At 45.1% G+C, this 127,645-nt stretch overlaps 5 protein-coding genes, 1 long non-coding RNA gene and 1 other non-coding gene across 9 annotated transcripts; 4 read left to right on the forward strand and 3 right to left on the reverse strand.

Moving 5' to 3' along the window:
- Positions 1-3,389: 3,389 nt before the first annotated feature.
- On the reverse strand, positions 3,390-25,332 carry URM1 (ubiquitin related modifier 1). Its single transcript, XM_020965640.2, has 5 exons — positions 25,229-25,332; positions 16,947-17,017; positions 8,251-8,332; positions 6,195-6,243; positions 3,390-5,605 (listed from the first exon to the last, which is right to left on the reverse strand). The coding sequence occupies exons 1-5, from the start codon at positions 25,261-25,263 to the stop codon at positions 5,537-5,539; spliced, it is 306 nt and encodes a 101-aa protein (XP_020821299.1). The 5' UTR covers positions 25,264-25,332; the 3' UTR covers positions 3,390-5,536.
- Positions 25,333-25,341: 9 nt separating this feature from the next.
- Positions 25,342-38,737, forward strand: LOC110193693 (uncharacterized). 2 transcript variants are annotated; one of them, XR_002320524.2, is made up of 4 exons: positions 25,342-25,478; positions 36,706-36,987; positions 38,354-38,523; positions 38,615-38,737. It is a non-coding gene; the product is annotated as an uncharacterized LOC110193693 (long non-coding RNA). The 2 variants fall into 2 exon arrangements; XR_013484732.1 differs by having other exon boundaries at positions 25,343-25,478; positions 38,390-38,523.
- Positions 29,726-46,541, reverse strand: SLC27A4 (solute carrier family 27 member 4). Its single transcript, XM_078150022.1, is given in 15 exon segments — positions 29,726-30,861; positions 30,864-30,929; positions 31,413-31,529; positions 31,532-31,558; positions 33,577-33,741; positions 34,899-35,036; positions 36,779-36,905; positions 37,196-37,405; positions 38,411-38,520; positions 38,737-38,830; positions 38,925-38,992; positions 40,595-40,753; positions 41,446-41,840; positions 43,804-43,970; positions 46,401-46,541. Coding segments are annotated over 15 exon segments (2,034 nt in total). The 5' UTR covers positions 46,503-46,541; the 3' UTR covers positions 29,726-30,772.
- Positions 46,542-46,982: 441 nt separating this feature from the next.
- TRNAR-UCU (transfer RNA arginine (anticodon UCU)) lies at positions 46,983-47,075 on the forward strand. The gene is made up of 2 exons: positions 46,983-47,019; positions 47,040-47,075. It is a non-coding gene; the product is annotated as a tRNA-Arg (tRNA).
- Positions 47,076-53,971: 6,896 nt separating this feature from the next.
- COQ4 (coenzyme Q4) lies at positions 53,972-64,127 on the reverse strand. Of its 2 annotated transcripts, XM_020965639.2 has the most exons (7): positions 64,049-64,127; positions 63,603-63,830; positions 58,882-58,978; positions 57,642-57,744; positions 55,693-55,822; positions 54,883-54,976; positions 53,972-54,680 (listed from the first exon to the last, which is right to left on the reverse strand). In XM_020965639.2, the coding sequence occupies exons 1-7, from the start codon at positions 64,086-64,088 to the stop codon at positions 54,494-54,496; spliced, it is 879 nt and encodes a 292-aa protein (XP_020821298.1). In that variant the 5' UTR covers positions 64,089-64,127; the 3' UTR covers positions 53,972-54,493. The 2 variants fall into 2 exon arrangements, with proteins under 2 accessions (XP_020821298.1, XP_078006149.1); XM_078150023.1 differs by lacking the exons at positions 53,972-54,680; positions 54,883-54,976 and adding an exon at positions 54,983-55,606.
- Positions 64,128-64,132: 5 nt separating this feature from the next.
- TRUB2 (TruB pseudouridine synthase family member 2) lies at positions 64,133-88,997 on the forward strand. The gene is given in 9 exon segments (XM_020965638.2): positions 64,133-64,326; positions 65,395-65,526; positions 67,739-67,780; positions 67,783-67,812; positions 68,693-68,754; positions 69,862-69,943; positions 71,384-71,456; positions 74,579-74,715; positions 75,256-88,997. Coding segments are annotated over 9 exon segments (930 nt in total). The 5' UTR covers positions 64,133-64,226; the 3' UTR covers positions 75,528-88,997.
- Positions 88,998-108,548: 19,551 nt separating this feature from the next.
- GOLGA2 (golgin A2) lies at positions 108,549-126,847 on the forward strand. The gene is made up of 27 exons (XM_078150024.1): positions 108,549-108,687; positions 110,394-110,516; positions 111,300-111,380; positions 114,987-115,103; positions 115,407-115,450; positions 115,574-115,637; positions 116,649-116,708; positions 116,895-116,975; positions 117,908-117,946; positions 118,084-118,146; positions 118,222-118,315; positions 118,495-118,601; positions 119,012-119,070; positions 119,429-119,570; positions 120,778-120,867; positions 120,964-121,071; positions 121,178-121,269; positions 122,179-122,515; positions 122,974-123,087; positions 123,721-123,945; positions 124,025-124,100; positions 124,377-124,459; positions 124,670-124,882; positions 124,975-125,077; positions 125,277-125,383; positions 125,545-125,713; positions 125,827-126,847. Exons 1-27 carry the CDS (start codon positions 108,640-108,642, stop codon positions 126,051-126,053), a joined length of 3,066 nt encoding a protein of 1,021 aa, XP_078006150.1. The 5' UTR covers positions 108,549-108,639; the 3' UTR covers positions 126,054-126,847.
- The last annotated feature ends 798 nt before the right edge of the window (positions 126,848-127,645 follow it).

Raw genomic sequence — 127,645 nt, forward strand, 5'->3', positions numbered from 1 at the left:
TTATCTAGGCCCTACATAAAATCGAGGGAATTTCCCTTTTGAAGAGATTTTTCCCGTACCAGATCTCTCCTCAACAACCCGAGGTAGCAACCCAAGAGGCTTGTGGTGGAGACAATGGGACCCCAAACTAGGGCTGGAAAATTGGGAAGGGCGCTTAAGATCTACATAGCGTTAGACTCAGGCTGGGGTATCTGCGCTCTCAGGCTGCTGGGGGGTAGTGGCAGGGCAGAAGAGACAGGAACTTTATGAGAGGACTCACGGGGCTGGGGATGGACAAAAGTTCTTAATTGCATCCTTTGGGCTTCTAGGATGGCTAAGGGGGACATTAGGGAGATTGGTCTGGGAAGTAATGGGGGGGGTCCCTGGGCCACTCGGTGACACCCTTGGGAAGGGGGCAGGACAGTTCTGGGAATGGTAGGAGCCAAAGGGAGGAAGCCATGAGGCTGGGGGTGGGGTGGGATGATGGGGTCCAGGGCAGGGTGCTCAAGGGAATGGGGTGCGGGCTGTTGCGGGGGGAGACCCGCGGGGAGGGGCGCGCTATGTCTTTAAGAGCTGCCTGACTGCAGGTTGCAGCTGTCGTGGTGGGGCTCTGGAGACAGCGGAGATTCATTACTCCACCGACACAATGACCATTGATCTCCCCGTGGTGTTATTCAAATCCAGTACCAATTGCAGCCCATCCCCATTCTTCGGCGGCCGCCGCAGCAAGGCCCGTATTGTTGGAGGGGACGACTAAAAGCCCGCCCCGAGGCCCCCGAGCCGCCAGAGGCGCCTGCTCCGGCTCAGCCCTGCGCCTCGCCCTGCGCGTCCGGGGGGACGACGGGCGCCCCCCCTTCCCAGCCTGGCCCGGCCCGGCCCGGCCCGGCCCAGCCCCGGCCACCCACCTACCCCCCACCCCCCTCTCCCAGCCTGGATCTCTAGGGGAAGGAGTGACTCCGGCTGCAGGTGGCCCGGGGGGCCCCCAGCTCCGCACTCCCGGTTCTCTCGCATTCCTCCACTCCTGGTCTCTCCGGGGGCAGGGAGAGAGGGAGAGGGACCCCTATACCCAGCGTGGCCGGAGGGAGATAGTCCCCGGGAAGCGGAAAGCTCAGGAGTCGGTGCGTGCCGGGGCCGCGGGGCCGGAGGAGGGGGGAGCAGCGGGCCGGGGAACCTAGTAGTCGGGCAACACACCCCCCTCGGGCAGACTAGGAGGTCCCGGCTGGCTGTCGGGGGGCCCCGATGCTAGGGAAGGGGCAGCCAGAGATGCGCCTTCGATTCTTTCTGTTTGATGCTTTCCATCGACTCGGACGTGGGTGCCCGGCCCGAGAGCCCAGAGTCCGGGCCGGCCCGGTCTGGGGCGCCGGCGTCTCTGGCCGAGGGTAGCCGGAGTCCCCGCTCCAGCCCCGCCCAGCCTCGCGTCCTGGGGGCGCTCGGAGAACCAAAGCCGAGGTTTCCCGGCAAATTGGACCTTCTATCTGGATCCGGATTGGAGCTCGGCCGCAATCGATTTGGATCTGTCCGGGAGGACTAAGGGAATCACCGCGATTAATCAAGATCCGTCCCGGGGGTAGGGGGCGGTGGGCGGCTGGATCCGCCGGCCACCTATGGAGGTCTGCGAAGGAAGGCGGCGGTGGGGAGATCGGTCAGGCGCGGAGCTCCGAGACCCAGGTGTCCGAGGTGGCGCTTTCCAGGAGCTGGGCGGTGACTGGAGGTGGGGAGGGTAAGGGGGGTTCGGGGAGGACGGGGAGCAGGGGTTCCGCCGCTGATTGTCCAAACGCAATTCTTGTGCGAGTCTGCAGCCAACCGAGAATTGTGGCTGGACATCTGTGGCTGAGCTCCCGGCGCAACCGGGGAGATCAAGAGGTTGGTGGGGGGCGGGTATCCAGCAGTGAGTAGGGGGGATCAGGGCGGGACGAGCCCCCCTCTGAGGGCAGAGTCCCTGCCCCGGGTTCCCGGCGCTCGCTCGCTAGGGCTCGGGAATGATATGCGCCAGACGGATCCCTCATCCCCTCGAGGAGGGGGAATCGCTGGAATTCCCCGCTCCGATGGGGCGCGCGAAAGACAATCATTTATCCTCACCACCCTCATCAGCACCATCAGCCTTGCCACCACCCGCGCTCTCACGGTCACAGCCACGATGATCACTATCGCGATCGTTATAGTTGCTTTTGTTATGATCTTCCATCCCCAAAATCCCGGGTCCGGAGAGGAAGGCACGGCTTGGCTGGGAGCAGGGTCGGGATGCGGAGGATGGGTCCGGGAGCTAGTCTGAGGCCAGGGGAGGAGGAAGAAGAGAGGGGACGACGGAACCAGGGAAGCCGACTCGCAAACTCGTTTAGAATTTGGTGCGCATTAGAAAGCGAACATACAACCCAAACGAAATTGGAGTCTTCCTTGGTTCCTTCCGAAACAGACAGATTCGAAAAGCTTCGGCTACTATTCCCGGGGTTGGAAGCCAAGCCCGGCCGCGCAGAGCCCAGCCCAAGCCGGAGCTGGAAGCGGAGGAGCGAGCATAGTAAATTGCCTGCACTTTCGAAGCAGATCTTGGAAAAGAAATTTTATCAATTAAAAACCAAACAAACAAGCTGGAGAGATTTACATTCATTATTCATATATTTGAAGAAAATAAGCGCGTTTCCCCCTCCCCCGGAGTTTCGGTTTTCACCTTTGGGGCCGAGCTTGGGATCCTCGTAGGCGAGGAACCACATCGAATGGGCCTGCAGTTGGTCTGGGCACTGGGGATGACACTCAGCAGGACTGTCTTCAGCCCTGGGAGTTTTGCGGAGGTGACCCGGGGCGCTGGGAAACTCATCTTTCTAAGCGCCTGCTTCTCGCCTAGACTCGTGGGCGTTTGTTTGGAGCCGGGAAGGGGTTCCTTCGCTAGGAGAGACCGGGGGACCCAGGTACCTCCCGCCTCCGCTGCCAAGTCTACTCCAAGAGAGATGAGAAACACCAGGTCCTTCCCTCCCTGGGAACAGACAGGCGGCAGGGGCGGGGGAATCCCGCGTGGGGCGACTGGCCAAGGGGAGCTCCCTGCCGCAGACGCGTGGACGGCTGGGGGAGGCGGAGGGAGTCGGGCTGCCCAGCTAGGGCAAGGTGACGGCAGGTCTTATTACTTACAAGGGGGTGGGTTGCCCAAAGTGGGACTAAATTGAAAGGTAATTTAATTAACTCAGATGCATCAATAACACGCAGTTCCATATACGCAGGCAGAAGCATATAGTTTCCGCTGTACCAACAAGAGAAATACACCTGAATAGGTTCACGGAGACACTGTTTCTTCATACAGACCCAGAAGGGCACTTCCTTACAGAAATATAGGCTCCCACCAATAGATCCCTAAGTTTTATACAAACTACTCCGAGGCCCAAACCACACACCACTTAATCAGAAACCAGGAGACAAGTGCATCCAAACACATTACCAATTTTAATTGATACTAAGATAAGGAGAGCACAACCAGTCCAGGAGTTTTTACAATGAACACCTCATCTTTCACTCGACACCCCAAAGCCAGGAAGATCTAAGTCCCTCACATGGATCAACATGAGGGAGATGAGCTTGGCATTAGTCTCATTTAGAGGATGACTGGAGGTGGGTAATGGGTGGGAGGTATTTTTATCCTCTCCCCTCTTTCAGCTTTTCTGGAAAACCTAAGTATCTGGGGAAAATATTTTCTCTGTCCGTGGCAAAACCCTGCCCCCCCCATCCCTTACTCCTCATCTCTAGTTTTGGGACTGAGGGGATTGAATTCTCCTTGTGGATGTACAAAGGATCTTTGGGGCCTAGCTATGCCAATAGTTCTAGACTTTCAGACAAGTAACACATCCCTCCTCCTTCCTACATATATAAAGAGACAAGGTAAACAAACACCCAAGATTGGGAACAGGGATACCTAGCATGTACTGAGAATTCTCAATCTCTTCTGATGGATGAAGAGGGGGCTTCTCTGAAGACTGAGTGAATTGGGAATATATTAGGAAGGGTTCCTGAAAACTCAGTCTGACAGGCTAAGTGATAGACTAGAAATGAATCCTGTGGTAGATGGTGTAATACTCAACATTATGTATACAAGGGAGAGGCAGATGAGCAAGGGTTCCAGCTCCCAGCTTTACTGTGAACTTGGAGATCCAGCTCAAGCTGGATTCAACCTTTCCTGGTCCCCCCAAATTTCCCCAACATCATTGTTGGGGAATCCCCATCCCCAGATCTGGTCCAGACAATTCTGGTTGGGCCCTTAAACCTGCTCCAGGGAAATAAGAGGATGATTCTCAGAATCCTTGGGATATTTGCATCAAGCCAGGAGCTGTGCCATGAGGTCACTGGGATACCAACAACTGACCCAGCCCAGCTGTATCTAGGATGAGGCTCCAGGCAATAAAGAAAAAAACGACAGGCATGAAGGCCTTTATTTGCCCAATGCCGGCTGTTACAGGCACCGCCATGTTGACTTCCAGATGGGTCTGTATGCTGTGGGGAGAAAAGCTGGAAGGTCCCAAATATGTCACAAAGCAGTTTCTTGTGCCCTGGTTTTCTGGTAACCCTTTTAAGTTCACAATGGTAAAATCCTAAGCATCAAAGAGGAAACTGAGGCACAATGAAATGACCCACAGCTCTCCCCAGTGGGGCTCAGAGCCCAGGTGTCTTCAAACAGTTATATGACGGACGACAGCTTTTTGTCTCTGGGGGAGGGGGCCTGGGAGTCCATCTGGTGGCCTGTCTACTGTGGGGCAGGCCTAGGTCAAGGGCTAGGGGAGTCAGAGGAGCAAGGCTGGAGCAGCTGGGGGCATCCAGGCAGAAGGAGGAGGAAGAGGCAGCAGTGAATAGGGGCCCCCAGCTGAGGCTCAGTAATGATGCTGGAAGAAGCAGGTGGAGCCCTTGGTTTCTGAGATGAGGAAACTGAGGCAAAAAATCTCAGTCACAGAATTCTAGAGCTTGAAAGGGTCCTTAAACTGTCAAAAGACAATTTCACAGATGAGGAGACTGAAACCCAGGGTGATGAATGACTTGCCCAGGGTGACACAGTTTAGAACGTCGGAACAGCTCCTTAAGAGGCAGGACGACAGGGATTCAGAGCTCACAAAGTCGCCTGCAGAGTAGTGGGGGCAGAAGGACCACTACCTCCTTTCAAGGCACAGATTATGGATGGGGCAATCTGTGGTAGGTTTCTAGGCAAAGCTGCCCTCCCCTTCCCTGTTTTGGGGAAGGAGGTGGTAGTAGCTTCTTCCACTATCGCACAAGCTGTAAGCAGCACATTTTTAGTACCTGGCCTCATTTCCCTTCCCGGAGGGAAAGCTGCTAAGGCTAGAGAGGGAGTGGGGAGGATGCAGCAAAGGGAAGAGGCGGGAGAGCAGGACTGCCTGGTTCTTTTGCTCCTGGTCCTTCCCCATGAAGACAAAGTCATGAGCAGCTTGGTGTCCCACATGCTCTGGCTGTGGGGGAAGGGGGAGGGGGGAGGGGGAGGATTTCTGTCTCTTTTGTTCCCTGTTTTGGATGTTTTCTGCCCTGATGGTCCCTAGGAGCTGGAGGAACTGAAGGACAGAGGAGGACAGATGCTCTAACCACCATGCAGTGTGGAGATGAAGAGGATGCTGTCCTGGTCCTGTAGCTGGTAGTCCAATTCACCCTGAGAGAAGAAAAGAGAAAGAGAGGAGAGAGAAAAAAGGAAGGAGACAGAAAGAGAGAGAGAGAGAGAGAGAGAGAGAGAGAGAGAGAAAGGGAGGGGAGAGAGAAAGAGAAAGAGACGGGAGGAGAGAAAGAGTGGAGAGAGAGGAAGAGTGAGAAAAAGAGGGGAGAGGAGAGAGACAGAAAGGAAGGACAAGGAAAGAGAAAGAGACAGAGGAGAGAGGGAGGGGGGAGAGAGAAAAAAAGAAAGAGAGAAAGGGAGAGAGAAAGGGAGGGAAAAGGGGCGGGGAGAGAGAGAGAATGAATATATCAGCAACGTTTTGATACTCAGTCTGAGCATGCACAGGGCTATGAACCCTGAGAGGTAACATGGGTTTCCTTAGCTGGTTCTAACACATTCTCTCTCAGTTTGGGCTAAGCTTTGTGTAGTTATCACCTGTCTCAGTCTGGGTTCTTGTATATAGCCTCCTTCCACTCAAGGGCAAAGAAGAGGACAAAGGATGGGGGATGCTCATAGCTCTGACAGTGAGAAGCAAGAGGAAACTGGGGTAGGGCCTATTGAGAGAAAAGCTGCCCGCTCCTATACTGACCTGCAGCTCCCAGTCAGCATCATTGATCAGTACCAGAATCCCTGGTCGCCTGTGGGAAAAAGAATTATAGAATTTGAAAGCTAGAAGGGACTTTAAAGATCACTAAATGCAATGCTTTCATTCTATGTAGAAGGAAATTGAGACCTAAAGAAGTATACAACTTTTCAAATGAGATCTTATTTACACAGTACTTAGCACAGCGCCTGGCACAGCAGAAGGTGCTTGTCATTAGCTGTTCCCCGCCCCTCCCCCGACTCCCCCATCCCTTTCCTTGCTCAAGGTCAAGTAGCAGCAAGTCTGTGTTTAGAACACAGCTCTACTGATGCTCATTCCACTAGACCCTGCTGGTTGATGAGCACCAAAGACTAGGACACGGGCATGAAAGCTTCTGGAGAGGAGAAAAAATGTGAAAATCCTAGAGCTCTTGCAGAGGGACTAGCTGGAAGTGGGGTTCTCAGGGGCCTTTCTAACATCAGCTCAGGAGTCTACATCTTAAAAGACCTTCCAGGAGTCTACAGTCTTCCAGGGCAACAATCTGGATCCAACAGGAAATTCTTTGTGACACGTCTACTGACCAAGCTTGGTTCATCTTGTTATCTCCTTGCAGGAGGAGATGAGAACCACTGGTCCCGCCCCTCCTTATAATCATCCAGTGCAGAAGTGAAGATGTCAATGGCTGAGTCCCCAGAAGTTTGGGTCGGATAGGATTTCAATTGTTTGAAACCTGTCTGGAACCAGGGTGGAAGGTGTAAATCAGCTTCCAGGGACATCCAATGGGGATCACTCTCACTTTGCTAATCGCTGGAATCTATAGTCTAGGAAGCCCCCAATCCCTACAATTCCCTTAAAAGATAAGTTAGCCCCAGAATTAACTCCTGAAGCATCCCATTTCTGTGGCCAGGTGAGTTCAGTGAAACTCTGGGTTCTAATTCAGGTTTCTATCTCAGTCTGGCTCTTGGCTAAAGAGCGCTGGGGATACTCTTATCTGTTAGGAACCAAGGATGGCTTTGAGATTTCCAGGCCCACTCCCCAGGGTGACCTGTGCCACAGGGATGCCGTAGATAGGCATGCCGCATCCTTTGCCATGACCCCAGACAGAATGCAATGATTGTCCCTTTTTCCACCAGGTTGGCCTCATTTTAAAAATAAAGTGATTTCCCAGAGGATCAATTCTGGCTGTTTCTCAGAGAGGATGGCCCTGGCCCTGTGATGACTACAGAAGAGGCAGATGCTGAGGCAATGGACAGAGGTCGTATGGATCTGATGGCTTCAATCTCACTTCCCACTGAGAGCAGGAGCAAGGAAGGTCACAACCACAGGGCAGAGCACTGTGTTAGCTGATGGCTGAGGGAAAAAACCTGGCTTATGACATAAGAAGAGCAGCAACTCTAGATACCCAGTTCAGCAGAGGGGTGGCTATATTCACACTCAGGTCCAGCAATGTACTACTCATATACATAGAAAAATAATTCAGCTGGAACCCCTACCCCCTCCTTTTACAGACAGAGAAACTGAGGCCAGGAGAGAGAAACAGCCTATCCACACACAGCTGAACTCATCATTTGAGCTATACCCACCACTCCCCATTCTATCTGGGAATAAAAGTTGAAGATCTCCAATTGAGTCCACAGGAGAGACCCTTTGGGGGAACAAAGAAACACACAGCAAGTGTGGGTTTCTTTTGAAACCCTGAATGGGTTCTATCACCCAAGATTTCTATCCCTCCTTTTGGTCTCACTTCCTTTATCTATGGGGAGAAACAAGCTTCTCAGGGAAAGGGTGAAGATAAGAACCCTGGCTTACTCTCAACCAGGGAAGGTTGGTGGCACTGAAGCTCATATACTCAAATGTCTTGTTCCCTAAACCACGGAGGTGTCAATCAATTAACCAAACACCCTACAAGCATTTATTAGGTACCTACAAATGTATCAGGCACTGTGCTAGGTGCTGGGAGCACAAAGACAGAGAAGAGAACCATCTTCATCTGGGTGATACATCCCTTGTAGGGCACCCCTCCCCCTAACCCTAAACTGGTGAAGGGGAAAGGAATCCTTACACGCTATCTCCCTGGATGAATAACTCTGGCCGCTCCTTCAGTAAGTTCTTCTTTATCCAGATGAGAAGGTTTCGGATATCCCCTAAAAAAAAAAAAGTGGTGAGATCCACCAGTTATGTTCCCAGGTAGCCCTGCTCAGCTGTTCAGTAAAGTGACCAGAAATTCTTTGATCCAAAGGGGAGTACCAATACAGTTTTTGCAGAGACCTCAATCTACTGAGCCACAGAAGCTGCTACATAGTTATGCTAAAATGGGGAAGAAGGGAATACACATTTACTGAGTGCCTACTACGTGCCGGGCACTTAGCCTAAACTTCAAGAGCTTAAGCTTTATCTCATCTGATTCTCACAACAACCCTGTGAGGTGGGTGCTATTATGATCCCCCATTTTGCAGGTGAGGAAACTGAAAAAGACTGAGTTAGGACACTACAGAAAGGGCCAATTAATTATGAAAAGGGGACTTAGGGCTGAATAAGAGAGAATAAATTTAACCTGAAGCTAAAATAAAGAGAAAATGTCTTGACTGAAAGAGTGGGAAGACTCCAGAACAGGTCACCAAAACAAGCCCCAGAAAAGGGCTTGCTATAGGTTCTCATGGCTGGAAGGCAAGTCTCAGCCAATCGTTGGTATAACCAGGCTTTAAACGGGCCTGTCGGTATGGGTAATCTCTTGTTCTCAATACCCTTCCCACCCAGAATATCTCTCTTCCACCTTTATCTCTCCTTCTCAGCCCCAGACTGGGAGGATCCATCTTTGCTCCTGGCTGGCATACATTCCTCTTTGTGAGGGAAGAAAAACAATTGTAGGAGAGATAGTATCAGTTAATTTCCTCTGGAGGAGGGAGGCAGAGGGGAGAGAAGAATCCATCAGTAGGCCGGGAGACACTGACAAATAGCTCTCCGGTTCCCTCCCTCTGGCCTTGCACACCTCAAACTGCCATGCCCCAGATGGGTCACTCTTGGTGTGCAGAGAGGAAAAAGACTGGTAAGAAAGCTGGGGGGAGGTGAGTAGCACTGAGCAGAAATAAGTCTCTGTGACTTAAGAATCTCAGTCTCTGTGTTCCTTCTTCTCCATGGCTCTGAACACAGTGCAATGGAAAGAACACTGGGCCTGAAGCGAGAAGGCCTGGGTTCCCACCTCAGCTCCAATATTTATTAGATGGGTGATCTTGGGCAAATTCATTTCTTTATTTGTAAAATGAAGATAATAGTACTTACATAACTTACCTCACAGGGCTATTATGAGAAAAATGTCATGTAAGCCACAAACAACTATACAGATTGTCACTATCCTTCCCTCTTTAGACAGGCCATACTTAGGTATGCAGTAAAATATCCCCAAAGTCTTGCTACCTTGGATCTTCAAGTCTACACTGGGTTTTGTAACAAGGCCACTTAGTGGGAATGTCATTGATGGGTGTGCTGCCCCAGGTGCCATGACATGGACCTTGGAAACACATTATCTTTGTCCTTTAAATGTAGCGTACTTTTGTTGGCTAAGCTGTGGTGTGGGGGGTATTCCTCTTAACCTGGGGCTCAGTTTCCCTACCTATGATCATGAGCTCTGAAGCCTGGGAGTAAAAGTAATGCCTGGAAGAGGTTAAAAAGTTAAAAAATATTTGGACGATGCAGCTGGACACAGAAATCAAGCATATCTTTCCTGAAAGTAGTTTCCCTGAATGGCTGAGAGAGGGGATTGTTATATCCAAACACTCAGTTCTGAACTACCCAGCCCATTCCTCTGTGTGCAGACTTTGATGCGCCCTCTGAGCACCAGACCACTGGTAGGGTATTCGTGGCATGGGTTACCATTTTAAAACCAGAAACTCTTACAAACTTTGCATTAGAGCAACAGAGAAACAAGAGAAAGAGATAAAGGGTTGAAGGAGGAGGGGGAGAGATAGAGGAGAGAGAAGGAAGCGCACGCGCGTTGTGCATCGTGCCTAATGATCTGTGATGATTTTTGTCGCCTGGTGGGGCTCCTCCCTAGGGCCTTTCTGAGCTGGGAAAGGATGGGCTTGGGTTTCCCCTTGGCTCCGACTCCCCTTGGCCTCCATCTTGGCACTGTCTGGTGTGCAGTCGGCCCATAGATCTTCCTACTGCTCGATAAAACTGCCCAGGCCTGACAGATCCATCAGTGAGGCCTTGGTGAAGGGAGAGGATGTGCGTCTGTGTACAGAGAGGAATTACCACTACAGGGCAAGTGCCTGGAATGAAAAATGTGAAGACGAGGCTAATCTATGTAAACCTCTGCACCCTGGTGAATTGTAAAGCCTTGTGGGAATTCACACTTCCCCTCCCCTGAACTCCCACTCCCATATCCCTTCTGGTCCCCGGAGAGATGAGATTCGGCCATGTTCTGCCTCTCTATGTTCCCCATTTCCTCTAGAGACTGAGTTTTCCTTGGATCTGAGCTGCGTCCTCCCAACAGAGAAGGGGACATTGTCATTTGTCTGGGCTAGGACCATGGATAAGGATTCAGGGCTCTGTGGTCACCATGGGGTCATCCAAATGACAGCACCATTGGCTACCCTGCCTACAAAGTCTGGGAAACGTGGGGGATGGGAACTCTTCCTTTGACCCAGTCCTGGATCGTTCATCATGGTGCCCAAAGCCTAGCTCTCATTTGCTGAGGTCACTAACTTCGGCCTAGCCCACCCCTAACCCCGCCCACATTCTTGCCAGCCCGTTACCATGGTTTGGACCCTGCCTCCCCACCCTTATTGTTTGGGGATGGGTTTGATGGCTGATGGCTCCCTTCTCAAAACTACTAACAAGAAACACCTAAACCTTCTATTTCTGGATGGGAATCTCCCCCTTTTCTTATCTCTCCTCCCCCTCCTACCCCATCCCCAGGGATGGGAAAAGCACAGGGTGTCCAGAAAAGGAATACAATGGCTCATATCTCATCTGCTCCTTGCTTTGGGACAGGCAATATACAAACAGACTTCCTAGCCAGATGGTGGGTTTCCAAAGGCAGCCAGGGAGGCAGAAGGGTTAAGCAGTCAGGTGCTAGTAAACAGGGAACAGACTTGGGAACTCATCTCTGAGAGGTGAAAATCCTACACTCATTCTTCCAGTTTGCCATCATCCTCTACTCACATTCTCACAGTCATTGTACCACCTGAGTGCCAGTTCTAGAAATGACCTCCCTGCCTGTACCCTTCACCTGGCTCTTAACACATTCACCTTGTATTCCAGTCATCTGCGTCCATATCTCAGCTCTCCTATTAGACTGTAAGCCTGGGTGGAGTCCTGGTCATCTCTGTATCCCCCAAAGAGCCTAGCACAGTGCCTCCCTTGCATAGAGAAAACAGTAAATGTTTCATGTGTGAGTGAATGAATGACTGCCTAGCTCTTGGCTGAAGAGAAGCTGAGAATGGGGTGACTCACATGGGATAATGGAGCATGTGGCCAGTGGCCTAGAAGATAAGGGGCACCATTTGCAATTTTTTAGTGGTTCAATTAATCAGTGAGCATTTATTAAGCACCTAATGCAGGCACTACATTAGGCTCTGGGGATACGAAGACCAGGCAAACCTAGTACCTGCCCTCAAGCAGTGGTTGGGCATCTGTGAAGGTGGTTGGATTACTCTTAGAATAACACTTGATCTTGGCTTGCCTCATCATCAGAATCAAATGAGGTAAGTGCAGAGGCTGTCTAGGCACCTTCCTTTTTGGAGTGCTCCACATCATCTACTTCCCTCAGATCAGCCCAGGAATTGGAATCTCAGTCCCTGAACTATAGAGGCAAACCCCAGAAACTCCTGACCTCCATTCACTTTTCCTCTCCATTCTGGCCTGTTACTTACACACACCCATACCCACACACCCACACACACGCCAATAGGCCATGGTTAGCAAGGCAATGGTAGCACGGGAACTAGCAGCTGCCTCCTCTTTTAGTCCGGGGAATTGTCAAGTGCCTTCTACAGAAGGAAGCTAAGGCAGGGAAGTAAGGCAGTCACTGGGACCAAAAGCACCTCCCAAGCCTCCGAACTCCAAGCAAAGACAAGCCAAAAAAAAAAAATTTCTGGGTCTAGATTTAATCCTTTATACTAGAGATCTCAGTCCCTTCTGCAGTTCCATTCAGACTGGGCCATGAACACCCAGGACCTTGGGAACCCTTGGATAGTGTGTGTAAAGCACTTGGTCAACTTAAAAGCACCACACGAATGCTGGTTATTATCATTATCACTATTATTAGAGCCTTCCCAGCCTTTTCTCAAGAAGCAGTTGTAGGGGAGTCAAGTGGCCATTTGCTCACCATCACCATGTAGGGAACCTGATACTTTAGGAACACAGTCACCTCTCCTAGGAAACTTCAGGGAAGTTTACCCAGTAGATGTGGCTTCCCTTCTACTGCTAATGGCTAGGCCTGCTCTCATCTTTCCTTAGCTTAGACCCCAAGACAGCATGCCTTCCTATGGACCAACCTAGAGAACCACGGGGTCTGGTGGCAAAGGCCCCTTTCACTGCCTCAAGTCCACCAGCCATCAAGGAAAAGCTCTTCTCTCCAGCAGGTCCAGAGCCTTACTTGAAAGGGGAGAAGAAAGGCCCAAAGGGTGGGAGTGGATGAAGGGAATGGGGTGAGGGGAGGGGGAGCTCAGTGTAGGGCCCATTTACAAATGAATGGGGGTAAGAATGGAGCAGTTTGTAGGATAAAGGGACTGCAGAAGGAGGTTTACAGATGTGCAGAGAGGACCGCTCCTCATTGTTTAATTAAGCAGAAAGTGGCTCTTTTCAAAAGCAATTTTGCACAGGAGCTGGGGGGGCTCAGCAAACAGGCCCCAAGAGTGAGGGTGAGCAGGAGAAAGGAACAGCTGGTGCTGGGAGCCACTGTGAAGCGCATGCTAAGCAGTTTAAAGAGCTGGGGAGCTCCCTCCCTCCTGCTCTGGCCACCCTTTAAACTGCGGAGTCATGACAGGCACAAAAGGAGAAAAGAGGGAGAGGACGAAACAAGGTGGGGTGCGAGGGAGAGTCTGGGACAGGAGGGAAGGTTATCTTACTCCATGTCTGTGTAGGAATGTGTGGATGGCTGGGGAAAAATGGAAATTCTGGGCTTTGTCCTCAAGATTAGAAAAGCTAAACTGCAAGGTGAAACGACCAGGCTTCGGCCCCCCTCCTCCTGGCTCCTAAGGGCCCAGTGGGTGATCCATGCCATGCCTGTCTCCTCACTCAGAAAACCCTCCAAGTCACTTGCATGAGAAAGTGCCCATTACCTTCTCTAGCACAGCCACCCACTTTTGGTTACCATTCCCTCGTCTCCAGTCTGTCCTTCATGGGAAACAGCTCCTCGTCAATATGAAAATAGCATCAGATCCACATGAATACAGTACCAGCAATCCCCAGCCCTCAAGGTGGGAACCTTCTGTTCTGCAGCAGGGAAAACCTGAATTCATAGTTAGGACGTGAGGGCAGACAGGATCTAGAAATGATCTCTCAGGGACATGGCAGAAAGTCAACTGCCACCCTGCCAGAAGACCTGACTCTGCCACTGTCTGTCAGGACTCCTGGCCAAGGCTCTAACCTTCCCTGAAGCCTCAGGCTCTTTCTTCATCTGCAACATAAGGACATTAGAAAAAATGGTCCCCCCTTGAGTTCTAACCCTGTATAATTATGACCATTCATATTATAGATGAAGAAGGGAGAGAACCGAGTAAAGCTTAGGCTAGAATGCAGGTGCACTCGCTTCATTTCACATCAGTGTACCAGCAAACTCTACTATGCTTTCTTTTGTTTTGCTTTTATTTTCATTTTGTTTTTGTTAGGCAATGGGGTTAAATGACTTGCCCAGGGTCACACAGCTAGTAAGTGTCTGAGGTCACATTTGAACTCAGGTCTTCCTGACTCCAGGGTCGGTGCTCTAATCACTGCGCCACCTAGCTGCCCCTACCCTTTCTTTCATTCCTCCTGGTGGGTTCTCTTTGGAAATATACTTATTTGGGGGGCTTTTCCCTGACCCTACTCGCTCAGGTTATCATAAGGCTGTGTGACCCTCTACTTCTCCAACCTGAGTTATACTCTACTAGAGCCAAAAAGAGACCTTGAAGATTTCTAGTCCAGTCCCTTTCATTTTACAATTGAAAAAACTAAGAGCCAGAGAAGTAAGTGGTCCAAGGTCACACAGCTGGTTGGAGAGAGGGAAGTGTGGAGGATAGAGAGCTGGCCTTGGAGCCAGGAAGACAGGTCAAGTCCTGCCTCGGCCATATACTGGATGTATGACCTCAGTGCTCCAGGGCAAAGGTGTCAAACAGGAGGCTATAAGGCTCTGGAGTGTGGCCCAAATCCGATTAAATGCAACTGCGAATCATTTAACAAAACAAATAAAAATACAATAAAACACTGATAGAGGAAGTTTCTGATACCAATGAAATCCCAGGTCCAGGCCCTATCCTATTTATGCAGTTGATTAGTCATAGAAAAAGGATCAGATCTTGACTCCCAAATTCAATACTCACTCCAATCTTGTGGCTGCTGTTTTCTCTGCTGGGACTGCTGGGATCTGCTTAGCCAAGCAGCAGCAGCTGGGCTAGGCTGGCTGCCAGGAAACAGATCTGGGTACCGGCTCGGTGGCACGGTGAGACTGTCCCAGTGGTACAAGCCCTTTGCCTATCCACTAAGAACAGTGGTGTCAGCTCAATGCCTGGCATTTGCTGCCTGGTATAGGAACCAGAATACTACTTTTAACTTAGATTGGGTCCCAGTTCTTCTTCCATGACAAATTAATGCTACTTAGGCTATACATCCTGCCCAAATTTAAAGCATGCTGGGCAGCAAAAGGTACACCAATGGGAACAGCCTGGCAACTATATCTTGAATCCAAGCGAGTCTTCTACTTCCTACCTCTCCCAGCCTCCCCTTCACTGGGAAGAATAGAACAGAAAATTTAAAAGACCAGGGTATGGGGTGGGGGGGGGAGATTGATTATGAGGAGTGACACCTGGGTTCTCTACCCAGCTCTATCCTTGACTCATTATGTCATCGTAAACAAGTCATTTGCCCTCTTTCTGCCTAGCCAGGGAATCATGTTTCCAGGGAATTTTGTAGCAGTGAAACTATGACAACCCTTTGAATTCTTCAGAAAGGAAGTTAAATGCATGGAGTTCTAGATGATAGCTAGCGAGATTTTTAAGTCTCCTGATAAGACCTCAGAGGTTTTACTTCAAAGCCCATCATTCAGAAGACTGCCAGGACTGCTTGGATGGTAATCAAACATATGATCTGGTAACTTTCAACATCACCCTACGCTCCAATGGCATCACACTACACACCTCTGGCAGTTTTACCCAACCTCATAGTAACATTTTAGTTCTTTCCATTAACATCCTGTCCCCAGTTCAGTGGGGCAGATTTTTGCTCATCTGAGAATGTCAGAGTCTCTCACTGAGGCAGACAGAACCATCTCTGTCCTAGCCCCCCAGTGGGAGCCAGCAGACCCGGACAACAATCCATTTGATTTTGAATGGGTCTCAGCACAGTATCCTCCTCACCATGCCAGAAGGAAGCTGCCAAATCCAGGATCTAGGAATTCAGTCTCCACCCTACACTATGTACCTTTTTCCCCCTGGACAGATCATGGTTGTGGATAGAGAATGAAGCATTATTTAGAAGGGAACTGTCACTTAAAGAATCATTATGGGCTTGGAGAGTTAAAATGAGTTCAATCTCCTGCCTTTACCCTACAACAAGCCAGGACCAATGATTAATTTACCTGACTCTACCATCGTCCTCAATCACTCCATCCAATCTTTGAAACTCTAAACGTCAGTATATTATTTTCCCTTGGTCTAACCTAAATTTTTCCTCTCGTAATTTCAGTCCAATTAATTTTTGATGTCTTTGGTGACTATCAGGACTTCAGGTTACCATCTTCATAGAAACAACTAGTCTATCCAATGCCAGCTTTTTCTTTTTCAGACCAAATCTTCCCATTTCTTTTATCTTTTGTTCCCCATCCTTTTAACCATTCAAGTTGCCTTTGCCTGGATCTTCTCCAGTTTTCTACCTTCCACTTAAAAGGTAGCAATCCTAGACTAGATTTGGGATGTTGGAAACATGCCCACCCAAGGAACAAGGTAGATGATGGAAAGAAATAAAATGATGGCTTGACAGTTAAAGCAAACTTTTACCAATATCAGGGAAGGTAGTAATTAAGGGATCACAAACACTGTCAGATAATTATCATCAGATGATTTTCTATGCCCAGTTTTCTAGGAGGATGTTCAAGTCTCTTATTATTCCTCTGCTTATCTGGTTTTGGGAAGAAAACTTGGTAAGCCCATGAAGTCCTTGGTCATAGATAATGGTCTCTGGTTGGGTCTATCCAGACATAAGACACTGAACTCATATGTGAAGAAAAGGCCGAAGAATGCAAGAGTAGAAACATGAGCAGAGTGCCAAATGGTATCTTTGTGGACACTGAGAACCACTGTGCACACAGAGGATGCCTCACCACCAACAGCAGAACTGGTGAGGGGGAAAGGATAAGGGAGAAGAGAAGCCTCTGTTGATTACATGTGGTGAGCTTTTCTTCCTGTCAGCTTAAGCTTCACCCGTGAGGATAGCCAGGCACTTCTGCCTACTACTTCCTATAATGGCTGCTCAGCAATTCCTGGACACCCCACTGCTTCCAGAGTTGGCCAAACCTGTGCTCCCCTAGTGTAACAAGGGTGAGAAGAAAAGATTGATACTCACAGGGCTCCTCTTGACCGGGCAAGGTGACCTGGTGCTTCTTTACACCATCAAATAAGAGTTCTGCCCCACCTCTGCAAGGGAGATGATAAAGAGAGAACCAAGTAAATTATAGGGAGCAAGAAGGGGCTGTGTCCTAAAACAACACTGAACAGGTGGAAGTGAAAGCGGGTTGATATACAAGAATTCAGCTAAACCAGCTAAGAACCCAGCCATATAATACATCTGGCATATGAATATTTCTTTACGTACTAAAATGCTGCTTTAAAATTACCTATCCTTTTTTCCAACCTGATCCTTTACTTCTCCATCTTACATGATCTCAATTCCTGCACTCTGTCTACATGAGGCTCATCATCATTGCCCGACATTTTCATTACAGTACATTCTATATGGGAAACTAAGTTTGAGGAACTAAGGGATTTTGCTTTACTTCATATCCGTATCCACACTGTGTGACATTGTACTTTGCACACATTAGGCTTGAATAAGTCTTTGTTGAACTGATACAAATGGTGAAAATGGGACATCAGCCCTCAATCAAGAGCACAGGGAAAGATGGACGCTCCCAATCCAGTGGTCCATCTATGAGCCAGAATTCTGACAAACATCAAGTTTGATAACCTCCGCCTTGCTCCTCACTCTGTAAACTGGGAAGAGGCAATGCAAGGAAAGGAATGTTTTCCAGCATTTCCCTTTCAAACTAAACTTTAGTATGGTTCCGCTGGAAAGTACACTGGACTAGAAATCTGTTTCTAGGCCCCATTCTGGTGATACCCAGCTGTGTGACCTTGGACAAATCACTTTGCCTTGTCTCAAATGTAAAAATAGGGGGTCGGCCTAAAGAATGTCTCAGGTCTTTTCCAATTCTAACATTCTGTGAATCTGTCCAATGTAGCATCATGGGATCTCTTCTTGACTATCCAAGAATCAGTAAGCCACAGCCTTAGAGCAGGAGGGCCTGGATTAATGGATATCTACAATTCAACATCCACCCAGTGTTCTCCACCCTTCTTTTCAGTCAACCCTACATTTTTGGAAAACAGATTCCAAAACGTTAGGAGGAAGGATAGGTAGGATCTCACAGACTAAAATTCTACATGGGAAGTCGCTCTAAGAGTGATGGAAAACTCTCAAGAGTGAAATTTGGAAGACACAAAAGGAAACAATTTTTCAAAAAAAAGTTTTTATTTTCTTCTCAATTGCATGTAAAAACAATTGCTAACATTTGCTTTTTAGAAGTCTGAGTTCCAAATCCCCTCCCTACCCTCGCCCCTCCTTGAGAAGGCAAGCACTATGATACAGATTATATATGTGCGATCCTGCAAAACATTTCCACATTAGGAAACAATTTCAATAAGGAGAAAAAAGGTGAGTCTGAAGAGAATGATATCTCAAGGTAACTCATCAACCAACTTAAGTTTTACCAAGTCACATACAGAAGACAGAAGCGATAGTAGACAATGAAGATGGAATATAAGAGCGTGGAAAGGTCCTGTAAATATGGCGCAAAGCTACAGACAACAAAAAGAGTGCATGTCTCTTAGTTATATGAGAGGAAAGACGAGGATTAAGAAAGAGATAGAACTCTTAGGGTGGACAAGACTACGATATCTGGAAAACGAGAGAAGACAGAACTTTTAACTTCGTATATGGATTCTGTGTTCTCTGCATCTTTGCACTGGAAATGAGAGAACAAAAGTGACTAACAGAGACTGATACCTAAGGTAAGGAGAGTAAGAACACCTAGTCACTCTTAAGGAATTCAAGTCATCTGGCCCAGAAGGGCTATATATAGTCTCAAGTACTGCAAAAACTGCTTGCTAATCATCATTGGCAATAGTTGAAAGATGGTAGAGAAAGGAAGAACTACTGCAAAAGTGAAGAAAGGAAAATCACGTTCTGACTTTCAAGAAATAGAAGGTAAAGGTGTCTGCAAACTACAAGCCAGTGATCTTGACCTCAATTCTCAGGAAAATTCTAGAAGGAATCATTTAAGAGATGTTTAATCAACAGTGAGGAAAAGAAAGTAATAATTATAAAGAGCCCAAACAGTATCACAAAGAACGAGTCATGCCAGACTAATCTTACTTCCTTTTTGAATAGGGTTACTAGCTTAGTTAGTTAGATCAGAGAATGCTGTATAGTTTACATAGATTTTAGGAAAGGGTTTGACAAAGATCTCATACGATTCTTATGGAAAGATAGAGAGATATAAACTGCATGATACAGACAGATCCAGACTAGGCATAAATGAGGCACTGTTAACTCAGCAGGAGGTCTCGAGGGCAGTGCCCCAGGGATCTATGCTTGACTCTTCTTTTTAACAGTTTTATCCATGACTTGGATAAAAGCATAGATGGAATGTTAATCAGATTTTCAGATGACACAAAACAGGAAGGGAAAGCTAACACACTGGATGAGAATCAGGATCCAAAAAGAACTTTATAGGATAAAGCAATGGAATCTCATAAGATGAAATTCAATAGGGATTTTTGTTCAATTGTTTTCAATTGTGTCTGACTCTTTGTGACCCCATTTAGGGCTTTCTTGACAAAGATACTGGAGTGGTTTGCCATTTCCTTCTCCAGCTCATTTTACAGGTGAGGAAAACTGAGGCAAATGGGGTTAAGTGACTTGCCCAGGGTCACACAGCTAATAAGTGTCTGAGGCCAGATTTGAACTCAGGAAGAGGAGTCTTTCTAACTCCAGGCCGACCCTGACACCTCGATGCTCACAATGGGTATAAAGGTAGTCTTACTGCTGGTCCTGAAGAGGTCCAATGACATTATAGGGTGATGTCTTGACTTGCCCAAGAACTGCATTTAAGAGATACAAACTTACACTTGACATTTATATGGATTAGGAAAAAAGCAACTTCACAAGTGGGGAGGGGGGGAGGAAGAGGACAGACAACAGTTTATCTGAAAAAGATCTGAGAGCTTTAGTAGATTTTTAAGTTCAATATGAACTTACCAGGTGTAGAAACAACAACAAAAAAAAGTAAGGCCATCTTAGATTGCACTAGGAGTGAAATCTCATTTAGGATTAGGAAGGTAACAGTCTCTCTGTACTCTGCCCAGGTCAGACCACATTTGAGCACAGTGTTCACTCAGTTTCTGGCACCACAGTTAAGGAAGGACATTGAGAAACTGGAAAATGTTGAGAGGAAGGCAAGCAGAACAATGAAGCATCTTGACTCTGTCATTTGATGGGGATGTCTAACAGGGTAAAGAGAAGCCTCAGGGGGGACATGATGGCTCTGTTCAAACATCTAAAGACCTGTCACTGTCTAAGAAGGATTAGACTTATTCTGGTTGGTTGCAAAGGGCAGAACCAGCAGCAATGCTCAGAAGTTGCAAACAAGCAAATTGAAGCTTGATGTCCTAACAACTGAAGCTGTCCAAAAGTGTAATGGGCTGCCTGGCAAGGAGTGGGCTCCCCTTCACTGGAGGCCCTTAAGCACAAGAGGAATGACTACTTGTCAGGTATGTTGCAGCGAGACTAGATGACCACTGAAATCCTTTCCAACCCCAAAATTCTGATTCTGCAACAAGTGACATTGTTAAAAAGGCACAAAACCAGGTGACTAAAGTTTGATTTCTTCCTTTCCCTGCTAATTCTTTGGTGGACTGCCAGTGGGTATCCAAAAGACTGGCAATGAGAGACAAGGCTTCCAGAGACCAAGGTCCTGCATAGGTAGTCCTTGAAAGCTGAGTTAGAAAAAAATCAAAATATAAAATGTGCTTCAATTTTCACTGAATCACTACATTTTAATTTTTTTCCATTTATTTCCCTATAGACTTTCTTTCAACTTTCCTTACACCAATGATACTCCCAACCCCCTGCCCCCCACCCCCATAACTGACCAGCACAACTTCTCAGATAAAAAGAAAAGAGAGGCTGAAAAACTATTTTCTTTTAGGTTCATGGCTTGAATTTTCTAAACCTCAAGGCTCTTGATAATTCACGTAACTGCTTTAACAGGGGGTGTCAGGGGATACCATATTCTGGCTCACCAAGCATATAGGGTGACCTGTTTAAAGATGGCCCCATTAAAAGGACTATGTATTTCTATGGAAGCAGTGCACTGGAGTTCCCTGTGACAACTTCTCCCAACCAGGGCAAGACTAAAAGGCCCCAATTCTTAGCAGCCACCACATGGCAAGAACATTTCCATGAGAAAATGGATGTCTGGGCACATGTGACTTCAGGTAAACATGTCAGCTCCCCCTGGCTAGGTCTGCTGATCCACACTTAAGTTTGAAACATATGCTTCAGCAAAGGCTGGCCAAGAGTGCCAACCCCAGCATCCCTAGGGAAAAAGAGTCAGTATCTGGACTGTATCTGACACCTAAGCTTATCAAACGTAGGTATGATCTCTTATATTTATATATAATAATACTTCATAATTTATAAAGCCCTTTCATAAACACATATGGGCATGTATGTGTTTACATGTATATGTGAATGATTTCCTTTCATCCTACTTGTGAAATAGAGTTAGAACAGGTATTAAAACCCTCATTTTACATGAGAGGAATATGAGGCCAAAAGAGGAGAAATGAGATGTTCAAGGTCACAAAACTAATGAGTTCTTAGTGGTCAGGGCTGGAAAACAGCTTTCTTGACTGCTAGTCTAGGACTCTCTCCACTACACTATGCTATTGCTCTACAACTCTCAACTAGCCTGCCTGAAATTCTATTTCAAGGACTTCTAAATGGAAGAAGTAGCCTTTTAAAATCTAAAAACACTGCCCTCCCAATTGGGGATAGGAAGACACTGCTGAGATTTAAGCAGGGATGGGGAGCTCATGCAGCTGACAAAGTCACACACAACCACCCTTGAGGGACTGGGATGGACAGAAACCACTGGGAGGCCAAGGCAGGCATTGTGATGGGGGGAAACATGGGGTGTCTGTAATCACAACAAGGTCACACTTTGTTGCTGCAGAAGTGTGAAGGAGGAGATAAGGCCCATCTGTGACCCACTTGCTGGGACCATTTCAGCTGTGGGCCATGCACAGAGCTTCCATTTATATGCCTCCAAGAGCTCAGCTCTCTTCTCTTCTGGGGTGGGGGTCGGGACATGCAGCAGCTGGGGAGAGTGGGGGTTGGGGGAAACAAGGAAGACTTGCAGGGGTTCCATAGTTGGGGGGAGGTCAGGGAAATGTAGAAAGGAAAAGAACTGGGGTTGATAGGTCCCAAGCAAACAACAGGCAGTGACCAAACCTGGCAGTGCCAGTCACAGGCATTGGGTTTCTGGTGGGGTTTGTTTGTCTTTTAAAATGAATGACTCGAGAATGAATCTGGATCAATGGGTAACTTGCCAGCAGCTGTGTTTACTGGTCCGCAAATAAGGGATGGAGGGGCTCTGGCTTTTCCAACAATATAGCTCTTCAGGTGATGAAAAGTATATTCTCATCCCCACCCCCTGGGCCAACTGGAGGAGGGTAAGGTGAAGGGCTTTTTGTGAGTGGAAGGAGGTAAACGGAAGCCTGAGTCTGAACACATCTTTGGCTTAAATCTCATAGAGGGGATTGGTCTGTTTAGCAGAATTTCCTCCCAAGTGATCCGATCTTATGTTTTCCACCCACAATTCTCAGTGAGATATAATAGGATGTTTGTCCTAATGGTAGATGTAGGGCTTCAGAGAACCAGCTTTCCTTCTCCAGATCAAACTGGGAGGCAAGTTTCCAGAATGACCTTCTCTCCCCTTACCAAGACTTCTGTTTGATAAAACTTCCCTGTTTTAAAAAGGAGGAATCATGAAGGGAAGAGGGATTGGGTGAGAAAACTAAGACTAATTTCTGCAGCTCTAACTGCCCTCGGGATCCCACTTCTCACTCTAAGCCAAGTTTTCAACAATGTCCAGACTGTTGTGATACAAAACAATCTAGTCTACTCTAGAGATGTCATATACTATGTTACCTGACATATTTTACTGAACACATCATAAGATATCTAGCACAATGATGGCAGTGTATTTCTCAATAGAAGGTGGAAATAAATAAAAAATTGTGCAGTGTTATGTTTGTTTTTGTTTATGGAAACATCCACATTTGTTGATGCATGTCAAATTAATGATAAAGTAAATAACTTTTTTAAAAAAGCTTGTGAAACAAAAAGGTGTGGGAAGACAGCTCTATCTAGCTCTCACACCACAAGGGCTAGAATGACTAAAAGTGTTACATTCCCAAAAGTCAGTGGAAAAAGGCAAGTCCACTTATTTGGTTTAAACCAGATCAGAGAGGTAGAGTGAATGGGCGAGTTCAGTGATACTTCTTGTAATATTTGCTCAGGTACAGGAAAATCAGAAAGGTGATCCTTAAACTAAAATGAGGTATCATCATGTAGCAGAGAGAGACCTTATGAGAAGCAACTTGATCACAGACACAAAACACAAAGGAAAAGAGCAGAAGTTCAATATGAGTCAACAGTAGTGGCCCAGAAAGCTAATGCAATAAGAGAAACATGGTGTTCAGACTAGGGAGATGATTGTCCCACTGTACCCTGCCGTGGTTGGCCCACATTCAGAGTACTGTGTTCAAATCTGATACTACATTTTAAGAAGGACATTTATGTGTTTAAATAAGGCAATCAGGATAACGAAGGGGTTTGTCATATAGACATTGGCTGAAGAAATTGAGGTTCTTTAACCTGAAGAATAATAACTTTAGGGGTCTTCAAGTAATTGAAAGGCTATTAGATGGTAGAGGGATTAGACTTACTCTTCTTGGCCCCAGAAGAGAGAACTAAGAATAATGAGTAGAAGATGCAACTTTAGGCTTGAGATAACACAAACCTTGGGATCACTTTAGAAGATATGTTATAAAGAAGATTCTCGTTCACGTACAGTTTGGATTGGCAAAGATTATCAAGAGATTGAGGACAAAGATAGTATATCGTATTTAGTTTCCATATTTCAGATTCCAAAATTAGGTAGAAAAACTATAGTTTTCTTAGAAGTCTATGTCTTTGGCACTATGAGAAACTGAAGCACAATTTTTAACAACAGAGTCCAAATACTAGAAGTGGCCTAATTCAGTCAGAATTGATAGAGAAACTTTTTCTGGGATGCAGAAAAGCCTAATGGGCCTTATCAAGTATTATTCTAAACTAATGATGGGTAAGATTTGGGGAATCCACAGGCCTTAAGAAAGTTAAATGGCCCAAAATGGCAGTGGCCCCCCCCCAAGGGATTTGTCAATGACTAGTTGACAAGGCCAATGACTCACAAAAGGATGGAGGCATATATGACTTTGTCCAACAGAATTATAGAGCAAGATGCAATAAAAACATCTCCAACTAAAATTCCCTTAAATTTCTAAATGGCACTCATAGTACTATCATCCAGACCCACCTAGAGGCCAAGTTCTGTGCGTACACAACCAAGGGGGAAGTGCCTGTTTGGTTAGACTGGGACAAGTCCCAGATCTTCCCTTCTGTTTATCATCAAACTCTGGGTTCTGTCCCTTCCCCTTTTAGAGAGAAAAAGAAAATCAGACTTAAAACGATCCTTGGCTCTGATACTAATGAACTCTGAGTCTCTAGCCAAATCATTGTCCCTCCCCTGGCCTCAATTTCTCCACGTGTAAAATAATGAGTTCTGTTCTAAGGATCTCTGATATTAAAAATCAATCAACCAACACGCATCTATTTATTAAGTGCTTACTAGTCAGTCAATATGCATTTATTAAACTCCGATTATGCGCCTGGCACTGTGCTAAGTCTAGGGGTACAAAGATTAGTCAAAAAGAAACAATCCCTGCCCTCAATGAACTTATAGCCCTTTTAGGCTGAGAGAGAACCCAACTTGCATCCCAATGGGGGAATCAATCCTCCCTGCAGGATGAAGCCAGATTTCCAGCGATGCCTACACATCCATTCAGCGGTCGGACTGGGTGATGTAAGTGGGGTGACTTCTGGATTCTGGGGGCTCAGAGACCGTGCTCCAGGTTTCCAGGCCCGGGGAAGGAGGACAGGAGCGGCCATTATTAAAGGGACCGAAAGTCTAAACAGTGGCTCAGAGATAAGAGGAGGTAGGCACGTACGCATCGGCGTACGCGCCGGTTTACTGGGGAAAATACGGTCACGTCGTTCTCATAGCAACCCTGCCCTACCCGGGCAGCGCAGCAGAGCAGGTCAGAAAGAGGCGATGCGACAAAAGTCCGTTCTGTTGCGAGACTCTGAGGGAGGGAGAAGGAGCTGCTAGCCCGACACACTTCCCTTCTACATAGGGCCACCGGATCCTCCCCTCCCCTGGGTTCGAGACCCCGACTCACCCGAACTCCACCTGCACTGACACGGGGGCAGCCATCTTGGGGAAGACGCAGATAGCGGAAGTACACGCCCACCTGACGTCTCCTCCTTCCGCCTTACCCGGACGGGGAACTAGGCATCGTCCCAGGGAAGCTTCCTTCTTCTCAGCTATTGGTCAGGGGCCTCCACGGAGCCCCGCCTACTAGGCAGGGATGGAGTGGGGAGAGCTCCGAGGACGGAGGATTTCGGAATCCTGGAAAACACGAGCCGGAAGTGAGCGTAAAACTTGTTCAGCCCTTTTTTTACAGATGGGGAAAACTGAGGTCCAGAGAGGGAACTGAACTAACGAAGGTTGCAAAACTGCTGAGTGGCAAAGATCACAGGCTTTAGGGCCGAAAGTTACTTCTAAGTTAGAGAATGCAGACCTCCACACTCCAAGGCAGAAGCGTCATCTTTCTCATGTTAAAGCCATCAGATCCTTGGAAATACATCACACTCCCCATGAGCTGAGCCTGTGCTCTGCCCCGGACTCTTTTGATTTAGAACACCTTGATTATCCCCATACTTGTTCTGTTTCTTTTGAATATCTTTTATCCCCTTTCCCTTAGTGTTAGTTTCTCCTGTCCTTTTCTTTCCAGGGCTCTGCTTCTTCCTAGCCCGGTCTTCCTCCAATATTCCCCAGTCAGGATTGCCGCTTAGCATTCTCAGCCCTTCAAGCCAAATTGTTTCCCCCCAACCCCCCCATCCCAAACCTCAAGAGGACAAAACGTTTTCCCCGTAGCCCAACCCAACGCCCTCCTATCTCTCTAGTGATCAGCCAGAAAATACAGTGTGCAGAGCACGCTGAGAGGAAGACAAATCAGAGATTCCAAAAACTAGAACCTGCCAACTTCTCATTTTCTTGGATGGCACAACAGTCCTTCCAGGCTTAAAATCTTGTGGTCCTTCCTCTGTTTCCTTACCTTCAAAATGATTGCAAAGGCTCCTTGCCACTCTTAGCATTCTATAGATCAAATGAGATATTCATGAAGCGCTTAGCACAATGCCTGGTGCATATTAGGTGCTTAATGTTTGTTCCCTCCCACTTCCCTATATTCTAAGGTTCCTTCTAACTAATAATTATTCTATGTTCATTGTTCTAAGGTCTCTTTCAATTGTGTTCTGTGATCCTATGATCGTACTCTTTTTTTCTAATCTATCTCCCTCAGTGTCTAGTATAGTGTTCTGTATTCATTGATAGATGCTTAATAAACATCTTGATTAAATTGGATCTAATCAATAAGCAGGTCCTGTCAATTTTCCTTCATAATCTCTCTCACAAGCACTACCCTAGTCCTATTTCTCATCACCTCTTCCTGACAATATTTCATTAACTTTCTTACTGGTTTCTTTGCTTCCTTTACTCCCTTCATTCCACCTTTCACAGGTGGTCAGATATATTGTTAAACCTGGCTTTTATCATGTGTCTTCCTTGCTCAGCAATTCCCTAGGGCAAACAGGATAAAGTCAAAATTCCTCAGTTTGGCATTCAAAGCCCTGCTGCATCTAACCCCCAACGTATAGCTTTCACCTTATTTCAGTCTTATCATGTCCCCTCCTTGGGACTTGGAGCATCCTTTTCTCTGCAAAACGTTCTTGGGTTGGATCCGTGTATGTGTGATTTTAAAGATTACAATTCTTTATTTTTTTTTTTGCAGGGGGGAGTGTAAAGTGGGGGTGGTGCAGAGGGGGAAGGACCCCAGAGATTCCCGCAGGAACCGCCTTCAGTTCTTTCTGAAGCATCGAGGAAGACAATAGGAGGGTCGGGAGGGGGCTAGAGGGCTCTGGTGGGGACCACAGTCCGCTGGCCTTTGTCTGAATCCCCCTGGGCTCAGTCCTGAACCCTCGGTGGCTCAGAGAAAAGGCGATGGCGGTGGGGGAAAGCGGGGCGGGGAGGGTCAGGGGGAGCTGGAGTCTTTTGCAGGCTTCCTATCCCATTCTTGTGCTAATTGGATGTCAAGCTGAGATCAGTGAGAGGGAAATCAGTCCCAGCGCTCGGGTTAAACTGCAGCCAAAGAACGCTCGGATGGAGAGCGGAATATCATTAGTACCCGGAGGAGCTTGGCTGGGATGGGAGGGGGAGGAGGGGGCGGGGAGCAGAGGGGGATGAACGTGGGGCCCCATTGAAAGCAGCTCCCTCCCCTCCGGCTGCCTTCAATAGACCCCTCCGAGGTATTTAACCTTCCCAAGAGTTGAAAGCGATACAGCAAGCGGTGGCTCTGAAGGCCACTTGCCTGGCAGCCTGGGACATCCCGGGGCAGGACCGCAAAGAGCCACTTTTTTTTTTTAAAGGAGCTCCGCCAAAAAAAAAAAAAAAAGAGGAGCTCCGCAGTCTGAGCCCCAAGAAAAATCGATCTCGGGAGCACTGGCCCTACATGCCTTTTGTAGAGAGAGGGATGGCGGAGGGATCTCAGACCTACCTAGTTCCTGATCCCTTTGATCATGATTTCTTAAGAAAAGTTACTAAGGTGACTTGCGTTTGCTCTGTCCCCTCCATCCCTAGATGTATCACCTCTACCCTTAACTCTAAAATTAATCTCTGATCAAGGGCCTAGAAGGGTCAATATATCAGACAATCTAAAAAAGTAGTTTTAAAGTAGCCTGAAGCTACTTTAGAGTTCATCTAGTCTCATTTTACAGATAGGGAAACTGAGGTTCAAAGAGAAGGGACCTGCCCAGGGTCACTCAACCAGTTGGTGGCAGAGCTGGGACAAAGGCCAAGGCCTCCTGTTAGTCCTGCTTCCATTACACCACACTGCCTTTCGTGAGTATGCCCTTTTTGCCACCCCATCAAATTGACACAGTCTCTTTACAGAAGAGAGGAGCCTGATAAGATAGGTGTGTGCATGGGTACTTTAGTTAGAGACAGGGCTGGTGTATCCCCAAGAAAATAAGACCTATTTTCTTCTTCTTTACCCACCACAAGGGGAAGAAGTGAGCAACGTGCGTTTTCCATTTTAGAATGGGGAAAATCAAGCCCTTCCCAGCAATGACTATAGTTCTTTAAGAAATAGACCTGGTTGCAGGGCTTCCTTCATCTGGAGGAGGCCAATGAGCTCTCTCATTCCACTTTTTAAGAGGTTAACCCAGCCAGTTTCATAGAACCCTGAAGGTGGGAGGGTCTAGAAACCACATTACACCAGAATAGAGGTGACTTCATATTTAAAAACAGAAGCCTGGCTCTCTTTCCCCATCCTCCAGTCCCTTCCACTACTAGTATATCTCCCCTGGTCCATTCTGCACCAATAGAATAAGCAAACCTATCCCCAGAACAGGGGCTGCTAGGGGGCACAGTGGATACAGCACTCAGCCTGGGGTCAGGAAGTTGTTATTTATTCCATTTTCACTTGTGTCTGACTCTTCATGTCCCCATTTGGGGTTTTCTTGGCAGAGACTGGAGTGGTTTGCCTTTTCCTTCTCCAGCTTATTTAACAGGTGAAGAAACTGAGGCCAACAGTGTTAAGTGACTTGCCCAGCATCACACAGCTAGGAAGATAAGTCTTCCTGACTGAAAGCCCAGCACTCGATCCACTGTGACACCTAGTTGCCCCCAGAGTCAGGAAGAACCAAGTTCAAATCCGGCCTCAGACACCAGCTGTGTGACCATGGGCAAGTCACTTAACCCTGTTGGCCTCAGTTTCCTCATCTGTCAAATGAGCTGGAGAAGAAAATGACAAACTATTCCAGTATCTTTGCCATGAAAATGGGTCATGAAGATTCAGACACGTTGAAAAGACAACAATAAAATCCCTGGGACAGTAGGGTCAGGCTAGAAGGGATTAATCGGGGCCAGCTTGCCCTCTACTGGCCACATGGCTTAAGTACAATCAATCCAGACACCTGACAACCCCAAACTAGAACCCCCGGCCCTTTAGTCCACTCTCTCATTTTACAAACGGGGAAACTGAATCCCAGACTGAAGTATAGTGCCAGGTCAAATGCAGTGCTGAGATTGGAATCCTTGTCACCTGATTTCCAATTTAGGGCTCTTTCCACTACATCAGTCAAGAGAGGCCAAGATCTATAAGGCCCAGGCCACAGGGCCTCCAGTACCCAGCATGAGGTTGGCATGCAGGGAAGTGGCCCGATTCCAATCTAACTAGAGGGGGTTGGAACAGAGAGACGCCCACACTACCCAGCAGGATGTGCCAAATACTCAGTGAGGGGCACTAACAGTACTATCAGCGTTCCCAGGAGAGAGAGAATGTACTGTGATCTGTGCTGGGAGAGGATCAAAAAAGGCTTCCTGGAGATAGTGAAGGAGGGAGTGGAGCCAAGTCTTAAAGAATGAAGACGTACCCTGGGCAAGTCACTTAATCCCATTGCCTAGCCAAAAAAATACAAACAACCCCCCCCCAAACCCCAAATCACAAAAGAATGAAGAGCTAGCGAGGTCTGTAGCATGACACGAGCAAAGGTGTGAGCAAGGGAAGCCCAAGGCTCATTCAGGAGATGGTCACTCTCTCAAACATTCACATAAATTAAGTGGGAAGAGGAAGTCAAATCTGAATTTAATTGCCATAGACCCCATCCCCATGCTGTCCCACAGAAAGAGGTATGAGCCAGGCCAAGGGGTGTGAGGAAGAAATGGAGACAGAGACACAAACTAATCCTGAGGTGAGGGAGAGGCTGCAGGGGCAGGAGATGGGAAGGGCAGCTCCTGCAACGGAGCCAGCCTCTCCCTCTCTCTGCAGTGATCCTGAGAAGCTTTGGAATTATCTACAAGGCCAAAGAAGACCTCACTGAAAAAGTCTTGGCCAAGGAAAGGTAGACAACTGGTGGGTGTGTGGAGGAAGGGGATGTCTCTTCGGCACCACCTAGCTTAGGGCCTGGGCAGGGCTCTGGTGGCTCTTGGAGCTAGAGGAGTTCCTGCAACTCTTCACTGTGGAGAGTGACCCCTTATAGCTACCACCCTCCTTTGTCTATACCACTGAAGTCATGTAGTAGCTTAGATAGCAGCCATAGCCCAAAGAGAAATAGAACCTTCATCCTAAATCCTCTTGGCCAAAAAAAAAAAAAAAGGTGAGTAGTTCCTCTGTCCTCTGGTTGGCTTCCTGAATCCAGGGTCCTTACCTCTTGGCAAGGTACAGGGAGGGTGGGACAGCAAGAATCTCAATTAGTGAACTCCCCTCTCAACCTTCTCCCATCCTGTGCATCCCTCCCCCCCCCACCTCAAGACATCACCCTGAGTATGCTCAGTCAGTCTCTGCTCTCTGGGGTATGGAGACAAAATGAAGGATTGAACTCATCCTACCCTAAGCCCTCCAGCTCCCCAAACACAAGGCTTTCATGGAAAACCTCTAATGTGGGGGGTAGAGGAAGATGGCAGTAAAGTCACTTGGCAATTTCAGAGCAGAGGTGTCCACTGGCTTCCCTCCCTCTGCCCCAGTCAGTACTCTGGAGGAGGGGGAATGGCCCTTACCACTGCCTACTTTGGTCTGACACCATTCCCTGTTGCCCAAGAACCCTCCAGGGGCTCAGCCTCTGACTCAGTCCAGCCCCTGGAGTGGGAGCAGGGATGGAGACAATCACAGCTTCTCTTCCCCAGCCTGGATACGGACATAAGCCTTGGAGTCCAGGGGAAGATAGCGACAGAGCCGGGTATCCAGGTAGAAAAGGGGTCCTTCACCAAAGCTGGGTTGAAACCCTCTTTCCGTAATTCTGTCTTCTGGAATTTGTAGGTCCCTGGAGAGGGTAAGGAAGGGAGGTTAGATAAGAGGACCTGGTTGCTGGGGACAGGAGAGGCCAGAACAGCCTCAGTATTAAAAAAACTGAAGGAATAAGATTAGAGAAAATATTTGCCAAGGAAGAAGAGGAAAGAGGTAAGGATCACAGGATCACAGATTTGAAACTAAAAGGGACCTCAGAGGCTTATCTTACAGATAAGGAAACTGAGGCCTTAATTTAAATGACCTGCCCAAGGCCATATGGGTGATAAGCAGCAGAGCTGGGATTTGATCTCAGCTCCTCTAACATTATAATTGAATGATTCAGTATTTGAATGCTGTGAGATCTAGAAGAAAGAGGAGATGGTAAAGGAGGCAGTTGGGGTCGGTGAGGTCTGATGTGGAAAAGACCCAGAAAAGGAGGGACTCATAAATGACTTATGGAGAAGTCCAGGTTAGAATCCCCAGAAGGAAGAAGGAAGAGGGGGGCCCTCAGATATACCTGTTTTATGGAGCTCAGGCAGGAAGCGCAGGAAGATGGGGCGGGCATAGAGTGGGAGTTCCTTCTCCAGTGCTTTGGCAAATTCTGTCAGGTCACAGCCACCCTTGGGGTCCGCTATGCAGCCATGCCCGCCCGGCCCTCAATACCTGCAGTGTAGAGATGTGTCAGAGGGATGCAGGGCACTTGGGAGGCTTGCCCACAGAGCCCATGTCATTCACCTAAATGTCCAACTGACAAACATCCTATAAATGACCAATTCACATGTGATATATGCAAAACTCTTTGCTAGTCTTAAGGGGCTATATAAATGTTAACTGTTAACAAGGATGCTACTGAATGAGTTGCTTGTTGCAGAGGCCTGACACCTAGTGGCCACTCTGGGTGATACAGGTGGCTGAGCAGGCCCCTCAATTTAACAAATACAATCACAGAAACTTAAGAGCTGGAAGTCACTTCAGGGACCATCTGGGTCAACTAGCATCATGTGAACTGGCACATGCTATTATCATTATTTTTAATCAAATATTTTGAGTCTCATTCTTTAAAAGTTCATATTTTAAATAAATTATAATTCATCTGAGTCAAGTTCAAATCTAGCCTCAGGCACTTATTTAGCTGAGTGACCTGGGACAAGTCATCTAACCTCTCAGACTCAGCTTAGCCATTTATCAAATGGGGACAATATGAGTAGCTACTGAGGTAGGGAAGGTCATTATGAGCTCAGATGAGATAATACATGTAAAAGGCTTTGCAAAATAAAGCCTACCTAAATGCTGTTACTATTACCTAGGGGGATAGAGTGCCAGTCCTGGAATCTGGAAGACCCATCCTTCTGTATTCAAATCTAGTCTCAGACAATTACTAGCTGTGAGACACTGGCAAATCACTTAACCCTGTTTGCCTCAGTTTCCTCATCTGTAAGATGAGCTGAAGAAGGGAATGGCAAACCACTTCAGTATCTTAGCCAAGAAAACCCTAAATGGGTTTGTGAAAAGATGGACACCACTGAACAGTTATCACCTAGAGCCAAAATATGTCCCTGTATCTTTCACCCCTTTATCTTAATTCTGCCATTCAGGGCTAAATAATCTACCTGAGTTATTAACATTTGTTAAGTGTCTGTATGCAGATCCCTGCTAAGCATTAAGAGAAATACAAAATTTAATAGCCACTGATCTGATGAGAACACTTGGACTGAAAAAGTGGCATCAAAACATATCCTGGGTATACCTAGAAAAAAGATCCAAGCTGGCCATCCAAGATAAGGGAGCCTAGGCAGGTGTCACATCCTACAGGAAGCCTTCCTTGATCCCTGCATATACTGACCTGATTACAAAGGCTGATAGAGGATCATTGATTTAGAGCTGGGAGAGATCTTAGAGGCCACTGAGTCCAAATGTCTAACGTTACCGATGAAGAAACTGAGGTCCAGAGGTGTGAAGGACTTAAGTAAGGCCACATATGTAGCAAGTATAGAGCTGGGATTAAATCCCAGGTCCTTAGACCTCTGGAGTCCTTAGACTCCAAATCCAGGTACTCATTTTGTACCACTAGGCCCTCAGAAGAACATAAATTTCTTGAGGACAGGTATGATGTTTTCATTTTGTCTTTGCTTCCCCAGCACTTGAGGGGCCTGGGTGGGTTGGGGTGGGGGTGGATAGAGACAGCCCTGCAGCTAAGAGACTTGGGTTCAAGTCCCACTTCTGACACCTAGTGGCTGCGAGATCCTGAGGAATTCACTTGACTGCTCAGTGCTCTAGGCAACTCTTTAAGAGGTAGTGCTGACCTGCACTGGTAGAGGGAGTTTTCTCACCTGAGAGTTCCCTATGTGACAGAAAGCACAGGTTTAGACTCTAGCCCTAGCCCTATCCCCAGCACCTAGCACAGTGCTATACTGTGTGTGTGTGTGTGTGTGTGTGTGTATACACACACAGTATATGCTTACCCAGTATACAGTAGATGCTTAATTAATGCTCATTGGATTTGATTCCCACAAAATATGAAAAAATTCAGAGGAAGGAGAATCCATGGGAAGATAGGAGTAAGAATTGCTCAGGATGACAAGGTGTGCAGGGAGTACCCACATCATTGAGATTTTGGCCCCATTGCAGTATTGTGGTATGTATGTGGTGCTCTGCCCAAAGAACCATGGCTCCCCACTTACCTGGCACCTCCACACCATACACGGCTACATCAACCATGTCTAAGAGTCGGCTCAGGGTCCCCTCCACTTCTGTAGTGGATACATTCTCTCCTTTCCACCGGAATGTGTCACCTGTTCGGTCCCGGAAATACAGGTAGCCCAATTCATCCATCACCAGCACATCACCTGATAGAGGGAGGAATAGGGCTCAGGGGAGGCCTGGAAGATGGGACTTTGGGTTTCCTGCTAGAACCTACCCTGCAATACTAGGAAGCCAGAGGGAGGACAGGTGAGGGGGCTATGCTCATGAAAGCCGTGAATTATGGGATTTAGAACTAGAAGGGTCTTCAGAGACCACCTAAGTTCTCATTTTCAGATTAGGGAAGCTGAGGATACTGTTTAGGTCAAGGACCATAATTATTATTAATTAATGGTAATAGTAATAAATAACAATAATAATACTAATCTCAAAAGACTGCCATGGTATGGTAGACAGACAGCTGGCCTTTGAATCAGGAAGACCCCAGGGCAAGTCACTTAACCCCTCAGTGGCTTTGGGCAACTCACTAATAAGGCTACACACTTCAGAACAGTTGCAGATTTGTACTGGGAGAGGGAGTTTCCTTACTGAGAGTTCCCTACACCAATAAGATTATAGGTTTGGGGAAAAAAAACCCCAACTAACCTGACATTTATGAAGCCAGCACCTTAAGATCTATGGAGTGCTTTGCTAACAATAGCCTTATGAGATAGGCAGTAACTTTTCATAGGGAGTATTAATATCCTCATTTTATAGATCTTCATTTGAGGAGGGTGATGGACCGAGGTCTGGCTTTTCCTGTGTCCAGTACCCGAGGAGGCAGAGAATTAGGAATCAGGAAGACCTGGTTCTAAGAACTACCTCTGACTAATGTTAGCTTTGTGATCCCAGGAATTTACCTTACCTTCTCAGTGCCTGAGGCAACCCTCTAACTGTAAATTACAGAGAGTTGCTGATTTCTCTAACACTTTACCCATGAAGAAGCATAGGTTTGGATCACCCAGTTCTTACACACACACACACACACTCTCTCTCTCTCTCTCTCTCTCTCTCTCTGTCTGTCTATTACAGCCTGTTCTAAAACCCAGGTTCTCAATACAACTTTGGAAGGGAGGAAATTCATAAAAGGAAGGAAGGAAGGGCTGGTCCTGGGAATGTGGAGGAAGGGTCTCGAGGAGAAGGCAAGCATGGTGTCAATCCCTTCACTTTCTCTTCCACCCCCAAAGATTCAAAAAGAAACTAAAGGAGAAGAAGGGGAGAAGGACAGTAGCATGGCCCAGGGATAATGGAAAGGGGTCCTGACCACTGAGGTAGGCCATGTCTCCCTTCTTGAAGACATCATAGGCAATCTTCTTATCGTTGGCACCAGGATTGATGTACCCATCGAAGCGTCGAAGTGGGTCATGCTGCACAATTCGGCCAACAAGCTGGCCTGGCTCCCCTGGGAAAATCAAAGCTCAGCTGGGATACTTTCTCCCACCTGGTGACCTTTCCCCATGTTCTGTTCCTGCTCAAAAACCTTACCTGTCCCTATAAAGCCACCCAGACAACACCCAAACCCCTGCTTCATCCAGCGTTTGAGGCTCTTTCCCACTGACTCATCCATCGGCCTGCCTCCTCAGCCTCATCACCTACTGATCTTTTCTCTATAACCCCTCAGCTCCAGCCAGGCCATGTCTTTGGCATTCCTCAAACTCTGCTTCCTCACCCCACCTAGAAGGCCTCCTGCTCTGATTCTTCATGACCCCTTTTGGGGTTTTCTTGGCAAAGATACTAAAGTGGTTTGCATTTCCTTCTCTAGCTCATTTTACAGATGAGGAAACTGAAGCAAACAAGGTTAAGTGTTAAGTGACTTGCCCAGGGTCACACAGCTAGTAAGTGTCTGAGGCCACATTTGAACTCAGGAAGATGAGTCTTTCTGACTCCAGGCCGGCACTCTATGCACTGTGTCACCTAGCTGCTCATCTTTATCTATACTATATAACTCTATTGACATCTATCTCAAGCTATGTCTATTTAGATAGAAACATAGAGACTGGTGGATGGATGGGTAGGAAGATAAGGAGACAGATATGGATGAATGGTTAGATAGAGATGAATGGTTGGTAGGGGCAGCTTGGTGATGCAGTAGATAAAGCACCGGCTCTGGTGTTAGTAGGATCTGAGTTCAAATCCAGCTAATGATACTCATTAGCTATATGACCCTGGGTAAGTCACTTAACCCTGATTGCCTCGCAAAAAAAAAAGAGAGATGGATAGTTTGATGGCTGGGTAGACTGAGAGAGAGGTATAGATATATGATGGGATAGACAGAGGGATCGATAAATATGAATACAGAAGGATCAACAGATATGGATGGAGAGAAAAAGATGGATGGAGAGCTGGAAAGAGATCAATGGACAGATAGATATGGATGAAGAGAGAAAAAGAAAGAAAGAGAAAGAGAGAGGGTGGTATGGTATAGATAGAGAGCCAGCCTTGCAAGTCAGGAAGATATGGTCCACAGTCTGCCTCTGCATGTCCTAGCTGGTCAGGAATAAATCACGTGACCTCTTAGTGACTTAAGAAATTTTCTAAGAGTATAAGTTACAGAGTAGTTGCCAAGCTGCATTGGAAGGAGTCATTTCCACACCAGGATTTCCCTATACCAATGAAATCACGCATCTAGACAAAATTTGTGTGTGTGTGTGTGTGTGTGTAAGTATCTTCCCCCATAAGTGTAGGGGCTATCCCTTTTATATCCCCTAGAGCAGAAGTGTCAAACTCAAAGCAAACCAAATTAAAATGTAATTGGGAAATGTTTAACAAAACAAAAAAAAATGCAATAAAGCATGGATAACATTAATTTGTGGTTTTCCATGCACCTCCAGGGATCTTACTCTATTTGACTTTGACGCCACTGGCCTAGAGAATTTACAACAGGCCACAGTTTGTGGCAGTGCTCAGTCTAACATCATTTAGACCTGGGAGGTACCTCAATGACCATCCAATCCAAGCCCAAGGGGAGGCAGCTGAGGCCCAGGGAGAAGGTGGGAATCCAGAACTGGCTAAGGTCCCACGAGAATGGTTTCCTGCCCCCAGCCCTCACTAGCCAATCCCTCTGTCTACAGGTTAATTTCCTTCAGGTTTTCCCTCCCCCACCCCCACCTCCACTGCCAGTACCATCCATCTTTCAAGACAGACCTGGACCACAGGGAAGGCAGATGCCATTGTTATCCCTGATCAACTCCATGGTGTCCTCATTCACCCGCACGAGCCGGATGGGGTAGATGAAGGATATGATGCGGCTGTTGAAACCACAGGCCCCCACCTGTGAAGGCCAGGAAATGAGAACCCTGATGCAGAGATGCCAGCCATCCTCCAGTGACTCCCTCCCTCATCTTATCCCCTAGGTGGGTCCTAGGATTCTCTGGTGGACTTCTCTATTTTGAGAAGCGTGGATGTTTCTCCTTGGGACTGATACTCTATTTTGCCCCACCCCATCTGATGGGCCCCCAACTATGGGATGACCACCCCCCTCCAGGCCCTTTGCCCGATCTTCCATCTTTCCCAGTATCTGACCAAGTGTGTACCCAGATCCTCTCCCTAAGAGTCCCTGACCTGGCTATCAAAGTTGCCCACGCTGCAGTTGCATTCAGTGGCCCCGTAGAACTCAGCCACCTGAGGGACGTGGAAACGATTGATGAATTCAGTCCAGATAGACTGCCTAAGCCCATTGCCTAGGGCCATGCGCACCGAGTGCTGGGTCTCCACTTCTCTTGGAGGTTGGTTCAGAAGGTAGCGACAGAGTTCTCCAATATACTGGACAATCTAGGGGCAGGGACAGGGAGGAGGGAGACAGGTTGAGGCATCAGTCCTGGGACCATCCCCTTGCTCCCTGAGGCCATTCCTCCCCTCCACTCTATGGCCACTGACTCAAAGAATGTCAGACCTGGAAGAGTCCACCTATAGTAGGACGCCGAGACCCAGGGAGGGGACTGCCACCCTTGTCAGATCACACAGATAAGCTGGCGGCAGATTCCAATGCCCCTAACTCTGTGTTTCTTTCTTTTCAGTTACGTATAGCTTTTTTAAAATGCTATAAAACTTAACAATAATATCAAAATTTTCTTTTGTGACCCTTTTTGAACTTTTTTTTATTTTAAAATATTTTATTAATATTCTTTTCTTCCTTTTTTTTTAAGCATCTCTTATCACTGCATGCCAACTCACCTCTCCACCCAGCCCTGCTCCAGATAAATCCCCCCTTGTATACAAACAAGGATGGCTGGACAAAACTAATAAACAGCTAACGTTCCTTCGAAACCATCATGCTACCTCCCCACACCATGATTACTAAATCCTCTTCCCAGAGGTGCTCCAGAGACTTTGTCCTCTTTATCAAAGTCTTGTCTCCCCCACTGGACTATTAGTTTCTTCAGGGGTCAATTCTCTAACTCCCAGATACTACCTAGTATGGGTCCCAGCACAGGAAAGCTCCCTAATAAATATATGGAGGTGGAATGATTTCCTCATGTGAAAAATGAGTAGGCTGAGTCCTACCTACTCTACCCTCACAGAACATTATAGGGATCAAATGGGGCAATTAGATGAAAAGTACTTTGAAAAGAGCTGTCACCAGAGGAACACACAGGGCCTTTCCGGACTAGTGGTTATTTTTGGGTCCAGCTCCTAACACCCACAGCTGACAGTTCCTCTCTCTCTGTCTCTCTCTATCTCTTTCTCCCTGGTTCTCTGTCTCTCCCTACCCCCCTCAAGTCTTCTCCTCCCACCCCCTACCATCTCCCCACCAAGGTCTCCAGCTGCTGTGCTCACCGTACAGTTATACTTGATGCAGTCATCCCAGAATCGAGAGGCAGAGAACTTCTTTCGGATCACCACAGTCATCCCGTGTAGCAGACACTGTCCAACCCCCACAATGTTCCCTGGTAGGTGCAGGGGGAGCCCAGGGTGAGTGGGGGAGAGGGGGAGTAAAAGAAAGCTACCCAAAGGCTCCAGAAAAGCCCCCTTCTCTCCCAGGCTCAGAAGATGGAGGACCAGCCCCAGGCAAGGAAGATTCCATCCATCCACCCCTACTCCACTCCTTTCATGAGAGGGCAAAAGGACCTTCCCAAAGTGGGTCCCTAAGAGCCTAAGGTTACCTGCTGAGTGGTAGAGGGGGAGGCAGTCATATACAATGTCACTAGAACGCATTCGGAAGCCGTAGTAGACCAGGGCAGCCATCCGGTAATACCTGGGACAAGCCGGGGCCAGTAGAGGGAGACATTGGACACCTGGCAGAACCTGGGTTCCCTTCCTGCCTTCCCTGGGCACCGCCCTCACCTCCTCAGCTGTGCACCACGATGGCAGCTTTGGGCATTCCTGTGGTGCCGGAGGTGTAGATGTAGAAAAGCTTGTCTGGGGGAAGTGGAACACAAATGGTTGGCCAGAGTTAGGTGAACATGGGAGAAGTGAGCTGGGGAGGGGGAGTGCAGCTGCTGTCATAAGTGGATACAGAGGATGAGAGCCAAGCCAGGAAGGGAGAGGACAGAAGAGAAATGGACCCTTCCTCTATACCTATTCGAATCCTGCTGGCTCTTGAAGACCCAGCTCCATGGAGTCCACCTAACTCCATGGAGTCTTCGTTCCTGATCACCAGAGCTCAAAGCAACCTCTTCTCTGAACTCCAGCTCCATTCAGTGCTAATACCCCTCACTTGGCAATCATCATGTATAGGCTTTTCCTGCCAGGCATATATATGTCTTACGTCCTCAGGTGATTGCCCAAAGGGCAGGGGACATTTCTTAAACTTTTTTTCCTGAAGCTTTGTGCATACCCAGCACCTTCATAGGTACCATGAGGGGAAAGATGGGAACCTATAGTCCCTGCCTTCAAGTAGTTTATAATGTGGTTGAGCAGACAAGACAGAGGCATGTGAAAAGTTACATTATACAAGAGATTTTACAAGGCAGAATGGGGTAGTAGGTACTGAATGATTTGAGAGGAAGGAGTGATCAGGGCAAGTTTCACAGAGGAGAGGGTCAGAGAGATACATTAGAAAGGGCCTGGAACAATTCCAGAGGACTTATGATAAAACACGGTACCTATCTCCTGATAGAGAGCTGAAAGCTCAGAGTGCAGATCAGGGTCTATTCTTTTTTCCTTTTCTACATAACCAATGTGGTTGTATCCAAATCCAATTATAGCCAAATTCCAATGTGGGAGTTTGTTTTGCTTGACTATACATATTTGTAATGGTTTTTTTTTCTCGTTTTTTCAATGGGGTTGGGGGAAGAGGAGCGAGGTGATGGGAAAAGAAATAAGAGATGAAAATAAAATAAAATTGGAAAGGAAGAAAGAAAGGAGGGAAGGAAAGCAAGAAAGAGAAAGAGAAGGAAGAAGAAAGGAAGGATAGAAGAAAGGAAGAGAAAAGAAGGAAAGTGAAAGGAAGAAGAAAAGAAGAAAGAAAGAAGGGGTAAGGAAGGAAAGAGAAAGAGAAGGAAAGAAAAAGAAAGGAAGGAGAAAAAAGAGGGGGAGGAAGGAAGAAGAAAGGAAAGAGAAAGAGGAAGGTAAAAGAAAGGAAGGAAAGGGGAGAGAAGAAAGGAAGGAGAAAAAGAAAGTAGGAAAGAAAGGAGAAAGGAAAGAGAAAGAAAGGAAGGAGAAGAAGAAAGGGGGAGGGAGAAAGGAAGGAAAGAGAAAGAGAGGAAGAAAAAGACAGAGGGGGAGGGAGAGAGGAAGGAATGAAGAAAGAGAAAAGAAGGAAGGAAGAGAAAGAAAAGAAAGAAGGAAAGAGAGAAAGAAAGAGAAAGAAAGAAAGAAAGAAAGAAAGAAAGAAAGAAAGAAAGAAAGAAAGAAAGAAAGAAAGAAAGAAAGAAAGAGAAAGCAATTTGGACTCAAGAATCATCCAGGCACACATTAAGTGATCAATGAGGACCTGTTCGATAAATTAACGAACGGTGAGCTAACAGAGAGGCAGCCCTGAGCCAAGCTTTCTCCCTTATCCAACAGTGGGGATCATACCAGTGAAGCCTTTGTCTGGTTGACTGGGCAGACTCTTGGGGGATTCCTCCAGAAGGGGTTCCAGGTGTTCAGTTCCTGCTGGCACAGAGCTGGGGTCCCAGTCTCCTGAGCAGAGGAGACTCAAGGAGGGGTCCAGAGTGCTGTGGATTTCACAGACAGCTAGGAGGACAGAGATGATAGGAAGCAGTCAGCACTTGGGGAAGCTCCCTTGCCCAGGGATGGGTGGGGCCCAGGTGACTCCCTCAAGAGCAAGCCTGCTGCTCTCAGGGACCTATGATCCCCACCTCTGCACTCTGGGCACTGTACCAGAAGGAATGCTATGGGGCCAGGGCTTCTAGCACCTGGAGCTGTGGGTGAGCTTCTCTAGGACATTTCTAGGGTGGGGTAGAAGTTTTTTGATAGGGAAATGGTGGAGGTGAGGGGTAATAGAGATATGGAAACCAGGGATCAGCAATGAACAGCTCCTTCCCACATCTGGAAAAATAGAAGTAATTCCTCCAGGTCAATGCTTGAATGCAACCTGATGTAAGCTAATTCTGGCTTTCTCAGTTCTATTCCCACCCTCCTTGTTCCCTCAGACTCTCTCCTTTCCACTCAAAGAGCATTCAATTAGGAAACCAAAGCCCTGGGTTCTAATTCACTTTCTACATAAAAATAGATGTGTGACCTTGAGCAAACAAACGTGATTTCCTGTCCTCAATTTTCTTTTCTATAAAATTAACGGATTTGCTTTACGGATCTCCAAGTCCCTTCTAACTCTGCTCTTCTGTGTTCTAACATCTCTTATCCTTCCTATCCTCCCATCCTCCCATATGTATTCTTGGGCCCCAGACATGGTTCCTAATACTCACCAGAAGACAGCTCGCTGCCAAAGATGAGGATACGGGCCTGAGAGGTAGTCAGGCAGTGGCGCAGGGCATCCCGCCGCAGATTAGTGTTGATGAGGGCTGCCTCCACCCCCAGCTTGGCCATGCCCAGCCAGAGCCCCACAAACTCATTTCGGTTCTCCATGAAGAGAGCCACCACATCACCAGAAGCCAGGCCCCGTGCTTGCAACAGGTTGCAAGCTGCAGTGGAGTACGTGTCCAGCTGGTGGAAAGTCCAGTGGGTATCTGTGCCCTCGAATATCAGGGCTGTCTTGTCCGGGTGGCGCTTCAGGATGGAAGCAAAGATCGTAGGCACCGTCTGGCGCTCTCGGAGGTATTTCCTCACCTTCCACTTTACCTTCAACAGGACAGTCCCAGCACTGCCAAGGGAAAGGAGGGGGTCCCTTCAGGAATGTGTCCTACACCCACATCAATTTCATGCCTCTTGTTTTAAGTATATAATTCCATACTTTCATTTTCAAAACAGTTCTGCTTGTCATGATTACTAGTCAAACTTCCCTTGAGGGAATGTGAAATATTACAATGGCCCTTTAAGACATCATTATTGCTATTATTAATTATTACTAACTCCACCTTTCATTAACCTCCCTTTCTTCCTCCCAATTAAAAACACAAAAAGGGGTAGGTGGGGCGGGTGGAGAGTTGTAACACAATTAAAATCAATCCACACTGTGGCCATGCCTAAAAACGTATGCTCCCTCTTCCATCTTGTGCCCATCCCTTCTGCCTGAAGAAGGGCAACACCTCTATCGTATTTCCAGGACTTCTGGAGACTTCTGGAGACAAGTTGTTCAATCGTATTCATTAGTTTCAAAGTTGATTCTCTTTACGTTGTCGTACCGCTCCAAATTCTCCTGATTCTGCTTATTTCACTTTGCATCATCAGTCCATACTACTCAGGATTCTATGAAATCGCCTCTCATCATTTCCTTTCTAGATTTCTCTGAACTCATGTGTTTGTATTCCAAACTTCCTACTTGGCTCTGGTCTTTCCATCAGAAATGCTTCAGAATCTTCTATTGTGGTAAATATCCACTTTTTTCCCACATAGGATTATGCCAGGGTTTGCAGGGTAGCGTATTCTCGGTTGTAAGCCTATCTCTTTTGCCTTTCTACTACCCTCTGGGTATTAGCATCCTGGCCTCAGGACTCACTAGCCTGATCCCATGCCACAGCAATCACATGCCTGCTTGAGGACAGTGCCAAACCTACATAAGGTAGGTGCTCTATTTAGGGGACAAAGTTTCTTTCTAATGCTTTCATGCTCCTATGCAGAAGAGAGGCCCTCTTGGAGTTGGATTTTGTAGTATCTACCTCAAGGAGAACTCAGGCTGGCACCTCTTTCCATCTGGTATCATGTGCTTAGAAAATGAGTACCTTGAGGACAGGGACCATCTCACTTTTGTACTTGTAGTCCCAGAACCTAGCAAAGTCCCAGGGAACAAAGTAGGTGCAAAATAAGTGTTTGTTGATTGATAGTAGGTGCATAATAAATGCTTATTGATTGACTGCTTTCTTTTTTTTTTTTTGAGGCAATCAGGGTTAAGTGATTTGCTGAGTCACATAGCTAGTTCAGTGTCTGAGGGCAAATTTCAACGCAGGTCCTCTTGACTCCAGGGCCAGTGCTATATCCACTGTGCCACCTAACTGCCTCACTTGAGTGATTTCTTTCCCCAGCCTTCTCACAGCCATTTCCTGATTGGGCCAGCACAGACCTGATGTTACTCTGTCAGTCTTACAGTAAACCTCACATTCCTACGGTACTACTCTTGGCATGAACCAGTCCTGCTGTGCCATGATCCAGCCTGGCCTTCATGGCAGCCTTTACCCTTTTAGGTTATGTCTGCCTAACACCAGCCCAAATTCTTAGCACTGGTCTCAAGCTGATTCCAGTCTGTCCCTGCTAGTACCAGCTGTCTCCAGCCTAGACGAAGCCTTCCACAGGCAGATATATAGCCATGATATCCTCCTGGAGTCAGACTGTAGAAAGGGAGAAAATGCTGGCTTCAAGGCTAGTCCCCTCCACCACCACCCAGGGCAACCCCAGTAATCACCCACCCTCTGATCCCCAGAGCAACCAGGACTGAGGGCTCAGAAATCTAAAGTCAGGGAGATTGCCTGGGCAGCGTACTTTGATCTTTGGGCTTCCGATACCAAAAGGGACATGAGAAAGCAGGAAGGAGTGAAGAATAACTCTTATATTGTGGGGAAAGGTAAGCCTATTGTCCTCAGAGGCAAGGGGGAAGTCTCTAGAGGGGACTGTTAACATAGGAACCCAGAGGTAGAACCATAGGGTATTGGGTCAAAAGAGCAGGTACTCACAAGATATCACGCCCAAGGGTCTTCCAAACGATCCTGATGAACCTCCAGCCCCCAAAGGCAAGGTAGAAACAGAGCACAGAGAGGCCCACCTGTGTCCATTGCAGCTGCAGCACCAGCCTGGAGAGCACAGCTACCCCCACCAGGGATACCTTGGACAGCATCCTGGCCTGTGGGGCATCAGAGCTGGTGGTCACGGGCTGAAGGCTTGGGAGCCTGGCTTCTTCTCTCCCCCTCTCCTACCTCTTTGGTTGGGTACCCTGGTCTCCTCATAGTAAGGCAGTTCTATCTCTCCCAAGAATCCTTTCCCAGAAGTGCAGGCCACTGGGCAGAATGTCCAGTGACTCAGACTACTGCTCTTCCCTTTCTTTCTCTCTCCTCCACTTCGAGTAAATGCCCTTTGGGTAAGCCCCAATGTTTCCTGAAGTAATTTAGGGGTGCGGGTTGAGGAACAAGAATAATTTCAGGTATGGGACACAGGAAGGAAGAGGCAGGGCTAGGAGGGAAGATTCTAGTGTCTAGCTGTATTTTGTGATGGGGGGGGGGAGGAAGGTGGCACAGAAAAAGGAACCAGGTTATGAATCAAGGGCCGGGGTTCTAGCACCCAACTTGCCATTAATGAGTTGTGTGACCTTGACAAACTTAGAGTACCTGGGCCTCCATTAACTCTTCTGTGAAGTGGAGGGGGTAAGGTAGGACTAGATAATCTTTGAGGTCCCTGCTAGCATTTTATTGGTGTGGGGAGAGGTAGCTCAAATGGGGAGCTTTTTCAGGCCTTTTCATCCTTTTCAGGCCAGAGCCTATCTCCTTGAATAAGATAGGAAGGCCAAGATGGAGCACCAAATAAAGGTTCAGAAAGGAATCTGAGTCTCAGACTCTACCTTCTGCCCATCAATAACCCCTTCTTAAGCAACATCAGATAACTGGGTTCCTCCTAGTTCCACTGTCCCATACACAGTAAAGTCACAAGGGGATGTGCTTCTCCTTCCAGCTTCTGGCCTTCACCGGGACATGGGAAGTTCAAAAGCTCAGTCTTCCAGCCCTGTGGCTTGGGCAGCTTCCTGGAAAGGGGGAGCCCAGGCAAGGAAGCAAGTCGGGTAGGATGGGAGGTGTCTCCAAGGGGCACAGTGCTCCAGATTGACCACTAGAGGGCAGAGAGAAGTAGTTGGGGCTAGACTCCTGTGGGGACACTGAGAAGTGACATAAAGACCTAGGCCTGTCAGAGTGGTTTCTGATAGTACATCTGATGCCTGAATGGGGTGGGCCAGGCAGTGGGGAGAACCTACCCAATTCTATATTAGCTCAATAAGTCTTCATGGCCAGAATTACCCTGGAAAGAGACCTTTGGGACTGGGTGTTCCTACCACGTTGACCTCAGAGGCAAGATCATATTCTCTGGCTGGCCACAGTTAGGAGTCCTGGTTTCCAATCTTGCCCTGTCATAGACTTGCTGGGAAGGGTCATGGTGGCAAAAGGGGCACTGTTTCCCTGTGCCCCCTCCCCAAAAGAGTCATCTCTACCCCGGGAAATATTGATGAGCAGATATGCACGGTGAGGTGAGGTCCTCAAAACTAGGTACCCAACCATTCCAGGTCTTGGCTGGCCTGTAGACTGTGTTAATGGACAAAGATACTTAAGAGGCCCTTAAAGAATGTCCTCCAAACACTATCACCTGTCCCCAAAATGTTGCTTCTCCTTCAGAGAAACTGCCCTCAGCCCAGTCAGAGGTGGGATGAAAGCTTCTTGGGTCTGACTATCTCTTCCCTTCCCCATCAGGAGGCAAGAACCAGACCTGGGGTAAGGGAATAGGGGTTCTGGGGAAGGGATGCACATCCCTGTCCCAGGTCCTGGCAGGGCCTGTGGTGGGGTAGGGCCCGAAGCCTTTACTCCCAGGTCTGGGGGCCTGGAAGGAGGAAGCTAGAAACCTGGGCTACGCAATTCAGCAGATCGAGGAGGCTGAAAGGCAGTCAGGTAGACAGGCAGACAGACATACGGACAGACAGACAGACTGCGAAGCTAAAGGATCCCCCGGCTCTGCAAACGGCCCCGCCCGACACCCACCCCTCCTCACTGGCTCAGCCCATCGGCCAACACCCATCCCAGGGCCCTGGGCGGCTCGCCCCCCACCCCAGCATCCAGGGCGGCCATCCCTGGAGAACCGAGGGGGCCTAGGGGCTATCCGAGGTGCGCCGGTCCCTAGGGCCGCAGGGCAGTCGGCGCGACTCCATGAGAGGAGCCCAGGTTTGCTGCGCACAGGTGGAGCCGGACGCCACCCAACACCTCCTGTCCTCCCCTCCAGGTCACCCGCAGTGGGCACCAAACTCACCCCCGGCTTCGTCCCCGCCCAGCTGCGCCCCAGTGCCCCGGCGCGACCTCCCGCGCGCTCCAAAGGTGGCCCAGCTGCAGGCGGGGAGCTGGCGTGGATCTCGGGAGCGGGGAGACAGGCTGAGCCCCGAGCTTGGGCTAGGCTTTGGGCTGCGGCTCGCGGACTTTGCCGGGCTCCTCCCGCTTGCCCTCCTCCTCTTTTCCCCCCCTCCTCCGCCACTACCTGCACCGCCCACCTCCAACATACAAACCGGCTACGCCGGGCTCGACCGCACCTCCTGCTCCTCCTCCTTCCCCCGCTCTCCGCGGCCGCAGCCGCCGCAGCAACGCAGGTAACCCTGCAAAGCGGACGGGGAAACTGACTCGCACCTCGCCATGCGCACGGGCGCGAGCCACCCCAGAGCTCGCGCGCTCCGGTCTAGACGCTGCAGTGCACGCTGGGAATTGTAGTCCTCCCCTCCCCACAGTGCTCTCCTCCCATCCCCTTACTTCCCCGCGTTGGGCTCATACGGGACAAATTCTTTTGAGGAACCCAGGACCCAATTCCCTGGGATCTCGGGGTGGCCACTTTGATGCTGCCCACCACCCGGTGCGGAGAGGAGGAAGCACCATGCTTCCTCTTCCCCTCCTCCTAAATTTGATCCTCGTGGTTAACTCTCCTGGGAGAGTCCAAAGGCGGGACTTAAGCCCGGGATACGGGATAAAGTTTTGCAAACTTTGGAAGCGGGTGCTGGGGGCATGCCCAGCCGGGCAAAGCACTCCTAGACACTGAGAAAAATAACAAGAAGCTTGAAGAGAGGGGAAGTGAAAAGGGTGGTCAGAATGTAGGGTGAAAAAGTGCCTACTCTTAATAGCCAGGCTCTGTGGCGCAATGGATAGCGCATTGGACTTCTAGCTCCGTGACTTCTGAAGTCATTCAAAGGTTGTGGGTTCGAGTCCCACCAGAGTCGCGTTTTGAAGAGTACTTTCCGCTGCTGGGAACGTTTTATAAAAGTCTTTGGAAGCTCTGTTGTAAATGTGGCAGAACCCTTGAAGAGCAAATTTTGGAAGATTAGGTCACTGTCTACGCATTCGTGCAAAGTTCATACTTTGAGATAGCAGCTTGATGTGGTGGAAATGATAGCCTACTTAGTTCTGCCACTAAAAAGCCTACTCTGTGTCACAGTTTTCCTCATCTGGTAAATGAGAAAGAATTGAGCCAAGGTTACTTCCAAGCTCCAAACTTCATAGTCTCGAGTCTATATACTCACATGCATGCCTTCTTGGTTTCCTTCCTCCCTGGAAAGCAGGAAACAATAATAGTAATTCACATGTACATAGTGCATTCAAAGCACTGCCCTCAAAACAACCCATATTACTGATTAGGAAATAATCCGTGAGAGGTTAAGAGAAGATCACCCTCACAATCAGTAAGCTTCATTTGGACCCAGGTGTCTGGCTCAAGTCCAGCACTCCATCCACTATATACTACTTCTCACCTATAGTTGAGGCAGCATGGTGCTATGGAAAGAAAATAGCTAGCATTTATATGGCCCCTATAAGAACTTTACAAAAATATTATCTCATTTGATCCTCATAACTATTCTAGGAGGCAGATGCTGTTATTATCTCCATTTTATAGTTGAGGAAACTGAGTCAGAGGTTAAGTGACTTGTCCAAGGTCACACAGCTAGTAAGTGGCTGAATATGGATTTCAGCTAAGGTCTTCCAGATTCCCAGACCCAGCACACTATCCACTGGGCCACCCAGCTTCCCCATAGTGTACTTAACTTTGGAATCAGAGCCTGTGGGTTTGATATTTACTATGAAACTTTGGGCAAGTCATTTAACTTCTTTTGGCCTCAGTTTCCTCATCTATAAAATGGATCCTGACCCTGACATTCACTGTCACTGTGACTTTAGATAAGTCACTCTTTAGGCCTTCTTTAGGCCTTGGTTTCCTCCTCTGTAAAATACTGGACTTGGTCCTTAGCTGGATCTAAGGTCCACAGTGAAACTCTAAATCTACGGAAACATTTAAATATTTAACATTTAATATATTGATTTCATCTTATTTTTCCACCTGCTGCCTGATGAAAAAAAACAACAACAACAGTAAAATAAGGCACAAAGACCTTGACTTAACCCAGGTTAGAACACTTATGCAGCCTTGCTTCCAAGCATAGAATCAGCAAGTCTCATCTTTGGAAGAAATGTTGAAGATCAAATCCAACCTTTCACCCAGAGCAGGGATTGACTTTACAGCATCTCCACAGGTGTTTAGTTAGCCTTTGTGCAAACATTTCTCCTGACCCAAAGATAACAGCAAAGCAACTTGTTCCACTGTGGGACAGTACTGATTTCATTTCGGCATGAGATCTGCCTCCCTAGTAACTTCTACACCCATGGGGGCAGTTCTCCTTTCTGGACCTACATGGGATAAAGCCCCGAACTCTCCTTTGCTTGACTTTTCTTTATCTATTTGAAGATAACAATTTCCCCTACCTCCACCCCCTGCCCAGTCCACTCAAGCGTAAACATCCTCCCGACTTTAAAGCATTGTTCAGATGGTGTGGTTTCTGGACCTTTCATATATATCATTCTCATCTGAATATGCTCTGGTTTTCGTACCTCCCTCTCAAAATGTGGTCCCAAAGACAGGACACAATACTCCAGAAGTGGTCTGATCAGGGGGGGACTGAAGGGCACCGCCTTTGATCATATTCTAGGAATTTTGCTTAGGATCATACATTAACTTTGTTTGTTTGCTTACACAAGTCTTCCATTGGTTCCACCAGACCAGTGCTTGGATGACTTGGTTGTTTTAAGGGGGACATCTGGCTAACAATTCTCGGAGTCATAATGAGCTAGTGCAAGCAATAAAAGATGTACAAAATGCTGTGAGACTTTGGAAGGAAAAATCACTTCTAGCTGGAGTGACCAGATGGGTCTTGAAGGATAGGCAGGGATTTGACAGGTGGAACTGGATAAGGAAGACCGTGCCAAGAACTGTCTGTATTAACAAAGATGAAATGGTGGCAAACCAGAGGGCTGTTCAAGGAATAGTGAGTGGTCCACTTTGACTGGAGTATAGGGCTGTCAAACTGGTACTAACTAGTGGGATATCGGGCTAGAAAGGTAGGTTGGAGCCAAATCTTGGAGGACCTGGACTGCCAGGCTGAGAGATTTTTAGGAGGGGGAGATTGAAAATTTCTAAGCAAAGGAGTAATATGGTAAAACCATGCTTTAGCAAGATTACTCTTCCAAAATGCTAGCACATTCTTATCTTCAGCTTTTTTTTTTCTTTTGGTAAGGCAATTGGGGTTAAGTGACTTGCCCAGTCACCCAGCTAGAGTGTTATGTGTCTGAGACTAGATTTGAACTCAGGTCCTTCTAACTCCAAGACCAGTGCTTTATCCATCACACCACCTAGCTACCCCTTTGAGCTCTTTTTAAATACACTCCTCAGCCACCAACGCTTATTAGAGTACTTCCTCAGGACAGACATTTTGCAAGCTTCCAAGATGACACCTTATCTCATGTAGGCTTTGTTTTACATTGATGTCTTTCTGTTTAGGAAACCCCTTTATCTTAGCCTATTTTCAGCATATTTCTTATGTTGGGTTATTTTTGCAGATGACTGATCTTATTCAATTATAATTATTATTTTTTTGCTTCAGTTCCAGAAGGTATTATATCTTTCCCAAATTCTGGGAAGGCACCTTGTTTGGCCCCTCCAGATCTGCTATGCACTGAATGCCAATATGTTGTCCAATCATACACTTTTTAAAAGCTTACTTTGTAGGGGTACTAGGTGGCACAGTAGTTACAGCACCAGCTTTGGAGTCAGGAGGATCTGCGTTCAAACCTGCGCTCAGACACTACAACTATGTGACCCTAGGCAAGTCATTTAATCCTCATTGCCTTAAAAAAAAAAGCTTATAAAAATGATAGCTCACGTATGTATAGTACTTTGTTTAGAAAATACTTTCCTCACAACTCTGTGAGGTAGGTAGTGTATTATCCTCATTTTGCAAATAAGAAAACTAAGTCTCAGAAAAAAAAAAGTAAGAAGTGACTTGAAGTGACTAGCCCAGGGTCACACAGCTGCTCTATGTCAGAGCCAGGTCCAGTTTTTTGACTACATTATGATGTTTCTAAAAAGTACTCTTTAGGGTTCTAGCATTTGTCACTCCGTCAATACATACTGATATAATAATAAGCCATAATCCTCTCACTTAGGACTCTACAAAGGAAATAACATCAATGTTAAATCAAATTGCTTAAAAGTGAATTAAAACCCTGTCAAAGATCTGAATTGGTTTAGGGCCTTGCACATGGTAGGGCCTTGCACAAGTTCAACAGATTTATTGATTTAGATTTGCATAATTCCTTGGTATGCTTGGAGTGCTGCTTGCCCTGGCCCTGGAAGTATGTACGTATACATACATATACACACACAAAATTGTGCCCTGGCTGGTTGCTAAATGGCCTCTTGGTTAACTAAATATTGGTTGATTTCAGAAACCTGGTACTGAGTTACTAGACCACCACAGACCAACTTCAGGAATGTCCATGCACATCTAACAACAGAGAAAAAGCAGTGAATCCCAACCTCCATTCTATTGTCTCTTATTTGCTTTTTTTTTGGGGGGGGGCTAGGTAATAAGGTTAAGTGACTTGCCCAGGATCACCCAGCTAATAAGTGTCAAGTGTCTGAGATCAAATTTGAACTCAGGTCCTCCAGACTCCAAGGCCAGTGCTCTATTCACTGCACCACCTACCTATTCCTCATCTTCCCTCATTTGCAAACCAACCATTGGCAACCTGGGAATTAGACCATGTGACAAAGTTATGTCAGAGCATGCTTATCCAGTCCACACTCTATCACCAACAGAGACCCCGAAGGACTAGAGGACGGTATGATTATCTTCCTTGACATCAACCTCAAAAGTTAGGTCCTTTCCAGATTCCCTTAGGAATTTGTCACCCACATTTGTCCTAACTTAAAAAAAAATTTCCTGCCTGTACCAATTCATTTTCCTCTCCCCAGGTTAAATACTATTTTTTTATATTTTTTTTAAGTAACAAGTTTTTTTAAAAAAAATAATCTCTCTCCTACTAAAACCCCACCAACTGAGCAATTTTTAAAAAAATGAAAAATGAAAAACAAATTCTCCAGATATGACCCCTTCATCTTCAACTCATCCTGTCCCCTTTATATATCTATCTATATCTATATCTATATACATACATATAATTTTTTGCCTCCAACTACACTAATGCTGGCAAAGGTCTCACGAGTTATAAATGCCCTTTGGGCATAGTTTCATATTGTTCTCCAGAATGGTTGGATCAGTTCACAACTCCACCAACAATGCATTAGTGTTCCAATTTTCCCACATCTTCTCCAGCATTTATCATTTTCCTGTTTTATGTTATGTTAGCCAATCTGATAGGTGTGATGTGGTACCTCAGAGTTGTTTTGATTTACATTTCTCTAATCAATAGTTGTTTAGACCATTTTTTCATATGATTATAGGTAGCTTTAATTTCTTCATCTGAAAACTGCCTATTCATATACTTTGACCGTTTATCAATTAGAGAATGACTTGTATTCTTATGAATTCTTATAAAAACATAGTTCTCTATATATTTTAGAAATGAGGCCTTTATCGGAGACACTGGTTGTAAAACTTCTTTCCCAGTTCTCTGCTTCCCAATCTTGGTTGTATTGGCTTTGTGCAAAAACTTTTCAATTTAATGTAATCAAAATTACCCATATTGCATTTCATAATGTTCTTTATCTCTTTTAGCCATGAATTCTTCCATTCTCCGTAACTTGTTTACCCTTTAATTAGATATAAATTCTCCCAGTTGGGTGGGGTATCCAAGATTGAGGAGAATGTCTCATTGTCAGGCCAGTCCTTCTCAAGAACTAAGCTTTGAATAAGGAAACAGAAAGGGGAAAAAACTCTGGATTCCCACCCACCTCCCATTAATAATTGGTTATTAATAATAATTTTTCTGTTTCCATTCTGATTTTTTTCTACATTAGATTTGTTTGTGCAAAATCTGTTACATTTTATGTGCTATAATCAAAACTGTCCATTTTATCTTTGGTGACGAGTTTAGTTATGAATTCTTCCCCTATCCATTCATCTGAGAAGCAATTTCTTCCTTTTCCTCTAATTTACCGTTGACCTTTTGTATCTAGGTCATGGATCATTTTTGGATCTTACCTTGGTGGATAGTGTGAATGTTGGTCTGAGCCTAATTTCTGCCGGACTGCTGTTCTGTCTTTCCAGAAGTTTTTGTTAAACAGTGAGTCCTTTCCCTAGTAACTGGGATCTTTGGGAAAGGGAGGGGAGAGGAAGGGAAGCAAAGAGAAGGGAAGAGAATAAGCATTTATATAGCACCTACTATGTGCTGAGTACTCTACTAATTAATTTTTTTATAATTTTTTTTATTTGATCATCACAACCACCCTGCAAGGTAGGTTCTTACAGATAAGGAAACTGAGGCAAACAGAGGTTAAGTGTTCATCAAACACTATATTAATTTGTTTACTTCAATATGTTGTGTACCTAATCTATTCCACTGATCAACCTTTTTTTTTTAAATAACTAAAGCCGTGCCATTTTAATACTATTTTTTTAATATTGTCTGAGATCTGGTACTCATAGACTCTTCCTTTCCACTTTTTTCATTATTATCCTTCAGATTCTTGGCTTTTTATTCCTCTCTATGTATTTTGTTGTGATTTTCCCTAGCTCTACAAAATATTTTGGAAGTTTGATCACTGAATATGCAAATTAATTTAGGTAGTACTGCCTTTTTTTTTTTGCTTTTTTTTTGGGGGGGTTAAGTGACTTGCCCAAGGTCACACACAGCTAGTAAGTGTTACGTGTCTGAGGCTGGATTTGAACTCAGGTCTTCCTGACTCCAAGGCTAGAGCTCTATTCACTATGCCACCTAGCTGCTCCATACTGTCATTTTTGTTATATTGGCTGGACCCACTTATGAGCAATTAATGTTTCTCCAGTTATCCGTGTTTTTATTTATTTTATAGTTAGATTCTTATAGTCCCAGAATGATCCTCCTGTACCGTCTTAGAAATAATGAGTCATCTAAATTTATGGCTCATACACTCTGTGTGAAGTAGGGCAGTGTGTTAAGATGGAAAGAACCTTAAGTCTTAGAACCAGGAGAATCTTGAGTTTGAATTCTGCCTCTGCTATTAGTTATTAACCAGTGGCAAGTCACTTAATCTTTCTGAGCCTTGGTGTCTTTATCTGTAAAATGGGAATGATACCTATAATGTCTATGAGGCTGTAGTGCTGCTTAAATGAGATGCAGTATGAAAAAGTATTTTGTAAATCTTGAAGACCTCTTTAAAGTGCTAATTAAGGCATGTTTTTTTTTTATTTACTCTAAACTCCTAAAGAAGTGCAGAGAAGGCTTCAAGCAGGTGAGCCAGAAGCCAGTCAGGCAGGAGCCAGACTACCAACCTTAGGGCACACAGTGAGGAGAGGCAGCTGCAGTCCGGCTTTGTGTGGATACCTATCCCCTAACCACACTATTCCAAAAGGATGCCACACATTCACAGTCCCTACCCCGCCCCATCTCTCCCTCCTTCATTTCCTGGCTCTCATGTCAGGAAAATGCTAGCTCAAAGCTCTTTAGACAAGCCTGGAAGCCTTCACCCAAACCCTCCAGCATGGCTATTGTAGGAATGGAGGGGGAGAATAGAACCTAGAAAACAGGTAAAAAAACTTGGTCTTTTTCCTTAGGATCAAATGTTGGAGTGAGTTCTCAGGACTGCCAGCAAGCCATCTGGCAAAAAAGAAGAAGAGAAACGACTATCTGGGTCCAAAATGGGGCTTTATTTAGACTACGGAACCAACACCCCTCCTTATACCACTTCTGGATCCAGAAAGTTGACATCCCGTTCTCCTGTGCAAACCACCCTACAAGATTCCTGAACTTGGAGGGAAGGGGAGAGAAAAGGGTGAAAGAGCGGGAGAAGTAAGATGAAGTAGAAGGGATTCTTCCAGGGGAAAGCAGAGGAAATTAAATAAATTCATGGAGCCATGGATTCCTGATAAATCCACAGAATTCTCTGTGTTGCGCCCATTCAATTCCAGTTATATGGCAGTAGTGGATTGCTTCTGGCCTACTGCAGAGATTTCTTCTGAACAATAAGCAGATTCCTTTTATTCCCATATCTCTTTTGGGAGATAAGGGGATACACATGTCCCTTTAAGGTCACTTTTAGAACTTTCTTCATTCCTTTACCTGGGGCTAGAAGTCCCAGGGTACAGAGTGCAAAGGTCCCGGGCAGGGCAGCCTGTTACCCAATGGCACAGGGTTGGCATGAACTATTGGATCAGATCTTTGGGGACTGAGTACGGCCTGTCCACACAATAGGGGGTGGAGTGATGCCTAGCTCCTCCCGAAGGGCTCCTATGGGCTGCTCCCACCGTTGTTCATAGTAGAGGCTAAGGATGCATCGGGAGTTTCGGCCATTCTGAACTGCCCAGGGGATCAGCTCTGATATCAACACCTTCAGCTTCCTGTGGAGACAGGGAAGAATTCATTATGTCAACCCCATCCCATACTTCCCCCATATGACATCTGTCCAGCTGTAAAGAAATTGCTAAGGTCTAAATGCAGGCACTGACAGGGTTCTGGCTTTTGCTCCTATCTCCTGCCTCTCTGCCCTCCAGCTCTTCTTCCTGCCTGGACACACATACAAGAGGCCACAAAGGAACTTACTTGGCACTGAGTCGGATGGGTCCGAAGGCAGCTCCTAAGACACACATAGGTAGGCCTGTCTGGATAGCTTCAAACCACTTAACCACAACTTCTCCTAGCCAAAAGGAAAAAAAAAATTGGTAGTGATAGGGACAGGCCACACATCACCGTATAGTGGAAGCAGCAAAGTATCCTGAGAGCCAGGAGACAGCATGTACCAGGAAGGGCAAACCACCATCTCCTCCCCTTAGCTCCTTATGGAGAGAGCCCAGAGACCTGAACCTCCAGGCTACTAGCTCTGCTTCTAGCTCAGGCCCTATCACCTTCATTAAGGGGAGCAACCACCATATGCAACCAGCGTATCACCACTGTTGACCCATTGCCACCAATGAGAAGGTAGGCCCAAGAACCTGGGGAATGGCAGCACTTCCCTCTGCTTCTCCCCGATCCTGCCACTGGTTCTGCTTCCTAGCCCAATTCCCAAAGTCATCATCCCCATTTGAATGTGAACTCCTTCAGGGCATGGAATTCTTTCTTTTTCTATCTGTATCCCTAGTGCTTGGTATGTAATAAACACTTAATAAATGCTCATTCATTCATTCATTCATGTGATGCTCAAGTTGGGCTGCACAGCTTAGAGGAGGGGGAATCAGGAGCTGGTCAAACTCACCTGGTTCCTGTAATAGTTTGGCCAGGGCAAGGTACTGGCTCCCTTCCTGATCTGATGCTTTCACAGTTCTTGTCCCTTTGGATTTAAGATGTTCAGACAAGCCACCCCACCCCAACCTCCCAGGCTTTGTGCCCACCAGAATGGAATGAGTACTCACGCACCAAGCATGTTGGTGGGCATTCCCAAAAGGGTATGGAGTAGGTCATGAACTTCACGGTAACGCTGGATCACGTAAGCAAGCTCCTCATTATCCACAAAGCGTGTGGGAGCTCGTGTATCTGGGGATACCCTCTGAAAGCCATACACCACTCAGTCATATCAACTCCCCTAGACCCCTGCTATCAATTCCACATAGGCCAGCTATTCCTCACTATTTCTTGGCCCCAAAGCCCTCTACACATACATAATAATTTAGATCAACATTTGAAGAACTGAGCAATGTCTGCTATGATTACCTCAAAGGCTGTTGTTAGGGGTATATGGACATCTTTAGGATTATTTATATGGGAAATGGAGGTGGGAGAACATGGTGGGGGGGAGAATCATACCACATAGCTCTTGCCTCCAATACCTGTCTCCAGATGAAATCGTTATAATGAACATCAACGACATAATTGAAGGGCAAATGAAAAGTCACAGAAGCACATTACAAATTGAAGGAGGGTTGGGGTATGCAAGGAAGTAGGGTAGTCCCTCTGGTGATAGTAAGGCATGTAGGAGCCGATAAGGCATATAGAAGCCACAGGTCTTTTTTCTTTTAAGCACAAGCACACTGAGCTTCCTCCTCTGCTACTAGGATCTCCTGGAGTTACTGTCCACCCACCGGCAACACCAAGAGTGAGTCCTGAATGCTTGGAATCCTCCAGGTTCAGCCTAGAGATGCCTGGCTTCCTCTTCACTGAATGCACTCGACCCTCTGCTTGCACACAGGACAAGTATTTTCATTTGCTTAATTATTTTGTGGATTATTTCCTCCACAAAGTTCTCCTCTGAGCACAGGATCTGGCAGCTTTTCCAAGCTAGAAAAGCTCTGAGTACTTGACTTTTGATGGCCTGTTGGCCGTGCACCTCCCTCCTTCGGCTCAGAGGAGGCTCTGCAGGGGATGAATTTTTTTAGTCACAGCCCTCACAAAGACCTCTATGAAGGTGTGGAAGAATTGTCAACCGAATCACCAAAGGGTTCACCCATATGTGCTGATGAAATCTCAGCTCCCTTTAGTATTGACAGAAGTATTGCTTTCTTCACTATTAGATTGTCTCTATGTCTTCCCATATCCATGCAGTCTTTGATTATTAGAAGGTCTTAAAAAGAATTTGCTTAGTGGAATGCCAGAAGTAGAAGCCTGATTAAATCTTTGTTGATGACTTTTAATGTCAGGCTCCATGAAGTGGAGCTTAATCACCTTTGGAGCAATTTTGTTACTCCATCCTCTATAGGTTAGCAGAGCCTGAGGCCACAGTTGTGTCACAGCTTGTTGCTACAATGTGGCTAGGGAGTGGGTCAGAAGCTATGCCCTCTTTAGATCCTTGACCCTAGACATCTACCTGGGATACTTTCTGGACAGGTCTCTCCATCAGAGGGATAGGCTGGAAAACCATAATGTCGGGGAACTGGAGAAATCTTCTAGTTTTCAAAAAATACAGGTGAAATCTGGATTAAAGTGAACATGAAGGGCGGCCATGGGATACAGGGTTAAGAAGGTTTCAGGAGATGAAGGTTATGTTAGGTCAGGAAGCTATCTGCAGCCTCAGTGATTATGAAGAGTGGGGGACTAATATGCTCAGATTGACTATGCTTGTATTCTCTTCTATTGGACTGACTGCCTGGAGTCACTGGGTAGCTATGGGTGCCAGGCAGTGGGGGAAAAGAAGACACAGAAAGGAGCCAAAGGCCATGTTTTGCCAGTCTTCTCTTAGCTTGCATAGTCTGCTGATCTGTTTGCCCACAATCAGATGATAAAACCTAGGCCTTCGAGGTCAAAAAGTGAGGGTGCTAATATAGTTACTCCCAGGATATATCTATGGTGGCTTGGGGCTGCTACCAAGGTTCTACCTCTATCTACTCCCATTATCCCCCAGGGCCCAATGTGTATAAGGAACAAACACTCACATTAACATCAAGAAAGTGGGCATACTCCCAACCAAAGGAGCCCTCTGGTAGAGTCCGGAGTTTGTTCAAGTCCAGGGTAGAGAGGTGGATCCGAGGCCGCTCCCTGTGGGGCAGAGGAGAAGATTCAGGAGCTAGAATGGGTGAATTAAGGGGTGGATAAGATTACCAGACATGAGTGACACATAGAAAGCTTATGTGAAATGGACAGCTAGATTAGGCCTTAGAAGAGGATGAATCAGATAGAACTGGAATGGTAGGAAAGCCACAATCCATACACATTTATTGAGCTACTCTGTGCAAGGCACTTTATTAAGAGATGTCAAGGGATGCAAAAGAAGTTTGGGATACTGTCCCTACCCTCAAGAAACTTTTGTGGAAAAAAGGGTGCAAACATGAAAAGATAATTATCAATAGGATGCAGCAGTAGAAAGAGTTTTGGAGTCAGGAAAGAGTCAGATTTCACTTCCTACACTTATTAGGTACATGACTACGAGCTCCCTTTTCCTCATCTGTAAAATGAGAATCACAGCACTGGCAGCAGCTACTTCACAGGGTGGCTATGAGGATCCAATGAGACCATGTGTGCAAATCTTGACTTACTCTACAAAGGTCAGCCATCATAATTATGTCAAGGCAGCATATTTTAAACACAAAATTAGTGGTACTAACAGTTAGTACTCAAGAAGTTCAGAGAAGGGAAAAGAGAGCTCACTATGGCTGGGGTAGTCAGGAAAAATTTCAGGGAGAAGGCATGACTTTAGCTGAGACTTGAGGGATATAAGAATAACTGGAAAGGAGAGTGAAGAGCATTCCAAGAAATGGGAATAGTAGGGCTAAAGAAAGGTTGTGTAAGAAGTAACAGAAAATAAGTTTGGTTTTCCATGATAAAGAATCAAGATTTTATGCTGTAGGCAGTGTTTCATAGAGCAATACCTTCTGTAAGGTTCAAGACAGGGGCAAAGCTAGAAGAGACCAGAGAAGTCATCTCATTCACACCCCTTCATTTTACAGATGAGGAACTGAGGCCAAGAAAGGCTAAGTGACTTGCCCAGGATCACATGGCTAGTAAGTGACTAGGGCAGGATTTGAACTTGACTTCAAGTCTTCCTGACTTCAAGTCCAATACTTTATCCGCTACAACATTTTGCTTTGGTTGAGGAATGTCAGAATCCTCATTCTATTCCCATTCCCAACCCCCCCAATTAAGTAAGACCCATCCCAAGCCCAAGGTAGGACCTACTGCAGGATCTGGGCACCCTCGGGGTCCCTCCTCATCCGGTCCCTTAGTGCCTGCAGAGCTTGGTGTCCTGTGGTCTCACCCAGAACAGCAACCATGTCTGAAAGGACAGAAATGAGATATGTGGAAAGAATGGGGGGAATCTCTTGACCAATTCAAAATGATGATGCGTCGTTCTCCCAAACATTTATGTACTAGGTACTAAGGATATAAAGATGAAAAATGATACTGATTCTGAGTTCAAGAAACTTAATAGAAGCATTAAGATAAGTATATAAAAAAGTATAAGGCAGATTAGGATTAAGTGAAAAGGAGGAAAAATGCAAAGTGATATGAGAATTTTGAGGATGGAAATATCATTTTCAGGTAGGAGAGGATAGGATGGCATTCAAGGAAGGAATTTCATTCATTCATAGAGGAAACAGTCCCCGAGATGAGCCTTAAAAGGTGCAAAGAATTTTAACAGGTAGAAAGAGGTTCGTGGATAGGCTGTATTTATGGAGGTGAATCTTTCCCGAAGACCTAAAATATAGTGTGGTAGAAAGAGCACTAAGCTAAAAACCAAGGGTCCTGGATGTGCCACTGGTTCCTGGCATGGCTTTGGGTCAGGAACTTCACTTGGGCCTCAAATTTCCTCATTTTTAAAATAAGGAGATTGAGTTAGATGATCTCTAAGGAGCCTCCCAGTTCTTGAATTGTATAATTCAATCCATATTAAGTGTTGGAAAGAACTTACACACTGAAGGTCATTGGTTGGGAGTCAGCAGGGCAGGATGGTTAAAGAAGGTTAGAACTGGAAGGAACTTAAGAAGTCATCTCAACCAACCCCCTCATTTTACAGATAAGGGCCGGCAAGCAGGATACTAAAAACAGACAAGGGAGGTGTGACCTGCCAAGGACCTTGGTGATCATCTAATAGCAGGGTGTGGTGGAAAAAGCAGCGAACCTGCCAGCACACATTCAGAACTCATAAAATTTCAACTACAAAACAAAATTTACAAAAACAAAAGACTTAAATAATTAAAAAGATGTTCAATGTTCATGGCTGGGACAAGCCAATATAATAAAAACAATACCACCCAAATTACTCTCCAAATTTAATACTCTATCAAATTATAAAAGGCTACTTTACAGAATTAGACACAATAATAACAAAGTTCATGGAGTAATAACTGGAAAAAAATAGTAAGAGATTTAATAGTAATGTAATAGCAATAATGAAAATAGTAGGAAGGAGGGGCAGCTTGGTGTTATCAAATCTTAAACTAGAGTATAAAGCAGTAATTACCAAAATTACCTGGTATCTGATAGAAAACAGAAATATAAGATCATTAAATTAGATTAGATAAGCAATATCTAGATATAAATGTGTAGAGAGACATCTAGTGCTCAATAAATCCAGGAACACAATTTAGAGAAAACAGTCTGGTGAAAAATGAATTTACGTCAACATGTTATGCTTTATACAACAATAAGTTCCAAATGGATAAACTGTATAAATAATCACACTATTAAAAAATAAGAGAATAGGTTATATCTTTCACAACTACAAACAGGAGAAAAAACTACAGTCAGACATGGCATAAAAAGGATCACAAAAGATAAAATGGACAATTTTGAATAGAAAAAGTGTAAAAGTTTTTGCACAAAAAAAATCAGTGCAGCCCAAATTAGAAAAAAAAAACCCCAACATACAAATTGGGGGGTGGAAATCTTTATATTAAGTAAATGGTTAAAAATATGGCATCCAAAATGCAAATTGAAACAAACAAGTATTTCCCAAGTGGCTAAAGAATATGAACCAACAATTCTCAGAAGCAGGTCTTGCAAACTATTAATTATATTAAAAAGTCCTCAGAATAAATAGAGAAATGTAAATTAAAGCCCTAAGGCATCAGGTCATACCCATCAAAGAGCCAAGATGCTAAAAGATTGGAAAGAGAATTATTTATTGATAGGGCTGTAGGGAAAACATATTAATTCACTGGTTGTCAAACTGTGAATTGGTTTAGCCATTCTGGAAAACAATTTGGAACTAGGCAAGAAAAGTTACTAAGCTGTTTATACCTTTTGACCTGGAGATTCCATTATCAGCCTATGTCTCAAAGAGGGTACAAACAATAAGAAAAGACCCAGATATACAAAAATGTTCATAGCAGCATTATTCATTATAACAAAAATATGGAAACAAAATATGTAACCAATGATTGGAAAGCGGCTGAACAAATTGTGGCATATAAATATATTATGTCATAGAGAATTACAAATTTGAATTCAGGGGAAAATGTAAAGACTTATGAAATTATACAGAGCAGAGAAAGCATAATCAAAAGAAAATAAATTCAGTAACTACAACAATGCAAATAAAGTCAATAAGGAGAGGTAACAACACTATGGTGAATCATGCCAATCAATGTTAGTACCACAGTATTAAAATTTAAGAACTCATTCCTACAAACATCCACTAAATGGTTTCAGGGGGATTGTTCATTGTAAGAGAGCATTTTGAGGTCTAAATATATAATCCTATGATAAAGTGTCCTGGGTCAAAACAAAATGTACCAGTACACTTTAAAAATTCATTAGACTGTAATTCAAAGGTTCCAGATCTGGCACCACTTTGCCCTAAATTGCTTTTTCTTGTCTGAATCTCTATAAAATGAGGTTGTTATAAGTGACTTCTTTTTCTCTTTGTGCTCTAAAGGTAGCATTAGATGGGACCTAGTAGCACCCTGGATAGTCATTAGAGCAGGGTGCTGGAGAGCACAATAATAAACACACCAAACAGTAGTAACCTGCTAGAACTCTGGCAATTAAGTAGTGGCAGAGAACTGTTGTGGGAGTTAGGTGACCTGGGTCCTGTCAATCCCTGAGAATCCCTAAGCTACCCTAATCATTTCATTGGTCTGACTTTTTGTACAAGTTGACATTACTAACTAATCCAAGCTGTGCCACTGACTGACTACGTGGCTATTTTGAGTAGTCACTTTCTCCTTCTGGACCTCAGTATGATCTTTTAGAAAATGACAAGACTGGGTTAGATGATTTCTAAGACCCTAATTTTGGCCTAAAGGTTCACCTCATCAATATAATATATATAATCTCAACTGTCTTCCTTATCCTTCTTCCCAACTAAGAATAAACAGTTTTAAGTATTGAGATTATATGGGTTTAATTATCAAAATGGACAAATGGATTTCTGTGGTTAGTTAGGCAAGCCTGTGTAGAGGAAACTAAAACAGTGGTCTCATAAAACACAGCTCTATAATGAGCACTGGACAGTGAATCACGAGACCTGGGTTCTGGTTCCAGCTCTTCTACTTATTTACTGTATGGCACTGAGGAAACACCACTTCCCCTTCTTTCTAGGTCTGTTTTTTTCATCTGTAAAACAGGGACATAAAACGTTCCCATCCCGTTCAAATGGTGTTAGGGTTCTATCCAGTTCAAGTTACCGGATGGGGTCAGGTGGGTACTTGGGGTAAGTATTAGCAGGGCAGAAGGCTGGCTAGCAGGATATTAAACAAGGCAAAAGTTATCTGACAGTACCCTACACTATAAGTTTGGAAACTTGAAATTTGGTGCTGATTTTGCCATGCACTGAAAATGTCACCTTAGGCATAGTATTTCTCAAATCTGGGTCTGTTTCCTCTTTTGTAAAATGAGATGTCTAAGGTCTCCTCAAGCTCTAAAGTAGGAAGGAACCTCACAATGAAGGACACTGAATGGGGTTTGGAAGCTATTTAGACCTAGGGGATGAACAAGTAAGCAAAGTAGAAGGGGTACAGAGGTCACAGAATCAGAATAGGCCTTTCAGGTCATTTGAGACCAACCTTCTAATTTTATAGACTTTATTCTGGAGAACAAGATATTAAACAGACCACAGCAGCCTGGCCAGGCTTTAGTGACCATGAGTGGTAGAAAACTCTTCGAATTGTGAATCAACAGATTTGATCTCTACAGCTCTGGCTCAGCCACTGATTCTATTTTTAATCACCTTGGGCAACCTGGAATAGCGGTAAAAGAATCAGATTTGGAAGCAGAAAACTAGGATTCAAATCATGGCTCTGCTCCTAAGGCCCTTAAATATTTGGGTTCTTGTCTAACTTTGAGCAAGTTCATTCTATTTCTCTGGGTCTGACTTTTCTGTAAAATGAGATTAGCCTAGAAGATTTCCGAATCCCCTTCCAGGTCTACGGGTGGGGCCTAAGAGGAGAGAAAGGCCATTTGGAACAGGATCAAACGTGGGGCTTTGGTTGAGAGAGGGAGAGGGTGGAGAAAGGAAGACCGGGATCCCGGCCAGGCACTAGTGATCATCGAGTGGCAAAGTGACCCTGCAGGGGTCATGAACGGGGCATCGGGAGGTTTCCTCCTGGCTCTGCCCCTGACCCCACAGGTCACCTAGCTATCGACTAGATTCCCCGTCTCTGGACCTAATCTCCCCAATGAAGGTACTGGATTAACTTATCTTTAAATAAGAATCTGCTCGACCCCTCCCCAGGCTCAGGGTCAGCAGGGTAAGGGTCAAGGCATTGTGAAAAAGTGGGGGAAAGGGCCCCTCTTTTGGAATCGGAGGAGCTGGGTTTGAATGCCAGGTGTCACTTTACTGCCTGTGCAACCTCGGGGAAGCCCCTTAGCCTCTGAGGCTCCGTTTCCTCCTCTGTGCAATGACATGGGTGGACGCGACGACCTCCGCGGTCCCCTGTCGCGCCGGGAAGGCTCACCGTGGCGGTAGGGGTCATACAGCGCCATGCAGGCGGCCCCAGCCGCCAGCAGCGCTTTCTGGAGCGGGCTGGTGGGTATGTGGCCTGGGTAGAGCAGGCCCAGGTCCGTACTGCGGCCGCCCGGGAGTGCCGCCGAGTCGGAAGCGGTGCGACGGGGGCCTAGCTGGGGTCGAGGCAGTAGGCCGGAGAGCCGAGACAGGCGGAGCAGCGTCGCCATGGCAGCGGCCCCTAAAGGAAGAAAGGGCAAAGTTAATCCTCCGCCCAACCAGCTGCGACGGAATCGCGCAGAGGCCAAAATTAGTGCGATCGCGCTCGCCGGCTACCCACTATCTTGTTTTCTTAAGGCTCTCCCGACCCTTCAGAGAGCCACATTCACCTTTCTCCCCTATTCTACTACCATAAGCCTGGAGGGAGGTGCACTCTTCGCAGCAAATGGCTCTTGTTACCTCCAGATTGAACCAGTTCTATTCTCGGCTCCTGAGTCATGTTTCTCTCCGGGACGGTAAGAATGTACCACTTCCGGCCTGGGAGTATGGCGACGCCTAGCGAGGGACCCCATTTATTTCCTTGACGCTGGTTTTGTCATTTCCGTTGGTCTCTCCATGGAATGCAAGCGTGGGCTTCATGGGTTCGACTGGCCTTCATGGGCTCTTCGCGGTCTACAAGCCACCCGGGTTGAACTGGAAACATCTGCGAAACACTGTGGAGTTTCAGCTCCTGAAGGGTGAACGACTCCGTTCCCTGGCCCTTGTACCCCTCCCGGTCCCTTTCCTTTCCTCCACGATCTGCTCAATGCACTAATTTTACTTACTGCTACGAAAGCTTACTAAGAGCCAACTACGGGTCAGTCCTGTTGTGCAAGCTTGGATAAATCACTCCCCCTCTTTGTTGCAGTTGCTTCATCTCTAAAACGAGCAGGCTGCACTAGATGATCTCTGAGGCCCTGTCTTTGCATCCTTTTCCCCAGCCCACCCCCTCCAGGTAACGGGACCTCTCCTCCTTCCTCTAATAGGGAGAGATTTATTTATGGCAGCCCACTCTTTCTCATTGCAGTAAGCATGCTTTGGAGACATCTGCTTAGCACAGTGACCGGCACGTAGTAAACTCTTAATAGTCTCATCTCTCTCTATTTTCCTGGTTTTCTTCTTTCCTTGCCCCTACCAGGGCCCTCTCCTCTCCTTATCCGAGATTCCCCCAACCGCCTCCTTTCCAGAGCCTTAGATTTTAAGATCATATTTAGAACTGGTAGGAACTTTAGATAGCAGACGTCTGATAAGCCAATCTCCCCATCCCGTATTTTAGAGACGAGGAAACAATTCCACAGGGATTCTTTCGTATTCCTTCCCTTAGAGCTAACATTTATACAAGTTGTCTTAAAGTTTGCGTATTGCTTTCTCACAACAACCCTGTGAGGTACATGCTGTTAATCCCCATATTACAGAGGAAGAAACTTCAGAAGGCAGAAGTTAAATGACTTGGCCAGGATCTTACAGCTAGTAAGTGTCCGAGGGAGGATTCAAACTTAAGGCTTCTGACTCCGAGTCTAGCAGTCTGCCCACTGGGCCACTTAAGTTGTGTATGACCTCACCTCTGGCTTCCCCCACTGAGAACTGTTCTTGGTCTCTGAATTAGCTCTTAAAGGTCATCATTTTTCCTTTTCCGAAAACAGGGACTTGATATTTGAAGTGGCTTCGCCAAGGTTAGGAGAATAGCCCCAGACCCAGAGCCAGTCCACACCATGTCATCTTTTTTATTTTCCTCTGCTCCCTCATACTATCTACTCATCTTCCAGGTCTCAACTCACAGATGCAATATACCCCTCAAGAGCACGTCCGATTCCTGCTTGGGCCCGTGGAAGGAAGTGAAGGGAAGGAACTGACCCTCACAGCCACTAGTGTTCCAGTCCTTTCTGGGCACCCTTTAGGTGAGATGATTCTGGGGCTTGTCAGTGGGGTCACCTCCATAAAGCAGGCAAGGAATGCAATTCAGTTCAATGCAACAAGTATTTAAGTGCCTACCAGGGAACCATGACAGGGGGTGGGGGGTGGGGGGGCATTTATTTATTTGTTTGTTTTTAACATGTAAAATTTTTTTTGAGTTATGAATTCCCTCCCTCCTGCTTCTCCTCCACCTATTGAAAAGGCAAGCAATATATCAGTTATACATGTGAAGACCATAACAGTTATTGGTGATAAGAATTTTTAAAAATGAAAGGTTCTGTCCTCAAGGAGCTTACATCCTAAGGTAGAAGTTCTTAACCTTTTTTTGTGTCATGGACTCCTTTGGTAATTTGTTGAAACTGATAGACCACATCTCAGAATAGGTTTTTAAATGCATAATACAAAATAGATTAGATTACAAAGAAAACCAATTGTATTAAATTAAGGCTGTACTTTTTTCCTGTTAAAGTTCACAGACCCCCTGAAATCTCTCCACAGAGTCCTTGGGCATCCATGGATCTCAGGAAGGCACTAGTAGGTGGGGGTGTTAAGGAAGGTAAAAAGGTGGCACTTGAATTGAGTCTTTAAGGCGTCTAAAGCACCTAAGAGGCTGAGATAATGATGGAGTGAATTTCAGAGAGTGCACTGGGCAGAGAGGCTGGCATTTGATGATGGGGAATAGCCAATGAAAAGCACAGAGATGGGAGATAAGAATACCATGTATATGGAACAGTAATTTGACCAGTATGCCTGGACCATAGTGTGTGTGTTGGGGGGGGGATAATGTATAAGAGAGTCAGGTTGCAAAGAGCTTTAGGAGATAAATAGAAGAGTTTATATTGAGTTCATGTTCTATATGAATAACATATATTTACATATGATTATATGTAGTGCAAAAGGCTAGGCTAGAATCTTTAGGAGCCAGTAAGGGATGAATGAAAGGATTGCCTTGGAGCAGTAATGGCCCCATTGAGGTTGTATAGTATAAATTTATAGTGGATACGTGGTTTCAGGAGCACCATCATTATCCAAGACCGCAATAATGGAGTAAATGGTTGGAGGATAATTGCCAAAGGCTGTAGGATAAGGAGGATCCAAAGTCTAAGATTTGTAGCTACAACGGACTTTAGATATACCTAGATTTGTTTGTAGATTAAGACCCAAAGAGATTAAAATGACTTACTGTTAGGTTATACAAAAAGAAAATGACAGAATTCAGTGTTTGCACTGAAGTCCTCTGACTTGAAGTCTCTCGATCAGTCCCTTGACTGCTCCAAGATAAGTAAATAGAAAATAAGCACAATAATACACAGGAAAATTCTGATGATGCCAGTTCGTTTATTTTGGACCTGCTGGCTGCATCTACACTGTTCCTCTCATCCTTAGAACAGCAGCTGGTAAACTGTAGTTCTCAGGCCAAATCTAGCGCGCTACCTGTTTGTATATGGCCTGTGAGCTAAGAATGGTTTTGACATTTTTATAACAACTTTTAAATTATCAAAACCATTTTTAGCCATAAAAAAACAGGCACAGCCATAGTTTACCATCCCCTGCCTAGAAGTACAAGCATTGCATGCTGCTTTATCACTTCGCATGAAATACTCAGTTGCCCTGCAGGTAGATCCAGGGACACTTATTAAGGTGGGTCTGGACATGGAGCATAGCATCCTGACTTGAGTCATATTTTCAGTCTTCTCAGAGCCTTTCGTTCCAATCATTGCAATCATGTGGGCAGATGACAGGGTTTATGCCATCCCTTAATAGAAATGTTTTCTCTTTGAGGCCAGAGTTAGTTTGGGAATCTTTTGTTGCACAAGGAAAATTCTCTTGACTATATTTTTTCTTTCCTACTTGTGATATGCTTAGAAGCAGTCATAGCTCAGTTCCGTCCCCAGACTCAAGGAAATAATTATGTCTTCAGGGAGGGGAAAACAGACTTTTCATGTCCAGCACTAACAGGACATGTAGCCAAAACTGTTCCTGGTTTGGATTTCTCTGGAGCAAAATATTTCAAGCAAATAAGTCTTGAAAACCAGAGTCACTGACTGAAGTGAAACTATGTGATCCTGCCCCTGTCCCAAACCCAGGCTTATTTCCAGAATCTTCAGTGCTCTCCGAAGAGTTCTTTCTTCTTGGGCCCCAGAGATGCTATTGCCACATTACTCCAGGCACCTCACATATCTCATTTCTTTCCAGTGAGAGGGCCAAATTACAGGAGTGTGAAGGTGGGCGTCGGGCACGGCTGGATGTCAAGTCATCTGGAGTGCAGGGTAGGCAGGACCGGTATGCTTTGGATTGAATGGCTTTTGCATGAGAGCAGGGTGGCTTCTTGGAGGGTGGGATTAACAAGTGATAAATGCCCTGTGGAAGAGGGCAGGACAGAAGAGAATAGTACCTATCCCTCCCACCCCCCACCAAAGAAGTGTGAAATTTTTTGTCAAGGCCAAAAAAAGTTCCTCTGAGAATCTTTCCTACAGTCATTCCTTGTTTGTTGCTCTGCTATTCTAATTACCCTCCCTGACCCTCTCTTGGCCCAGGTCTTTGATATACTAGGGTAGAGGTTATAGGTCAGTGAGGGTAGTTAAAACTTTGGGCCTTGTCCCAGGGCCAGGAGTCAGGAAATACAAGATCACATTTATTATGTGTGAACTTGTGGTTCTGGTCCTGTGGGTAGGCATTTGGACATATCTGTCGTCAGAAACCACAGTGCCCAGTTCAGGACAAGAGCCAGCTGGCAGCTGCTTCTGTGCTGTCGGTGGCTGTGGAGTCAGTGACCACATCCTTCGGATGGGTCCAGTCACAGTCACCCCTTTGTATTATTCCTGCATTTCTCTCAACCCCCCAGTCCCCAGTAGGACTCAGGCTGGACAGACATGATCTCATTTTGCTGTCCTTTTTTCTTCACTCTACAAGAGGGATTAGGGGAAATTTTCTCCTTCAACCAGAGCAAGAAACTGAGGCCAGAACTTGCTCAGAGAAATCCTATGCCAGAATCTTATATGCTTGCTGCCCTTCTGTGATAGACAAAGAGTGTTAAGAGAACAGGGCAGAAAATCAAGGCAGGATCAGAGAACCCCTGATAAGATAGCAACCCTCAGGCATGAAGGACCTAGGGAGATGGAGATAAATTGTCGAATTGGTATCTTTCAGTGCTCGGTGTGGGACGTGGAAACAAGCTGCTCACAGACATCTACAATGCCCATCTCACCAAGGTACTTGTTGGGAGTGCTCAGCTCTAGTGATTAGCTTTGTGGCCTCTGGCCTTGAATGAATCATTTAACCCCTGAGTCTCAGTTTCTTCTTGTAAAATGGGCAGAGATCATAATTCCTGTTCTGCCAAACCTCACATGGTTGCTGTGAAAATCTGCAAAGGCAATGTATTACGAAATTCCTTGTAAAGTATAAGGGGGACACAAAGGTGAGGGTTTATTGTTTTTCTTCCCCCAAGGCCCGAACCTCAGCCTACAGCAACTGAATGGGTCTCATGGCCTCTCATCTACACCTGGAATCAGGATTTCATCTGGCCTCTGGAGAATAAATGAATTAAGTAATATTTATACAGTACTTGTAGTGTGAAAGGCCATGTGGTTGGCATTGTAAGGACTACAAAACAGCAGAAGACACAGAACCTTAAGAACCTAAACGTCATTTATTTATTCATTCAAAGATTACTTACTCAGCACCTGCTATGGATAAGGCACATATAGGTGAAAAGTTAAGTAATACTGAAAAAGATGGCAAGGCAGTGCAGGGTGTGTGGGGTCCATCATGGTCCATCGAGTGGAACAGAGAAGCCCTGCTGATGTTTGGAGCAGGGATGGAGAGGTCACTGTACCTTAGGAAGGGCTCGTGGAAAGAAGTGGGGTGAGCTGGAACTTAAAGGATAGGGGGGAAGAAATTTAGAAGGGAGATTATTAAAGGCTAAAGGAGGAGGGGAAGTTGGGCCCTAAAAGTGTGGAGGATCACTTTCATAGGGCTTAAATCTCTTCCTAGCCCTGATTTTATTTCCCACCCGAGAATGGTGCTCCTTGGAAACTAAGCCCCAGCAGGCAGGCAGAGGAGCACCAGAAGAACTGGTCAGGAGCAAAGAGCACACGCTTTTGAGGGAGGGGACTGCCCTCGCTGCTGCTCCATACCCCACCAGCTGTGGGCACACAGTAAATATTCATTGGATGGCCTGCTTCGCTGTCCCTTGGCTTTGTGTCATTCGGTCAGCATGGCTGTGACTATCTAGAGTGCTCCAGAGTTCAGTAAGCTGCTTCCATGCGATTCCATTGAGAGAGCAGGAAAATTGATGCTCCCCATCCCCCTTCTCAAAGGACTACACAGTTCGTGGGCTCCTGGGCAAAGCCACGGATGACTTCTCTGATGAAGGCAGGCTGATTGAAAAGACAACTTATGGTAAGAGCACATGAAAGTCCAGGGACCAGGGAAGGCACTCGGGGCTGCTGTTTGTGTGATGTCTCCAGGCCTTCTCCAAGGACTCCAAGGCTTTGACTACAAAATCTCTCTGAAGTTAATTCCTGAGCTAGTGCTCAGTACAGGAGGTCAAGCATAGCTTGGGGCTTTAGCAAGCAAATTCCTGTGATAGAAGAAATAACCCTGAATTTGGACTCTGAGGACCCAGGTTCCAAAGTCTTGACTGACTGTAGTATTTGCCACCTGTGTGACCTTGAATAAGTCACCTGAAACCTCCCTGGGCCTTGGTTCTCTTATCTTCAAACTGGGAGAGCTGGATCAGATCCCCTCTAGCTCTAAAGTCTTTGAACCGGTGCCCCTGCAGAGCCTTCAAGGCATGGCTGGCAGCCATGGCAAAAGTCAAGGAGGCAGACTTTGGTGCAATATAAGAGAACTTTCTAATAAGCAAGAATCACCTGACAACGAAGCAGCATGCTTTGTGAGCTTTCTGTCACTCAAAATGTTCAGGTGGAAGCTGGAAACCCACCTCTCGCAGAGCTGTATTCCTGCATTGACCTCGTAGCTGTCTGCATCCCTGAGGTCCTCTGTCACTTTACGGTTCTAGGAGTCTGAAATGCTTTTGTTCAGCCCCTGGCAGGACTGCTCCTCAGCCAAGCAGTGGTCTGAATTCTTGTATCCTGAGCAGACCGCTCTTGGACTGGCCCAGTGATTTACCCTTGGTTGGTGGCAGCAGATAGATTTGTCTCCACTTAGTTCCCCCATGGTCTGAGGCTCATTTGTTGCCAGAAGCTTTGATATGAAGGTACAGGACTAGGGCAGATCAAACTGTGGGCTCTCCCACAGTGTGTTTATCCACATAAAATTAGGTTAAAATGAATTTTAAAATGAGAGAGAAATCACCTTAGGGTAACAAGGAACCTGAGGAGGCATGTAGGTGGAATTCGGGTAGCCTTATTCATTCACCTTGGTGATGATGACATAATTTAATGGCAGGGGAGGAGGGGGGTAAATATGCTAGGCCTTTTTTAGCATCAGCTGGAGAGCCCCTCCTCTCTGCTGGCCGATGCTCTGCATCCCAAGGCTATCATTCCATTTGCCTTGGGTCAGGGGGAAGGAATCACTGTTAATGGCCTAGTGCCATTAAGTGCTGGGGCCGCAGCTCCCAATGGGTGAGCTGTGTGGGAAGGTGTGAGCATCCCAAGAATGTGCCAGAGGGCTGGTGTGGGCTCAGCAGAGTCTGTTCCTGAGGGCCAACTCTTCCCTTGCCCTTGGTGCATGCCCACTCCAGAGGGTGGAGAGAGAAATAGAAGGCGGAGATTTGAGAAGATATGAAGAGACTGTGGGCTGAGCAGGGTGAGGGTAGCTTCTCTTTGCCCCACCCCATGCAGGTGGTTCTGCTCTAATCTCCATTGGCTTTCCCAGATCATGTGACCCCAGAGAAGCTCAGCAGAATCCTGGCAGTCATCCAAGGCTCCCATCAGAAGGCACTGGTAATGTAAGTGTCAAGACTGGACTGCCTGCCCTCACCCTTTCCCACTGGAGGCAATAAATGAGAAGCTGGAATCTAGTATGTAACTAGTACCCATGTTGTGTTGGCTACAGTTCTTATCTTGGGCTGACTTTCCTGTCTGTTCTCTGAAGCCTCTCGGGGAAGTCACCCAGATCTTCTCTCTATCAGATTTCTCACACTGCTATTCCCAGGACTCTCCCACTCTCCTCCAGGTCTGGTACCCCTGGTCCTCTCTCTCAGCAGATGATCATGCTTCTTCCTTTTTGCTGAAAAGTCTTAGGTGCTGACATCATTCCTTGAAAAGAGTCTTCTTCCTTTTAAAAAATTTAATATGTTTTATTCTGAACTTAAATGCAAAAAAAAGTATTTTCATACATACAACAGAACACACCAAAAGGATTGTATAGAAACTATGAATACCCATTCAAACCACAGTTGTCCTGCTTATCTGTGCTTCTTTCTCTTCTATACATTTTTTACAAAATTACAATGTCCCCTGCCTTTTTTCTTGCCTCACTATTGCTACCCCCTCCCCTGTCCAGACCCACCTTCCAAATAAAAACCAAGAAAGAAAAAAACCCATTTCACAACAAGTAAGTATAGTCAGGAAAAAGGAATGCACAATGGTGAAGTCCAGAAATGTATGTCTTGTTCATCACCTTGCATCTCGCAGTTCTCTGTCAGCAGGTACATAACATACCTTACCCTAGGTCCTCTGGGAGATGTTGTTGATCATTGATTGGTCAGAGTTCTTAAATCTTCCCAAGTTTGGTTTGTTTTTCTTTTTTTTATACTGTTTCTTTTCTTATATAAATTGTTTTCCAGACCTTCTTTCTCAGATTGTCCCCTATTCTTGCACAGTCAATCCCATCTTCTCCTGACTCCTCTGAGACCTTCCTTTTTTGCTTGTTATCTTGTATCTTACATCACTTCCTCTCCCCTAACGGTTTCCCTTCTGTCTACGTGGATGCTTAGATGACCCCTGTCCTCAACAAGAACAACAGCAAATCTTCTCAACCTCATTACTCCCTTGAACTCTCATTATTAATACCTCCTCTACTTCACTCATTCCCTTTCTAACATTTTCTAACATTTGTAAACGTTCCCTTTCGAACATTTCTCCCCACTACTGTTTTTGCAAAGTTACCAGTGAGCCGGGTGCATACCTGTTATATCTGCTACCAGGGAGGATTAGGATGGTGGATCTCTTGAGTTTGGGAGTTCTGAATTGCTCTTAGCTGTGGGCGAAGCTGATCAAGCGCCCCACAGTAAGTCCAGCATTACTGTGGTGAGATCTCTGGAGTAGGGGGACACTGAGATTGAAAACTGGTCAGAGCTCCTGTTCCTATTATAGTGGGATCTAACTCTGAGTAGTTCCTACACTTTCACCATGGGTAAGATGGGGAGACCCAGTCTTTAAAAAAAAAAGTTACGTCCTCACCACCAAATGTTTCAGTCCTCATCTTCCTTAACCTCTTACTCCTTTCTGTTAATTCCATGATGTTCCTTGGATTCTGCAGATCCTGATTGTCTACCCTTCTGACTTCTGCAATGGTCCTCTCACTGACCCCTAACCAAAGACATTGCACCCAGCTTCTGAGGTTGCCCCCCTTTCTCCACATTCTCTCCCTTAGTCATCTCATCTCTTCCCATGTTTTTAATTATCACTTCTGCACAGTGGACTCCCAAATCATACATCTACTAGATGTCCTGCCAACACCTTAGACTTAAATAAGCCCCAAAACAAATTACTTGTCTTCACTTCACCCCAAACCATCATTTTTGCTAATGGCACCACCACTATCTGTGTGTCTTGATAGCTTGGAAGTCGCAGATGACTTCCCCCCAAACTCCTACACCAAATTAGTTACCAAGTCCTGTAGTCTGGCTCTTGCAAATCTATCATCTTTCTGGTTGTTAGCCCTTTCTTGAAATTTCTTTGTATGTATTTATCTGCATACAAGTGAATCCCTTCCAGTAGAATATAAGCTCCCTGAGGGCAGAGACTATTTCCTTTCTTTTTTTTGCCTTTGTAGTCACAATGCCTCGTACATAGTATCCACTTAATAAATGTTCATTGAATTTCATGTCTGTTGTCTCATCTCCTTTCCCCCTACAACAACCAGAATGTTCTGTTATTGCAACAGGATCCTAATTGATCCTCCAGCTTCTGGATCTGATTCATGTTGTATACAATACTACATTAATCATCCCCAGAGACAGTTCTGATAATGTCACTCTCCTGCTCAGAAACCTTCACTGGCTCCCCACTGCCTATAGAGATAGTATCAGACTCAAATAGAAACAGATCCCTGTGCTGTATATTGACTTGGAGAACCACAAATGAACATTATCTATGTTATATTTTTATTTATTTTGTGAAACATTTTCCAAACACATTTAATCTGGTTTGAGCCGCTTAGGCATTTGCCAGGAATTTGACACCTCTGACCCATGGGAAAAACCAAGATTTCTCAGTATTCTGAGAATGAAAGTAATCCTGAGTATGAGAACTCAGGAAATACTTATATTCCCATATAGTAAGCCTTTAAACTACCTTTTCAACCATATCTCCCACTACTTCTCCTTTGTCCAAGCTGAAATAGTTTCTGTTCCCTAAATGTGCCATCTTTTTGTCTTTGCTCATTATTCTCTCTGCCTGAATGCTCACCTATCCAGTTTACCCTTTAAAGCCCAAGCCATTTTTTTAAGCCTTTCCTGATTTCCCTCCAGCCAGATGTGATCTCTCCCTCCATAGAATGAATTATATTTCATAAGAGGTATATGCCTTCTATGACACATCTTATATCATATTCTACCTTGTATTATTCTTAGTGACCTCATCTTATTCCCCTTGCTATATTATTGGCACTCCAAGGACAGGGATTTTATCTTTCATTTGTGTATCCTTAAAAGTGCCTTGTAGTTGCTAAATTGAATTGAATCTCCCTAGCCTTTCATGACATTAAATTCCTTTTGGTTAGGCAAGAAGGGCAAGGAACAGCTTTCAAGAGAACCCCATTTGGAGTCAGGAATGGAAGACACATCAATTTAATTCCAAGCTCTTTCATGAGGTGGTCATGGAAAATTGTCATCCTCTTCTCTAGGTATTCCAATCTCGACTTGAAGACTCAAGAGGCTTATGAAATGGCTGTGAAAGGGTTAATCCGGCCTATGGACAAGAGTCCAATGCTGATTACAGGAATCCGATGTCTCCAATTTGCACCTCCTGAATTTCTCTTAGGTAGGATTTGGGAGGGTGGAAAATCAGGACAGCATGAGAGTAGGAGAATGATAGGGCTCTCCTTCCATGCAGGTAACCTTAGGGTAACCCTGGAAGATAGTTCTCGATCTTTAGTGACAGTAACTCCCTTGTCAATAACCCCAGATGGTCTGAGCAGGGCTGTGAGGCCTCACAACATGGTCCTCTGCCATGACAGTTCATGCGGGCTCATAGGGTCTCCAGCGTCTTCCCACCCCCAGTGCTAGGACTTTGCCAGATAATAGCCTTTACAGAACAAATGCTCTCATATCTCATGCCAGAGCACTCTTTGATGCAGATTCTTAGCAAGCAAAGGTTATATTTAGAGGCTTGCTCCCAGAGTTGCATGGTGTTTCATGTTGTTGTCAAAGCTCCCCTAGTGAATTTCTCTTTCGCTTTGGCCTCATTCAGTTCCCTTCTTTCTTCCTGATCTGGATTGCTTTTCCTCTTCCCTGCTTTCTGCACTTATATCCTTGCTCAGGCTCCTTTCTTTTTAATTCTTTGTCTGTTGCCTTGGTACAGAGATTCAGTGCCTGCATGAGACCCAGCAGATGCTCCGTCGAGTGGTGCATGAGATTGGACTGGAACTGAAATCAGCCGCTGTCTGTACCCAGGTGCGCCGGACCCGAGATGGGGTCTTTACCCTGGAGGATGCCCTCCTGCGGACACAGTGGGACATGCACAACATTGAGAAATCAATCCAAAAAGTGGCACCCCGAGTAAAGGCAGAGCTAGAAAAGTGCCAAACGGGACCACTGTGCCATAGAGACCCTGTGGGACAACCTTCTTCCTAAAAGATCCAGGTCACAGGCAAACTCAAGTAAACTCTCCCCATGGACTAAGCAGAATGAGGCACAGAGCCTTAGGAAAGAACAGCAGGGGAGGGTGCTGAAATGGTGTGGGAGCTGGCAAATAACTGGATTGCAGGAGACAGACAAGGGAGATCCGTGGCCTGACTGAGGTTAGAGTTCATATACTGCCAGGAGGAAGACTTGGGAAACTTTAAAAATGATCCTTGTCTGTTCAGTAAGTAAAAGGCCCTGCCCCATGACTTTTGTATAAGGAAGTGAATTGGTGTTTTTGGTCTAGTGAACCTAGCTGAGAAGAGAGAAGGCGCCTCTGAAGCAGCATCCTGCGCTTGCCTCATTGAATCTGGTGGAGTCTGGCTGGTGTCAGAGGGAAAGTGGTGGTAGAGAGGTAGAGACTCCAGGATAAAGTAGTGAGAAGACAGAGACAGCAAAGGAGGAGGAACCACTATTCTTCAGTGTGTGTGCAGTTTTGAGAGGACACCTTCTAACCTGTCTTGAGAGGGAGGAGTCAGGAAGAACTGAGATTTTTTTGAAGAACTCAGAGCACATAATAGCTGGATTGCCCTGGCCTTTGGCACAGAGAGGGGAAACTGAGATATGGTTTTGTGGAAATCAAATAGAAACCAGGTCTTTATCTTCACTTCTTCCTTGATCCCTAAATCTCTAGGCAGGGTAGTTGTGGGGGAAAGATCACTGAACTTTGTGTCAGCAAACCTGAGTCTGAATCCCGGTTTTGCCATTTGCAAGCTAGATGACCATGGGCAAAATCACCTTACCTTTCTGAGCCTTAGTTTCCTCAACTAAAAGAATGATTGTGATATGCATTTCCTACCACACAGTTATTGTGAGGATCAAATGAGATTGTGTGTAAAGAATTCTGTAAACTTTTCAAGTGCTGTACGAGGGTCAGGTGCTACTGTCCAGCAGTAACCCAAGACCACTTTCTAACAGCTCCCAGCTTAGGATGGTGGATATCTGGGTGAAGGCTGAACAGCACAGGTGACTTTTTCTAAACCCTGTTTCAGAGGTCTGGGCATTGCTTTTTGACTTGTCACTTTACTTGAACTCAGTAAGGGCTCAGCCTCATATGTTTCCCTGGGGATGGGGCTAGTTTAGAGGTAAAAAGGAAGGTGATCACAGAGCTTGTTGTAATGTTGCCAAACAACCAAGAGATTGGGGATTAGAAAACCCTGCTAAGGAGGGGACTTTGAAATTCTAAATAGACAACTTTTCTCTGGCCTTCTCTCTTCATCTTTCCTCTCCCCAACCCCACCCCTCCACACTACTGTCTATATAGGTGTCACAGGCAGGTTTAGACTGTCAGAGTCTGGGCTAGTAAGGAGTTTCTAGCACCCTAGCCTTATAGGCAGGTATGGGGTCTGCCTAGTAGTAGTCGGGTCACAATGAATGGTAATAACCTTGCTGATAAACTATAAGCATCAGTTCCACCCATCATTACTCATACCACCCTTGCCCCCTCTAGAATGTATCCACCCCTTTTGTTAAGCAAACTAAGATTTTAGTTCTCTGGAAATATGTTCTACTTCCAACAAATACAAACTCCCATAAAATCTAAATGGATTATCAAGTCTGATACTGCCTTCTGGCCTTGATTCTCCCTGCCCAACTTGGGCTCAGGGATGGGTTAGGAGTGTTCAGTTCTTCTCACTTCTTCATTTCTATTCTGCCAGGATAGCTAATTTTTAGAAAGCTCCATTTCAAGTATATCCTTCACCTTTCATATGAGTATTTAAAAATTCTTGCTAAATAGAATTGAGTTTCTGCTCCTTTGTGTACCACAGCCTAGATTTCTTTGAGTACCTACCATTCATTCACCCCTGCACGTTTAAAGAATGCTTTCTTTGTACACAGCACTTGACTGGATTGATGATGTTCAGATAAGACATATCCTGGAGCTTACAGTCTTAATTTATACAATACATACATGAAAGTATAGTAAGAGAAGGACCAAGTACTGTGATTTCGTTGGAGGGAAATTTTGATTTCAGGGTACCTTTATGCTTAGCACTGTGCTAGCTACTATAATTACATAAGAAATACAAGACGCAATCCTAGCCTTTGACATATAGTTCTTTCCTGTCATACATCTCTGCTTGTTCATTTACCTCACAACCTCAGGTCCTTTTTTCCTCTGACTATGCTTTAAGACTTCCACTTTTGTTTTTCTTCACCCTCCACCCTAATCTTGGCTCTTAAGGTAGCATTTTTTCTGGCCCAATTTTTATGGGTGTTCTATAAATGCTTATTAATTTAAGGCCCCACATAAAGAAAACAGGTACCCCCAGGGCCCGCAGTCTGCATAGCATTCACACAAAATAGCATGCCCTTGATGGATTATACTGTTGTGTCCTCTCAAAATTCTCTTTCCTGGCCCCTCAGCTAAACAGTAGTTGCTGCATATTTCACCCAAGGAAAGAAATGAAGGGCAGCAAGGAGCTCTTCCTTGTCTCTAGTGACAGGTAGGTCACAGTGAAGTGGTTTCAGTATTAGCAGGTAGGATTGATGTTAGTCATCATTAAGAATTTCCTGTTTGTGTTGTGAGATAGATAATGGTATGCATTGAAGGGAGGTGACAGGATCATCCATGCAGGAGATGGTTGACCAAAAGTACCATCTTAAGGGGAAGCAGGGTATTAGATGGATCTCTAGGTTCCTTTCTGCCAAAGGATTTTGCAATCTAGTAATACAAGTTGGTGTAAAAGTTACCTTTCATGGAGCACTTGGAAAAAAACCAGCGTAGTCAGAAAACCTGTGCTCTAGTCACTTGTTAGTCATATAGTCATGGACAAATTACCAAATATGAATGAGCATTGGTTTCATCATTTATGAAATGGAGATAATTAATTCCTGTCCTGTGTACTTCATAGTATTATTGTGAGGATCAAAGGATATAATGTATGTGAATATATATGATTACATATATAACAGTGTAAGGTTGGTATCATTAACATTTGAAAGAGTTGGGATACTTTGAGGAGTCCCAGTGGCTAAATTCATCCTTTTGGGAAGTTAGAGACTTGTAAAATGAGTGCCAATGGAAGCAAAACAATCTTGTTCCTTATCCTAACAAACCAGCTGGACAGGTTTGCTTTTTTTGTAAGGTGGATAAAGAAGCAAGGGAAACGGTCTAAGCAGTCTAAGTCACCTCTAACAGGGAGCAGTTTTCCTCCTGCACAGTTTAAGGATTAGGGAAAGACTGAAGTGACTGTTTACCAAGAGAAAGTTATCCATCTATAGTTGATCCAAGTCAGCTATGTTGGTTTTAGGGTTAGCAGAGGTTTGCTGTTTAAGAATAAAGTTGTGTTTAGATTTAATTTATGATAGTTTGAGGGGATTTAACATGTATGGAAAACACTGTAACCTTAAAGTCCTGTATAATTATGAACTTTAAATAAACATGCCCTGTGCCCAAGATCATCAATAGGGAACTTGGAGGAATGAAGACAAGAAACTTCTTCTATTAGAATGCAAGCACTTCATTCCTTTCTAGTCTCTTGAAATTTTTTTTAAATATAAATTTATTTATTTTTAGTTTTCAACATTCACTTCCACAAGTGTTTGAGTTCCCAATTTTCACCCCATCTCCCCCCCCCCACCCCAAGATGGCATGCATTCTGAATATCCCTTGCCCTAGTCTGTCCTCTCTTCTATCTCTCTCCCCTTCTCTTATCCCCTTCCCCTTCTATTTTCCTGTAGGGCAGGATAGACTTCTGTACCCCATTTCCTATATTTCTTATTTCCTAGTAGCATGTGAAAACATTTTAAAAAATGTTTTTAAAACTTTAGGTTTCAAATTTTCTCTCTTCCTCCCTCTCCACCCATCCTCATTGAAAAGGCAGGCAACTCAATATAGGTTGTACATGTGCAGTTATGCAAAACATGTCCATAGTAGACATGTTGTGAAAAACTAACTCTATTTCCCTTAATCCTATCCTGCCCTCCCATTTATTCTGTTCTTTCTTTTGACCCTGTCCCTCCTCAGAAGTATTTACTTCTGATTACCCCCTTTCCCAATCTGCCCAACTCTCTATCATTCCCCTGTTCTCTTGTCCCCTTCTCCCCCTATTTTCCTGTAGGGTAAGACAGATTTCCATACCCAATTGAGTGTGTATACTATTCCCTCCTTAAGCCAAATCCTATGAGAATAAGATTCACTCATTCCCTCTCACCTTCTCCCATTTCCCCTGTAAGAGCCTTTTCTTTTCTGTTTTTTTTTGTGAGATAATTTACCCCATTCTACCTCTCCCTTTCTTCTTCTCCCAGTATAATCCTCTCTCACCCCTTAATTTTATTCTCCAGATATGACCCCTTCATCTTCAGCTCACCCTGTTTCTCTATCTATCTGCATATACATACATATAATTATTTTCCTCCAACTACCCTAATACTGACAAAGTTATAGATGAGTTATAAATATCATCTTTCCATGCAGCAATGTAAACAGTTCAATCCTAATAAGTCTCTTATGATTTCTCTTTCCTGTTTACCTCTTCATGTTCCACTTGAGTCCTGTATTTGAAAGTCAGATTTTCTGTTTAGCTCTGGTCTTTCCATCAGGAATGCTTGAAAGTCCTCTATTTCACTGAATGACCATTTTTTCCCCTGAAGGATTATACTCAGTTTTGCTGGGTAGGTGATTCTTGGTTGTAATCCTATCTCCTTTGCCCTCTGGAATATTATATTCCATGCCCTACGGTCCTTTAATGTAGAAGCTCCTAAATCTTGTGTTATCCTGATTGTGTTTCCACAGTACTTGAATTGTTTCCTTCTGGCAGCTTGTAATATTTTCTCCTTGACCTGGGAACTCTGGAATTTGGCTATAATATTCCTAGGAGTTTTCCTTGGGGATCTCTTTCAGGAGGAGATCTGTGGATTCTTTCAATTTCTATTTTGCCCTCTGGTTCTAAAATATCAGGGCAGTTTTCCTTGATAATTTCTTGAAAGATGATGTCTAGGCTCTTTTTTTGATTGTGGCTTTCAGATAGTCCAATAATTTTTAAATTCTGTCTCCTGGATCTATTTTCCAGGTCAGTTGTTTTTCCAATGAGATATTTCACATTGTTTTCTAATTTTTCATTCTTTTGGATTTGTTTTACAGTGTCATGATTTCTCATAAAGTCACTGTCTTCCAATTGCTTTATTCTAATTTTTAAGGAAGTATTTTCTTCAGTAATCTTTTGGACTTCCTTTTCCATTTGGCCAATTTTTCTTTTTAGGGCATTTTTCTCCTTATTGGCTTTTTGGACCTCTTTTGCCATTTGGGTTAGGCTATTTTCTAAGGTGTTATTTTCTTCAGTATATTTTTGAGTCTCCTTTAGCAAGCTGTTGACTTGTTTTTCATGATTTTCTTACATCACTCTCAGTTTTTCCTCTACTTCCCTTACTTGCTTCTCAAAATCCCTTTTGAGCTCTTCCAAGACCTGGGACTGATTCATATTTTTCTTGGAGGCTTTGGATATAGGAGCTTTGACTTTGTTGTCTTCTTCTGGTTGTGTATTTTGATCTTCTTTTTCACCAAAGTAAGATTCTGTGGTCTGACTCTTTTTGCGCTGCTTGCTCATGATCCCGGCCAATTACTTCCAATGTGGAGAATGTACTGTCCCAGGCTTTGGGGGGTTTGTACAGCTGTTTTCAGAGATACTTGTAGGGACCTGTAAATTTTCAGTTCTTCCAAGGTGGTTATGATAAGGGGCGAGGTGTTTACTCCTTTCCTGGCCTGTGACTACAAGTACTCCTTTCTGTCCTGTAACTGTGAGGAGGGGTTTCTCTCCACAACCACTACAAGCTCCACCACGCCAGCGCTCCTCCTCACCCCAGCACCACCGCCCAGAACTGAGGCCCAGATCCAAACACAGGCAAAGCAAGAGATTCCTGCCTCAGCACTGGCAAAGAGATCCCTGCAATCCCTCTCTGATCAGCCACTGGATTCCCCCTCAGTCTGTGGGCTGGAAGCTCGGGAAGCAGCTGCTCCGCCCCAGGGCCAGGCTTTTGGGGGAATGGAGCTGAGACCCCGCCTTCCTCCTGACCACCGACAGAAACAGACTTTTCCCACTGACCTTCTAAGTTGTCTTTGGCATTGGTGGATTGAGGAGTCTGGAAACCTCCATAGCTGCCCACGATTCAGTCCTCTGAGGCCTGCTCCAGGTTTGCTGCGGCCTGTGCGCCCATGCTGTGCTGCGCTCCCAGCCCGGCATGATACACCTTTCTGAGCAATCATCCAGGTTGTCTTGGGGTGGAAATTTGTTTCACTCTGTCTTTTTGTGGGTTCTGCTGCTTTAGAATTTGTTTAGAGCTATTTTTTTATGAGTATTTAGAGGAGTTTGGAGGAGAGCTCAAGCAAGTCACTGCTTTCATTCTGCCATCTTGGTTTTGCCCCCGCATCCTTGCAATTTCTAAAATGTATTTACTTTTAAATTCTGTGTTTACATTTTAAAGTTTCTACTAAGTTATGGTCTTTTCATCAGAAATACTTGGAGGTCCTGTTTCATTAAACGTCCATTTTCTCCCTATAGGATTATACTCAATTTTTTTCTGGGTAAGTTATTCTCGGTTATAAGCTTACTTTTTGCCTTTGGGATTATGGTATTCCAAACTCTCTTCTCATTTGATGTGATAGCTGCCAAATCTTGTGTGATCCTATGATTTCTAGGTACTTGAACTTTCCTTCTGAATGCTTACAATAATTTTTTTTTCTTTTTAACCTGGAAACAGAATTTTGGCTTACATTTCTGGGAATTTTCATTTTGCGATGTCTTTCAGGAGGTGACCAGTGGATCCTTTCTATTTTTACTTTGCCTTCCAGTTCTGACACAAGAACCTTAAAGAGAATGGCCAGGAAAATATTTATTGCTTGATCCACTTTTATAGGTACAAGGAAAAAGCTGACTGCCAAGTCAGAAGTTTTTGAGAATGCTAAGCATAGGGTTTTAAGGTCTGGGAGAAATGGGGCAGATGATTAGGTTGAAGTATGAACCTGCTTATCTCCTGACCTTATAGTACCTGGATGCCTCATATTTGACATGGAAGTATAGATTTTCTGTTATGGACAATGATGACTTTAACTGGAGCCAAAATCTCTTCTCTGGAGGAAAGCTGTGCTCATTACATGGATGACTGTTTTGGTTTGTAATTGTAACCTTTAGCCTGGTTCACTGCTCCCACCCACCCTTCAGGTTTCTGCACCTTCATTAACCCTTCATATAGCCTCTGGCCAACAGAAAACATTTGAGTCAGGCAGCTTCCTCACAATATTTTTGAAGGTTCTAGATGTGAGACCTTCACCCTGACCCTTTTCCAGACCTGGACATTAAGGAAAGTTTAAGTGGGGCTTTCATCAGAGTCTTCATTCATTCTGTTTAAAGAGGCAGCCAGTCAAATCCAAAAAACATTTAAATGTCTGTCATGTGCAAGAAGCAGTGTGTCATAATGGATACAGTTGGTCAAATGCAAGATCCAGATATGTCTTACCATTGACACATTGGCAGTTTAACCCTCAGCAATTACAGTATCTGTGCTCTAGGCAGTTTTCTTTTTCGGTGAGGCAACTGGGGTTAAGTGACTTGCCCAGGGTCACCCAACTAGTTAAGTGTCAAGTGTCTGAGGCTGAATTTGAACTCAGGTCCTCCTGACTCCAAGGCCAGAGCTTTATCCACTGCACCATCTAGCTACCCCTAAGCAGTTTTCTAAAACTAAGTTGCAAAGGGAAAACAAAACAAGTCCCTGCCCTTTTGCTTCTTTAGGAACATATTCTGATGGACAGACCTCTGGGTCAAAGGGGAAATGGCCTTAAGGAAGGACAGGTAGGAATTAGTATCTGGGCCGTGTGCTGATATTTATTTACTCCATCACAATGCTGTGAGATGGTATAGCATTCATTTCATTGTTAAAGATTATCTCTTCCAGCTAAGAATCTGGAATTCCCTAGACCTTTTATACTCCTAGAGGGCAGATAAATATTCTTTAGAATATTTTATCCAGAATACCTAGCATGCTAAAATATTAAAAGCAGTTGGAGCTATGGCTCAGACCATAATCCAAATCTGATTGCTGCCTGGAATTCCTGCTCCCTTCAGATAGCAAGGGGAGGCTGCTAGAGGAAACCACTTCCCTCGCAAAAGGAAAACAAAGCCTGTAGCCATGTCACCAGCTCCTTGCCTGGACCTTCCTGTGCAAGACTGTTCAGCTAACCCTTTGTAGAATAAGATCAAGGCATCAGAGAACTCTTTCTTGCTCCTGTTGTCACTGAAGGGCTTTGGTTCATCCCTGAGGTGACACTGCCTCCCAGAGGCCCACACCTGTTGCTGCACCTGTTCCCAATAGGGAACATATTCTAGAGATTCAGAAAATGGATTGGCTACTGGGAATAAAGGTTTTACCTAAGATGTCGTCGTCCTGTAGCCACTGATGATCTACAGGTGTCTCCCGATGGTATGTTTGGCTAATCCAAAGTATCAAGGTGGAATGTGTCAGTGTGGGACTGGGATTCCCAGCCAGAGGGAGGAGGGACAAGGGGAAGGAGGCTGTTTACATGGCTGACTCTTGTCCTGGATACCAACTTTGACTTGGGTATGGAGTTATTACACTGCTCCCACCAATCTGAAGATGCTTTGAACGTTTCTATCTAATGAGGTAAGGGAGACTACCTGTAGACATAGGAATTGAGGTAAATGTTGAAAACTCTAGATTATTCTGCCTTTAAGGTTTTTTTTTTTTACTATTTCCCTTATTTTGTCATCTCCTTTACCTGGCCTCCTGTAATATAAAATAATATGGTTCAGATAGATGAGTGTATAGTGGATCAAAAGGCATTTTACTTAAGTGACTTTTTTGCTTTTCATGGGGAAGGAAGGGGTGTGGGAAGCACCAAGAGTAGGTGAACTGCTGCTCAAAAAGTTAGAACTGTTACTTTAGCTTTATTTCAAATAGTTTCTTGGGAGTCTAACCAAGATCCAATTCCTAGTTTCAATCTCTCTTTCCAATCAGGTCTCCTCAGCTCTTATAAGGAATAAATAGGGCCACTGCCACAAGTTTTCAAACACTTTATATATAGTAGGTGTTCATTAAAATGCTCCCTGACAATATTTTACCACCTGGCACAAACAGGGATTGTGACACCTCCCATTTGGAGATGCCCTGTCCCCACCAGCTTTCTGACAGACTAAGGCAAGGACACTTCAAGGAGGAGGCTGGAATTGGGTGGAGCGCCGAAGCTGGAAGGCACACTTGGCCAAATGGGGGCTGTACCCAGGCAAGTGACTCCACTGTAATTTTGCTATTATAATGAATAAAGGATAAGTGACACAGTGAAGGAAACCAATAAAACTTCTGCCTTATATGATTGGAAAATTATATGCAATTGGTAACCAGAACACATTTTCTGGCTTCCTAGAAGGGAGGAACCCTTCTCCTTCCCCATCACCCACCTTCAAGTCCTATTCCATATCACTTAAGACAAATTGTCTTAGTTTGAATATAGTTTGAAGATACAAGCAGCATCACACAAATTAATAACAATTCCAAAGCTATGGACAAGGGAAATTTTTTTTTATATAATATAGATACACACAAAGAGGATATAGTCAAGAATACTAGTGATGGGTTATCTGAATTACTAAGAATTCAGAGAACTGTAGAGCTGAGAAATCATCCCCTCAACAACCATGCACGCTCACACCCTCCCCCATGTTCCCTTCCAAATGAGTCAAGCCTTTCTAGAATGGCACTTATGAATACTTTCTCTGCCATGTTGGCCTGTCTTAGAAATCTTGCAGGTTTTGTCTTCATGCTCTCCTTCGGTCTTTTCGCCTACCCCTGCCTTAGAAGGACACAGGGGAATCCATCTTTCTGCTTAGTCATTCATGTCCAGATCAAATTCAGGATACAGCTCCTTGGTGGTGACACCTCTGATGCTGGCTGGAATAGCAGAATGATGTCATGAGAGAAATGAAAGTTGGAAAAGAGGATGCTGTTAAAATCCTGGCACAAAAATGACCTGACAAACTCCTCTTCTCAAACCCTCTGTCAGATTCAGACTTTTCACCTAAAGCTTCAAGACTCCCATTTGTCAACCCTCACATTCTTTGCTTCTTTCATCATTTGCTACAAGGTTAAACCAGTTTCTATGTTCTTTTTATTCTTTTTCCTATGGGCCCAAATCATCTTATCCATGCACAGATGTTGAGAGATTATACCTCAGCATTCTCCTCTTATTCTGGGAAGTCTTTTCTTTATTTTTTTTATTATGCTTATTATTTTTTTGTTTTGGTGAGGCAGTCAGGGTTAAGTGACTTGCCCAGGGTGACACAGCTAGTAAATGTCAAGTGTCTGAGGCCGGATTTGAACTCGGGTCCTCCTGACTCCCAGGCCAGAGCTCTATCCACTGTGTCACACAGCTGCCCCTTGGGAAGTCTTTTCTGGTGATGCCCAACTTTCTCTTTCAATTTCAAATCCTCTGCCTCTTCTTCCCTTCCCCAATGAGAAAGCACAAAAACCAAACTCTATTACAAATATGTACAGTCATGCAAAATACATTTCTACATTATCCATGGTCCAAAAAATGCAAGAAATAAATTTTTTTATGTCACCTTAATTTCCTAACATATCCTTCTCTCTCCCTTCATCAGAGATCACTCCCTTATAACAAAGAATTAAAAAGGGGAAAAAACCAAACCCAACATATGCAGTCAAATGTTATATGCAGTATTGTCTCCCACACCAAGGTCAGGAAGTGTGTCCTCATATCTCCCTTTGGGTCAAGCTTACTCATTATAATTTTTTTGCACTTTGGTAGCAAACACTAAATTGAAGTTGGAAGATGAACACTTCCATATATAGTATGGAGCAGGAAAGGACTGTTCATGAAGCTACGAATCTGTCCTGTTCATTATAATTTCATAATATTCAACTTCGTTTCTTACTGTTCCTTATGCTGTCATCATTGCATCATGTTTGCCTGGTTCTGCTTGCTTCCCTCTGTTGCAGTCCATAAGTCTCCTCCTACTCCTCTACATTCTTCATAGTCATCATTTCTTACAGTGCCACATTATTCCATCATGTTAACATACAAACTATGTTCAGCCATTCCTCAATGGATGGGCAGATACTTGGTTTCCAAGTCTTTGCTACTACAAAAATGCTGCTGCTCAGGAAGGAAATAGCAGAGAAAGGGAGAAAGAGGGAGGAGGAATTAGAGGGAAGACAGATTAAAGGAAGGGTTAACCCTGGGCAAAACAAACTGATGTAACAAAGGTATTACAGCTTTTTTTGAAGTGGCAAAGAATGGTAATTGGAGGGGATGCCCATAAATGGATGAACAAGTTATGGTATATAAATGTGATGAAATACTATTGTGCTGTAAGAAATAATGAAGGAGGGGCAGCTAGGTGGCACAGTGGATAGAACACTGACCCTGGAATCAGGAGAACCTGAATTCAAATCTGGCCTCAGACCAGATACTTGACAGTTACGGTGTGACCATGGGCAAGTCACTTAAAAAAAAAAAAGAAATAATGAAGTAGATGGTTTCAGAGAAAATAGAAAAATTCCATGAACTGATACAGAATTAACTGAAGAGAACCTGGAGAACAATTTATATGACAACAATATGTTAAAGCCAAATAACTGAAAGAATTAAGAATTCTTACCAGAGTAATGACCAACCATGATTCCAGAGGACTAATGATGAAACATGGTGCCTACCTCCTAATAAGGAGGTGGACTCAATAGTGCAGAATAATACGATTATATTTTTGGACGTGGCCAATGTAAAAATTTGTTTTTCCCCTAGTTTTCAAATTAGGGGTGGGGGTGGAGCACGGGGGTTGGATCAGGAGGGTAAGAAGGTGAATTTTTGCTGATTAAAAAAAATAATTTTGGGGTGGGGTTGGGGGAGGGCTAGGCAATGGAGTTAAGTGACTTGCCCAGAGTCCCACAGCTAGTGAGTGTTATGTGTCTGAGTCTGGATTTGAACTCAGGTCCTCCTGACTCCAGGGCCAGTGCTCTATCCACTGCGCCACCTAGCTGCCCCAATAAATTTTTTTAAAAAATGTTACTATAAATATTTTGATGTATATGGCCCCCTTTTTTTTTATCACTGACATATGTAGGGTATATATATGTGTCTAGTAGTGGTATCTTCGGATCAAAAGGTATGAACGTTTTAGTCACTTTTTTTTAGCATAATTTAAACTGTTTACCAAAATGGGTTTGAGGCCGCAGGTTCCCCACGCCTGGGTTAGACCAATTCACAGCTCTGTTAACTATTTTTGTATGCCTTTCTTTCCAAAAGCCCTCTAACATTGACCATTCTCATCTTTTATCATCTTTGCCATTTGCTGGATGTGAGGTGAAACCCTAAGAGTTGTTTTGATTTCCATTTCTTATTATTAGTTATTTGGAACTATTTTTCATATGGTTATTTGCAGTTCTTCTCTTGAGAACTGTTTATTCATATACTTTGGGGAATGGCTTAAGTATTATATACAGAATTTGTGTTAGTTCCTTATATATCTTGGTTATCAGACATACTTGATGAAATTTTTTTCCCCATTTCCCCTCTAAAAAGAAAAAGTAGGTCAGCAAAACAGACTATATACAAATGTATTTCATAATTCAGTTTTAATAAACCCTAGAATATAAACTACTTGGGAAATCCCTATTTGGCAAGAACTGCTAGGAAAACTGGAAGGCAGCTGGGCAGAAAGTAGGTTTAGATTAACATCTTATACAATATGCCAAAGAAAGCTCAAAATGGACAGGGGGCCTGACTATTAGAAAAAACATCATTAAAAAAAATAGAAGAGAACCAGATTAGGTACCTTTTCACAGCTATAGGAGGAAAAATCTGTGGAAAATTCTCCAGTTTTCACAGAACTGTCCTTAGGGACCTATATATAGACTTTGCTAGCATTCAAAAAACAAGTGGGTAGGTCTTCTGACAATGATCTAAAATGATTATTAGTTGCTAAATAATTTTCCGAGTGTGTATAACATGTTAGATACTAGATGAGTTTGGTAAGGAGCTTAAAAGAACTTGAAATAAACTGGATGCCCTTTATTTGGGGGAATGACTGAACAAAATTGTATCATAAGAAATTATGAATGTGGAGAGTTAAGAGAAATTTGGGAAGACTTGTATAAACTTATGCATAGTGAGATGAGTAGAGTCAGAACAATTAACAGGATAACTACAATGTAAAGAAAAAGAGGAAAGATTTCATGAAACAGGCCTCTTCACTCTTATCAAAGAAATAATGGACAAAATGGTAAATCCATTTCCAGATTTGGCCAATGTTTTGATTTATTTTGCTTTTCTATGCTTACTTATTTATAACAATGGAGAGCTTCTATTTTTGGGGGGTGTCTGTGGGTAGAGATGGAGATAATAAAAAAAGGCATGCATAAAACACTGAATAAATACTACCTTGTTAAATTTAATACTTTAAATTTAATAATTTAAAAATATGTAAAAGAATAAATGAATAAAACATTCAGTAAAATAAAACATGAACAAATAAATAAAATGAATAAAACATTGAATAAATACTACCTTGTTAAATTTAATACTTTAATTTAAATTTAATAACTAAAAAATATGTAAAAGAAGTCCAGCTTCATATTGTCAGCCTCTTTTTCTTTGTATATTGAAATTGCTGTTGATCATAACAGAAAAGAGAATTTAAGAAGAACTTAAAAGCACATCTATATCTTCCCTCTGCACCTAGTCATCCCAGACAGGCACTGGAGTTGTGACTAAAGGCTTCTAAAAAAGGAGATTCTTAGTAGACACAAGATGGATCATGAAACAACAAAGGGCTGTTCTATTTCTTTTGCTGTTGCTGCATTAACAAGTTAACAAGTTGAGGGCAAACAGAATCTCTCAAATGATCCATATAAAACCTGATACATTAGAATACTTGGAGCATCTAGATGGAGCAGTGCATAGAGCACCAGCCCCGGAGTCAGGAGGATCTGAGTTCAAAACCGGCCTCAGACACATAATACTCACTAGCTGTGTGACTCTGGGCAAGTCACTTAACCCCAGTTGCTTCACCAAAGAAAAAAAATGCTCCAATTATCTACCAGAGATGGGTAGGAGGGACATTATCAGAAAACTGTCCCCATCTGGATCCTAGGGAAATTACAGGTACCTGTCACAGCCTACTGGCAACTCCCACAGCACGCGACATGTCAGTCACATGGATAAGGGAGTTTAGGAACCGAAATACAAATCGCCTAGCCATTCCCAGGCGTCTGGAATTGATTAGTGAGCTTGAGACACGGAGTTATAAGAGGGTATACAAAGCAGTGACAGCAAAGGCGAAAGTACTGGGATTCTCTAAGAGCATGGAAGCCAAAGCAGGAGGTGTGGAAGGGGGAGAGGTGGTCTCTCTGAAGCCAGGGAACTTCCAGCCACTCACCTAATTTTCCCATTAACATCTGGCCCACATCTTTAATGTCATTGTACTCGTGGAGCAGGGAAATGTGGTCTTCCAACTCAGACACAACACAGCCTCTGAGAAACACACAAAGAGACGTAGACGATGAAAAGCCACGTGAGGATCAGAGGCAATCAAGAATTACAAACATCTGCTGAACTAAAGCGGACGGACGTGTGGACAGGGGCTTGGTGGTCATGGCTGTGTGACCACTGACAAGTCACTTAACCTCTCTGAATCAGCTTTCTAATCTGAAAGGTGGGGTTCATAATGTTTACACTGGCCACTTTGCAGTGAGGTCGTGAGGCAAGTCCTTAAAATGCTATAGAAATATGAGTTACAGTTACCATCCAACAAAGGAACCAGGTGGGGCGTGAAAACAAAAAAGGGGAGGGGGGGCCGGGGCGGGGTTGCCTAGTTGTAGAGAAAGCTCCAAAGTCCTGTGAACTGCAAGGTCATTTAGTCCGACCTCCTCATTTCATAATGGAGGAAAACGAAGCAAGGAATGAAGTGACTGGGCCACAGGTGCACAGAGCGGAAGGGGGACACCACATTCAAACTCCAATTTTCCTGACATCAAGTCCCACATTCCTTCCACCATGTGGTACTATTTTAAAAAACAGCTTAGAACCGTGCAAGAAAAGTGATTAAATTGTTAATAGTCTGCCATAGGGAGACACTGGAGGATTTATACTGCAAGTGGGTGAATGGCAATGAGAAAAGATCTGTATGTAACAAATATATTCATAAGTGCATTATCTGTAATAAGAAAAAGCTGCAAACAAGATATGTGCCTGACAACCGGACAACAGCTGAACAAAGCAACTATATCAATGTCATGGAATGTTATTGTGCCATAAGGAATGATGAATATCATTCGTAGGATTCATAGAAGTGTGGGAAGGTCCGGGTGGCATGACGCCAAGTGAAAGAAGCACAGCCAGAATTGTATGTACACAGTGACTAAAACAACGTCAATAAAAATGACACCGAAAGGCAACAAAACGGGGCTCAAATTCAGTGAGCAATGTTGGTACGGAGTTATTAATATTAAAGGGTAGATTCTTCCTTTCTACTAACAACTGGTAAATGACAAAAGAGGAAAGTGACAAGATCAGCCTCAGAGTGTGTGTGTGTGTGTGTGTGTGTGTGTGTGTGTGTAGGGGAAGAAACGTGTCAAACTAAAACATTCAAAAAATAAGAAGTGTGCTTGAGAGAACACAACATGAACAAGGATATCCACATAGAATGCAAATATCAATTCCTATTCAAACAGAAAAAATCTAGCCAGTCAGTCACGTTCAATGTTAATCAAACAAGAAAGAGTTCCAAGAACGTCATAACAGGAACTTCAGGGTATCTTTGTAAATGGGGATAGATAACTGGAGTCTTTTCTATCACCCAGGTCCTCTTCTTTTCTCTCCCACCCCCTACCCCACCCATGCCCTCCACTTTTACTGTTATAACAAGAGGAAGGTGAATTACACACTTTTTACTTTTGGTGGAGGGAATAACATGGGACCTAAGAGGCTACTAAAGTACAGGTTAAGGCACTGATTTGATTTTCAAAATATGTGATCTCTTTCCCAAAGACTCTCTGAAGTCTAAGTAGTTCTATGAACTCTACAGAGAAAAGAAAATCTAAAAATGCAAAGAACTCAATTCACCAATTCAAAGACAGTGAAACATGCCAATCTAACTCCCAGTCCTCAGCTTTTTAACCATATCTAATGAAGCTGTTTTGTAAGCATTCTTAAGATCTTTTTCAGGTGTATATGTCCCAGCTCAGTCACTGAATTTTATAGCTAAAATCAACCTTTGCAATCATGTAGTCCAACCCCCTCCTCCTCAGATAAGGAAAATGAAGGAGTGACTGGATAAAACAAGTTCGTTCTAGAGCCAAGTGCTAGGTCTAGCCCTCTGGTTACACTGTGCTGTTCCCCCAAGGGCAGAGACTGGAACTTCTTCCAGAAACTGGAAACTCCCCAAGGGAAGAGACCATGTGGTATAGTACAGAGTCTTGCAACGGGGCAAGAGAGCCAGGGGGCTACATATGGAGTCAGAACAATGAGGTTCTTGTCCTGGTTCTGCCATTTATTAGCTATGAAACAAGAGGAAAGTCTGTGTGACTCCCAGCTTCTTCATCAATAAAAGGGGGATAATAAGGCTTGCACTATCCAACTTTACTGGGGTTCTGTGAGCCTCAAATGTGATGTTTATAAACTGTAAAATGATATACACATGTGCTACTATTCTTCTTCCTTCTTTCAATACTCCTTGAATATTTAATATGATGCTTTGTATATAGGAGTCCTCAAACCATGGTATTGAATAAACAAATCCCAGACACAGGTAAAGGGTCTCACAACAAATTTAGTAATAAATGTACTCAGCCATCAACTGGGAGATCTCCTGATCCAAAGTGTCCTTCTTTTGCTTTAGCTCCTGGATTTCCAGCCGTAGGGAATCCTCACTGGTCTCATCAGCCTGGCCAGATTTGGTAGTAGGCACCTAAATGGCATAACAAGAAAAGCTGTGAGTACTGACCTACCTGGCAGTCAATATGATCAGCCCCCTGGTGGCCATAGCAACTGAACTCCTGGGTTCTCTTTCCAATTCTATCCTGCCAAAAGCAGTATAGTAGAATGGAAAGGTCTTTGGCCTAGGGCTGACACTTCCTAGTTGTGTGACCCTGGGTGAGTCATTTGACATCCCCAAACCTCAATTTTCTCTATCTCAACTTGTACTTGGGGCAGCTAGGTGGCGCAGTGGATACAGCTCCGGCCTTGGAGTCAGGAGGACGTGATACTTACTAGCTCTGTGACCCTGGGCAAGTCACTTAACCCCGATTGCCTCACCAAAAAGCAAAAAAAACCCCAAAACTTGTGCTACCTACCTCCCAGGGTTGTTGGAAAGAAAGTACTTTGTAAAACTTGAAGTGCTATAAAGATTTTACCTTCCATTTACCAAATGACAAGGGTTGGGATTACTGTTTTCCCAAAATTTCACTTTCTCTAATTTAGCCCTTCTTTCCTCTTGGAGACACTGGGAGAATGAAGAAGATAGATCTTTAAACTTGGAGGAAAAATAAGAAAGTGGGACACTTAAGGTTTAAAGAGCAGGCCCCTGAACCTGTACCTAGAATGATTCAGAAGGAATTGAGGAAGACTGCCCAAGGTGAAGAATAGGAAAAACTACTTGACAAAGAATACTGGAATTATTCCTTGGGCTTCAATAAATTGCCATAGATTATCTAGCATATCTCCTTGATCTCTCTGGACCTCAGTTACCTGTAAAATGACAAGACTGGACTAGATGATCTATGTCAAGCACTGTGGGAGATGCTAATAAGGGTAAAAAGATGAATAACAGTTATGAATCTAAAGGAGTTTATAATGGGCCAAAAGGCAGACAGATACATATACACACACACAACTATACCACAAAATAGAACATGCGTTCAACATTGATTCACTTATCATCTCTAAGCTCTATACTAACCTCTAGCTGCATCTCAATGGCCTACTGAACAGTTTGAACTGGATGTCCCATAAACATATATACATATATAACATATTACAATATATTACATATAAATTGCACATAAAAACAATTTCAGGGAGCCAAGATGGCGGAGTAAGAGATGAATCTCTCTTACTCTCCCTTATTAACCCCTGAAAGCCCAGAAAATATCACCCCAGGAAAAACCCTGGAACAGCTGAACCAGAAGAAAGATGGGGTGCAGCAGTCCAGTAGCCTAGGTAGCTTGAGGGATTAACTGGAAAGGCCCCTCTTACCCTCGGGGAAGGGGAGCAGTACTAGTGGAAAGCCCCACCTCTGAATACCAGGAGGAGATCCTGAAGCCCAGGTGGTGGAGCAGGCAAACACCAACACCTGGACCTCTGAGTGCCTCACTGAGGGCAAGGGAACTGGTGGAAACCAGCTCGGAAAACCACCAGGTGCCTCTGCATTCTACAGCAACCGGCTCTCTCACTGCCTCAGCAAAGCTAAGGGAAGCAGCGCTCCAAGGGGCCCCAGGAGGATAAACACCCTACAACATCCATCTGAAAACAGCTGAAGAAAGCAAAAGGAAGGAAAGGCCTGAGTGAGCAGAAAATCTCCAGGAGCCACACTACCCAATCCTACCCCTAGAGTTCCAGTGTTGCTGACTCCAGCACAACACCAGGTAAGCTGCCAGAATCCTACAGCCTCCAACTGCCAACACTGGAGGCCCCAGCACACAAAGCCATCAACCAGGCCCTAGGCTCCCAACACAAACAGCTTGGGTCACTGCCCTTTGCTCCCCAGCAGGAGAGCCCAATCTCTTTAAAGGCCAGGAAACAAGCAAACACCATAAGCAAAAAGAAATGTAGGATAGATTCTTATTATGGGAAGAGTGAAGATCAAGGCAGAAATTCTGAAGAGGACAACATTGTCAACAAACCCACATCTGGAACCTCAAAAGGGAATATGAACTAGTCTGAAGCCCAAAAAGCCTTCTTAGAAGAGCTCAAGAAGGATTTTAAAAATCAAATGAGACAGGTAGAAGAAAAAATGCGAAAAGAAATGAGGTATGCAAGGAAGTCAATAGCTTGGAAAAGGAAGGACAAAAATTAACTGTAGAAAACAAGTCCTTAAAAAATACAATTGGCCAACTGGAAAAAAGTACACTGAAGAAAACAAGTCCCTAAAAAAAATACAATTGGCCAAATGGGGAAGGAAGTACAAAATCGAATAGAAGAAAACAATTTGTTAGAATTGAGCAAATGGAAGCTAATGACTCTATGAGAGAGCAAGAATCAGTCAAACAAAAACAAAAGAATGAAAAAATAGATGAAAATGTAAAATATCTCATTGGTAAAACAACTGACCTGGAAAATCGATCCAGGAGAGACAATTTAAAAATTATTGGTCTACCTGAAAATCACAATGAAAAAAAGAGCCTGGACAGTATCTTTCAGGAAATCATAAAGGAAAACTGCCCTGAGGTCCTAGAACCAGAGGGTAAAATAGCCATAGACAGAACCCACCAATCACCTCCTGAAAGAGATCCCAAATTGAAAACACCAAGGAATACAGTAGCCAAATTCCAAAATTACCAAGTCAAAGAGAAAATACTGCAAGCAGCCAGAAAGAAACAATTTAAATATCATGGAACCACAGTCAGGATTACACAGGACCTTGCAGCTTCAACATTAAAAGACCGTAGGGTGTGGAATATAATATTCCATAAGGCAAAGGAGCTTGGATTACAACCAAGGATCAACTACCCAGAGAAAATGAACATGATCTTTCAGGGGAGGAGATGAATATTCAATGAAATAGGGGACTTCCATACCCTTCTTGATAAAAAGACCAGAGCTCAACAGAAAATTTGATCTTCAAATACAAGACTCAAGAGAGACATAAAAAGGTAAATGGGACAGAAAGTAACAACATGTTATTAATAAGGGCAAACTCTTTACATCCCTACAAGGGAAGATGACACTTGCAACTCTTGAGAACTGTATTGTTATTACACCATGTTAAAGGAGTATACGTAAAGGGGGTGGGTATAAATTGACTTTGATATAATGATGAAAAAAATCTAATCAAGTGGGTTAAATGGATCCAAGTAAGTGAATTAATCTGATCTAAGAAAATGTACTGAGAGAAAGGAAAGGAGGAGGCAGACAAGGGTAAATTACATCACAGGAAAAGGCACAAAAACCTATTACAGCAGAGGCAAAGAAGGGAGGGAGATGAGCATTGTTTGAACCTTACTCTCATCAGACTTGGCTTAAGAAGGGAATAATATAATCAGTTAGGTATAGAAATCTAACATGCCCTATAGGCAGCAGGAGGGAAAAGGGGAAAGAAAATGGAGGGGGCTAATAGAAGCTAATAGAAGGGAGGTGGGACTGAGGGAGGTGGCAGTCAAAAGCAAAACATTAGTTAGGAGGGAAAGGGAGAAAAGTGAAAGAAAAGCATAAAGGGGGGAGAAGAAAGGATGAAGAGAAAGACACAGATAGTTATCATAATTGTGAATGTGATATATAAATGTAATGGAACACTATTGTTCCATAAGAAATGATGAACAGGCAGACTTCAGATAAACCTGGAAAGACTTGTATGGTTTGATGCTGAGTGAAGTGAGCAAAACCAGGAGAATGTTGTACACAGTAACAGCCACACTGAGTGATGACTGACTTCGATAGACTTAACCCCTCTCAGCAATACAAGGATCTAAGACATCTCCAAAAGCCTCATGATGGAAAATGCTCTCCACATCCAAAGAAAGAACTATGGAGTTTGAAAGCAGATGAAAGCATACTATTTGCTAGTTTTTTTCTTCTGTTGTGTTTTGTTTCCTCTTTCTGGTGGTTCCTCCTATTAGTTCTAATTCTTCCTTACAACATCACTAATGTGAAAATATGTTTAATAAGAATGTATATGTATAGCCTATATTAGATTGAGTGCCGTCTTGTGGATGAGATGGTAAGCAATCTGATATAGGTTATACATAGGCAATCATGTAAAACATATTTCCATATCAAACATTTTGTGGAAGAAAACTTCACTTTGTATCAGTTCATATAAGTCTTTCCAGGTTTTCTTGAAATCATTTCTTCTAGCACAATAGTATTCCATTACATTCATATACTACAACTTGTTCAGCCATTCCCCAATTCATGAGCAGCTCTTCAATTTCCAATTTTTTGCCTCCACAAAAAGAGCTGCTATAAATATTTTTGTACAAATAAATCTTTTTTCCTTTCTTTTTTTTTTTATCTTTGGGACACAGACCTAGCAGTAGTTCCATAAACATCTTGAAACTCAACATGTCCAAAACTGAACTCATTATCTTTTCCCTAAAACACTCCCTACTTCCCAACTACACTATTGCTACTGAGTTCACTGCAATCTGCCCAGTCACCTAGGTTTGAGAAGTGTCATTCTCAACAACTCAGTCTTGCTCATCCCACCCCCATAAATTGGGTCTTAAAGGATTAGTTTCTAAAGGCAGAGATAGCAAGGTATGAGGTAGGGCGCATTTTTTTAAAAATTTTATTTATTTTTAGTTTTCCACATTCACTTCCACAAGATTTTGAGTTCTAAATTTTCTCCCCATCTCGTCCCTTTCCCACCCCAAGATGGCATGCATTCTGAATACCTCTTCTAATCTGCCCTCCCTAGGCAGTACATCTTTCAGACACAGGGAACAGAGTGAATAAAAGACACAGTCAGAAAAGAATAGCATGTTTGTAAAATGGTAGGTAATTCTGTATGGATGAAAAAAGCAAGTTTTATGAAATAAGGCTGCAAAGGTATATTGGTACTAGATTGTAGAAGCCTTTGAAGGTGAGACTAAGGAGTTTGTACTTTCCTTTCTAGATCTAAGGATCAGTCAATCAGCTAGTCAACAAACAAGTACTAAGTGCTTACCAGGCCAGGCATTGTGCTAATCACTGAGGATACAAAGTAAGGCAAAAACACAGTCCTTATCCTCAAAAGTACTCAAATTCTAATGAGGGATTCATCATCTAAAAATGGCCTATACAAGATCTCTCAAGTGTAAATGGAAAGTCATATCAAAGACACCAGAAGGTGGTAAGTCACTTAAGCTCTCTAAGCCTAGGTTTTCTCAACTATAAAACAAGGGGGTCAGATTAGGTGATTTCTAAGGCCCCTTCCATTGCTAAATGATCCTATGACCTGTAGCCAGGAGCTCATAGCTCTTCCACACTCAGTACAATCAAACAACCAACAAGTATTTACTGAGCAGAGTATCTTCTCTCAAGGAGCTCACACTGGGGGGTAGGGGCGTGTAAGACACATACACACAAAAAGACAAGTATCTTTAAAATACAAGGGCCAAAGGAGCTGTAGAGATTCGTTTACTAATGTGTGTACACATACCCATGCACATATGTTACAGAGTATGAGATCACCATGGGCTAGAGCGGTCAAGTGAGGTATATGAATATGACTTGAGTTTAGCTTTGAAGAATGAGCAGGAATGGCCGGACTATGGTACAAGAATGCAATGGAAAGGTACTGAACCAGAGGAAACAACAAATGTACGAATGGCGAGGCTTGTATAAGCTGCTGGCAGGAAGGAGAGTGATATATAATGAGGTAAGAAAGGTAAGTTGAAGCCAAATTGTGAGATTTCTTAAAAGCCAAATAGAGGAATTTTTATTTTATCCTAGGGACAATAGAGACCCACTAGAGTGTACTGAGCAGAGGAGTGCCATGGCCAGAGAATCTTTGATTTAGAACTGGAAAGGACAGAAGGGGCCATGGAGCCTAATCACTCATTTTGCAGATGGCATAGAAAAGTTAAGTCACACAGCTAATATCTTCGTGGGCTCTGAACCTAGGTCTTCCTGACTCCCATCTAGTCCCATTTAGTGACCAATTAGTAGGGATTCTACTAGTCCAGGTGACGGCCTAGACTAAGGTAGGAGCTGTGTGAACCATGAGGAAGCAACAAGTGTAAGAGACGCTGTGGAGGCAGAAATGACAAGATTTGGCAAATGACTAGATAAGTGGGGCAAAAAAACAGTGAGGAAGCAAGAATAATGCCAAGACTGCAAACCCTGAAGACTGGAAGAGACAATGGTGCCCTCAACAGAAATGAGAAAGTTTGGAGGAGGGGTGGTTTTGGGGAAAAGATAATGAGTTTGTTTTAGACACATTGGGGTTTGAGACAGATAGATGTCCATGGGATAGCCACTAAGAAATGAATAATAGGGAACTGGTGATATAGGTCTTGGAAGTCAGCTGAGAGACTGATATTGATAGACAGGTGGACAGACAGACAGACAGATAGATAGGCAGGTAGATCCCAGATACAGAAGTATCTGGAAGCATCTGCATCAAGATTTAAACTCATGGGAGCTAATTAGGTCACTCAGAAGGTCCAGGATAGAGTCTTAGAATACACCTACAGTTTAGAGGGCATGATATTGATGATGAGCCAGCAAAAGAAACAGAAGAGATATGATGGGTAGGAGGATAACCATGAGAAACCAGAATCACAAAAATCCAAAGAAAGAGTCAGGAAAAGAAGGTGGTCAACACTGCCAAATGCTGCAGAGTGCAAGAAGGACAAGGTCTGCAAAAAGACCTACAGATTTGGCAATTAAAATATCACTGCTAACTTTGGACAAAGCACTTTCAACTGAAGTGATGAGGTTAGAAGCCAGACTGCAAAAGGCTAAAAACCGCAAAATCAAAGTATAGGAAGTAAAGATTAATTTAGACAGTTCTTTTGAAGAATTTAACTTTGAAAGAAAGAAGAAATTTAGCTTGAGGGGAAAGCAGGGTCTACTAAAAGGTTTTTGGTGAAGCAATCAGGGTTAAGTGACTTGCCCAGCATCACACAGGCAGTAAGCATCAAGTATCTGAGGCCAGATTTGAACTTGGGTCTTCCTGACTCCTGGGCCAGCACTCTATCTACTTACTGTGCCACCTAACCGATTTACTAAAGATTTTAAGAGGGAGAAGACTTGGGCATGTTTGCAGGCAGCCAGAAAGGAGCCAGTAGATGACAAGGAGAGACTGAAGCTTAAAAAGAAAATGACTGAGGGAACAATCTATTGTTTGCCAATACAAAGATATAGAGATGGGGAGTACTGTGTGTGAGAGACAGCAAGTAGCCTAGTTTGACTAGATTTGAGTGGGGAATCTTCGGCCTTGAGGCCACTGGTGGCCTTCTAAATCCTTGGGTGTGGCCTTTTGACTGACTGAGTCCAAGTTTTAGGAACAAATCCTTTTATTGAGGGGATTTGTTCTGTGAAGTTTAGATTCAGTCAAAGGGCTGCACTTAAGGACCTAGAGGGCCTTGAGGCTGAGGGTTCCCCACCCCTAGATTAGACTGTGGAGAGAAGTAATGTGTTATAAGACTGGAATGATAGGAAGGGGCCAGATTGTGAAGTTAGCTACTACTTCTTCTTTTTTTTTTTTAGGCAATTGGGGTTAAGTGACTTGCCCAGGGTCACACAGCTAGTAAGTGTCAAGTGTTAGGTCTGAGGCCACATTTGAACTCAGGTCCTTCTGACTTCAGGGCCTGTGCTGTATCCACTTCACCACCTAGCTGCCCCCAAAGAGAGATTTTGCAGTTAGCTACTTTTTTTTTTTTAGGCAATTGGGGTTAAGTGACTTGCCCAGGGTCACACAGCTAGTAAGTGGGCCAGATTGTGAAGAACCTTAAGTGACAGACACAGGGGTTTAAAGCTGAACCTAAAGTAACACGAAATCACTAGAGGAGATGATATGGGCAGACCTGTAATTTCAGAGAATCACTTTGGCAGCTGTGAGGGAAAATGGACTGGAGTGAGGAGAGACTTGAGGCAGGCAGCAAGGCCAATTAGGAGGGTCTTTTAATAGTCAAGAGGGGATGAGGGTCTGAACTCATGATGATGTGCTGTGTAAGCAAAGAGAAGGAAAGATGTGCAAGAGAAGATCAGTGAATGAAACAAGAAGATTGTGAAGTACAAGTGAGGGTCAAGGACAACACTGAGGCTGTGAGCCCAGGTGACTGGATAAGTTCAGAAGAGGGGTGAGTTTGGGGAGAAAAAAATCACGAGTTCTGTTTCGGACATGTTGAGTTTGAGATACTTACGGAAAATGCAGTTAGAAATGTACAACAGAGGTTGGTGATGCAAAACTTCAGCTCAGGAGAGAGACTAGAGCTGATTATATAGATCTGGAAGTCATCTGCATAGACTTGTCAGTTTAATCCATGGGAGCGTAGACATGTCAATTTAACCAGGTGAGAGAATGTAGAGAAGAAAGAAAAGAGCACAAGACAAAGCTCTGGGGTACACTCAAAGCTGATACAGGGAACAAGGATGAAGATCCAGCAAAGGGACAATTCAGAACTATGTCCAACAGGCTATAAAACTGTGCCTGCCCTCTGACCCAGCAAAACCACTGCTAGGTCTGTGTCCCAAAGGGATCAAAGGAAAAGGAGCCGCATGTACAAAGCTATTTATAGAAGCTTGGTTTGTGGTAGCAAAGAATTGGAAATTGATGGGATGCCTATCAATTTGGGAATAGCTAAACAAGTTGTGATATATGATCATGATGAAATGCCATTGTGCTATTAGAAATCATGAAGGGGTAGTTTGAGAAAAACCTGAGAAGACTCACATGAGCTGATGCAAAATGAAGTGAGCAGAACTAGGAGAACGTCGTACACAGTAACGGCAATATTGTAATGACAGTCAACTTTGAAAGACTTAGCCACTCTGATAAACACAATGATCCGAGACAATTCCAAAAGACTCACAAAGAAAAATGCTGTTCACCTCCAGAGAGAGAACTGATGAACTCAAATGCAGATTGAAGCATACCTTTTTTTGGCAACATAGCTAATATCAAAATGTTTTACATGAATTCATGTGTCTAATTAATATAATGTTGCTCGCCTTCTCAATGGAGGTTGGAGGGAAGGAGAGAACTGGGAACTCAAAATTTTAAAAGATGAATGTTAAATTTTTCCAATTTTTTAACACTTTATTTAAAGTTTTCAGTTCCACATTTTATCCCTTCCTTCCTTCCCTCCCTGAGATGGTAAGCAATCAGATATAGGCTATACATGTGCAATTATGTAAAACATTTCCATATTAGTCATTTTGTACAAGACGACAAATAAAATAAAATGAAAGAAAGTGAAAAATAGCATGCTTCAGTCAATATCAGTTCCTTCTTTGGAGGTGAATAGCATGTTTCATCATTAGTCCTTCAGGATTGTCTTGGATCATTGTATTGCTGAGAATAGCTAAGTCATTCATAGTTCTTCATCAAACAATATTGCTGTTACTGTGTACAACACTGTGCTTCTGCTCACTTCATTCTGCATCAGTTCATGTAAGTCTTTCCAGGTTTTCTGAAATCTTCCTGCTTGTCATTTCTTATAGCACAATAATATTCCATTACAATCACATATCACACCTTGTTTAGCCATTGCCCAATTGATAGGCATCCCTTTAATTTCCAATTCTTAGCCACCACAAAAAGAACTGCTATAAATATTTTTATGCAAATAGGTCCTTTTCCCTTTTTTTTGGATGTCGTTAGGATATAGACCTAGTAGTACTATTGTTGGATAAAAGGGTTTACACAGTTTTATATACCCTTTTGGGCATAGTTCCAAATTGCTCTGCAGAATGGTTGGATCAGTTCACAACTCCACCAACAGTGCATTAGTATCCCAGTTTTCCCACGTTCCCTCCAACATTCAACATAAAATGTAATTTAAAAAATAAAAATATTAAAACTACGTGAAAAAACAGTTGAGATCTTTAGCTGAGAGGGTGGGAAAGAGGGAGAGGTATGAGAGGTTTGAGGAGAGAAGATAAAATATGAAAAAGCCTCTGTGCAAAGTGGGATAGAGCATCAATTAGGGAGGAGTAAAAGGATTGCTTTGCTACAGGTAGTGCCCCAGTAAGGTTAAATAATATAAATTAGCAATGCATCCAGTCAGCCTGGTTGCATGATATTCTCCAGCTTTGTTCAGCAGCACAAGTAGGAGCATAAGAGGCAGGTGGTGGGAGTAATACATGGTTAATTTTGGGTAAACCATGATTGTCAACAAGGGAATAAGGAAATCAAAATTAGAGGGCAAAATGGAGTCAAACTGTAACTATAAGATCAAAGTTGAGAAAGTAATGAAGGGTTGGATGGACTAGAGGTCATTATGAGATGAAGAATAGGTTTGGAGGAGTAAGACACAGGGAGAGATGGAATGATAGGTTATGATAAAAGGAATATCAGAGTTTTTCATTGTGAATATACATGCAGAGCATCTCTGGGGATAAATTATGGGATATAAGGATAAGCCAACCTGGGGCCAGTAAATGTTAGCCACTATGATTTTGATTTTTTGAAAATGCATCAACAAAAACATCAAAATGCCTCTAATCTAACTTGTATTGAAATTACATCTAAATCAGGGATTACACAATTTTTTTTAAAAGAAAAATGAGTAGGATTCAGATAGAAAGAAAGGAGAGGGCATTCCAGGTTGGTATGAATATAGCCACAGAGGTGGGAATGAACTTGGCATTTTGTGACGACGATGAGACCAGTATGACTGGAGCAAAAGAAGCATTTAGAAATAAGGACAGGGGGCGGAGCCAAGATGGCAGAGTGAAAGCAGTGACTTGCTTGAGCTCTCCCCAAACCCCTCCAAATACTCATAAAAAATGGCTCTAAACAAATTCTAAAGCAGCAGAACCCACAAAAAGACAGAGTGAAACAAATTTCCACCCCAAGACAACCTGGATGATTGCTCAGAAAGGTGTATCATGCTGGGCTGGGAGCGCAGCACAGCATGGGCGCACAGGCCGCAGCAAACCTGGAGCAGGCCTCAGAGGACTGAATCGCGGGCAGCTATGGAGGTTTCCAGACTCCTCAATCCACCAATGCCAAAGACAACTTAGAAGGTCAGTGGGAAAAGTCTGTTTCTGTCGGTGGTCAGAAGGAAGGCGGGGTCTCAGCTCCATTCCCCCAAAAGCCTGGCCCTGGGGCGGGGCAGCTTGAGCTTCCAGCCCACAGACTGAGGGGGAATCCAGTGGCTGATAGAGAGGGACTGCAGGGATCTCTTTGCCAGTGCTGAGGCAGGAATCTCTTGCTTTGCCTGTGTTTGGATCTGGGCCTCAGTTCTGGGTGGCGGTGCTGGGGTGAGGAGGAGCGCTGGTGTGGTGGAGCTTGTAGTGGTTGTGGAGAGGAACCCCTCCTCACAGTTATGGGACAGAAAGGAATACTTGTGGTCACAGGCCAGGAAAGGAGTAAACACCTCGCCCCTTATCATACCACCTTGGAAGAACTGAAAATTTACAGGTCCCTACAAGTATCTCTGAAAACAGCTACACAAACCCCTGAAGCTTGGCACAGTACACTCTCCACATTGGAAGCAGACTCTTACCTTAACAAGGAGTTTAAAACTCAAGTAATTGGTTGGGATCATGAGCAAGCAGCGCAAAAAGAGTCAGACTATATTATCTTACTTTGGTGAAAAAGAAGATCAAAATAACAACCAGAAGAAGACAACAAAGTCAAAGCTCCTACATCCAAAGCCTCCAAGAAAAATATGAATCAGTCCCAGGCCTTGGAAGAGCTCAAAAGGGATTTTGAGAAGCAAGTAAGGGAAGTAGAGGAAAAACTGAAGAGAAATGAGATGTGCAAGAAAATCATGAAAAACAAGTCAACAGCTTGCTAAAGGAGACCCAAAAAAATACTGAAGAAAATAACACCTTAAAAAACAGCCTAACCCAAATGGCAAAAGAGGTCCAAAAAGCCAATGAGGAGAAAAATGCCCTAAAAAGAAAAATTGGCCAAATGGAAAAGGAAGTCCAAAAGATTACTGAAGAAAATACTTCCTTAAAAATTAGAATAGAGCAATTGGAAGACAGTGACTTTATGAGAAATCAAGACACTGTAAAACAAATCCAAAAGAATGAAAAATTAGAAAACAATGTGAAATATCTCATTGGAAAAACAACTGACCTGGAAAATAGATCCAGGAGAGAGAATTTAAAAATTATTGGACTATCTGAAAGCCATGATCAAAAAAAGAGCCTAGACATCATCTTTCAAGAAATTATCAAGGAAAACTGCCCTGATATTAGAACCAGAGGGCAAAATAGAAATTGAAAGAATCCACAGATCTCCTCCTGAAAGAGATCCCCAAAGGAAAACTCCTAGGAATATTATAGCCAAATTCCAGAGTTCCCAGGTCAAGGAGAAAATATTACAAGCTGCCAGAAGGAAACAATTCAAGTACTGTGGAAACACAATCAGGATAACACAAGATTTAGCAGCTTCTACATTAAAGGACCGCAGGGCATGGAATATAATATTCCAGAGGGCAAAGGAGATAGGATTACAACCAAGAATCACCTACCCAGCAAAACTGAGTATAATCCTTCAGGGGAAAAAATGGTCATTCAGTGAAATAGAGGACTTTCAAGCATTCCTGATGAAAAGACCAGAGCTAAACAGAAAATTTGACTTTCAAATACAGGACTCAAGTGGAACATGAAGAGGTAAACAGGAAAGAGAAATCATAAGAGACTTATTAAGATTGAACTGTTTACATTCCTGCATGGAAAGATGATATTTGTAACTCATGAGAACTTTGTCAGTATTAGGGTAGTTGAAGGAAAAAAATTGTATGTATATAGATAGATAGAGGGCACCGGGTGAGTTGAAGATTAAGGGGTCATATCTGGAGATAAAATTAAGGGATGAGAGAGGATGATACTCGGAGAAGAAAGGGAGAGGTAGAATGGGGTAAATTATCTCACAAAAAAAACAGAAAAGAAAAGCTCTCACAGTGGAGGGGAAACAGGGGAAGGTGAGAGGGAATGAGGAATCTTATTCTCATAGGATTTGGCTTAAGGAGAGAATAACATACACATTCAATTGGGTATGGAAATCTGTCTTACCCTACAGGAAAATAGGGGGAGAAGGGGACAAGAGAGCAGGGGGGTGATAGAGAGGAGGGCAGATTGGGAAAGAGGGTAATCAGAAGCAAATACTTCTGAGGAGGGACAGGGTCAAAAGAAAGAATAGAATAAATGGGAGGGCAGGATAGGATTAAGGGAAATAGAGTTAGTTTTTCACAACATGTCTACTAAGGAAGTGTTTTGCATAACTGCACATGTACAACCTATATTGAGTTGCTTGCCTTTTCAATGAGGGTGGGTGGGGAGGGAGGAAGGGAGAAAATTTGGAACTCAAAGTTTTAAAAACACATGTTTTAAAAAAATGTTTTCACATGCAACTGGGAAATAAGAAATACAGGAAATGGGGTACAGAAGTCTATCCTGCTCTACAGGAAAATAGAAGGGGAAGGGGAGAAGAGAAGAGAGGGGGGAGAGATAGAAGAGAAGGAAGACCAGGGGAAGGGGTATTCAGAATACATGCCATCTTGGGGTGGGGGGGAGGGGTGAGAAATTTGGAACTCAAAAACTTGTGGAAGTGAATATTGAAAACTAAAAATAAATAAATTTATATTAATACACCAATAAAAAAAAGAAGAAATTAAACTGTGAACACACATAAAAAAAAAGAAATAAGAAAAGAAGGTAGAACAAGGCCAGATTGTATAAAGTCTTATATATCTGGTTCAGAAATATCAAACTAATCTTTTAGCTGTTCAGGCATTACTAGAGGTTTTTAAACTAGAGGGTAATATGATGTGTTTTGGCAAAATTAACCTGGAAATGGTAGTGTGAATGGTGGATTAGAGTCAAGACTGGTAATGGTAAGAGTGAGGAGGCCAATAGTTCATGAATGAAGTGGTAAGGACCTGAACTGTGTGTCCATGGAAATGAAAAGTTACAGGTGGGAAAGACATTACAAAGAAAAACATACAAGATCTGATAAACATGGGGGTGAGGGAGAGGGAAAGATCACAGATGACTTTTTTTAGCTAAGCAGGAGGAAGGGGCAAGTTTGACAAGGAGACCATTGATGAGATCATATGAGATACACTGAGTACATCTAGTGAGATGAAAGCAAGACATCCAAATGGAAAAATATCCAGGAGGCAGTTGGAAATGTAAAACTCATCTGAAAGGTCAGAATGAGAGACACGGATTTGGAAGTCACTGAACAGAAGTACTGACCAAATATCAAAAGAAATGACAATTGAAAATCATAGAGTATGTTATCAAGTAGAGAAAGAGAAGAACAGGGAACTGAGGAAAATGAGCTAGAGGAATGAACAGTCAAGTAGGTGCAAAAGCAGCATAGTATTAACTCATGAACAGGGAGGGTTCCAAGAAACAGGCCGTACAGAATGGTATCAATTTCTGCAAGGAGGTAAAGGAGAATGAAGGATGAAAAAAAAAAGACCATTGGGTTTGCCAATTAAAAGGTCACTAGAGATCTCTGCACAGTCTGGGTAGAGTGGAAAGGTTAGAAATAAGACTGCCAAGGGTTAAAGAGCAAGTGGGTAAGGAAGGCAGCAGGTAGATTTGGCAAAGAAGTGGAAGCGAGAAATAGGATGTTAACTAGTAGGTGCAGTAGTATCAAACAAAGTTTTTTTGGGAGATCTGTGTGTTTAAAGGTAGAGGGGGAGCAACCAGTTGGGAGGAAAAGGTTTGTAGAGAGAAATTATGGAGCCAGGTCCTAAAGAAAGCAGAAGAAAGACACAGGGGAGATTAGCTTTGGACAGGACTTCATCTAAGTCTGGTGAAGATGAGAAAACATACTTAGAGGCAGAAATATGTTGAGGGGGAGGGAATTAGATGAAATAGCATCAGATGTCCTGCCTAGATCACCTTAGTCAAGTAGGAGGCATGTAAGTCATTCAATTCATCAGACATTTATTAAACACCTACTATGGCAGCATAAATCTAGTGAAGGTCGAAGGAAACATTGGAGGCATGAGGAAAGGAAATGGAAGGAAAGGTTTGGAAAAAACTCTATAAAAAGGTCTGCTATGGAATCAAAGAGATCAAGAAAAGGACTGCGGTGCTGTAACCGAGGAGGCCCAGAGAGATTGGGGAAAGATACACTGCCTGTGTGGCAGGAGTGAAAATTGAGATGGCACAGGGAGGAAGGAAGGAGTCCTTGGAAGAAGCAGGAGAGCTTGCAGACATACTCACAGGGGATCGAAAAGGGGCCGAATGGCGTTTGGGAAGTCCCAGTCGTGCCCTGGAAAGCAACCAAGGAAAAGTGATGGTTAGAGACCCAGGGCTTGTGGGAAGAGGGGAGAACCCTACAAGGTCACCTGAGAGCTAGGGGATCCTCTGGAGTGAGGACAGGTGGGAAAGGGAAACTGGATCAGGTCGTTCAGGCCACGGCATTTGGGAAGGGATAGAGACTAAGGACCAGTAGACTCTAAAGGGTAGAGGGTCCATAAGGAGTGTCCCAAAGAAGCTGAGGGTCTCTGGGGAAAGAGGTGTCAATGGAAGGAGTTGGAGCTTTGGGTTGGTTTCTTTAAAGGGGATGAGGTCTCTGATGGGGTTCATTGAAGGCCAGTCTCTTAAAGGAGGAGTCTTTGAGACAAGGGTTTCTGAAGCAGGTAGGATCTTTGGGGAGGAGGAGGGTCTTTAGAAGGAATGAGGTCTCCGGTGATGCTCATGATGGGGGGGGCAAGAACAAGTATTTATTAAGCGCCCACTATGAGCCAGGCACTGTGCTAGGCGCTAAGTTTTCAGGGGATTTGAAGGGGCTGAGGGTGTTGGATCTTTGGGAAAGCTCTATGAGGAGTCTCGTCCTCTCCGCACCTCCGGAGGCCCGGGGTCCCGGGCTCCCCTCCCGGGGTCTCTGCAGCGCGCGAGGCTCCAGGTCTGCCGGGGGAGTGGAACGGTGACGGACGGGACCTAGGATCGCTCCCAGACCAGGAAGAGCGCGCTCTCGCAGAAGAGCACGGAGAACGCGCGCCAGGTTGGAGATGACTGCGAGAGGAGGCTGAAGCTAAGTAACGAGGCGGGACGGGAGGTGCGTGCGCACGCGCGACTGGTCGGGAACGGCGCAGGCGCAGGCGCTGGGAAGCGCGGAGCTCTCCGACCCCGCCCTTCGCCCTCCCTATGGGAGGAGCGGGCGCGGCGCGGTGGCTGCTGGATGGAATGCCGCGGTGGTTGCCGGGATCACGGTGATGTGGCCCCCCCCGCCTTTCCCCTCCCCGGCCCGGGATGGCGGACGAGACCCGGCAGAGCAAATTGGCCGCGGCCAAGAAGAAGGTAAACGCTCTTGAGGCTCCCCTACACTCGCGGGCTCGGCTCCGCCCCTTCCTTTCCCGCCGCCTGGACCCTGACAGACCCCTTCACAGATCCAACCTCTCTTTGGTTCTCTCAGATCCCTACAGATCCCCTTCCGGATCCCTTCAGATCACCCTCCTGTTTCTCCTCGGGTCTCCCCCGCCGGTCTCTGAGGCCCCCTCCACTCTCCCTCCTCGATCCCCTCAGGGTCTTCGTCCCCAGTCCTGCAGGTCCCCGTTCCTGAACCCCACAGGTCCCGAGCCCGAACCCCCCAAGACTTCCCCAAATCCCTGGCGCCCCTTGCCCCTCCCCCGTCGCCCCCTTGGTGACTTTGGGCCCGTGACACCCTCTCCCCGGGCCCGTGACGTCAGGCCCAGCTGTTGGCCTCCCGGAAAGGCCTCCCCCCGCCCCACACAGCTGGTGCCTGGAGGGATATGCCCCCCTCCTCGCCCCACCGTCCCTGGAGCCTCCAGCCTCCACTCCCCCCGAAAACCCCGATTCCCTAGGAGGGGCCCCAAGGTGAAGGCTTGGGCAAGCCAGCTGTTAGGCCTGCCCCGCCCGCTCCGTAGGAATCTGACGCCTTCCTGGACTTCCTCCCTCGGGGCTCTTCCCAAACCTCTTCCAGCCTGTTCTGCACCTTTCCCAACCCTCAGCGTTGGACTTCCTTTGCTTCAGACCCACACCTGCGGTTTCAGAGTTAGGGATGGTGGGGGTTGGAAGTGGAGTGGGGAAAGTATGTGTGGAAGGACCACATAGAGTATTATTATGGGGGGGAGTAGATCATTGTTTCTCTCAGAGTAACCCATGTGGGGAGGATTTGGAATGAAGTTAGGTAACCATTCCCTTTCCCAAGTTGTCATTATAACCTTCTGGCCTGGGAAATGGACAGAATTTTTTAAATTACTACCTCTGGGAAAATTCTTAAGTCTCTTGGGAACACTTTCAGAGGAGGCCCAAAGACCTGGAATGACTGCATCACTGTGCAGATTCAGAGACCTAACATTGATGCTGCTGCTGCTGCTGACTAGTAATATCCTAAATTTATCCAGTTCCTTGATTCTTATGCTCTCAAAGATTCAAAACGTGTTTGAAAGGTGAATGAGGATTGTTTCCCCGAAGATTCCAGCTCTTCTGAAAGGTCCAAGGTTTTTTCTTTCAACTTTCCACCACACATTCTTATTACCTAAATTCCTGGAACCAAAATTCTTTTCACTCATTGCCCCCTGGGATAAGATATGCTTATTTATCAGGGGAATGGAGAGAACTTAAAATGGGGGGAATTCTATAAGGGTTGGGAGAGGAGTTACTTTTGAGGGGTAGCAAAAGACTTAAGAGTTAGGACACCTGAGATTGAGTCCAGGTTGTTACACTTAATTATCTGGGCAAGTCATTTCCCCTTCTTTTACCAACTAGTTCTGAGGAATATGCTTTGTACACCTTAAAAGCACCACGGAAGTGTGACTTACTAAGGAAACTGAGTGTCAGAGCTGTGAATCATTCCTCAGCACCTAGAGAGCCTTTGGGCAAAGTTGGAATCCAAACCTAGCTGTTTGACCTCCTAGCCACAACATGCTTTCTTCATGAGCCCACCTTATCATATAATTTGTACTCCCTTGGGGAAATATAATGTGCTGGACCCTGGATCATGACCCTTGCCATTTCCAACCCTAACCTTTTCCTTTCTGTAGTTGAAGGAGTATCAACAGAAGACCAGCCCCAGTGCCCCAGCAGGAGCCAAGAAGAAAAGGAAAACAAAAGATGGCAATAACCCTGAGACCCCTCCGTCTGGTGGCCGACACTCTCCTGAGGATGTGAGTCTTAACTAGAAACAGTCCCTTGGAAAGATGGAGAAAAGGAGTGATGTTTGAGCTAGTGACCTGACTCAGTAGACAGTTTTTCCCTGTCCCCAGAAGAAGCCTTACAAAGGAAAACAGCACCAAGCCACTTGCCCTTCCCTCTAAGAGATACTAGCAAAGTCATGGTGGGGGTGAAGTCATATAATAGAAAGACCTGGAAATTGGAAATCAAGAAATCTAGGTTCTTGTCCCATTTCTTTTCTTTGGCTAGGCAATGGGGTTAAGTGACTTGCCCAGGGTCACACAGCTAGTAAGAGTTATGTGTCTGAGGCTGGATTTGAACTCAGGTCCTCCTGAATCCAGGGCCAGTGCTTTATCCACTATGCCACTTAACTGCCCCAGTTGTCCCATTTCTGCTACTCACTGTATGACTTGTGAAAGTCACTTCACTCCTCTGAACCTCAGTTTTAAAGGAAGTGAAAGAGATATACTAGGTAATCTTAGATGGTACTTCTAGCTTCATTGTTTTAGGACTTTATGATTCTGTGAACTTCTCTCCAACTCAGCTGGATTATATTAAACATCTGCTCATGGCAAAGCCAAAAATGGATGTTAGAAAGGCTATTCCCAACCCCTATTTATGGATTGGGTCCTCACCCTAGCCACCTTCAGTCCCCATCCTCACCCCCATTTCCTCAAGCCCATCCCTTCCACCCTTCCCAACTCTGTCTCCTCCCTCTAAGCCACCTCTCTTTCTCTCTTCCTCCCTTTTTGTTTCTCCCTTTTCGCCTCTTGTAGATTCAGGACATTCTGAAGGTGCTGGTGTCCGACCTTAATCGTTCCAATGGGGTAGCGCTACCCCCATTGGACAAGTGGAAGGTGAGACAGTGCCGAGGTCCCCTCTCACTGGCTTGCTTTCCCAGCTCTGCATGCCCCCAAGACCTCTCTGGGTTTTGGGATGACCTCCCGCTTTATTTTTCTGTTGCTGTCATTAACCCATGGCGGCCTGATTACTCCTTCATGTTCACCTACTTGGTTGTGTTTTTCCCCCTTTCCCACCCCGTTATTATCTACAAGAAAGTAAAATGCATTTTGTACCTAAAGGTAGAGTCAGGAGAGTCTTCTTCAGAAAATTTCTGTTCTGTTGGTCACTATACAAAATGTAAGAAGTACTCTGGATCTGTCCTCAAACTATCTGTCCAACTTGCATAGGACAAAGAAGTGTTGGGTTTTTGAGAATTGGCAGATGTAGTTTGGTTTGGGATAAAGAAAGAGAAGATGGACTTATATTGAAACTGGAGTGATTCAGGTTAGATCTTAGGACAGGACCATCTTCTCTGGAAGGAAGTTGTGACAGTGAAACAAGCTAGTGGATAGAAGTGATGCTGCAGAGCTCTTATAGTAATAGACTAGATTTTAAAAAAATAAGCTGGATGGTCATCTGTTTGAAATGGTTTTAGTGCTTCCAGGTTGAGGAATGTTTTAAATAAACTTTGAAGGGTACTAAGCTTGAGAATTAAGTAGAAAATGGGGAGTCCCTTCTCCTTTTTGAGATGCCTTAAAAAGTCTTCCCGTAAACAAATGGTCGAGAAGCATAGGAGAAGGATCATTGTTGGGTGGGCAGGGTGAGATGCTATGATACAAAAATGAAGGAGCGGGCAGAGGGCTGGAAAGCCTTGGAAATGAGGCAATGTGCTTCTTGCTTGTAGAAGAGGAGGGATATTAAAGGACAGAAGAAAATGTTCAAAGGAGTGGAAGATTGGACAAATGGCTGCTGTGGTGTAGATTGTCAGGGGTTTCCAGAGTATGGCCCACTTTGGATTGCAGCCCAAATTGCAGTAGAGTGGATGCCCCAGTGGGACTGAAAAAACTGCCTACTTGGCCTTGATGAGCACCACCAGCTGTACTTGGGATACCAGTTGGCAAGATTCCTCAGGGATTGGGCAGGAAGTCAAATCAAGCTATTGATGGGGGAATTGCCAACTCTGGTTTCAGCCTATTCCCTGGAGGTGAAGCTGGAAGGTGGATGGGTGGTGGTTCCCACCTCCTGGACGTTGGATTTCTTCTGCCAAACCAAATGGCAGGTGATCCACATCAGGAAATGACATTGGCACTTCTTTCTACAGCAACATGCCCAGAAGAAGACTGTCAGACCTGAGAAGTGAGGTAGAACTGGGGTCAGATCTTGTTATGGTCATGGGTAAAGGGATGGGGAAGGTCAACTGCTGGCTTTGATGAGGAAGAGAGAAGTACTTGGTATTTTAGTTTTTCAAAACTTCTCACACCTAATTGGCCTGGCAGGGAGAGGTAATAAGGCATATCTTGTCTACTTGGGGAAGAAAGTGTGGTGTTAGAGGAAAGGCTACTGATAATGTAGGAGTAGGGAAGCTAGGGTTTAAACTCAACTCTGCCACTGAGGAGTTGTGTGACCTCAAGCAAGGCACTTTACTCTCTGGGCCTAAGTTTATTAATATAGATAGATCATGAAGGAAGTTGGACTAGTGGATTACTAAGGTTTATTCTGTGATTGGGTACTTGGCCTCCTTTCCTAGCCACCTCTCTCCCCTTCCTTATGGGAATTCATTCAGAACGTATTAAATACCTCTCCTCCACAAGATATGGTTCGAGGCACTGAGGGAAACAAGAACCAAATAAGACATCACCCTCTCATGAAACTGATGGACTTGGAAAGGAGATTGGAGTTATATACAAGTTCCTATAACACAAAATAGAATATGATGTATGTTTAAGAGAGGTACAGTCAAAATGCTTTGAGAGTTGAGAGGCTCTGTAAAATCATTGGAAATACCAGATCACCCAGATTGCATTTCCTTTGCATTCTCACTGTCTCTCTTAGCAGTTTCCTTCTCATTTCCTACACCTTCTACTTCCAAGAGCATTAAGTTAGGGTGGTCCTAGATAAAGTTGTAAAATTTCTGGAAACTTTGAAGCATTGGTGGGGGAAAATATTTTGGGTGGAGGAAAGAAAAAGTAGAAACATATGTAATATATTTTTAACCACCCTTTACATTTATACAGTAACCTAGTGGTACAGTGAAAAAAGTGCTCAATTTGGAATCAGAGGATCTAGGTTTGAATCCCAGTGTTGTCATTTCCTCCCTATACCTGTACTATGGCTCAGGTCCTTAGCCTTAGCCTTTCTGGAACTCATTTTCCATATCTGTAAAATGAATAGCATCCCATCTGTGCTAATCGGTAACAAAAATCATAGAAAATGGCAAGGCAAAACTGGGCCCAAGGGACAGTGATCATAGCACAGGGAAATAAACAGTCAGAAGGCACCATTTGCCCATTACTGAGTCTTCCCCTTGCTCTTCTGTATCAGGAGAGTGAAATGGGTCTGGAAATTCAAAGGAGCACCTCCATTTTCCGCACAGAAATGCTTTTCCTTTCCATGCTGAAGCTTTCCCACACAGATGCATTTCCCCACTTCTGTCCAAAACTGGACTTGCTTGGTTAGGATAAAGGCAATCTCATTCTCTTCTCCCAATGAACTTCTAAGAAGGTGGGGCCCCCTTGGAGCCCAACCAGATTCCTAACAAAATATGGATAGTTGTTTGGGCTTTGACCTACAATTGAATCTCTTTCAGAATTGAAGCAGAATTGAAGCTTTATTAGGCAGAGCCAGTGAGGGAAGGCAAGGGGTTATTCATTATTCCACAGGACATCGGGTCTACATTTGTAATAGTGCTCTGTATCTGCTGCCTCAGAGGGGCATCTGAGGGAGATCTCAAATCTCCAAGATGCTGGGAGTCCTAGGGGTGGACACAAGCAGCGACTGTTCACTTGTACTTAAGTTGCTATTTGACTGAAAGGATCTTTCTGGAGAGGAGAGGTCTGGGTGATGGTGGTGAAATAATTGCAGTTTGTTTTCAGTACTTTAGTTAGGTAATTTCTCTCTGAGAAGACCTGGGTCCAGAAAAATAGCTTGGGAGTCATGGGGTATAGGAAGTAGGTTTGCCAAGCATGGTTGCTTCTGTTTCGTTGTCCCTAAGATTCACTACCAGGCAGGCAGCAGAGCGAGGGTTCCAAAAGGAGCCAGGGTCACTCCTGAAAGCAAACTAGATTTCTTGGAAAGCAGTCTCTTTCCTTTGGCTACATTCTGCCCTTCCTTTCTAGCACTTAAAGTGCTAGAGAAGTTAGAGCCTTTTGCTGCCATTTTTTCGGGGTTCTAGAGAGAAGGTATATATGTAAAGGTGATTGTGCTGTCCCTACTCTGAACTCAGGCACTCTCACACTTGCTCCTGTGGAGGGACTTGAAGACAGAAGACAATAGTGCAGATCCTGGATTAGAGTGTGCAGCCATTACTTTGATTACTGCAAGGGGCATTCCCTGATTGAAAAGTATCTGTTCATTTTCTCCCTTTCACCACCTCCCTTACCACACGTCCTATCTCTGCCTAGAGATTTTCCAGTGTCCTTCCCTGCATGTCACTGTAACCCCCTTGCTCTGTTCTGTAACAGGCATCCAGAGACAGTGCTGCTCCTGCCCTGCTGCCTGCAGATGTCACCGTGCCCTTTGGCAGTGCCCATCCCCCCTGTACCAGTCCCCCCTGCCCCACTAGCATGGCCTCGCCTCAGGTTTGTGCTCCTTACCATCCCACTTGTTTGTCATCTCAACTTTGTCCCTGACAGCATCGTACCTATCTGACACAGGTACTTTGGGAGTCTCCCCTCTTCCCTTTCCCTGGGTACCTTGGTTCCCAGAGTCAAGGGATCTACTCCTCTGGCTTAAGTGAGCCCAAGTCTGTGGCTTTCTATCCCATTTGGCTACCCTTGGGATAGGAAGAAGGGGATGCTGGAATTAGCAAGGCCCATTCTGTCCCTGAGTGGTAATTACACCAGAGTTATGTGACCCCATCTTTTTTATTTCCCACCCAACAGAACTGTGACATTGAGAACGGTCCAAGTCCTATGGAAGAAAGCAAGTGAGTGTCTATCAAGGGCAGTTGTCTCCCAGAGACAGGCCTGGGGGTCCAAGTCATTTTATTCTCTGTGCCCTTCCTTCTTCCACCCCGTTGTATTGAACTTCCTTCATGCCTGTCTTCCAGATCTCTGTCTTCTACCGAGAGTCTGCGACAGATCTCAGAACAACTCAATGGTCTCGTTTCCCAGGTAGCATGGGGATTGAGGTAGGGTGGCATATGGGGACAGACAGGAAAGGATAATGGGGACAGACAGAAAAGGATAATGTGGACTGGGAAGTTTTGGGCAGGACTAGAGAGGACACTGTAAAGGTGATAGTATTTGTAATGTAGAGTACTGTATTGTATAGGGAGTCAGAAATTGGATTATATTTTTATTCTGTTTCTCACTGGCAGCTAGGTTGTCCAGTGCATAGAACATTGGACTTGGAGTCAGGAAGACATGAATTCAAATCCTGCCTCAAATGCTTACTACCTGTGTGACACTAGTCAAGTCACTTAATTTCTCTCAGTCTCAGTTTCCTCATCTGTAAAGTAGGGATAATACTAGCACCTACCTTTCAGGGTTGCTGTGAGGCTCAAATGAATTATGTAAACATGTGTAAAGTGCTTTGCAAACCTTAAAACTGTGCAAATGCTTTAGATTATTATTAGTTGTGTGACCTTGGTCGATTAATGTTACCTTCCTGGACCTCAGTTTCCTCCTTTGTATAATGAAGAAGTTAGACTACAGCAGGGACCTTTTTCTTTGTCATGGATCCCTTTGGCAGTCTGGGAAAGCCTGTGGGTCCCTTTTCAGAATAATATTTTTAAGTGAACAAAATAAAATTCATAAAATTACAAAGGAAAAGATTATATTGAAATAGAGCTATCAAAATACTTTAAAAAAAAACACACACCAAAAACCAAGTTTATGGACCCCAGGCTAAGAACCCCCAAACCAGAGGATCTCCAAGTTAGTTTGCTTTTAGTTTTAACATTGGAATTCTGAATGTATTAGTGTAGGGAGAGTGGATTAGAAGGATTAGATGGGGAAGGAATATATGGGCCAGAAGAAATAGGCTGATGGATTGGAGAGAGAAGGGATCAAGCTAATTAATGAAAGGGGTGTGTATGTGTGTGAAAAGAGAAGAAGAGAAAATTGGAGGATGTGGGGAATATTTAGGTCAAGGAAAATCCCACTTGAAATTCTTTCTTCCAGTCCACATCCTATATCAATGGGGAGGGCCCAGTGTCTTCTACCAACATGAAGGACCTGGAGGTAAGTGGCTCAGGGCCTTTGTTGGGCTAAGCTAAAGAATAGACTCTCATCTTTAGCTATAGTGGGAAGTAGAGTGTCTTGTACCCAGTAAAACTGTCTTAGCTGTTCTCGCATCCTAATGATTATTCTCTCCACTTCTACCCCATTGCTCCCTTTGTTTCTTCCTCCTCTCTGCATGCGCCTCAGAGTCGGTATCAAGAGCTAGCAGTAGCCCTGGATTCCAGCAATCTAACAAACAAACAGCTCGGTAGCAAGATAGAGGAATTGGTAAGATCCCAGCGTGGTCTCCTGGTTACAACTTCTCTACCTTGGTCTAAGTCTCCAGTCTTCCCTAGGCGTCTTAGAGCAAGATCCCAGCCATTATTGGAACTAGGAGAGAGCTTTGGGGTGACCTCAGCTAAGGTACCAAAAAGAATGGGGATTAGTTCTCCACTGTAAGGTTTCCAAGGCATTGAGCATGTAGCATGGCTGTTTCTGTTTGCTACTCTCTTAACATATCCCCACTTCCCCACCTTCCCCTCCTCGTCCCCCAGATCACTCCCTAGATCCTCCTATTACCTGCCCTTTCTCCCACTTTCTCTGGGAGGTATTAGGGTATATTGGAAAGAGCACTTGATTGAAAGTTGGCCCCTGCATTGTAGCAGTGTGACCTTACATAGACACTTCACCCCTCTGGGTTTCAGTTTTCTTCTCTGTAAAATGAGTATACAGTACTCTTTTGTTCTTTTTTTGTGTGTGTTTTTTCTTATGTTTGTGTTTATTGACAATTAGGTTCCTAATAAAAATAAAACGGGAAGGGTTCAGACTAGATTATCCAAAGCCCCTTTCAACTCTAAAATTTCATGATTCTGTGATTCTCTTTTAGTTCCTATTTCAGTAGGCGGTAGGTATTATCTGGGCTTGCTTTTCTCGGAAGTGCCTATGATTGTCCTCTAAAATGGACAGTCTTATCCACATGTTGACCTTCTAGGTGTAATAATATATTCAATAAGCACTACTGCCTTGGGAAACCCCAGAGGAGAAGACTCTTAAGAAAAATGAAGAGTCCAATCTAGGTCTGTCTAGGCCCTGGGAATTTTTCCTTCCATCAGCCCTCTTTCCAGTACCTCTCTCTCTCTCCTCCGTCCGATGGCTTGGGGAGTATGAACACACTAGCCACTTCTTCGGAAAACGACACCTTGTTTTTGCTCTTCCCACAGAAACAACAGAATCAGGAGGCCCTGGATCAGTTGGAGAAGGTAAAATGACTGTGCACCTTGTATAGGGGTCTTAGAGGCTGTTGCAGCTTGGTTGACTTGCCACCTGCCTCCTATGATAAGGGCTTCCTTTGACAGTATATTTCTACTACTGGTAACTGAGCTCCTTTCTTCCACAGGAGAAGAAAGAATTTGAGCAGAAATTCGCCAAGGAGCAGGGAGCCCTAAGGGAACAGCTACAGGTAAATGGATGTAATTAGACAAAGTTCCTGCTATCCCATAGAAATTCTCCTCTTACCCTTCTGTTCTTCTTAAAGGTTCACATCCAGACCATTGGGATTCTTGTTTCAGAGAAGACAGAGCTACAAACAGCTCTGGCCCACACACAGCAGGCTGCCCGCCAGAAATCAGGTGGAAGAGGGTTATTGTCCCCACTAACTGCTATCCTAAAGGGCCCCTCCCTTGGTTATGCAATTCCTTGATTCTGTCATCCTGTAGTTTCCCCTCCACTCGACAATGTATTTTTCTCACCTTACACTCTTGGAGTTGGAAGGAAACCCTGCTCTTATTCCTACCCCATCTCATTCTAGGAGAGTCAGAAGATTTGGCCAGCCGCCTGCAGTCTTCCCGGCAGCGTGTTGGGGAGTTGGAGCGGACGCTTTCTTCTGTGTCCACACAGCAGAAGCAGGCTGATAGGGTAATTCCAATTCTTGCTCCTCAGTAGGTATTGTGAGTCTCTTATTCATGCTGTGTAGCTTATTAAAACTAGGTCCTTGGATGAGAAGGCAATGTGTGGTATACTGGAAAAAGCACTAGGTTTAGGAATCAATTGGCCTGGATTCAAGTCTCATCTAGGGCACCACATATCTGTGTGACCATGGGAAAGTCACTTAATTTCTGGGTCTGTCTCTTTATCTATAAAATGAGTATAACATCTGACCCCATCTGCATTATTGGAAAGGTTCCAGATGAGTTCATGAATATCAAAGTGTTTTGGAAAATATGAAGTGCTTTCTAATATGAAGTTTTATTATCAGCCTGAATAAAAAGCAGTTGTCTGAGTTTTTGCCCTCTCCTGCTGTCTGACCACCTTCACTGTTCTTGCAGTATAACAAGGAGTTAACTAAAGAGAGGGATGCTCTCAAACTGGAACTGTACAAGCACAGGTTAGTGGGGTAGCAGACAGAAGACTAGGGGACTCAGTGCAGAAGTGGGCAGAGGCTGTGGACTAGGTTTAGTCCTCATGGGGAAGACTGACTGAAACATTAGAGGTAAAAACCTTGTGTTCCAAGAGTTCTGGGCTTAGGAGCCTTATTCTAGTTCTGGCACAGACTTAATAAGGGTCCCTGCCCCTGTCTGGGCCTAAGTTTCCTCATTGGTGAAATAAAAGAATAAACAATATTAATAGTGTCCCCAAGTTTAAAGATTGAGTGAGTCTGCAGAGGTTGTGGAGGGTGGTGATGTGTGTTCCCAGTGGGCCCCCTGACACCCCTCTCTCCTACCTCACACTGCTGCCTGTCCCAGCAAGAGCAGCGAGGAGCTGAAGCAGCAGCACTCAGAGCTGGAAGAGAAGCTCCGGGTGCTGGTGGCAGAGAAGGCGGCTACACAGATGGAGGTGGAGGAGCTGCACAAGAAACTGGAGATGACAGAGCTGATGTTGCAGCAGGTAACACCAAGGAGGGCATTCCAGGGAACCCAAGGCCCCTTCACCATTTGCCCAGCTCCAGAATTCTGAGGTGGGCCTGGGGTTTCTACTGAGTAGCAAGAGCTTAGAGGAGAAGCTGGAGATCGTAGAAGCTAAAGGTTTGGTAGAGACCTCAGAGGTCATTTAGACAAGTCAGTAACATTTGAAAAGCCTCCAGCTGGAGGATCAAGAACTCACTTGCTCCTGAGGCAGCCCATTCCATTTTTTACTGCTGTTATTATTGAGTGTTTTGCTTATATTGAGCCATAATCTGCTGCCCATTATCTCACTTCTCCTGCCTTCTGAGACCAAGTTAATCAAGCCAAAGATAGCTATCATGTCCCTTCTCAGTTGCTTTTTTTTCCAGGCTAAATATCCCCAAGCCTTTAAAGAAATCCTTCTATGTTGGGGCAGCTGGTGGCACAGGGGATAGAGCACCGGCCCTGAAGTTGGGAGGACCTGAGTTCAAATCCGGCCTCAGACCAAACACTTAACACATACTAGCTCTGTGACCCAGAGCAAGTCACTTAACCCCAATTGCCAAAAAAAAAAAAAGGAAAAGCAAAAAGAAATCCTTCTGTGGCATGTTTTCAAGTCCCTTCACTCTGTGGCCCTCCTTTTGATGTGCTATAGTTCACAAGTTCTTAATTTGGAATTGATAACTGTATTTCTGTATAATCGATTTCCTTTGTAATCCTATATATTTACTTTTATGCACTTAAAAACCTTATTCTGAGAAGGGGTCTAGAGACTTCATCAGACTGCCCAAAAGGTCTGCAACATAAAGAGAAGAACCCCTGATCTAGTTAGTGGGTGCCCTTCCTAGAATGTGGCACCCAAAACTGGACATAATACACCATATGCTGGCCAAGTACAATGGGCCCTACACTCTCTCCTTGTGGACACTGCTTCTGTTAATGCAACCCAAGATCATATGAGCATTCTTGTGGTTGCCCTGTCACATAGCTGACTCATCAGCCTGTCAGTCCGTGAAAACTCCTGTCTCTCTCACATGGGCAGCTCCTAGTCTGCCACTGGCTAGCTGTGTAGCTTGGCCAGGTTACTACCCTGCTGTTTCATCAGCTCTAAATGGGGTCTCTTTTCTGCCTGACTCAGAGGTTGTAAGGTGGCTGACCCTTCATCTCAGAGTGGCTGTGGATCTGACCTTCTCTGATTCCTCTCCATCCAGTTTTCCAGTCAGTCAGGTGCCCCTGATAGTAATCAACAGCTGCAGCAGGCCCTAGAGGAGCGAATGCAACTGGAGACCCATGTGGGCCAGGTGAGCAGGACAGAGATGAAGGAGGAGCTTAATTCCCAGGTGATTAGCATTGCCCATGGCCATCCCCTCCAACTTTTTTTCCTTCCCTTCTCCCAGCTGTTGGAATCATTGCAGCAGCTCCAGGCGGAGAGGGACCAGTATGCAGAGAAGTTGAAGGAGGAGGGCACCATCTGGCAACAGCGGGTGCAGCAACTTTCGGAACAGGTTGGGACTTCAGAAGGGGATGGCTTGGGAGTAGAGGGTTGGGGTGAGTAAAACTTCGTGTTCTCATTCCTCCTTTCATCACCTCTCTTTACTATGCTGTGGGCAGGTGCGGATTCTGGGGGAGGAGAAGGAACACAGTGTGAACCAGGTGCAGGAGCTAGAGACCAGCTTAGCTGAACTGAAGAGCCAGTCTGGTAGGCCGGGGCTAGGAAAGCCGAGGTGGGGGCAGGGGGGCGCATCAGGGGTGGAGGACACTTGGCACGATGGTTGAGTGAGATGTTTTGTTAGGAGGGAGCATTGAAAGCATTGGTAGTCAGGGTGCTGTGCTCTCCTTGGGCTTTCCCCGTCCCCGTTTGTAGCCAGCAGGTGGTGATGCCCTTAGAGTTCTGAATGGGAGAGTGGGGCAGGGAGCCCTCCCATCTCAGAGACTGGAAATCTGGGGTCTGGCCAGAATCAGCCCAGCATCCAACTGTCCCTCTGTATTCCAGTCAGGAATCCCATGGACTTTTCCATCCAGAATCATAGCCTTCTCCTTAGGGTTGACGACAGGAAAACTGTTTCTGTTACTACTGCCTTATCAGAGGCTGTTTGTGATTTGAACTTTAAGAGAATCCCTTATATAACTTGGCCAAGTAGAAAGATTCTAACTTGGCAGAGTCTCTGGCTTCAAGTGGCTAGGGATTTCAGCCAAGAGTCAGAAAACCTGAGTTTTAGTTCTTTGTCTGTATAATGTTGGGCAAGCCCTTTCTCTCTAGGCCTCAGTTTCTTCATTTATAAAATATAAAACTCTACCTACTTCACGTAGTTGTGAGAATTAAAATGAAATAAGAAATGAAAAACTCATTTGAAAAAAGAGTGTTAGAGTCTTTTTAAGAGGATTCTATAAAGTACTTTTAAGAGTTATTGCTTATCTCAGATTTTGCTGTAAGTCCTTGTCCCTTCTAACGTGTCCCAAGGGGCTGAGACAGTTGTATGCTGGGCTCTCTGATTCCAGGCAGACCCCAAGCAGCAAGGAGTTGGACCTGAGGGCCAAGGGACTAGTGGAGGATCACGTGTGCCTGAGGATGGGGAGTAATTGGAAGTCCTTGTGCTTCTCTTTGCTAGCAGTGCCCCCGGCGCCCCAGAGCCCCCAGCTGGTCCCTCGGAGGCAGAGCAGAGACTGCAAGAAGAGGCAGAGCGACTTCGGAAAGAGCTTGAGGGCCTGGCAGGGCAGCTCCGCGCCCAAGTACAGGACAATGAGGGCCTCAGCCGCCTAAACCGAGAGCAGGAGGAGAGGCTGCTGGAGCTGGAACAGGCAGCTGAGCGCTGGGGAGAGCAAGCAGCCGAGAGGGAACAGATCCTGGAGAGCATGCAGAGTGACCGCACCACTATCAGTCGGGCCCTCACCCAGAACCGGGACCTGAAGGAGCAGCTGGCAGAGCTACAGAACGGCTTTGTCAAACTGGTATGTGGGCCATCTCCACACCTTGCCCCCCTCCCCTCCTTGCTTCTGCCCGTCCCTCCTTCCTTGCTAAGACATGTTAAAGAGCACTGGTTCTGTAAGGATGTTAAGGGACTACCTAGCTCAACACCCCCCCGTCTTATAGAGGAGGCTGAGGCTGGAAGGGAAAAGTAACTTCCTGGAGAGCACATAGCTAGTAAGTGGCAGTGCCAGGACTAAAGCTCAGTTCTCTTGGCTCCTACTCTGTTCTGCTATCCACACATGGACTCCCCTTACCTCTCAGATCCTCTGGGACATTTTCTTTGATGAGCCATATTTGTTTTCAAACCTTGTCTCTTGCCAAATCTAACAACAGACTCTCTCCCACCAACCTCACTGACTTGTATGTGGCCCCTTTCTCTGGGGGGCTCACTTGGCACTTGATTACTAGTGACTTCTTCCTATTCCTCTCATGTCTCCAGACCAATGAGAATATGGAGGTAACAAGTGCTCTGCAGTCAGAGCAGCACGTCAAGAAGGAACTTGCCAAGAAGCTGGGGCAGCTACAGGAAAAGCTGGGGGAGATGAAGGAGACGGTAATGCCTTGTATCATCCAGTGCTGGATAAGCATTGTTTGGGAAGGGATGGGGAAAATGGGGTTCTTTGGATGTGTGGAGTGTTATAGGTGGCCATTAGGATGGGGCTAGCTGGGCGGAGAAAAGCAAACACATACGCACACAGGCACTATTCACAGTTATGTAGGCACTCCCAAGCATTGATTATAATCAAAAGGTGGTCAAAGGTATCTGAATGAATCTCGTTCTGTCTTGGGGCAGACACAGGATGGTTTGGGGGGGAATGAGGCCCATATTTGGGGTGGGGGAAATGTAGGGTATAGGGCTGGGTGAAGAGGCAAAGCCTTGGAAGACAGATGGGGAGGAGTTAGAAGGTACAGATTTCATGAGAGGTATTTGAGTTCCTGGAAGGCTGTTAAACCATGGGGGCAGTAAGCAGTGAAAGACAAATCTCTAGAAAGCTGGCTCAGCCGTTGTTGTTCCCTCCCTGGCTCTAAAAGTGAGAAAGAGCCGGGCATTTGTCTGACTGCCCCCTAGGAGGGCTCCACCCAAGACAAGGCCAGAGACTGGAGGTCAGGCTGGACAGGGCTGTGGACAGGGCCTCCCACCCCCACTGCTCAATGGGTGCTGGACCTCAGTAGTGCCCCCTCATAGATGGAGTTGAAGAGCCAGGAAGCCCAGGGGCTACAGGAGCAACGGGATCAGTACCTGGGCCACCTGCAGCAATACGTGGCAGCCTACCAGCAGTTGGCCACCGAGAAGGACGAACTTCACAAGCAGTTCCTACTGCAGACCCAGCTCATGGACCGACTGCAGCATGAGGAAGTGCAGGGGAAGGTAGCAGCTGACTTGGCTCGCCAGGAACTGCTACAGACTCAGGTAAGAGGGCCTTTGGTTCCCTTCACAAGGGGCAGAGGGTGGGAGGCCCAAAGGCTGACATCATCCCTTCCCCACACAGGAGCGCCTGGAGGCTGCTACGCAAGAAAACCAGCAACTGCAGGCCCAGCTCAGCCTTACTCCAGAACCCAGGGAAGGTGAGGGGTACCTATGCTCCTTCTAGAAGATGGCAGAAAGGGGACATTTCTTAGAACCACAGATTGGCTCGTAAAGGTAGAAGAAACCTTGTAGATCATCTTGCTCTGGTCCCCTCATACACATAAGTAACTTGGAACCCCAAGAAATGAGGCAATCTGCCCACAGTCACATAGCCATGCTGTAGCAGGTCTAAGATTAGAACCCTGTTTGGTATGAATTGTCAGTACGGTGCTTTTCCTACTATATCATGTTGCCTGTCTGGTTACCCCTAACAGATGAGGTGTCTGAAGAAGAAATGGAGGATGCTCCTCGACCAGCATTAAGCATCCCTGAGGACTTTGAAAGTCGGGAGGCCATGGTGAGCATGATTTTCTCCCTGTCTACCAGCCCTGGGATATGTTCTTCTACCCCCTACTTTGAGCTGAGATTCCCAAGCCCATCAGATTGCTTGTCTTCTAATAGGTACCTGCTCCCTAGCCTTTCTCCCCTAGTCCTTTCTGCCCTTGGTCAAAGCTGCTCTTGCTGGTACTCCTCACCAACTCTTCCACTCCTGCCTCTCTGGCCCCAGGTGGCATTCCTCAACTCAGCTTTGTCAAGCATGGAAGAAGAGAAGAGTCAGCTGTGGCAGCAGCTAAAGGAACAGCGACTACGGTGCCGGCATCTGACAAGGGAGGTGGCCCGGCCCCAGCGACAGGCCAGCCCTTCCTCCCAAGTGCTGAGTGGGGACAGTGTGCCCAGCGAAGCGCATCAGGCACTTCAGGCTGCCATGGAGAAGTTGCAGGTGAGGTCCCAAGGTGTACAGAGAGGAGAGGTAGGGGGGAACCCAAGCTTGCTGTTCCTGCAGTGAGGAGCTGACCCTTTTTGGGGCCCTAGGCCCGATTCACAGAACTGATGCAGGAGAAAGTGGATATGCAAGAACGAGTGGAAGAACTGGAGCATCGGTGCATTCAGCTCTCTGGAGAAACAGACACCATTGGTGAGGAGAGGCATTGTGAACAGAAGTAGAAGGATGGGGGCGAGGAATAGGCTAGGTAGCAGTGGGGGAAGGGACAGGTATGACTGATGGGGGAGATAGGTATGGAGGGAGGCCAGGTAGGCATGATGGTCTGTTGTCAGGGAGCCCAGGGTGTTGAAGAATCTCACCTGAATCGGACATCCTTCTATCCCCACCCCAGGTGAATACATTGCACTATACCAGAGCCAGAGGGCTGTGCTAAAGGAGAGACACCGGGAGAAAGAGGAATATATCAGCCGGCTGGCCCAGGACAAAGAGGAGATGAAGGTTAGCAGGCTCTGCCTCCCTGAGAAGAGACAGGTCTCACTTCAGGACCCCAGCCAGCCCTCTTTGTCCTCAGCATCTTTGTCCACCTTCATACCTAGATTAAGGCGGGGAGTTAGGCCAGCATGAGCCCAGTAGCTTAGTCTCTCCTTTCCTGTTGCCAGATGAAGCTTCTGGAACTGCAGGAGTTGGTGTTACGGCTAGTGGGTGAGCGAAATGAGTGGTTCAACAAGTTCCTAGCTGTCACCCAAGCACCTTCAGGGCCTGCTGGGGAGAGCAGCCCCAACCCTCTCCCTGAAGGCCACCTGGATCTCAGTCCTCCTGACAAAGAAGGTGAGTGAAATATGGGAAAGCAGATTCAGGACATACTCTTGAGCATCAGAACAAAATAGCGACGGGGGTGACTTATAGGCTGCCAAAATATCTTAAAACCCTGTCTCTCCCAGGCCTCCGGGAAGTGAGCCTGGCAGATGAGACGGAGCTTGTGTCTGCTGTGAGTGAGCCCGCCTTGAGCCAGCCTCGCCCAGATGATCCCACAGCCCAACAGATCATGCAGTTGCTGCGGGAGATCCAGAACCCGAGGGATCGGGCAGGGGGCTTGGGAGAAAACCCTTGTATCCCCTTCTTCTACCGAGCTGATGAGAATGACGAGGTCAAGATCATGGTGATCTAACAGTGGGGTGATAGGAGGAAGTGGACTGGGCCCTAAGTCAAGGGCAGCAGGACCTTTTGTCCTCCCCCCAACTCTAGAATAGCTAGGTGGGCTCAAGGGAATGATGGTGCCCTTCTCCACTCCTGGCATCTGGAATGGGGAGGGTGCACAGGTTAGTGTGGGGCCCCTCAATGCCCACCCCACAGGGCTGTTTATCCCTCCCTAGGCCTGAGTCTTATTTCATTCCAGCCATAAAGGAGAGCAAGTGGCTGAATAAAGGCAATTTGTTTGGAAGGCCTGGGGCTTGGCTCACCTCTCTGGGGGACAGGGAGTGGTTGGGGGTGCTTGGTGGGTATGGGGCAAGAAGGTGCCACCTCATCCAAGTTGGCATCCCATTTTGGTCCTTGGGGCTGGGGGGTGGCAGTAGATAGCACTTTTGGTGGGCACCAGGGTGAGAAAGGCTTGCAATGGGTAATGGGATGGGGCAGCAGAAGGGAGAGGGGCTCCATTGGGCAAGGGAGCAAGCTTTGTGGCCCTTGAGTGTACATACTGTATCTGTGTAACATTTTGTATATTCTGGGGGGTGGGCCAACTGAGGGTAGGCACCCCTGAGCAGGCTACCACCCTGTATGATAGAGTTGAAGCAGGACAAGTTTAATATGGAGCAATGTTCTAATAAGTATTTGGGGGAATGGGGAAACTATTTATTGGTGGCACAATGCAGGGGGAGGAAGAAGGGACGGGGTTCTAGTTCCTGGGTGATTTGACTCCTGTTTCTTTTGCTTTTCTCTTTCGGAATAAATGAATTCAGCCAATGTTGTCAGTCCCGTGTCTTCCTGCCCTGTGGCTCCTAGGCTAATTTGTCATTAGGACTTCTAGCTGACTCTACCCCCCTTTTCTCTGACCATGTCAGCCCTAGGTTGTACTCACTATAGGTCTAGCTGTTCCGTCCTTAATTCCATTCATCTCAAATAACATGGGGCACCCTGCTGCCTTCCTTTTTGCCCTGTTGCCACCTAGGCTTTACCCACTGCTTTGCCATGGGTCTCTTTTCTGGGACCTAGCCAGTGGAAGGAGAAGATACTCTGGCAGCTCTACTGCCATAGGAGTTAAAGACAGGCATGGACAGCATGTGCCTGAGGCACACCTTAATGTTTCCTAAAAAAGTGATATTGTGTCACTCTTTAAAATTTGTATTTTTAAGTACAATTTAGTTCATTTTTACAGTTGTTTCTGTTTCCGTAGTTGGACAAATTAAATTGTCTTTTGTGATTGGATTCATTCCATTCTGTAAAGCTTAAAAAAAATTTCGATAGGTGCACATTCTCATGCACGTGCCGTTCCTACAGGATAAGTCCATCCTTGCCAGAGGCCCAGCTTGAAACCTTTGGACCAGAAAAGTCCTTCAATTGGGAAATTTTGGAGTTAGAAGGGACTTTAGAAATTCTCAAGTCTAATCCCCATCATTTTATAGAAGGGGAAAGTGACTCATCCTGGGTCCCACAATAAATCAGTGACAGAGCCAGAACCCAACCATTCTGACTCCAGGCCAAAGGCTTCTTCCGCTCGTTGTTTTATGGTGCTACAGCTATGTCATGCTAGTCCCTGGTTCT

This window comes from Phascolarctos cinereus, unplaced genomic scaffold (assembly GCF_003287225.1).
Source record: "Phascolarctos cinereus isolate Bilbo 61053 unplaced genomic scaffold, phaCin_HiC Scaffold_2;HRSCAF=192, whole genome shotgun sequence".
NCBI lineage: Eukaryota > Metazoa > Chordata > Mammalia > Diprotodontia > Phascolarctidae > Phascolarctos > Phascolarctos cinereus.

Bases quoted from the DNA above. Each gene is read 5' to 3' on its own strand.
- URM1 (XM_020965640.2), bottom strand. From the start codon at position 25,263: ATGGCTGCCCCCGTGTCAGTGCAGGTGGAGTTCGG. The intron at 17,018-25,228 runs GTGAGTCGGGGT...TCTCCCTTGCAG, and splicing joins TCAGTGCAGGTGGAGTTCGG to AGGTGGGGCAGAACTCTTAT. The intron at 5,606-6,194 runs GTCAGTATAGGA...TTCTTCTCTCAG, and splicing joins ATGCTGACTGGGAGCTGCAG to GGTGAATTGGACTACCAGCT.
- COQ4 (XM_020965639.2), bottom strand. From the start codon at position 64,088: ATGACTCAGGAGCCGAGAATAGAACTGGTTCAATCTGGAG. The intron at 58,979-63,602 runs GTGAGCCTTCCC...CTGTCCTTTCAG, and splicing joins GTATGACCCCTACCGCCACG to ACATGGTTGCTGTTCTGGGT. The intron at 54,681-54,882 runs GTAAGTTCCTTT...CTGTCTCCACAG, and splicing joins CCCATCCGACTCAGTGCCAA to GAAGCTGAAGGTGTTGATAT.
- GOLGA2 (XM_078150024.1), top strand. From the start codon at position 108,640: ATGGCGGACGAGACCCGGCAGAGCAAATTGGCCGCGGCCAAGAAGAAG. The intron at 108,688-110,393 runs GTAAACGCTCTT...TCCTTTCTGTAG, and splicing joins TGGCCGCGGCCAAGAAGAAG to TTGAAGGAGTATCAACAGAA. The intron at 123,946-124,024 runs GTAAGAGGGCCT...TTCCCCACACAG, and splicing joins AGGAACTGCTACAGACTCAG to GAGCGCCTGGAGGCTGCTAC.